Raw genomic sequence first — 106009 nt, 5'->3', positions numbered from 1 at the left:
GGGCCTACTTCGATCTTTTCTTCGGGGTACGGACAATTTATCAGCGGTCAATTTGCCACCAAAATTCGACAAAGCGGACAATTTGCCACCAGTTTTCGCAAATTCTTGACAATTTGACACTATTGGATTGTGGGTTTAAGTATAGGGTTACTACCTATTGTGACTTGTCAAAATTATTAATTTAGCCATGTTTTTCTGCGAATGCTTTTGATTAGGCCTATATACGGACCAATTTATAATATACCTTTGTGTACTAAAGAAAAGATATTTGGGAACTAGACGTTAATGCTTCTGCGTCACTTGATTGACGTAATACAATTAACCTTGTTCTTTGCATTGAGTTATTTCTCAGATATTGAACGACCCTTTACACGGCTCTTGCAAAAAAAAAAAAAAAAAAAATCTGAACAGTGCTGAATATGATTACTAATTCGTTATACTAAGAAATCGAACGTTTGTTGTTTAGACATGCGAAAGTGATTAAAAAATTTCGAATCATATGTCCGCAGCTTTTCATATAATGTATAAAACGAACCTTCCATATGACGCACTGTCAACAATGGATGGATCCAAATCTTTCTATGCTGCTTTGTTTCCCTCTTTCTTCGCCGTAAGTACAGCAAAGCAAGGAGATATCGTTTATTCATTGCTGGACTCATGTTCTCTCCTTCAAGTTCAAACTCAAACTACCTTTCGGCACCGGCATTACCGGGATGTGTGTGCAAAGCAGCGCCGGCACCGACATTGCCGGATCCGGCACCGGTTTTGCCGGCTGCGTGTGCAAAGCAGCCCCGGTTCCGGTTCCGTCATTGCGGGGGACGTGTGCAAATGCTCTTAAGCTCTCTTTTGTAAAACGAATATGGAATTTAGCAGTGCAGTATATTCCCAGAATATAATACCATATTTCAATTTAGAATGAAAAAGTCCAAAATAAGTTGTGAGCAGAACATGTTGACTGACACTATTTCGTAAAAGCTTTAACATGTAACAGGTTTGAGCCAATTTACTAGATAATTTTTGAATGTGAATTTTCCAATCTAATGTATTTGACACCCAAAGACCAAGAAATTTGATATCCGAGATGTAATTCAACGTTTTGCCGTTAATTGTTGCACAAGGGCGTTTTCTTATCTCGTTCTTTGCTACGTGAAAGCACATGCACGAAGACTTTGTTGTGTTTAGTATTAGTTTATTTCTATCCATCCAGTCACTGACGGCAGACATGGTGGAATCTACTGCATTACATAACTCAACGTAAGTTTCTCCAGTTACTTATATATTTGTATCGTTAGCATACAGAACAACTTTTTCAGAGTCTAAACATTGTGGCAAACCATTTATATATATTAAAAATAGAATAGGGCCTAAGATGGAACCTTGAGGAACTCCTAGGGTATCTTTTAAAGCAAGAAAAATGGTGTAAAATAGTTTTTTTTTTTCACTTGACATCTTATAAAACTTCACATTCCTCATAATTGACTGGTTTAAATCAAGGTGTTGGAACCTACAGTGGAAAAGAAGGATATGTTTGCAAGTATGAGTAGTGGTAGTACCTAGGTAGTAGTAGTAGTATTAAGAATATTAGGGTATTATTCGTTCATTAAATAATCGCGGTGGCTTTTACCCCTCAAAAGTAGTGCCATTCCCGAAGGCTGGATCGGGCAACCTGGGGCTGCGTTCACTCAGTGGCAGAGCGTTCATCTCCGATGCTTGGGTCCTTGGCTCGATCCCAGCTCGCGTCGTGTGGACTTTGTAATGGACAAACACCGTACTCGTGGGTTTTCTCAGGGTTGTCCCGTTTCCTCCCACTTTCTTCACATCACCGTTTCATTCTTCTTATCATCATCGCCTCCTTTAGTCTAATCGTGGGACGTAAAACTGAAATATTTCATTGGAGAAGCAATCTGTAGTTGTCCCAAGGTGGTTTAAATCAGTTGCTATTTCTAAGACTGCAGTGGTTGCGCTTTTCAGATTACGTGTTTGGTCGCACGGACCACTATTGCCATCCACAGTTTTATTTCTTTTTCCACAGGGTTATATTTATAGTACTCTTAGTAGATGGTGGGTTGAGAGTATAAAGCAAAGTATAACGCACATTTTAATAGTTTTTTATTATTTAAAGAAAAACACTTATTTATAAGACTTTTTATAATTTTAACAATACTCATAACAAACGTATAACTAGACTTATTCATTTTATTGTCAACCAGGCAAGCAAACGCCCCAACAGGTGTACGAGCATTTTTAGCATCGCCCTGAGGGCCAGTTGCATGAAAAGCGGATATTATATTGATATATGGAACTCTAGAAATACGTGGTCATTGATGCTTCAATTACCAACGGGTTGGCTCTCTTTTGTTACATTTCTCTCTATCTATTTAAAACTCATGTAAATCAAGATTAGGTACTTGAAGTTCTCCTGTACTTCTTGCTAATACTAGAATATCTTCCTCTGCTAAATCTACAAGTAGTGAAGGTTCTGCTGCAGCCTCTGCTTCTTCGTTTTGTTGATCTCCATTACTGTCGAATTCAGAAGAAACTTCATTAGCAATCAAGAGGTCTTCCTCTACTTCGTCTGGGTCTTCTATACTAACAATGCTGTCACAGTCACTCTCTGTTTTATTTAACAACTTACGTATTTGTCCACGGTCTCGTTCCGACATTTTAAACACTAACTATGTCCAACATATAGAAAACAAACACATTTATACCAAAAACCAAAATGGTCAAGTTTAAAAAATGTAGTCCGTATTTGGTTGCGTGGATCAAAATGGTGATCCAACTATAAAAATGAGCACCTGATGAACGCACTTTTGACAGCAGAAAAGCTGTGACAGCACTGATTTGTTTCAAATGATGTGGGTGGAAGGTAGATGGCTGCTCAAGGTCAAGCCTTCTACCAACTCCTAGTGGCAACAAAAATATACCCCTGGATGACAATAGTGATCTGCGCGAACACTACAGTGTTAAGTGGTTAAAAAATATAATGATTCGGATCCAGAATGGAAAGTAATTCATATCTGACCTACTCACACCTTGTATTGGTATGCAAATTAGATCACAAAACTTGTTTTGTTTTAGTGAAAAACTTGGCAAGGTCCTAGATTACTGCCTACCCCCTCCCATTCAGGATTATCCTGGAATTCTACGTCTTGTCCCAGAGGAATCCTTTGTTCACCGAAACGGTTACAATCTCGGAAATTGTTCTTCCATATCTGGAATAATGAATATATCCGGTACGGTACATTAGTTACAGAAAAGAATATGGAACATTTTTTATGCAAGCTTAGGACTATCGCAATCACAATGTTTAACAGAGTTTTCTCAATCTAAACAATGTTTAAATCTTTGCGGTCCTTTGTCTTTGTCCAGTGGGACTCTCCATTTAATTTTGTTCATAGCAGTTGTTGAGTCACAATCGTCATGATTTTTGCGATTGATTTCATCCAATGCTTAACGGCAATATGCTTGATTTGTTTGGGTTGTGGAATATCAGTAGTTTACAGCAAGAAAGCTGTCGTGGACATCCCTGGAACTTAACGTGTGGATATTGCAATTTTCCAGAGATATCCAAAAAGATTCAATTGGTATTGAAAAGTCCAAATAATTAGTGCTTGTGTAAATCGAGACAGGTTATTGAAATATATACTTTTGCACAATGCTCATCAAATGAGTTCAATTCCAGATTGCGACGTGTGGACTTTGTTGTAGACAAACACCGTGCTCGTAGGTTTCATCGGGGTTCACCCACTTTCTTCATTCCACCGTTTCATTCATTTGTAATCCTTACCGCCTCCTTTAACCTAAAGCAGCATAATCGTCGGACATAAAACTGAAAGATTTATATTTCATTTTTTTGCTCATCAAATGATTCAGTTCGAATTATTGGAAGGGAATATTTAAATCAAAATAATTTATATGATAGCTCCTCTGCATTTAAAATAAAGATGATCAGAGGAATTGAATTGAAATGAAATTAAATTTTTTTGAGTTTTCGTCCCTCGGTTTCAGAATTGAAATCTTGGCCTCTATCTCAGATTGATAGTAAATATTACAAACTGCCACATAATGATGGTTCATTTGCTGTGTTCCCTTTACTACACTGTAGTATTTAAACCAGTTTTCGATTTGTAGGGAAACTGCCTGGGATTTTCTCCCTCTGGAAGAATCATCTCGGCTTCTCTTCACAACCAGAGATAGAGGATTTCCCCTCTATTAAAATATTTAAAATTACATTCTTAAAGTATTCTGTTTTCTAAGTTTGGGTGACGCTTCTTCTGTCTCATTTCACTTCTCTTCTTTCCCCTACATGAGGCTGTATTTGTTTCTGCGAGCTACTCACATAAAAGTTCCCTTTTGGGGAGTTTTAAGCGAATCTTGCAAGAAAAACAAAACAAAATGTGCATGTTGTTTCAAGGTCTGTAGTATATTTGCAAGGTCCCCTTTCTCTTTGTCAGCAAAGATGAAGAGGAAGATTTTATATTTAAGCCTACCATTGAAACTCGGAGCTCCCGACATCAATATACCAATAATGCGTCTATTCTTCCGCCGACAAGAAAAGAAACAATTTAGGTACTAGCAAAAGCACAAGTGAACCAGAGTGTTCCATCTTTCCCCGTGCATCACATTACAGAAGAAATAAACGTTTATTGCTCTTGCGGTCAACATATGTTTGAAATTTTGGATCCTACAGCCTCTAAAACCAAAGGCAAGAATGAATACAAGTCTGTGTTGTCATCTACAATAGCTAATAAAGGAATAGAACTGGAAAATTTGATCTCAGGAGAACCCTGGAAACCTACACTATGACTAGAATAGAATGGTTGTTGAGAAGGAATAAAGGCAATGGGGAAAATTACAAGTATGGAGGAAATTCAAGTTTTATACATTTACGCTTTGCGGGTTAAATTTGTTTTTCATCTGCGGCTGTCGCCATGACAGATCCGTTTGGAACATTACGTTTTATTGCTCGTTGGACATAGGAAAACATAGATGCTTTCCTTTATATCGGTCGTAGCCACAAAGGGCCGGTGTTAAACTGACAATACACCACTTCGGTTAGTTTGGATTTTTGAAACGATCAAAGAGTTGAATAAGTTCCATTTGGCTTTAAAGAAAAAGAAAAGAAATAAGCAAGGCCAGGACTTTAGAGTTGTTCGCAGCAAGTCAGATGTGGATGAGGCCTCTAGTGTTCTCTCGTGTTGAGTTATGGTAGCTGTGCGTTCGTTCTTGCGCGGAGTGCATTTTACACCAGTGTAAACCAAATACTTACTTATATCGATCAATATCCTGGTAGTTCCTTATATTTGATTTTTATGAAATCATAAACCTTTGGGCGTGTGTTAATTTTTAACATTAAGAAAGCTGTGGAAGTAATACCGATATCAAGTGCAGAATGTTAACGTGGGTTTAGTGCTATGAATCAAACGTTGAATGATCTGAGGAATCATATGCAGATTGTAATACTTAGTAAGCTCCTTTTTGTATCTATAAATGGTCCAACTTTGCGTTTCTCTAATGCTGAGAAATATGCAACAATGTGTGTAAAATTGAAGCGTCAAAGTGCTACAGACAATCCTACCGGGAAATCCAGAAATTTCAAAGAATGTTTACATGCATCTCGCCTTTTCAATTAAAACATAAGTATTGTTTTTTTTTTCTTTTAAAAAAGACAACTTTAGTTTGTTGTATGTACGTACTTTCTTTATTACTCTATCTTTACTATATTTTCTGTTATTGTTTTCTTACATTTGATAATTGAATGTTTTGTTTAGCTAGATTTTGAATTTTGAACGTAAAATATTACTCTGATTGGAGGAGGCTCCAGTAAATATTTTTGGCCATCTTACAACTTTGAAGTTTAACTGCCTTTAATGTATATGCAAATGCACTATACATTGTCATCCACATATCCCCCCCCCCAATGCTAAATTAACAAATCGAACTTTGATGTAAACGATTTTTTAAATAAAAAAATGCTTGCTAGAAAATGGCTTTTTCGACTTGTCAATATTATGGTAAGAAATGTGTTGATTTTAAAAGTGAAAAATATAACTACGTGCATGTATATTCCAGGTGAAAATGATTGAAAGTACAATTAGTGGACGTGAACCACATTATCAGTAGCGTACGTGGGAATTTATTTCGGGGGGTGTCCAAACTCAATATGAGGGTATTTTATATCAAAATTCCTAAAATTGCCCCTAAAATTAGGCTAAATTTACATAAAAGTCGAAATTTCGGGGGGGGGGGTCCGGACCCCCAGGACCCACCCCCTGCGTACGTCCCTGCACATTATTATATAATAGTGTTCTCCGATGGCATAAAATTAGTCCCAAGCAAATGGTTAGCAGAAGGGAACAAAAAATGTCGCTGGCCAAAGTACACAACGTACACGAATTTCAATAAAGCAGTTAGAGACGAAAAGGATCCAAAGGCAGATAGGAGTAGTTATGATGTGCTTGCTGTCATCGGTCAGTAACATTTTCATTTCATTTATGTAAACTACAAGGATAAGGTGACGTACATTCACTATTCAGGAAATTTAAAATCTTTTTCGAGGATGAGGCTGGTTGACCACTTTCAATTAATACAACATGGTAGTAAATATGGTGATAAGCGCGAATACGTGAACCAAATGGTTGTAGCTCAATAAATTCAGTTATTTAACAATAGTGCACACGTTTCAAATAGCACACTAAGTACCATATATTGAATGTAGTAGATGAGTGGTTCTCAAAGTAGAGTCCGCAGTATCTGGGGGTAGGCGGGACGTAGCCAGGAGTCCGCGACGCCTAAAATTTGGAATATGATGTAATAAAATGCAACTGACAGCTGTTACGCAAGAAGTATTTTTAAGATTAAGAAACTGCAGCTCTGGGAGAAACTGCAGAACGAGTACAAAACAATAACTACTCATCACTTCCAGTGTGTAAAAATTTCATTGATTCTTCAGGTGAAAAACTCTCTGCAGAGATACACAAAACACTTGTATGACACTTGAAAGCATTAGCTGCAAGTTTTTGAGAATATTTTCCTGTCCCACAACCTGGTAATGATTGCATTGAAATCCTTTCACTAATGTAGAAATCCATGACATACAAGGTATGAATTTCACTAACACAGAAAAAGAACACCTTTTGGAACTATCCTGCGATACTTCATGGAAAAACGTTTTCAAAGAAAATGAACTTTGTAGCTTTTGGTCGCATGTGCGCTGTGAGTATGAAGAGTTGTCTAAAAAGCCATTTTAACATTTAACGCCTTTCCTTATAACTTACTTGTGTGAACAGACCTTTTCTGCTCTTTGCAGCATTAAAATCCTAAAGCAAAATCTTCTTGATATGGAATCGGACCTAACATGAATGGTGACAAAAATTATTCCAAATTTTAATACAATTATGAAAAAGTACAAAGAATTTCATTCCTCACATTAATGACCTCACATTTGAGAATATTGTTTTTCAAACGAAGTTTCTTTGAAAAATTCATTAATTCACAGTCTTGAAAGTATTTACAATAAAAATTTTATTCACTACGAAACAATTATGTATATTTAGAATAAATTACTTATTGTATTATTTTTCCCGATTTCTTTCTTGTTAGTGGTAATTTTAATTAGTATAGGTACATCTTTTTAAAATACCACGTAAAATTTCAGATAGCATTGCAAAGAGGTCCGCAGATCGCTTTCTGAATAAAAGAGGGGTCCGCGTTATCGGAAAGTTTGAGCACCACTGTAGTAGATGATCATGCAGTTTTTACTACTTAACCTGATATAGTTCCACAAATTAATCGCAGAACACAAAATAAGTATATTTCCCGAATATCTAGAGTTTTAGGTACATTTCTTTAGAAATCTGCTGTAATTATTCTCATGTTAGAAAATTTTATAATAAAAAAAGACACTTTATGCAATCATCTTACAAAACGAAAACTACTTTCAGTTCAAATGTTTATATACCTATATTTCCAATATAATTAATTATGTAAAGGAGATAATTGTAATTATTAATGGATTGGAATAAAATTTGGTACAAGAAGTGGTTATTTAGATATCTTGAATGAATTCGATAACCCCTATAATCTGATGGAAAATTTTCAAAAATGACGACCATTTGCAAACATTATAATTACATATTTTTCATAATATTAACGGATTGGAACCAAATCCTATATATGAAGTGGTAGTTACAATACCTTAGATGTGGCTCTAGCGCGGAATGATCCACATAAAAATTTCAACGTATTGGGTGTTTGATTATTTCTAAAACGTTATAGAAATCTGCCTCTCTCTGAAGGCATGCCAAAAGGCGTATTTTTTAAAGTGCAGACCTTGTTCTGAAAAATTGACATAAATAAAGGTCGTACTGCTAGTCATGGTCAACTTAAAATAATAATAATAATAATAATAATAATAATAATAATAATAATAATAATAATAATAATAATAATAAAGAATTGAAGACTATATCCCAGCATAAGTACTCGCTATATTTCAGTGCAATTTTTTTGGTTACCAATATGTTCCATTGAGTTTTTCACATTTTTGCCAAAGTTAGAGTAGTTTGAAAATTCCTTTCTTTGATAAGTCCGGTTTGGTCTCTTCGCACGGAGTTTAGAACCTAAAGTTGGACTTTGTTGTTGCTGATGTACCCCTTTCTGGCATATGTTCTTTCACGAACAGAAACAAATTGTAGACTAATCCAACTGGTATAGAGGTACGTCCGACCCAACTCTAGCTACCGCATTCCTCGTAAAGTGTGCTGTGCGCGCTAGCATTGTCGTGCAGGAGGATGCTCCTATCCCTCTCAGGACGTTTGTAACGCATGGCTCACCGAAGATTCTACAACGTGCAAGGAGTGTACGGCTTTCAATGCTCCCCAGAGCAAAATAATTCTGCTATGGAAACACCCTTTGCGTCCCAGAAGACAGTTCCAAAAGCCAAGTTCGATCATGGCTTCGATTATAGACGTTGTAGTAATTTGTATTTCCTTTGCAAATACAAATTACTACAAATATGAAATATGTAATTCATATGAACAATATATGGTCAATGCGAACCACTCAATACTTCTTTTATTTTCCAGATTCTTATGAGAAGGGTTTGGAGAAGCTGAAGTTGGCAGAGAATAATACCGAAATAGATACATGTGCCGGTGATAGTGAAGAAGAAAGGAAAAGACTCCGTGTAGAAGCTAAGAGAATTCGGGCATCCTCCGATGAAGATGATTCCACATATGATGTACGAAGAACCCTCAACAAAATGTTTTAAAAAAAAACGTCTACCGCCTGCGCCATCTTCTTCCTTCGCGGCGGAAAGTTCACATATTCTAGAAGTGGCGCTTTCTCATGAAACTCTTGGGATACAAGTCGTGAAGGAGAAAATTGATTGTCCTACTTTTAGCAGAATATCGAGCGCATCATCAGTGTGCCATCAGCGTCAAGAAGGTTAATACTCTTTTTCATAATTAACTCGTTTATTTCTGTTTATAGCAGTGTCGTACTCATATAGAGAAAAATTCAGAGGATTCAGTGAAGATTTGTTGAGGGAGTTACGTTATTTGAGTGAGAATGCGAAATCGTCTAAGATAAATCCTCTGCTTCGTAGTCACTAGAGAAAGATCTAATTGTAAACAAATCATCGTTGAACTGCGTCTAAGTTCGTTTAAGATGAATGTACGTACGGTGTCCGCCCAACTATGAATAAGTCGTGGATTTTCTTTTTCGTGAAAGAACCTGCAAAAAGTCATGAATTTCGTTATGGAACCTTGAAAATCTAAAAAAATCTAGCTTTTTAGTGTTATTTCGTTTCTAGTACGGACAGTTGGTATCGTAAGGTTGAATGACTGCAAGTTTAATTACTTCAGTTCAGCGTACCGACAATCGAGCCACGCCTTCTTCGCTCCCACCCACCATATTCTCTTCGGTGCCATTTTATGAAGAAATGTGTATTTGGACACATAATGAAACATTTTATTTCGGTCTTTCTGGACATTTTTTTTAAAATTCTATGCAGTAAAAAGCATAATCGTCTATTTAAAGTTGAATCACCTTTTATTTTTTCTAAGTTCATTTACTTTTCGTACAATGAAGTTTTTTTGCTGTTAGTTAATTCCTTAAACACATGTAATTTCTCAATTAATAAAAACGACAGATTGGTTCCCTGTCAGCATTCATATCATCACCTCACCTTCGGCTAATCTATGAGCACGCACTTTTCACTGAGACTGAAGAAATAGTGAACGACTCAGGATATTAACCTGAAAGGGACATCGAACAAAACCATTCAGAGAATTTTGGAAGAGGTTGTCTGGATTATGTTGGAGACGAGACAACATGTAGGAACACTACCTACAATTTTGAGTTAACAAGAGGTTTACCTTGCTGTAGAAGAGATCACCTTGTCTTAGCTAACGTCATAGATATCAACAACGATGTATAATTCGTTAAAGAGCAATTCCAATGTTGATTAAATTTGCTGTCTTCGCAACGTTAGTTTTCCTGCACGGATTTCGTAGGCTCTTAATTCCGTCCATCTGGACGCCCAGCTGACCAGAGAGAAGTATGGACGGATATCAATCCACTGGAAGAATCGTCGAGAAGGAAACGCCGAAACCTGCAAGCAAGTGCAAGTGGATTAACCAATCCTAAGAGCTATTCTCTTCTCACCCTTTTCAACCCCTTCGACATCTGCTTCTTTTGTATATGCTTGATCTTATTTGTATGCAACCCAGGCCAGATCCTGTTCTTTATGCTCTACCAAAATTCAATGTTTACAAAATCCTGGGCGCAATTTATCAGTTTTGACATCGCCAATTGCACGATTGGTTTACACGTTAAATGAGCTTTCAGACTGGCAAGGGGCGACTGCTCATTGCGGAGATGTAGTTTTAACTGTTCATATTGTATGGATATACACATATTTCTAACCCTCGGTTTTTCTCATTTAGCTGAACATAATTAGATTTGATTTTTGTATTAGTTTGTTTTCCGCGAACCGTTAGAATTTTCTGAAAATCTATTTGTTTTATCATCCCCCCTCTGCTATCTCAATAGTTGTGTTATTTTGTTCTTTGTGTGTGCATTTTTAGACACACTATTTAGAGATGTTCAGATAAAATGGTGAATTCTGGCATTATGGCACAAGATCAACTTACCTGTCTAGATTCGATTGTGCGCCCCACATTTTTCAGGGCAAGTATGGGGAAGACGATATTCATTTTTTCAGTAATTTGAATATTACTGCGTCATTTTCGAGTTTAACGCAGTCAAGAAGCGTCATATGCTGCCATATCTATTACGGTACCGGGCCCTGGTCTGGTTCTTAGCATTAACTACGACAGACGAATTTGTGAACTTGCCGTATGTAGACATAAAGAAACCTATGATTACATTATTTGGAAGTTTTGTGGTTGAGAAGGATACGCAACACACCATTCGATCTAGAGATCAAAAAGAAGGGGAACTCATTATGACATATATTTATAACAAGTTACATCTCTCGCTTAGTTTCGATAAAGCTATGCCCATACACCAAGAAATCAATGTCCTAGTCGAAGGATTACTGCTTCAGTACTTTAAACTCACATGCAATATATCGTTTTCGTCGGACGATGCGTTGTGTGAATTTTTATAACAAGAACAGTCAAGGGAATTAGTTATGAATTCAAAGACGCTTGTTAAACCTAAGTCTATAGAAGAAATATTGCAATATAACACACCGGAATTTATCGCAAAGGTAGCTGATATTTTGTTGCGCGAAAATTCTCATGTTTCATTTCAGCTTGAAGAACGACAGCAGAGGAACGAAAACCTCGCAGTTTTAGAACACCATGATATCTTACTCGCTGGGAAGGAATGATGTAATCAACAGTCTGTAGATTCTACCCCGCTTCACCAACAGAAAAGTAATTTTTTTCTTCTTTTTGCACTTTTGAATATAAGTGTGACATGAATAATAATACGCATAACAGAATCAGTTCTCCGATGAATATTTATGTTATTCCTAAGAACCAACAGAACAGGCATAAAGGGGAATTCCACGCGAATAACAATACACACTGTCCAGCTAAAACATTAGAATATGGCTCAATTCAAGGGAAGTGATAATTATAATCTTTTAAATAGTGAAAATAATAATTGAGGGAATAGTAGGAGACCTGCTTTCAAGACGCACAGGATCACTACGCTTATTGTTAGCGATAGAATTCTGCCTTGTATCAAAATTACTATTAGAAATAGAGTATAAGGCATTGTTGGATTCTGGTAGTCAGATTTCTATTTGTACTAGGGAAGTCCTTCATTCTAACACTAGACTTGTTAAAAGTTGTACTATCATCCGCGGCATCTCGGGTAAAGGACTTAAAACTAACACGTTAGTTCTGTTGAAGTTCAAAATTGACGTCTATTCTTTTACGTATACTTTTAGAGTTGTAGACAAAATTGCGTCTTCTCTTTTGTTGGGGAATGATTGATTACTTCCTCAACATGTTACTATTAACCAGGATTTTCACGTAGTTTACAAAGTTAGGTTTGGGAAACCCACTGATTCATGATTGGTGATCGTCATGCTATAGGCACAGTTTCCGAACAAACTGCGAACTTAATGCAAACGTCATTTATAACTGCGAAATTTCTTACTTTACCACTAAAATATACTGTTTCAGTGCCTGTTCGTAAAATTAATGATTTAGTGGGGGTTAACAATATTTTGCAACAGAATTAAAAATATGTTCTTAATCTGAAATTTTTGTGAATAAGTCTCTAGTGGATTCTGTCAATCTTGTCATTAGAGTAGTGAACCCAAAAAAACAAAATGTTGTGTTTTGAGAAAAATCTTCACTTAGGTGCTGCTATTGACATTAGGCCAGGTGCACATAACCCAAATGATACAGATAGTGCTCAAAATCATGGTTTAGACAGTAAACAAGAAAACAGCCACTTTCCTGCTGATTTTGCGCAAAGCGTGTGGACATTAACCCTAAATTTTTTGACGATCAGAAGCAAATGATTTATTCTGTTATAGGGGAGAATAGGGATTGTTATTCTAGATCAGAGGATGATGTTGGGGTGGCTAAAGGTTACGTACATGAAACTAAAATGCTAGATGACGTCCCAGTGCATACGAATCAGTCTTCAATTCCCTCCCACTTATAAGAAGTTAAAAAGGAGGTTGCTACTTTACTCAAACAAGTAGTAATTAGGAGGTGTGTATCTAATTACAATTCACCCATACTTTTCGTAAAAAGAAATCTGGATCGCTCAGGTTTGTTTTGGACGACAGGGGCATTAACCTCCATATAGCACCTGACTGTTATCCAGTACCTTCGATAGAGGACATTATTTCGCGTCTTAATAAGTGTCGTTAGCTGTGCTGCACTGATTTATTGTGCGGTTTCTTCCAGGTGAGAGTTGCTGAGGAATATCAACATGTCACTGCTCTTTCAATCCCAGAGATTGGTTATTTTTGTTTTACAACCCTCCCACATTGTCTTGTTCCTCTGGTTCGACGGATTAGTGAATTTTGACATTGGAAGCATTAAAATCTGAACAAGCTTTTGGGTACCTTGATGATTTTTTCTAGGGAGTTAACACTTTTAAAGACATTTCCCATCTCACCAAGAATTTATCTCAACTAATTAGAGAACGTGGTTTTAAACTTGCACAAAAAATTGACTTATTTTTCATTATGGCTTATTTTTTTTATTTTAGGACATCATATTTCCTATGATGGCTTGCGAATTTCCAAAAGAATAACTGACTTCATTAGTAATTATGAACGTCCGAAGACGAATAAACATGTAGAAAGTTTTCTAGGATTAGCTAACTTTGCAAGATGATTTTTATCTAATTTTTCTGAAATCTTGGAGCCTTTGGACTCGCTTATCAGGAAAGATGTACCTTTTAAGTGGACACAAAAACAACAAGATGCTTTAAAAAAAAATCAAATACCTTATCATAAAGTCGCCATAATTAATGCATTATACCCGAAACACATTGTATATTTGTTCTGTTATGCACCAACTCGGGGTTTAGCTGTCGTGCTCACGCAACCTATAAGTTCTTGAGATGACCCAGAGTTAGCACCCATTGCTTATTGTAGCCGTAGCTTAAGTAAAAATGGAAAATCTAGACATCCTTATAAACTTGAACTTTGGAGCATTATATATGCCTTTCGATCCTTTCATTATTTCTGCTAGGACGTCACTTTTATTTGAAAACCGATTGTAAGAGATTATGTTTTCTGAAACACAAAAAATGTCGGTAAACTTGCGAGGTAGCTTAGTTTTATTGAACAATATAACTTTACCGTGACAGATGTATTTGGATTCTCGAATGTAGAGGTCGATGCTCTTTCACGTTTTTGTCGTGTCCCCAGGGACATTTTTGACAAGCAACAGAATGAGGAAAGTCCTCGATATTTTCTTCCACTGCTACTGAGTGTAACAATATGCTAAGTCACGACACTTCTCTCAGACATGAACAAATGAAAGATCTGTTTTATAAGAACATTTTTGAATGGTTAGAAAACAAGGAAAAGCAAAAATCCGAAATGTGAAAGAGAAGCATTTTATCTCACGGTTAAAGAAGAAATTCTGTGTAGAAAACAAAAAGCATCTACTGGGATGAAATTATTAGTTGCTGTACCTGTTTCATTGCGCTATAAAGTTTTTGATGCGGCTCATACTTCTGCTGTTGTCTTAAGTCACGGACGTTTTTCTAGGACGTATGACCTTTTGTTGAAATCTGTGTATTTCCCTAATATGAAACAATACATCTATCAGAAATGCAAGGAATGTTTAATATTTCACACAAGCAAAAAAACTGGTTCTGCTTTTGGTACATTTCAAACGTATCCCCAAGTGCCTCCCTTCTATAGCCTTTTCATTCATATCGGGGAGGGGGGTTACTTCCCGAGTAATACTTTGAGAAATAAATATTTGGTTGTGGTTGTCGATGCTGCTACTCGCTACACTATTTGTTGTTCACTAGCAGATATAACAGTCTCTTCTGTAAGTAATTTTGTTTGTGAAAACGTAATCTTGAAATACGGTATTTTTAAAGAAATAGTCACAGACAAAAGTTCACGCTTTACTAGTAACTTATAAAGGGAGTTGTGTGCGATGATTGGAGCTAAGATTCGATTTGTAAATGTTCAAGCTCATTATACTAATGTTACTGCTGAGATGGATATCCGAAACATTGGAAAGATACTGAAATCTGCGTTGTGAAATGAAGTTCAAGGAAAATAGGTCGAACTGCTGCCATCTGTTGTGTTGGCCCACAATTTAACTGTTAATTTATCATCTTTATAGAGACCTTTTGAACTTATGTATGGAAGATGTAGAATGCTACACGAAGCAATTTTGAACACACCCTGTCATTTTAGGACAATGCTGAACGTTTGAGGCAACTTGGAGAAATGCGAGACAAAGCCCATGACAAATGGTTTCGGAGACAGAAGACGCCTACGAAATTTTATGAAAAACGTCATTCGAAAATCAATTTTAAAGTCGGAGACAAAGTATAGATTTTTGACAGTACCATAAAGAAAGGATCCACCAGAGCTTTTTAGTTGACGTTATTTTGGTCCAGGGATCATTCAGGATATTTTCCACCGAAATTCCTTTTTTGTTAAGTGTAAGACTGCGCTAGGAAGATTCAAGGTTGATTCGATTGCAGTACAAAGATTGAAGGAGTACTACGAGAAACAGGAGAAGGAAAACGAGGAAGAGGGAGAAGAAGATGACGTTGACTTGGATATACAAGACGTTTTGGAGAATGCTACTACGAATGTTTGCCGTGCCGAAGTACAGGAAGAAAAACAGAAGAGAGAGGATGAAGAACATTGTGAAATTGTTTTTAATCCTACGGTAAACATGATAGAAAAAGAATATATTCCATTTGTGAAATTTCGTGAGGTTGTGATTGCCAACCAAATACCCACTTGGGCTGAAACAAGGAAGAATTGTTCCGGTTGGAAACTGAAGTTTGGTGCCAATTCTGCAATCAACCAAAAATTAGTGCTTTTTGAGGAGACATCGCTATGATTAAAGCTGACGCTGTTGTCAACTCTACGAACGAATTACTTATTCCATTAGGAGGAGCAGGCAGAAGTATCCAAGAAGCTGCAGGAGAATTTCGTAACAATTGTGTGAAAATACGTTCTTTGAAACCAGGACAAATGAAAATTGCTCCAGGTTATGATCTTTCCGCTGATCATGTATTGTTGACATGTGGCTTAGAGATGCGAACAACAAAACTTTGTCGAATTGTTATACGAATTGTTTTGATTTTCTGTTTAAAAATCAGTTTTCAACTGTGGCTTTTCCTTGCATCGCTGCTGGTGCATTTCATTCACGTAAGTTAACCTGCTGCGAGAATTGCATTGTTAAACTTAGGAAGAATTTTAGAGGATGATTTGGACAACGTAGACCGTATTGTGTTGTGTATTTCCGACGGGAAGAATTGGGATCTCTATCTGCGTTTTTACCTGTATACTTTCCCTCGGAAGAAGGAAGCTGTTTCTCTGCAATGAAGTTATTTTTTATTAAAAAAAGAAGACGGTTCTCAAAGGAGGATATGATGGATTAGGAACATCTGTGAAGTTGATAACGAATTTTGTTTTGATACTGGCCATGTCATTCAGGAATTTGTATGTTTTGTTTGTGCTTCTAAATCTTGCCGGCTATAACAACAAAGAGAGAAAAGAAGAAAAAGGAGTACTCATATAAACATCATTATTTTCTCACTTAATTATAACTGTTGGTTATCTTTGTAAATCGCGTTCTTTTAATTGGTTATTTTATCAACAGCTTATAACCCGAATAGTTAGCATTTTAGCGCCAAATCATCATTTTATTCGTACACTATGCTTTGCAAAAGAAAGAAAAGGGAGATAGACGCAATTGTGAATTGATATTTGTATGCTATCTATGTTATGATAGTAATGAAATAGGAATTCCGTTTTTTTTTCGTATTTTTCAAGATGCATCTTATGATCCGAACTTGGATGTAAAGAAGAATGAAGTTTTCTTTCCTGGACTATTTTGATCTGATCGTACGATTTGTTATTAATTATTGGAAACATACTCAGTCAATGTATTATTTTGAAAGGAATATACACTGTCATATCCTCTTGTGTAATTTTAGTGACCTTTTGAATGGTCATTTTCCATTGCCTGCAGTGTTTTTACTGAACTTGCGTATTTCATCAAGAAGATGACTTGGCATTTATGTATGACGAAGATTTGGGCTTTATATGATATGTATTTCAGTATATTTGAGGAATGGAATTGATTTCACGTTTTCCTGTGGGTACACGTACTTTTACTTTTATGCAAGGAGAAGATTTTTTTTCTTTATCGCATTTTCTAGTTAGGGATTTAGGAATGTATTTGGTGATAGTCTATCATGTTGATTTCTTTAAGGTTGTAATAGCCAGTGCAGAGGGCTGTAACTCTGCCAATACGTCGATCATTGTAGACTTAAATTCTCCACAATATATTTTTCTAAACTCTGAAATCAACATTCTTTTCTGTTGTTTTATCTGTTCTTTCTTTGGGTAGTCAGATTAATTTTTCTTCTACCGCGTAATAATTATTTTGATTATAGTGTTAAATTGGATCGGTATTGGAGTTCTTTATTTACTATATACGTATGGATTACGGTTTAGTTATTACTTTTGCAATTTTTTCGCCTAATTTTCCGACGATTTTATTCATTCCATAATTTTATCCAATTAATTTCCCTACTCTCATATCTTACGTGTTTTAGGCAGCCATTGACTATATCCCCTAATTTTTGTGATATTATAATAAATATCTGTCTACCTTACGCCTATGATCAACTTGTACTGAATGAACTTACAAGTTATGTTATGTGTAAGGACATTGTACCTATGATTTCTAGATTACATCTTGTGCTTGGTAATGCTGTCTTTAAAACATCAACGTTCCTGTGTTTACGTCATTTGGCCCTGACTGTTCTGCTATGAACTGTTAGGGTTGTGAACATTTATGCTGTACTCATCATTTCTCTACATACGATTTCATTCCAGACTATATTCGCTGCTGTGACTTTTATTATGAAAACTGAATGGAACTGCAAAGATGCTCAAGTTCTGTCTGTTATTTCCTTGAACATATGTAATTTCTTAATTAATAAAAACGACAAATTGTTTCCTTGTCAGCATTCCTATCATCACATCACCTTTGGTTAATCTATGAGCACGCATTTTTAATTGAGACTGAAGAAATAGTCAACGAACCAGGATATCAACCCGGAAGGGACATCGAACAAAACCATTCAGAGAGTTTTGGGAAGAGATAGTCCGGATCGTATGAGAGACGAGTCAATATGTAGGCGCACGAGCTACAATTCCGAGATTACGAGAAGTTTACATTACTGTAGCCTAGAGAGCACTTTGTCTTAGCTAACGTTATAGCTATCAGCTGCGATGGATAATTCGTTAAAGAGCAATTTCGATTTTGAGTAAATATGCTGTCTTCGCAACGTTAGTTTTCCTGCCCGGGTTTTGCAGAACCCTAACTCATGACTACTTGGACGCTCAGTAGACCACAAAGAAGGGTGGACGGATATTAATCAACTGGAAGAATCACCGAGTAGGAAACACCGAGATTTGCAAGTAAGAGCAAGTAGATTAACATATTCTAATAATTATTCCTTCTCACCCTTTTCAATCCCTTCGACATCACAATCTGTTTCTTTTGTATGTGTTTTATTTTGTTTGTATGCAACCCAGGACAGATCCTGTACTTTATACTCTACCAAATTCAATGTTTACAAAATCCTAGGTGTAACTTGTCAGTTCTGACATGGACGATTAATTTACAAGTTACCTGAGCTTTCAGGCATAAGTCAGGGGCGACGCAAAGTAATACTAATATACTGTGAGTAATAATAATGTAGTCATTATATCTGCTCTGGTTGAGTAAAACACCGTTTGTATATTGTTCAGACTCTTATATTTTTTCTTTGTTTGTTTGCTAATTGACTTTAGTGTCTTCTTTGCTAAATTACATTCGCAATACGAATGTTGGAATACGAAAATACGACACCTTTAAATGAGATCCAAATTATTACACGGAATCTTGTTCAGTTGTTTGAGGACTTGTTCTGCCATTGGCAATGGAACTTCGTACTACACATACCCACCAACTTGAAGCTATAAAAAAGAAGATATATTATTCACAATTATGCTGATGTCAAGAGTCATTTTAGCAACAGTGCTAAAAACACATTAGGTTTACATAATAGTTTTGTTGAAACCATCTGAAATTGTTCAAAATTATATTTGGTAAACAGTGCCGCAAGAAAAGAATTTCCTAGGGGCATCTCCATGGTTACTATATTACGCCTGGTATTTAATATAAGTGGTTTGTTATATTAAGTATACATTTTCGTGAGACAGGGGGGCCGTAAATGAAGTGTGCATTTTCTTGCGCCTACTTACCTTGGGAGCAAATGATGAAGAAGCTAAAAGATTCCGGAAGTTTTAAATTAGCCAACGGTCCTTTCAAAATTCCAGAGGTTTGGAGGGGGGCAACGGTTCCTCTGAAAATTCAGGAGCTTTGAGGGAAGGAGATAGTTCATATAAAGTGCAAAATGAATATAGAAATCTAAAACTGATGGCTAATATTATTTAGGCCCACTTTCGTTGCAATCAAAGTTCTTGATGCATGCTGTCTTCTCTTAGGTACCCTAAACTTATGCGAAACACTTATTTTGTGACAGTAACAAAAACAAAATGTGAACAATGCTGTATGATGTAATCGTTGCACTAAATGTAGATGTTGGAATAGACCTATCAAGCAACTACAGTTGTAACTTTCTTAACGTATTAGTTGGCGACATTACTAGCACCCGACAAGGGAAAGGAAGCTGTTGTGTGGGTCGTTTCTCAACAATTCTTCTTTATAATACCTTCCCCGCCTTAAGGCATTTACTTTTCAAAGGAAAGCGTTGGAATTGTTGTTGCCTTACGTTTAGGTTTAGCTGTTTCTGAGCCTCATCGCTGTCCAGCTTGTGCAGATGAGGTTAACTAACATGACCTGCAAAGCCTTTAATGCATGAATAGCGCTTGTAGATATGCCCGACACTCCTCCGTTAATGATATAATATATAGAATCCTTAAAACGGCTGGGATTCCTTCAATATGGGAATTTTCTTATTTCTGTCGTTCGGATGGAAAGCGACTAGATGACGTCCATTGTTTCCGTGGATGAGAGATAATTGCTTATTATGGGACTTTACATGCGCCGCTGCATATGTTCGCATGGACTGCATGGACTTAAGAAATGTTAGAAATGCTTAATTAAAGGTTTTGTTTGCGAGTATTAAATGCTTTGTTCTGACTGTCAGTGACGCTGAGATCTCAGTCCTACGTTGAACTACAGAATTCCCTCTCGGCCTAGAGAAATACCGTTTTCAGCAGAATTTGTAATTTTCGTGTTTTCGGTTAAATTAAGGTTTTTTGTTTGTAATTTGTTTATTTTAAAATGATATTTAACACACATACTGAAAAGATCCATATCATTAACCTTTTCTGTTGCAGAAATCTTCCAAAATTTCAAACATATAAAGAAAATTCATATTTTTCAAAACACTTCACACTAAAGAGACACGTCACCTATTTTACCCACGCTTGTACATGTGAAGCAAGATGACGTGACGTTGATCACCCCTGACTTTTGAGTACAGGTATTGTCTTTGTGGATGGAAATAAAATGGAAAGTTTTCATAAACTTTTAAATCAGGGCAGGCCAAGCAAGAATAATTTAGTTCTACATCTAAAATATCGAAAGTACCGAAAAATGTAAAATCGTATACTACATTAATTCACGTGGGATACAGATTGAGAGTAATTACTACTCGATTCCTCCAAAAGGTAATAACTAGCTAATACATGAGCAGACGACAGAAAGTGATGACAATTTTCAGTGTTTTCCATTTCTTTTTGTTTCTTTTCTTTTTTGTGGGAGTCGATAAGTTTAAACATGACTCGTAGTTAAAATTTAGTACACTGCTATATCCAGTTCGATTACTAGCTTGGGTGTTACGTATGTTTTATCGTATGGGCCTTTGGTATGTAACATTATACTCACTTAATGTGAACCTTAATATTCATAATGTAGTCTTTTGCTTTCTATTCAGTTTATAATTCTTTCCGTCTCCATTTACGAATTTACTCATTAATTCGAAATTACTGTCTTCATGTTCTAAGTTAATATTGGAGTGTTTCGGTACAGTACAGTTTCGGAATTTGAGCATGTTAACATGTTAAGAAGATTAATATGTCAGATTAAATTTCTTTAGACGATCATCTGTGTCTATATATGAGTGGGAGTGAGTGTGTACATGCCTATGATTAGTGCATATAGGGAGTTTCTTAATTTTCCTAGTGATTTTGTATAGTCTCCTGTCCATCAATATGATTCACTGTCACCTACATCACCAGAGTGTTTGTATATATTGCACACATGTCTACATGTCTGACCAATTGTTTGTTTTCTTTAGAAACAAATGTTCACTGTTTAAGGCGGGAACATACACACTTTATAATTTAAGTAATGTGCTATATTGCTTAAGACATGAACGTCCGTGAAAATTAAGCATATTTGTTAGATGGTACATTCCATTGCTCTTAGAGGTACCTTAAGAAGTTCATGAGATACATAATATAAAGAATATTATTAAATAAGAAATAGTTGTTTTCTTCGTAAGTAGTTGTTGGTAGAACTCCCTGTAAGCAATAATTATGATACTCTTACGTTAAGTGTTTCTTACTTACAAATATATGTAGTTGTGTAATTTGAATCTGGAATCATGTGATTTTAAATGACCAATGGAGACGCTAGTGACTAATTTTGTACTGCAAAACTATGCTTGACATATAAACTAAACAGTATTTAACTAAAATATAGAAAATCTGTACAAATTTAAAGTACAAGGAAAATTTTGGGAAGAAATTAAATTATTTCACATATTTTCCTTCGTGAACAAATGATGTGTCATGAAGATCCGTAATAGTTGGTTCTCTAATAACGTTTGATCATTGAACTTAATGTTAATTTGAAGTCATTATTTCCTGTTATGAGTTAACTGCAATTCTAGTTAATTTAGATTCTGTTTAGGATACAGTAAACTCTATATTTATGCACTTCGGTGCTATAGTGAGTTATGGTTTTTATATAAATGGATTGGTCTCCATGACGTGGGGGAATGTTGTCCTTGACAAGGACCTGGCAGCACGTCCAAATTCAATTACACTATTTTTCTTCCTGTAATAATTCAAAATAAAAATTCCTTTGCCCTATGTTTATATGTTTATTCTTTTTACATATTGATTTGTTGAGTGGTTCTATGTTCTTCCTGATTTTCGTTAGTTATTCTCTTGCTGTCTCCTTCAGTCTTATGGACTCTACGTTTCTTCATTGTGTTACTGATATGTATATATGACTTACGCGTACAGAGACAGCGTAAGCGGAAGGCCATTACGTGATCGGCACCCATGTGTGTTACTCAGTCATGAGTAGAATTCGGCTATACACGTATTCATCCCAAATTCTAAATTACTTTGAATTTTTTTTAGATATAAATCAATTTAGCAATAATTATTTATTGACATGATTGACGAAATAAATCTCGGACACACTTTGAAAAACAGTAGTGGCCCAGGGGAGAATGTCTTTTCCTATTAGTAATATATTATTTTGACCTTTGTTGAGGATACTTTTGTTGAAGACGTGCGAACCACTGTAACAACAGATAAATTTATTTATTTTCTGAAATTAAGAATTCTAGATGTCTATGACAACAGTCAACAATATTAACATAATTGTAAAATGCCCTTAGTTTACAATGACAACCCAATACCGGATTTTAGCCGCGGTGGCTCAGTGGTAGAGCGTTCAGCTCTGGTGCTTGGGGTCCCGGGTTCGATCCCACTTCCCGCCAAGTGAACTTTGTGGTGGACAAACACCGTGTGCGTGAGTTTCCTCGGGATTCTCCCGTTTCCTTCCACTTTCTTCATTCCACCATTTGGTTCATTACTCATCATCACCGTCTCCTTTAGCCTCACCGGCATAATCGTGGGACGTAAAACTAAAAGATTTCATTTAATTTTCCAATTCCGAATTTGTTACAATGGTGGTGGATATTTATATATACGAGTGTTATTCATTTATTTTTATATTTGTCTTATTTATGGTTACACTTGGCTTTGGCATAGGAGGCCCAGGTTGAATTTCAGGCAGGGATATATGTGATTTGGATTCCACGTGAAGCAATAGGTCCACGTCCCATTTAGCTTTGCTGTACTAAACTGAAAATGAAATCTAGTTATCAAATTCTCTACCATTTTAAGCGCACATTTTGTTTCCATGTAATGATACTCCTTTTAGATAAGCAATATAACTACCGACATAAAATAATATACCTAGAGAATTTGAAAGTATTATTCTTTATATAACGTAAGTTTATTTTGAATAAACAACTTCCTATATTAATCCACTAGCCTATTATTTATTATATTTTTTTAAAAAATGTAAACTTTTCATTTTTATAATTCCTGTACTTTTGTATCCAAAGTGTAAATTTTTAGTTCTATCTAGGTTTCTCTAATGACACCATTTAGCAGAAACTATTTATAAGTTAATCACATTACCATTAATAAGGATCAAAAGTGGAGCATCGATTTAAAAATGAAAGAAGAAATTGTCACTACTGTAAGCATTAAATTATGTTTGGTTAAAGAGTGGTCATGAAACGGAATATATTGTTTATTAGTATGATTTACATGTGGAGTGTAATATAGAAAGATTCGAGAGAAAATATTTAGACAGTTTCGAAATGTAGGGTTGGAGAAGATAAAATAGAATGATATAGTAACTAACAACGATATTTTAAAAAGAGTAGCAGAAAAGAGGACGCTGTTAACCAATATCCTTCGTAGCAAGACCAATTGGATTGGACAAATCTTTCGTAAAAGTAATCTCGTTCATAAAGCCACAGAGGAAGTATGGACGAAAAACGAGGTCGTATTAAGAACACAACTCTGATAAGTTAAAGAAAATATTGGGGTTTGAAAGAGGAATCTGAAGATCGGGAGACGTGTAAGAAACATTACCGGATCCGAAAGCTAAGAAAGAAGGAAAATTCATTAGTCATTGGACATAGCTAAAGACACAATCCTTAATAAAAAATATTAATAACTTGTAGGGAAAATGTAATGGAGCTTACCTCCAAATTACATCCAATGCTTATGAACATTTCTTATAGTTACCGAATAATCAATAACATAATTCGAAATAGTTAAGAACTTAATTGCAAATAGATCAGAAGGTACATAATGAAAAGATTTTGTATACGGAATAGCAAAAACGCAATAACAAAAACTACCATTCTTTGAAAAATGTTGTATCCTTGTATGGATAATATTTAATATGTGAAAACGGAGTTCTCAAGAAATATATTGAAAGGAACAATGCATTGTTAAAAATAAGGTAAAATACTAAATTTGTTAAATATATGTAAATTAATCTACATTGAATAAAGAATTAATGGTGGAGATTCTTTAGTTCTATTAGAAAACTGTTGTAGCATTTTACTCACACAAAAAGTAGCAGCTGATATCAAGTTTAACCCAATGTGTCTCCAAAAATATGTTTTATCTTCATTCTTACCTTAAATCATTCTCATATAACGATGCATTTAAATTAACATGGTTACAAAATACAATAGACCATAAATACGGATATTAACACTATAGCTATAATATTGAACTCTTTCATAAGATAAAATTTGTTTAATTATGTGTTCGCTGGAATCGACAATAACATTCTAATTCAAATTTTATAAAGAGAGAACCCAGCTAAAAGAGACTTAAACATAATGTGTCAGTATTTACATTGATTTTCAGTATTAAAATACGGAGCAAAGGTTGTTTTCATAAATACAATTTACAGAAACTGACATTAATTGCATACTGGAATATAAATTTAAACAGTAAACTAAGAATTTCATTATTTACGAGGTAACACGTGTTTATTACACAATTGGTAAAAGGAAATTGTATTTAGTGCATTGAATACAATGCCTAAACTAAGATTTCTTTAACAAAACAAATCATGCAATAAATATCGAATAAAACCATGGATATTTTTTGAATGTACTCATTAAGGATACATGCACCTGCGAATGTTAGCACTTGGAGTATAGCTGAGTAGTACTTGTACTTTCTTTACAAACGAGTTATCACACAAGTAAGAACTTCTTTATAGCTTTCTTAACAGGTTAAAAATTAAGAGCAGTCTTATTTATTCTAATTTCAAATAACTAAAAAGCATTTTCTACTTAAACTGTTAATTTAAGTTAATAACTTATCATCAACTTTACGAAATTATCATACATACATAACACGTATTAGTTTCATATATATGTCATGTGCTAGTCAGTTACAAAATAGCTAATTAGTAATGTTTTGTTAATTCTTTATTTGTTCAAACATAACAGGTTCACTGGAATCCAAATGAACTGCATGGAACTACTCACATGTTTTTGATTGAGAGAAAATGTTTGACCTTTTGCCATTCTTAATATCATCGATATTGCTCCAGGTAATATTGAAAATTAAAATTAGGCTAATATTCTTGTAAACTGTTACACAAATAAATTTTATCTAATGATATTCTAAGGAAAAATTATAATTCATGCAGAGATAATAATATGGTCTCAAACACTGGAAACCGACAATTTGAAGCATATTCATAATTTACATTAAACCAGTAAACAAATTCAACACCAAGAAATTAGGCTAATTCAAAATTTAACACAATAATTGTGTTGAAAGATTCAATAAGATATCGAAATAGTTGTTTTTTCTTATTCTTTACTTTTCTGAAACGTTGTCATAATTAAAAACGAATATATTTGCTTGTTTATAAAGTTAATTATATCACAGATAAGCTTTTAAGGAAAGTCGTCCCGTTTGTTTCGAAGTAGCGTTTCGTCCCAATTCCACGAAGCTTAGGTTTCGGCCCGCCATGTGGTCGAGTAGCATTTCGTCCGTAGTTACACAAACTCACTCTCTCTCTCTCTCTCTCTCACACACACACACATATTTTGTAAAGGTCTAGTTCCAAAAATAAAATTGCAGCCAGTACTTTCAAACTTATTGAATGATATTCAAATATTCTTCACTATCAATAACTTCGTTCAATATTTTCATATGTCAGTCCTAAAGGCTTTCCGTTTCTTTAATCGATATAGATTACTTAAAAGACAGTTCTTAAAAACTTCCCAATGTCCAGTGACAGTGACTCAGTTGCTCTCATAATTTTACCGTCAATCAACACACTTTTCTTCCTTTTCACCAAACTCAACTCTATTCTCGTAATCATTACATCTGAACCTTCTGCTTCTTTTTTCAAGAATACAACCAAATCTTTCACTCGGTGTTGTGGTTTACCCACAACTGAGTTTATGCAATGGTTCCAAAATTCTACAGCGTTATTTGTTCGGTGTCGTCTTTGGTAGCAGTTTCAGATATGAACTGTGAATTTTGGCTTTACCAACCACTGGTGAAGATAGTAGTCGAACGATTCAGTCAGTTTTCCTGGTATTCTATAATACTGTGGATATGCAGACATCCTTGCTCCAATTCTGCTGGATTTACAAAGGTAGCATATCCTGAAAGAGTCCCCTAGCTCCTTTTCGCTATATACATATTTACCAGGCCGATATTTTACACCTCCACCGATAAAAAAAAACAGGATGAAAGTAACATTTTGACATTATCTTGGTGTTGAACTCTCCTTGAATTATACGTTACTTTTATGAATCTTTCGAAGTTACTTCTTTCTTTCTCTTTTTAGTTTTCAGTGTAATAGGTACCTTTCGTTTCCTGAAACAAGCAGAGTATACTGTAACTAACTAACTAACTAACTCTATGGCCGATGGAACCCGGAGGTTCAATGCCGCGTTCACAATAGCTCTCCACTGACTTCTATCCTTAGCTAACTGCATCCAGTTTCCACTTTGTATTCCAATCTCAACGAGATCCATCTTAATATTGTCCTCCCATCTGCGCCTAGGTCTTCCTAATGGTCATTTTCCGATTGGTCTTCCAGTCAAGACTTTGAAAGCGTTTCTACTTTCTTCCATTCTAGGTACATGACCCGCCCACCTAAGTCTCCTAGACTTCACGACCCTAACAATGTTGGGTAAACCGTATAGACTATGTAGTTCCTCGTTATGAAGCTTCCGCCATTCCCCATTCCCGTTCCTCTTGGGTCCGATTATTCGCCTTAAGCACTTGTTCTCAAATACTTTCAGTCTATGTTCTTCTATCCGAGTTTCGCAACCATACAGAACATCAGGCATGATTATCGTTTTGTCTATTTTAAGCTTTAAATTCCTGGAGAGAATTCGCGACGACAAGAGATTTCGAACCGAATAATAACACAAATTCCCTGCTTTTAGTCGACATTTAATTGCTCCGTGAATATGATTTTCGTTTGTTAATATTGATCCTAGATATTTGGAACTATCCACTTTATCAAAAGTATTATTTAATATTTTAACGCATCCATAATTTGCTGTACTACGGTCCCGACGCACTTCCATCTATTTGATTTTCTCTCCATTTACTTCTAAACCCCTGTCCCTGGGTTTAATAAGACCTCTGCATTTCTTTCTTTGTTCTCCTATCATCCCCTATGAAATATACATCAGCATATGCCATAACCTGGTGAATACCGTTCAACTCTAGACCCTGGTTGCTCTCTTTGATTTTCCTTATAGCATATTCAAGAACAAAGTTAAATAATAATGGCGACAACACTTCTCCTTGTTTCAGGCCATTTTCGATGTGAAAACTCGTGGACAAACATTTTCCCACCCGGACTTTACTTTGGGATCCATTTAAACATATCTTAATTAATCTAATTAGCTTTCTCAGTATTCCAATTTCTGTAAGAATGTTTTATAATGTTTCTCTCCTACCCGAGTCGCACGCCTTTCTAAAATCAATAAGTAGTTGATGTACCGGGGTATTGTATTCCCACTTTTTTTTCGAGTATTTGGCGAATGGTAAATATTTGCTCGATAGTTGATCGATTTCGTCTAAATCCGCACTCATAATCTCCAATAATTTCATCTACCTATGGGGTCAAACTTCCTAATAGACTATTTGTAAGCATTTTATAGGATGTTCAAAGAAGAGAAATACATCGATACTTATTACAGTCAGTTTGTAGCCTTTCTTGTGAATTGGAACAATGACTGATTCTTTCCAATCTTGTGGCAATTTTTCCTTGTTTCAAATAAGGAGAATGAGCTTGTGTTTCTTGTTCCACAATTTTTCGCCTCCTCAGCGGAATTAACTCAGCCGGAATTTCATCTACACCAGGAGATTTGTGTTTCTTTAATTTCTTTATAGCGGTCTGTACTTCTATTCGACTGGGTTCTGGAATATACGGTTGTGCGGTAGGCATCTCCTTTTCTCCATGCACACTAGTTTTTGGTTGCGTGTTAAGCAAATCGTCAAAGAAATCTTTCCATCTATTTAAGATGCTATCCGTATCAGTGAGAACTGTACCGTCAGATTTCTTTAATATATAACCACGAGGTTGATAGCCTTTCATAAATTCGCTGATCCCCTTATACATGTCCCGGAGTTTTTATTTTTACTTTTATATTGAAGTTCCTTAATTTAGCTTTCAGAAAATCGCGTTTTTTGTTCTAAAAGTTTCGTAAGTTTCCCGTCTGATATCTGCGAAATTTTGGTAGTTATTTCATTCGGATTTTGTAGCCAGCGTAATTTTACCTGTTTTCTCTTCTCTGCTAGTTTTATGCATTCATGGTCGAAACATGGTTTCTTCCTACGCATTTTCGCGTGTCCCAATTTTTCTTTTGCTGAACTTTCAATGCTATTTCTAATTTCAATTCAGGTATCCTCAACAGTAGTGCACTCCGAATCTTCTAAAGCCGAGAATCTATTCGAAACTTCAATCTGGTATTCCTCTCTTACCTGGCTCTCTTCTAATTTCTTTAAATTGAATCTCTCCGTTTTCGGACAATGAATATTACATTTATTGAACGATAATCTCTCTTGTATTATCGCTGCTACCAGGTAGTGATCAGTGTCACAGTCAACCCCTCTAAATGAGCGGACATCAGTTATGCTAGATTGCTTTCTTCCATCTACTAAAACGTGATCAATTTTGTTACGTGTTTTTCCGTCTGGTGATATCGAAGTGTATTTATGAACGTCACGATGTGGGAATTTTGTACTCTTGACGATTAGATTTTTGGATGTTGAACAGTTTACGAGTCTAACAGCGTTGTCATTACTTTCCTCATGCAGGCGTTCGTTCCCGATAATCGGTTTGAAAATATCCTTTCGTCGTATCTTCGCATTGAAGTCCCCTAATTGAATTTTCATATGGTATCGCGGGATATGGTCAAATATCCTTTCCACTTCTTCGTAAAAACTGTCTCTTATATCGTCATCCATATCTTTAGTTAGGGCATTTACATTTAAAACAATGATATCACACCACCGTCCCTTAAGAGTAATAAAAGAAGGACTGCTAGTAAGAAATTCAACCCGTTTAATTGCTGGTAATATTCGTTTGTGAACGAAAAACCCTGTTCCTAACAGGTGATTTTTATTTCCTTCCCCGTAAAAGAACATAAAATTACCGGAATTCAGAGAGCCATTTCCTTCCCACCTAATGTTCTGAACTCCTACTAGGTAAATCCTGTATTTCTCTAACTCACTCGTTACGAATTTTAGCGTGCCTGCCCTATAAAGACTTCTAATATTCCATGTTCCAAATCTCATGTCAATTTTCTTTTGCTGAGGTCGTGCCAAGTTATCAGTCCTTGTCCGAGACTTTTGTGAATATTTCTGAACAAATGCTTTTTTTTACAGGATGAGGTTGTTAGCCTTACCCAAACCTCCAAGCTGGAGGACCACTCCTAGTCGTTTGTCCGTGACTGCTTATTCAGTATATTCGCAGCTAACCTCTATATCTAGAGGCCTTCTCCTCGATCCGCAACCTCAGGACGCGCCATGCCGTGGTGACAGGAACCCACGTTACACGGCAGAGTATGTTATATGAAACCTAAATTACTAAAATATAACGAGTCTCCTTAAAACTCGTTGTTACAACGACCTTTCTCATCTGAAGCAACCCAATCGTAATGTTTATGGCCCAACGCGCCAGGAATGTTTTTTTTTTGTCTTTTATATACCGTAAAATATTTCTATCGTTTATAAAAATTTTTGCTGTTTTTTCTACGGACAATTTACTACATAAGTTTAAAAAACTTCCTTATAATGCGGCATTATTTTCAGATGTGACATTATTTTGTGTATATCAATTGTAATTATGGCATTTTGATATATTTTCTTTAATATTCTACTTATATAAGTAATAGTATACATTGGTGTGATACTGAGATAATGCTAAGATCGGCTCCTAGGTTTCAATCCAAAAGTGATAGATCAACTTGCAATAGTGAAAAAAATATAGGAGCGTACCGACGAGTTTTAAGAAGTAAAATTTTGTGAAATCGGTTTTCAAATGAGTTGAGTATTTGTAGTGGAGGATTTAGGTTTAATGGGCCCCTAAGCTATAGAGAGGGGTCTTTTGTACGTGAATACTTCCAGTTTTCTTTTTCAGTGAAAAACTGTCGCTCTTTTGAAGGTTTGAATATATGCTATATGTTAATTTATTGACCTAATGGATATATAAATGGAAACAAGGGTCCCGTTCAAGCAGGGCTGAGAAACGGGAGATCCATTATAAGCAGGACTGGATAACAGGGCGTCATAACAAGTGGGACTCAGAAATAGAACCTTATTACTTGCTTCATAAAAGCCTCGTATATAACAATACAAAACACCATTGTTGTACCTGCGTTTTATCTTAATTGCTTTTTCTTGCTATTTGGAAATTACATTACAAACAGTTTTCTTCCTTAAATTTCTTGGGCCCCCAATGAGTGGGACACTAAGCTATAGCTTGTTCAGCTTATACGTAAATCCTGCACTAGGTATTACTGGAATAATTGCAATAAACTGTCTTGGAATAAAGGAACGTTATGATTCGTAATTTCTGTTTCCAACTTTAAACAGGATTTTAAATTATAATTCTTAAAAGGGAAGTTACATAACTACACCGAGTTTGCATTTATATAAATTATAATTTAAATATATAATTATGACGTCAAAAGAGAAAACTATTGTCCAGGGACTAATATATATAAAGCTTTTCTTATTAGAGTACAAACACCTCAACCAGTTCCTTTCAAGGTAGTAAATTGCCAAGGACTGACGAGACGTTACCAGGTTGGATAGAAACAGATATGCACTGTATTATATAAGATATGGAGCAAACGTCGCTGGAAACACAAAAAATGCGTTTTCTTACCTCAATAATGAATTCAAGGCTTCGATAAGGTCGTTGTAGTTTCTTTGCTTTTCAGCTTCTGTGCGATTAGCCACAGCTCCAGCGTTCACTATTGATAGAGGTAGACTTGAATCAGCGTATGTATCAACGCACGTGGAGTCCCACAACAAACATTTACCTGTCATCCATGGAACCAGTGTAATCCCATCCAGTCTCTTTTCATCTGAACGACAGCAACCATTAGGTATTGAAGGAAATCCAGCTGTGTTAAAGGCACATAGTATTACATCATTAACGAAGGAGTATCAGTGGAAATTACCAGCGCTCTTCATACATCAATGGCCATGCAGGTCACGTTCATTAAACTCATCTTCACAAACTGGACAGCGATGAGGGTAAGAAGAAGATAAACCTGAACGTAAGGAAACAATAATTCGAAAGCTGTCATTTAATAAATGAAGGCCTAAAGACGGAGAAGGTATCGCCATAAACTATGCACTTGCTCAGGAAATGAGCCAGCAAGGAACCAGGAATTAACAACACTGATTGCAACAGACAATTATGTAATTCACATGCAACTGGTGTATACCAAGATGAATGATAACACTTTTTGTTAATTTCTGAAAAGTAAATATCTCATAAGCTTCCCCACTTATTAGAACCTTCCTGAACTGAAGCATCTGGGCTCAAACAATAACTCTGTAGAAACAGAGCTTCGATTAAACGCATAGATCCGTGGTATGACGCTAGAAATGTTCGGATCACCACAGCTCGCCGAATACCTAAACCGCCCAAGCCAACAGGTAAATATGCGTGTTTCCCAGAGTCGTCGTTTCAGGAGCAGTTCAGAATTGATTCAAGGCCAGTATCACATTTTTTCAGCAAAGAACGTTTATGCCAAGATGGAAAGCATTGTAAAAATAGGATAAGCTAGGGATTAATAAAGATGCCCGTAAAAGGAAAAGGCTGAATAGACTCAAATTGAGGAAAGTCGAGGCAAGAACAATTCTAAATGATATTTTATTCAACAGCGCGTTAGAAAGTGCTTCCCACGTGAGAGCAGCACCTAGAAGACAAGCATTTTGAATTGTTAGAGAAAGTATGCCTGGTGTAGCCTCATTAAATATTCTACATATTTCGTCGAATGTACTTTCATCTGTTCCAAGACAACCCACCGCGCATTAAGAAAAAATAAGATGTTGGACCCAGAGAAGGATCATCTTGTTGTACACCTCTCTAAGAAGAAATGGTGTTTCCGTCGAAAAAGAGGTCACTTAGTTGAGCATAATGTTGATAAACATACGGATAGATTGAAGGAAACTCTTTCAGAGCTACGGCAAGCATAGTATCCCGGCGAAGCTCATTAAAAGCCTTTCCGAAAATCCAACTTTACAACCGGCTTAGTAGCACTGTGAGTAGAAGAGAAATAAACTCGGGGTGCGTGAACAGCTGCCTCGGCAACATTACGAACAAAAACGCCAAGATGATGGAGGGATAAAAAGTCGTTATCTGGGTCACGTATTCTAAAGCATACGCTTTTCGAATATTGTATTTTAAATATATTTTAAAATAGTATAAAATTCAAGGATTTTAAACAAATGGTTTGTGAATATCGATAAGCCTAACGAAATATTGCCACGTGAAGCCATAACTCATTCGACAGCGAGAAATGGGAATGGGAATGTAATGTTACCGCCAGCAAAGTAAATGTCACAAAACTAGGGTTCAATATTTTAAAATTAGATAAGCGGGGGATTCTAAAGTGTAAGTACTGGCGTGAACTTGTGTATTACAAATACTGAACTGGGATTCTGCGAACCACTTTTTTAGTGACTTCTCTGTTAAGTGATACTTCCAATGTACTTTTCTGACGAAATTAAAGTAAAGCAGATATAGTTTTTTTTTTTTTTTTTGCTTGAATGTTTCCTAAGTTCAATGAATGTGACTCTCGATTTGTATGTATTATTGTAAGATATCTGTAGTTGTAAGGATATCTGTAAGGCAAGTTTTTCAAAAGAAACCAGCAATAAATGGCAGATATTGTTCACAGTTCATTCTGCTTCAAACTGAGTTCCGTCCTGGCGAACAATCGTAAATTCACTTCTATAAGAGTCTTTAAACTTACATTCGAAATTGCCTTTGGCATTCTCGTAGTTTATGAGGTCATGAATAATTCAACACACACCATCCACAAACGAATATTCTTTCGTGTAGAAACTCCAATACATTACGTTAAAAATACATGAAGCACACAAAGAACACCACTGTGCATTACAACAAATCTCTTATTAGCAAACGGCTTTGCGCATACGCACTGGGCAAATAGCACACAGCCTGAGCCTGAACGAGAATCCAATTTTAACTCAATCGCGATTGAGATTGATGTATCAGTTTGCGTTGAATATAAGAACAGTTTATGAAGAAAGTCGTCTTAGATTTTCCTCCAATCCAAAAACTGGGTGGTTTTTCGTCATAAGGAGATGATTAAGAGTGGGACGAATATAGGATATGAAAATAGGGTGGTATCCACAAAAATAGGGTAATATGGCAAGATTCCACATAACACAATAAGAGTCAAGAACCGTAGATTTGGTGTTACTAATAATTACAAGAAAATAAAATGCATTTACTGTAATAAATATTTCTTCAGCCAAAGAGGTTTAGCCATTCATAGTACAAAGAGTCACCATGACACGGACGTTTCAAAGAGCACACAATCAGTCATTACGTTCAAACAAAATGGTGTCAACGACTTATTAACACATAGATTTAATATCAATTGCAAAGAATCACAGACAAAGGAATGTGACCTGTTGGTACATTTAAGAGCTGAAATTCCAATCCTTCGTCGAGTTTCGAGAGAAGCAAAATTATCGGTGTCAGACTTATATATAAACTGGATCAAAAGATAACAATTACTAAAGACTTGGATTCCTGCATAGATCTTTTCTTCTTTCCCTACGGAGTTATGTGTGTCCTTCCACATTCCGAAAAAGTTACTAATTTTACAACATGGCTTAAGTAAAGAGTTCGAAATTGGCGGGAATAGGAATCACCGAGAAGCCCTAATAAACCTTCAAACAAAAACAAGTAAACCTCGTGATACTACCGCTGCACTGTTGACGTATTCACGAATGCCAGACATTTCTTCCTCCCCGCTGCAGAGGCGAATGAACCCAGTTTCAACTCATTACCTTAAGACGCCTGTGGAGGTGTCCTATTCACGAAGTTAACGGTGTAACTGAATTGACACAACCAGGTAGTATGTTGGATATATCCAGACCAACGACTGATCTTCCCAGTATCTCAATTCGCATTTAGCTCACGGTGTAATGGACAATTGATCACAGACCTCGACGAAAAGTGACAAAACTTTCTTGGTTACCTTTATAATCTAATTGGAGAAAGTAAACTATCCTGTAAATTTCATTAAGCTACTAATTTTTTATGAGAACGCCAAAAATTTCCCATACATACTGGACGATTTAATAAGGTGCGCAAAAGAATAGTTTCAAGAGGAAATGTAAGTACTAATGGTGTGAAGGACTACGTACATATGCGAGCTAAAACAAGTTTTAAAAATATCAACTTTCACATATAAGCAAATGGACTCTGTGACATTACTTGGATTGATGTTCGCATAGCTGTGAGGTATTATGCGAATCTTGAATAGGCGATACTTAAAGCCGCAATCCAATTATTTCATTAGCTTCTGTTCATTAGCTTCATAACTCTATTCATTAGCTTCTTCAGTAATAAATAAAAATAGGTCGAGACGAATTATCACCGATTTGCATTGGGACGTAACATTACTACAGAGGGATGAAATGCTACGGATTCGCCGTGGGGCGAAACGCCAATAGGACAAAAAACTACGAGGCCTTTTAAGGTCGCACAAAGGACAACAAAACTAAAATATTCAAGAATTACAAAACAAATGGAGTTGTTTTAAAAGTATTTTCAGATAATTTGTTTCTCAGTAATACATAGAAACCACGTTAGCTATAGCATTGCTGTTGACTGTCACTTACAGATGCTTTCGATGTATAACCAGTTAAGGCACGTAAAAGAAATAGTTCACTATATTAAGATTTCCTTATTATGTGCTTTACGTCGGGTGAAGTTTCTACACATTAGAGGACAATGTGTGATAATTAGGAAATTGAAACAAAATACCCCTTATATTGGACAACATTATTGTAGTCTTAATGCTTCCTATCATTTCGTATTGTTTCCTATTATCGAATATAGAATTAATATGTCAATAAACTTTTGCAGATTGTTACGTAGATTTCTTGTTAATTCTTCGGATTTCCTTGACAGTTGCTGCAGGATACTGTCTTACTACAGTAAACCCTCGTTAACACGAATTCCAAGGGACTGAAAAATCAGGAGTTCGTGTTAAAAAAAATTCGTGCTAACCGGGGATCCAAATTTTATTATTCGAATACATTTTCTTCATACATACACACTACAGTATACAGACTATATATACCACTACAGTATATTATGTATGTCATAGAAAACACTAGAGATGGTATCGAGACGAGACTAAGTAGTCTTGATACCATCTACAGAATTGTATCGAGACAAGACTGAGAGTTTCGGTCTCATCTCGATTTCGAAAAGCACGGCTCGGTCTCAAATTCGAGTTAAGATCGAGATCGAGACTAGTTTCGGTCTCGGTACCGTCCTCTGAAAAGTGAAAACACTACAGTAAGCTTATTATCCTATCTTCGAAGATTAAAAAAAAGTTTCCACGCAGAAAATCCAGGTCAAGTTATAAAATTGATAATCCGCTAGCAGGTTGGGTACCGCTAGTAACTGAAAAGGTTGGAGAGATGTTTTGTCTCGAGCTTTCGCCAGCAGCTCGTCTGCCAAGCACCTGCATGTTCAACGCTTGACGGAGAACAGAATCAACACCTCATAAGAGAGGAAAGATACCGGTTTCTGTTTTTTCTCTTATTTACAAGGCAATTTTCGTCTGTATAAATACTGTATGACAAAAACTCATCTGGAGTGAAATCTGAAATAAGAAAAATGATCTGAAAAAAAAAACAAAGGATTGAAAGTTCGTGTTAAATCAAAACCTTTACTGACTCAAGGGACTAAAACTTAGTTCGTGATTCGTGCTAACAGAAATTCGTGTTAAACGATAAAACTTCCTATAAGATAACGTACAGCGATGCTCGGACCGAAATTTTGTTCGTCCTAACCGAGTGTTCGGCTTAAGCGAGTTCATGTTAACGAGGTTATACTGTATTTTATCTAACAACATTGCAGAGAGAAATAAATACTCACGCACACCCATAAACCCCACATACGTATATATATATATATGGGGTGATTTATATATACATATATATAAAAGTGAGATACTTATGGAAAGTACCCGCCCTTACAGTACTCATATAATTTATTCGTTCATTTCCAAAAACGGCTATTTACAGAAAATCTCAGAAAGCTTTTAAAAATACAGGATCTGCATGTTTTGTAGAGCTGTGAATATTTCAGTTCCTTCATGTAGGAAACCTGAACATCCTTCCAGGTATCCAAATATTTCCAGTTATACAAAACGCATCGTTCCTACAGCTTTTCTCGGTTTTCTGGGATTTTATGTAAAGGGACAAGAGCCGTTTTGAACTGGACGACTGAATTATAAGAATCTAGTTTTGAGATAAATCTTGAACTCCCCTACTTGCTTATCATATACCTGTTAACCAATGTGACACGATAAAAGTCTTAACGAAGTAACTGAATGTGTAAGTCGTTTCCCTTGAGTGATCACAAATAACAGACATCTGCTCAAATGTGATGAAAGAATATAGAAGTTTCAACGTCGCTCCCTTAAGCCGGTGTCCGCGTATATGCTGAATCAGATGTCCACTTACTTGTAATGAGCAATTCGTATACGGAATTTCATCTTCATTATATGGTTGGATCAAGAGATACTGTATATTTCGCATTCATTTTAAACCCACAATCCTGTAGGATACTCCTTTAATCACAGCGGTGATTGAAACCTAGCTCAAGGTAAATATTAAGTATGTTTCTAAATTATTTTGAAGCTTACCACCATATTCAGTGATTCAATCACAAAGAACAAACTTTGTTCTCAATGTGGAGGGGTAAAACATATTACAAAAATACATATTTTTTATTAAAATGTGAATTATTAAAAAAAGTTGGGACACGTGTCTGCTCATATTAATGAGGAGTTTATGAGTTGAGTTTCTTCTCCCTAACTTCAGATGCTCATAAACTCAGAAACTCTCTTCTATGCACAACCTTTTAATCACCTTCACCTCCGTTACCTACGATAGCAATGAATAAGAGTTATATATATATATATATTTAAAAATCTTATTCATTCCTATCGTAACAAGGGAATTTCCTCTTCATATTTCACGTTTGTATATAATCATAGGACCTGAATCACTATCATTTTTCCATGTAATCTTACATATTGTTCTCCTTCCATTTCCAGGATCAGAAATTGCGTAACTGCTGATATACGTGTTTTCTTGCTTTAACAAGAGTTTATTTACATTTAGAATTTAACTGAAATCTTGCATTAAGCATTTTCTGTATAAATAGGATAAACCTTAATATCATAGGAGTTCCCCACCTTACCCTAATTAGAAGCGGGATTTTCTCACAGTCTGAAATAGGCCCTACATATTTAATTATTTTTACTTAAGAGTGTATATTGCGAATTTCATATGTCCAGCTTAACCAATGACCGATTTGAATTAGCAATCCTTACAATTAAACGCATTCATGATAAAGAAGGAGAAATTTCTGTAGAAATTTACAAAATCAATGCCTGTTTTCTTTCTCAGGAATGAAAATTTCGTAATCGTTGAAATGAATGTGGCATTAATTTTATTTACGAATTTATATACCAAATTATTCATTTCCAACTTACGTGAATCCTCACATACGGCACTGTATGAATACATAGAGGGATATTTCAGAATTTGGAATATAGAAATTTGTCTTTCCCCTCCCTTAGGGGTATAACTTTTAAAAACTGGAATACGTACACCCTTGTTTTTATTTAGGAGTTCATAAAAAGGATTTCACATATCCAACTTAAGGAATCCTGGCAATCGACACCTTGTGAGTAAATACAAGTAAATTTCAATATCCTGAAATTGTCACCGCTTAGAAACGATAAACAGAAAATCTTCAAAGATACCCTTATTTGTATTTAAGAATTTGTATACCGAGCTGCAAATCGTGGACTTAAGCGAATCTTTACACTAGGCACTTTCTCAATGACGAAGAGGAAGTTAGTATATTGTAGAAATGATCCCAATTGTCTTACTTAGAAGCTAGTTTTGTAATATTCTGAGACATGTATTCCGTAATTTGTATTCAAAGGTTTATACACCAAATCTTTCATTTGTAACGCAAGCGAATGCTCACATTCGGCACTTTGCGAATAAATAAGGAGAAATTTATTTATCATTGAAATTGCTCACTTTTTCCCCCATTACTGAAATACACATTTCCTTAATTTTAACTAAAAATCTGTGTACTGAATTTTAGATCTCCATCTTAAGCTGATGCTCAAACTTAACACTTTATTATCGAAGAACGGGAAGTTTTAGCATTTTATAAATGGCTCTTTTGGTTCCCTATGGAACTTAATTCTTGGGAAAACTAAAACACATGTTCAATTATTTTGATTTAAGTTTGTCTTTCTAATGCCAGGAATTCATGAGATGATATTATTCGGAAAAGTTTGAACTGCCCTTAACATGGTTATTTCCAACAAATCTACTAACCCCTAACTTTTGGGACGACGTTGCATCTCACATTTCATAAAAGACCCGATGTATGTCACAATTTTAAAAACGTACAATTAAAGTATGAATTAGGATCCACTCCACTACTTGCTAAAAGCAAGAATGAAAATTATTAATTCTAAACGAAATCGTAACAACACATGCTATTCTAAAATGGGTAATTTTCTTTATGGAGTCACACTAAACATTTCCAAATCCAGTTACAATCGGTGCAGCTAGAATGGAAATATTTACGAAAGATGGGAAATTGCAACTGCTCATTTACTTGTGAGTTCTCTCCACATTATTTAAGTTTATAATGGTGTTCCAAAGTAAAATTCTGGATTGCATTTACACGCTGTACAGCGATGTGCATGTAACAACAACCCAGCAATTAAAATATCCTAAAAGACGAACTCCACTATTTTGTTTCCTACTGAAGTATGACATCAAACATTAAAAGTGGAAAAGGCTAACGTTCCCTTGCTGGAAAAAATTTAAAACTTTAGACTTCTCTAAAGCTTATCCTCAGCACTCTAAATCTTATCTTCTAGAATTCGAAGTGTAAGCTATGATAAAACATAAATCAGGGCAAAACATATCGATGTAGAATTTGTGCAACACACAAGAAAGAACTCAATATTTGGAAGCACAAGATTTTGTCAATTAATGCAAAAATAAAGAGAAAAAACGGAATAAATGTACGAGGTTCTGAGATAATTCAGGATCTTTCCTCGCTTAGATGGTATATGTTGGTTTTCGAAGATGTGTTGTTATTCATGCCAAATTTTACAAAGAAAGACATTTACATCAACTTGTACATTTATTTAATAAATGATTGTCTATGACATCATTTCCAACTTCCTGTGTTCCTGGAAAAGTAAACTTATTTGTATTTATTCAGAGATACCGTATCATGCTGCAGATACATGTTACAAGGAAGCAAATCTTGACACAAAATGCATTAAGAGTCTTCATCCCGGCGAAATTAAAATACCGCTAATTTTACAGTAATTATGTGATATCTTCTTATAGATAAACGATAATCGTAATGTGGAACAAGAGCGCCCTAGACAATAATATTGTACATGAGAAATCGTTATCACGACTCACTTATCTGCTTTCGATTTCGAGCCATTTTAAAAATCGGCATTTATTTTCGCGTTTCTAACCAGCTGAAAACGGAAAGCCACTAGGTGACTTGTGAAAACGGTACCTCACGCAAAATAATATTGTCTAGGGCGCTTTTGTTAAATATTTCAATTATCTTTTATCTATTTGAAGATATCACATAATTACTGTAAAATTAGCGGTATTTTAATTTCGCCGGGATGAAGATTCTTAAAACCTCCACTAAGATGCGGAAATAGTGTGAAAAAATCCCGTTTGCAATCTGCAAATTATTAAAAGCTCTGTGCTTTAATATAGTGACTATGATAGCGATGTTCTTAACGTGCATTTCAAATAAATTGACTTGTAATTTTTAAATCAAATGTTTCCCAGACCATAGCGAAAAAAATGATCCGTATTAGGAATCACTGGTAGATTGTCTGAACTAAAATGTAAGTAATTATTTCTTTCCATTTGCGTCTTGGCGTTTTTTCTTCGGTGGCTGCAGGTCCCCCGAATATAAAGTATCCTCTGTGCCGTTGGAAATTTGTGTTGTACTGTATCGATTATTTTGCTGTAGCATGTATTCTGAGTATGCGGGTCGTTGATATTCTGTTACTGTAGTTCTTGCAGTATGGCCCGCGATGAATGTTTTGGATTGGCCTTCAGTGAAAGTGTATTCCCTGCAAGAACGTGTATAAGTTTCCCGAGTTGAAAGTTTCTGGGTTACTACATCAGGAATCTTGCATTTCTTATAAAATTATTTTGCTTATTTTTGTTTTTGCTCTCTGTGGTATTTTTCGCCATGACATTGTTCTTCATATATTCAGTTTTACTTTTTTCATGGAGAGAATTTAAGGAAGAATTCCTAATTTAAAACCAATTATTGATATAAATTTCTATTTTCTTTATATAATGGGTATTAATAAAGTACAGGGACAACTCTGATTTTGCTATGTGTCATTTGTCGTCAAATAAGAGAAAACGGTCCATATGCACCTGTAAGGAAAAGTGAAGATTCAGCAGTAGAACTGTGTAAAATCGTTGAAAAGCTAAATTTCAACATTCACTATTTTGAATCCGACAAAAAGTGGATTGGCGTTCTATATCAACGTAAACGAAGTCATGAATACGTACGAGGGTTATTTAGCTCGAACTGGCAACAATTCTGCGAATGACGTGTCGTGTGGACAGGAGACAAGTGACAAAAATAGTATGTTCCGTGGATGTGTACGAGTCAGTTCAACGTTGTTGCGGTCCCATATTACGGTTTGTGTGCCGAGTAGACATTGTTAAAGTGAATGTTGTGCAAAATACCGCTCTTATGCAACGTTGACGCGTGCAAAGCAGAGTGTGTTTATGAAAGTCAAGGTGGCACGAGGGTGTAACGCTAGGATGATTCACAGAGGATTAGTAGAGACCTGTAGTGATCCTGCTCTACCGTATCGAATAGTAGCGAGATAGGTTGTAGCATTTTAAGCGGGACGACAGTGAAGAGACAAAATGCACGGTGGAGTTCATATGAGAACCGATACGGGCGAAATTCATTTCTCAAGACTACGAACACTGCTTAAGAGTGATAGGCGATGGACTTGTAGTGGATTGGTGCAGGAGCTGAACACTTCCTCCAGATCAGTGTTCCGCATGCTAACACAAGATCTTGACATGCGGAAAATTGCAGATGGGTACCCCATGCTCTGACCGAGGTTCTAAAATGACATAGGTGGGAATGTGCGTGCACACACCTTCAACGTTACAATGAGGAAAGGGATGACTTCTTTCACCGCATTATTGCAAGTGGCGAAACATGGGAAAGATTCTACGAGCCTGAGTTAAAACGTCAGTCGAGGTGAACTTCGCCACCCAGAATCTTCACGGGCGAAAAAGCTTAGGCAAAAGCCAGCAAAGGTGAAGATGATGATAATGTCGTACGACCATGAAGGCATTATCCTATCACATCAAGTTCTTTCAATCGTTACCGTCATTGGTGCATACTATGCTTCATACCTCAGTCACCGTTTGCGACCATCATTGCGGCCCAAACGTCTCACCTCCTGGATTCTGGACTAATTCTCCTACACGAAAATGCCAGATGCCATACAGCCAATCAAGTACAGACTATGTTACGACCATGGGCTTGGCAGTTACTGGTGCACCCGCAATAATCCCCGATATGAGCCCCTGCGATTTTGATGTTTTCCCAAAAATGAAAGAACCTCTCAGTGGCAAACAGTGAGTGCAGAGAATTTCACAGCATTGTTCATGCGTTAGAGCGCACTGTCAACACTCTCTCACAAAGTTGGGCTTTAATAGGTATTCAACGGTTACCAAATATCTGGCAAAGAGTTCAGCAGGCTGACGGAGACTACAGCGGAGGACTGATTCTTCTTCTTCTTGATTCAGCGGTTCTTGAGGTGAGTGATTCATAACGCTCCGTTTCACAACTATGTTGCCACTTCGAGTTAAGTGACCCCCGTAATTCAAAATGCATCTTTTATCAACGTGCAACGGATATCTAAGGAATTTCTTACAGAGAAAAATTTACAGACACGCTCCCAACTTAATTCTTGCTCATGTCCTCATTTAAAGGTGAGCCCAAAGTAGGCAGAATGGTGAACATGACTTGTTTCAACTAAAGGTCAGAAGTGTTAGGAACCACCATAATCACAGTTTCTCCTGTTTTTGTTTCACACTTATTACTAAAAAGAAGGAACCGTAGAGCTGGCGGCCTGTTACTCTTTCTACTTTCCACTAAAGCATACCGTGTTCACTCTGGAGCGCGGGCTAGGTTTCAAAGGTTAAATATTGGTTCGAATTAGGAGTGTTATATAAACATAGTTAGTGATATTGAAGTATTTAAAGTTGAGCTCAATGCAATCACAGTAATGAACGGACAACTGACGAACGAACGTACAGGTGACTGCCTAAGCTTTTAATTGACTCGATAAAAACCGTAGACCATTCTTCAGCAATTCAACACTAAGTCGCATCAGTGACGATGAAGGAAATGTGGTCTCATTGATACAAGTCTATCATAGATATTCAGTGCTTCTCATACCATAGGATTGAGCGTCCTATAAAAGTAATGAAATTCATCCTAATGTTTCTCAAAGCACGATTAACCCTCGCAGGACCGAAGGGGGGTTACAAAGTGCCACTGTTTCGAAATTAGACATTTTAATCATGTGTGACCTCATACTCAATAATTTTCTTTTGTGTCAACAAGTTTATAAAATATTTATTTCCACGGGACAAAACTTTCTCTTCTGTTTCCTTTGTGAACAATAACAGTTCAGAAATGGTATCTCAGAATGTGCTGAGGGCTTGGTCCTGCGAGGGTTAAACGTATATTAGGGTGTGTATTAGCCCATAGTAATCTTGAAGGCTGTATCGTTTCGAAGGAACAATATTTGTACTGTAGGACACATCTGACACTTAGAAAGCTTACATAATTGATGAACATTATTCGCACTTTTAAAGTAATATTTGAACGAACCGAATTCTATTAAATTATTGCACAATAACAATGAACCTTTTCCACATTTAAATGCAGTTAGCAAATAATTCGAAACATACGCCTCTTCCGTTTCGGAAAATATCAGTACGTTCTGTTGTATGAAACAGAGAAAGGTGACTCATCGGGCAATATTGATCTCTTTCAATCATAGGCATACATGTTCTATATTTCGACACAACATATTCGTGCGTTAGCAGCGGTGATCAAAAGTTTCTAACCAACAACCTCACAGTGAGTATTGAGGATTTCCTCCTTTCCTCGGACTGCGAGTAGTGAGAGTTCACTCTAGTTTTGTTGAGTTCTGCTGTTAGTTGAGCTCACTTAACGTCGCAGATTGTTGCGAATTCCTTTAATATCAGGATGTTCCCTTCTTATATAATTCGTTCCATGCACTGTGATCAGATCTTGAAATTAATTTTGTAAGTCACCATCACCTTGGTATTGTTACTGTTGATACATATTATGACCACTAAACATAGAGAATTACATTGCACTCACAATGTTCCATGTTACAAATCGATGGTTTAATATTTTATACTTCCAACATCTTGCCTATAGTATACATGAATCCGTAGTGCACAGTCTCTTGTATTAACAATACAGACGAACTAAATGAATGACTAGCTTCAGAGTTTCCGTTATTTTCATAAGTCAGCTATGCACCCAACATTTTCATATAACAAAATATTAGCACGTTTGTGGTGGATACCATGTTCTTGAGTTTGCTCGGAGTTACCCCGTTTATTTCTACTTTTTTATTCTACTAATTTTTCCATCGTCATCCATTTGCCTTAATAATTGTCTCCCTTAACATCAGCGTATAATCGTAGACGATAAACTTAAAGATTATATTTCATTTATTTTGACATTTCTCTCGATAAAATTAAGGAGGAGCTTAAATTATTTTCAGATGATATATTGGATCACATATCGGAAACAGGTATACAGAAAACATTGTAATGATAATTTTCCTGGTACATGTGAGAGTGAAGAAATGTTATGATAGTAGTAGAAAATGGATCGATCTGGATCAGCGTTAGCCAACTCACAAGCCCCTGGGAAATTGACCACCGTGCACCGTGAGCCCACGGTCTTTTACGACCTCCATTTTAGGGGTGAATTCGTTCCCTTTTATGAGCACTTTTAAGGGGGTGTATTCGTTCTCTTTTACGAGTCCATTATAGGGGGTGAACTCATTCCCTTTTATGAGCATATTTTCCAACCCCTATGAACAAACAGCAGAACATCAGACTACGTAACAGAACGAACATACAGAAGAGCCAATTGAACTCGTTCTCTTTTATGAGCACATTTTAAGAGGTGTACTCGTTCCCTTTTATGAGCATATTTTCCAACCCCTATGAACAAACAGCAGAACATCAAACTACGTAACATAACGAACATACAGAAGAGCAAATTGAACTCGTTCTATTTTTCAACCCCTATTTTAACATAGCAGATAACACAGCTAATAAAAGAACATGGTTTATTTCAGAAATTACACTGAGACTACGTAACACACAACATCCTCCATTTTAAGAGGGTGTACTCGTTTTCAACAGATAACAGATAAGAATATGAAACATAGAAGGGGTGTGTACCCTTATTTTAACATAGCAGAAAGTACATAGCACAGCTAATAAAAGAGCATGGCATATTTTTCAACCCTTATTTTAACATAGCAGACCTCCATTTTTAGGGGTGAACTCGTTCCCTTTTATGAGCACTGTTTAAGGTTGAACTCGTTTTCCAACCCCTATTTTAACATAGTAGAGAATAGGGGTGTATTCGTTTTGGATTCCACCCTTATTTGAACATAGCAGAGATTATTTTCTTTTACAGGGGTAGCAACACCCCCAATCCTCCTCCTTTCTCATCCAGGGCTTGAGACCGGCAATGGCGGAGTTTAAAAAAAATAACATCATCATACTCTCATAAATGAATAAAGCATAATATCATTAGCATCAATAGTAGTGAGTGAGAATTTGTTTAAAAAATCCTGCATCGAATAACCAGATGCACGACATGCTAAATATAGGAAACAGTAATGTCCACAAAATTGAGATAAATCACCTTGAATACGTCTATTATTCCATGTATAATACAGACAGTTTCGTTTTAAAAACCTTATATGATGTTGTATATAGGGAGGTATACCATAGCTATCGAAATACTCTCCCACACACATATTAGATATATAAACAGCAACCCAATGTTCACCAGGCTTATCACTAGAATCAGTGTTTATAATTATGGCGGCTGGAAATGTATGAATAAACAAAGGTAACTCATCAGCAGCATACACACCAATAAAATGATCTTTAGGCAAATTTTGTTGTAATGCTTCATAAAGCTCAATTGTATTTAACATTTTTTTCTTTAATTAATATATATTTTTCTCTGGAAATCAATTTCTAATTCTGAAGAGAATTCACCATAAATAATTGTTGTTACAGGAGATGACAGTGCTTCTTTAAAATGAACCTCTAAACGTACAGTTCCTTGCCATTGTGGACTAGTATGAAATGCAGCACTTGCGCTTGAATCAGGAGTTAAATCAAACACCAGTAGAGTATAACCATTAGGATATTCAGCGAGTGAAATATTATTACCTTGATTAGAATAATAAATACCTGAACCTGTAAATAACGTAGAATATGCTTGTACATATACCTTATTATCAAAATCTGGTTGTAAAGGTTTGAAGGGCATTGGATTTCCATCAACATACAATGTAAAAAATGACATACTAAAATGTTGAAAATTGAATGGATTTGTTTGATAATTACCATTAAAAGCAGTATTAGTAACAAAACCAATAATAATACGTTTAGGCACTAGGCCTGAAAATAGATCTGGAAGTGTACTATCCATAATTCCTTGTGGCAGATTTTCAGTCTTCACTTGCACTTTTGTTATAGGATATTTTACTCTAAATTTAGGATTTTGTAATACTTTATTTTGTGCTATTTTAACTGCTGGTGATACATCAACCTTTTTCACAAGCAATCTTGCATCTGTAATTACAACTTTTCCATCAGCATCTGCGTCACCCATTAGACAAAATGTAGGTTTAGCTGGAATTAGTTTAATACGCAATTGTACACCATTCAGTAAAAATTTCTCCTGATTAAATATATCAGCATGAATATATCCCAATAGTTCAAATGACTGACTTAAAGCAGTGAGAAGAAAACGTTGTTTAATCCTACATTAGCATCGGCCACACTGTCCATATACCCTGCAGTATCTTTAAACCACATTGATGTTTGAAGATGCGTTGTTCTAGCTTCAGTATTATAATTTAGTAGTTTTTCAATATACGATCGATATGGATATGTATGTGAAGAGTAGGAAACAATTTGATTATTTAAATATAATTGCACTTCACTGAACATTGCATTGAGAAAATCATTTACAGGGCCGATTTTCTTATCGGCAGAAGTTAAATTAGAACCATCTGATTTAGTAATTTTACCTTTAACATATAACATTGTGTGCGGTAAGTCAATATAGTCATCCCCATGACCGGGGACTACAAATTCTATTGGTGCATTATCAGCTATTGAAGCCACAGGTTTATATGGAACTATTTTATTACCTATAATACTGGTTTGAGTGGGTAAACCAGCAAATAAATCTAATTCTGATTTCATACACTCACACTGCATTTTTCTTACTATTAATATTCACACATGATAAAATTTACAATACCATATTACGTCTACGAAAATGTAATTTTACACATACACTGCCATATTGGAAAGGAAGTGGATTACCTGTACTATCTCTTAAATCAATAATAATTTGATCAAATTGTTTACGTTGCACAGTGACATAATGAGGATTATCAAATATATGTACATTATTAATACCATGCTCTGTAATATTTGTATTTATAATACGTAACAATGGAGCTACGGTGTCACCCACCATTTGTGGTTCTACAATATCACTGCAAATATACATAAGTGTAGGTAGCGCTTTTTGTAAATCAGGTGGATAACGAGCATGATGAACAACTGCAATATCTTCTTGCTGTATATGATCAAAACCTAGTATTCTGGCTAGTTCAGGAGATAGGCGTACTTGTATATGCTTCTCTTGATCTTTTATTACTCTATTAACCTCAATTCGTTTCACTGATGCTTTGACTTTTAATTGTAAATTTAATATATCACTTTTATGATTAATTTGAGATAGAATATCATCAACATGATAATAGTGGCCTGGTAAGATTTGAGTTATTTTCCAGTTTTTTGTATTCGTGAGACGATAATAAATATTATTTGTATATTTGGAAACATTCTGAAATGAACTTGTATAATGCACTTCAACAACAGCTGTTTCCCACACTCCTTTCTCCAGTACAATAGGTTGATATAATTTAGTAGTATGACAAGCAAGAGTATTTTGAGGAAAATATTCCATAGAACTATTGCTCCTCACTTTGCTCCATCACTTTGCTCCATAGTCAATCAAAAATATCTTTGGTTCTTTTTATCCGTTTCACACCAGCACCACTAAAATGAACTTTCTTTCTTTTTCTTCTTCCAGATCCTTCCAACACCTGATTTAATATATTTTGAGCTTTATTTTTTAAATTTGTTTTAGCTTCTTGCCATCGATCATGCAAAGACTCTTCAATAGGTTTATTATTATCTAGTACATCTCCTGCTACATTAATTCCTGTACGTATCAATTCTTTACCAACAGTTTTTGCACCTTGTTTTAATAAAGGAAATACAGTGCGAAATAAACCTCCTAGAAAACTACCAATGCCATAACCTTCTTGATATGGTGTACCTCTATACACGTTATAATTACCTCCTGCTCGATGTATGTAGTAATTGAGGTAGGGCTCATTCATCTTTCTTGCTTTCTATATACTTAAAATATCAATAGATTACAATAGAATATTATTATTATTATTGCTTATAAGTACACCATTTGCGTTTACGGGGTGGAGGACCATCTTCTTCTTCGTCTTCTTCGTCTTCTGTTAGTTTTCTAATATAATCTATTCGTTGAGGATTACCAATGTACTCTAAAGGTATATTGGCTTTTGCTAATAATGTAGCAAAAGGTTTCCAGCCAGCAACTGAAATATTTTTCTTACGACATCTAACAAAATCGGATATCAAATCCACTATATTTGCACCTGGAATTAATTTATTATTAATATTCACATTTCCATTATCGTCCCATTGAATATTTGGATTTTGTTTCAATTTACGTAATAAAGGTCTTGCTTTACGTTTACAAATTTCAGGGAGAGTAGATATTATTTCATCCTCCTCCTCCTCCTCGTCCTCCTGTTCTTCTTCCTCCGTAGTAGTTGTTGCTGTTGTTGTAACTGCTGCCGGTTTTTGAATTATATTTAAATATTTTTGTAAGACTTCTCTATATCTTGTCCATTTTTCTTCTACATTTAAACTTTTATTATTTAAAATTTCTTTCATTTCATCATCAAGATTAAATACCGTTTGATAATGATGTAATTTTTCTGGTGTGATTAAAATAAGTTTTTGTGCGTTTTGCATAATTATTTAATTAAACTAGATAGTATACCTCCAATAATAGGTGCAAGCAATGCAGTAAGAAAACCACCTTTTTGTATAATTATTCGTTTTTTCTTTTGTTTTAATGACGGACCTTTTTTCACCAAATATCTCAGTTCCTTTTTATATTTTTTTAGCTTATTTATCTCTGTTTTATTTAATGGAACATTTCCCTGTAATACGTTATAGGAACATTCACAAATAGAGCGAATTAAATCAGGATCTGCATTTTGTAAAACTGCCTTACGTGCTTTCGGTTTTGACTTTGCTAAAAGTTTTAACATATGTGCATTTTCCTTACTAATCATTTTTACGGCTATTAAAGCACAAATAGTTGTTAGAATATAAACCATATTACAATTATTATTTTTTTACAGGTACATAAACATCATTAAAAGAATCTGTTTGAAAGATATTTGTTCGAACTCGCTGCTCATCAGGAGTATTTTGTTTTAAATCAAAGAGTAAATAACCATGTGCAATTCGAGTTGCATCTTGATATGCTTCTTGAATAAATTTTGTATTACCTGGATACAATTGTCGTGCGAGATAATTAATTTGAGCTTGGTCTCTAGGATTTTTAAAACAAACAATATAATGACAATTTAACGAAATATCCCGCATTCCTTTTTGTTGATGGAAAATATTCTGTGTGATAAATATTACACTTATATTTCTATGATGGCTACCCTTAGTAAATATATCTACAATCCGATGGTCACACTCACGCATTAAATCATCTATAATGACAAGATGTGGACCCTCATGTGCTTGAAATTCATTATTTTGAGGTAAACCTTCTTTAAACGTACAGTTTGAAAGAGTATCATACAACGGTTGCCATTCACCATAACACCATACAATATTTTTAAATAACTTGCTATAATGATCAAGAAATGTTTTAACAAAATATGATTTTCCACAATCTGTAGGACCTGCTACCATACATGTAAAAGGAATTTTCCATTCCATCTCTATTACAGATATATTGCATTTATTTTAAATAGCGTTTTTAAATATTTTGCTTTCTTTTCTCCTTTACATAAAAAAACAGCGTTTGTGGAAGAACAAATTTGATTTAATATACTTTTTACTTGTGATACTGATAGACCTCGTGATGATGATGATGATGACAATTTAACTAAGCAACGAAAATTTACAGTGTTGCTAGAATTTAAAATATAAAATTCACCTTTTGAAATTATAAAATCTACAAGAAATATTTGTCACGACATGCTTCACCTATAAATTCTTGACTTCTCTTTTTTTACAATATAGTATGTTTTAAATCGATCCAAGAATTTTCACTTTTTGGCAGACCTAACCATTTCACATAGGCCTTATTATTTTTCTTTCGCAACACTTTTTCAATTAAATATGTTTTTGGAAATTTCGTTAATTGTAATTCATGTCCGTAAAATCTTGCTTCAATAGGTTTATTATTTGAGTCTACTAAGTGATATGTCGGAGGATTAGTGAAGAAAACTTTAGCAATTCGAAAATTTCTGTACTCCAATTGCGTGTAAAACCTCTATCAAAACCAGGACGCTTAAGTTTACTAATTCTTACATATTCACCTATCTTAAATTTACTTTTTCTTTTTATCACAGAAAACTTTTTGCAATAGATGTTTGTCAATAGATGTTTTTCATTTTCTTTTTTAATAGCGTCGATAGGTTTCATTTTAATAGTGGAATGAATAGTATTATTATAATTATGTAGTAATTCCGGCAGAATGCCAATCCATTTATAATTTCCCTGCAGTGTAAATTTTCTCCACATTAAGTTACGTAATGATCTATTAAATCTTTCAATAATACTTGCTTTCACATCACTGTACGTGGAATAATGTTTAATGTTATTTTGGTTCATCGCCTTCTGAAACTCTGAGTTATAAAATTCTCGACCCCTCTCAGTTTGTAAAAATTTAGGGCTTTTGTTTGCTTTTCTCAGTACTGTTATAAATGCTTGTGTAATTTCTTTCCCAGTTTTATTTTTCACAGGAATATCCCAAGCATATTTCGAGAATGTATCTATCACAGTTAATAAATATTTGAAATTTCGATTAATTTTTGCTAGACCTTTCAATTTTCCACTATTCATTTCAACTAAATCAGCTTACCATAAATCATCAATCCCTTTCGTTATAACGGGTATTCGAGGGTAGTTTCGTCTTGCACTTTTATGTAATTCTGCAACTATTTGTTCTCGAACTGATTGTGACATTTTTTTTAATACTAATATATCCAAAAAAATTATATCGTATTTACAATATACAAATCGTACATTTTACATCTTTATTATTATAATACCCCCAAGGAACAGTGTGTATATTACAATTTAAAATTTTTCTTTTGTCATCATACGGATCTAACGCTAATTTTCTCACCTGATTTATTGTTAAATTATGGTATTTACTTTTAATTTCACATTGTGTTTTATAGATCGTTTAATTTTTAAATATACATGATTTATAATCGTCAAACGTAATTTGTTCTTTAACTATATTTTTCTTGATCCCTTTACATTTTTCAATTCTTTATTTTCACCAGTTTTTATAGCATAATTTTTTGCTCGTAACCCAACATATTCAATCATAGGAACTCCACCTAATTCGTCTTTCATTTTACCCAAAACGTGTTTATTTTGTGTGCTATATAAAGAATTATTTTCAGGATAATTTGAGGTGTAAAAATACTCATTCATATCTTTTATATCGTTATAAATATTGTTAGTTTTAATTTGGTAAATGAAAGAGTCAGTATCCATATATGCAATTCTAATTTTATCTCAATATCGCGGTTTCATTATATTATAATGGAAGTTATATATAGCTAATTTTGATAATTCTAAAACTGTCGCTCCTACGTAAATTGGTTTATTCAGAGTTACCGATTTTTTTACCATATGAAACAATGCCAAATTATCAGCCAATTTTACCCAATTTTCAAACTGATTTTGCGCTACTAATTTTTTACACTTTTTTCATTGTTAATTAATTTTATATCAATTCGTTTTCGTACATTCTCCATTGTCTTTCCGTATACAGAATTATTTAATAACTTATAGAAATCTTTTTCAAATTCAATTGTAGCATTTGCACGGCGTTGAGTATTTTCTTGAATATAAGATGCAAGCCATTTAGATTGACGAAACCATAATATTTTATGTACTTTTACCAATATTAAACCTTGTTTTAGATAAAATTGTAATACTCTATAATGCAAGATATAATTCGATTTCGATTTAAGTGTCAATAGTAATTTTGAATATTTACCATTCGGTGGAACTTCATTAGTTGGAGCACACGGAAAATCAGAATGGTAGTCGTGTAAATAATTTGGATACTCTAAATCCACTTCTAGAAAAAATCCCCATTCACTATCCGTGGGCCACTTGATAATTTTATGTTTGTCTTGCCAATTGTCAATTTTATCCTCCCACCGAAAACCACCATATGGTAAATAGTCAATCATTGATAGTCCGTACAGATTGTTCATGTCAATATACAGTAAATAAGATTTTTCTTTTTCCGCATCAAAATCATGTACGTAAGGATTATTAGCTTTGGCATATCTTAACACAGCTTGAGTAATACCTCCGCGAATCGATTTTTCTACAAACATATACATATTGATATCTGATAAAAGTTCAAGTTCAATTTTTGTTCTATATAACATGGCTTGACATGCCAACCCAGGTGCAGTAAAACAATTAATCGGATCAATACAAAAAGCATTTAAACATGTCTTTCTAAAATTCTCCAACACATCTGCTGTGAGAAGTACATCACATTTTAAATATAGATCGTGGTAGTCCCCTAAATTTTCACATTTAAACACACGCCAAATCAGTTTTGAATATTGATAATCAGTCTCGGAAATTTGTGTTCCACTCAATTTGCTACTAAACGCTTCTCTTCCAGGAAATTCAGTTTCTTTAAATGTATCTAAATTTGTTATGTATTCATAAAAATAAATTCCCTTACGGAGAATTAAAGGAAACTTTTCATCAGAAAAATATTGCTTTGTATAGACAAATTGCTCAGGTTTTAATTTTGACACCAAATTTTCGAGACTATACGGTAGGAATTTAAACAAGTCTACAAAACGTAACTCGATAGGTCTACCATTAAAATTAAAGTGCTTAGAGAATGTTATGTATTTCTCAGTGCTTTCAGCAATTACAAAAATATTTCCAGGGGTGCAACCTAATTCTTTCACAAATAAATGTGCATCATACCCAGACAAATTATGGAAGAAGACAGGGATAAAATTACTTTGACGCTTAATTTGTAAATTACACTTGTTGCATACCGTGGCAATAAATTGACCAGTTAAATGTTTATGATGTTTAACTTTTCTATTGTCACTCCTATATTTACTATCACAAACTGAGCATTCAGTGGATAGGTTAAACTCCTGTAACTGAGAACTATTTAATGATATTAATTGTTTTTCTTGATATAATATGTTTATGATTTTTCTTAATTCATTCTCCATAGCAGACATAAACTTCATCGATACATTTTCTCCCCGATAAATAACTAAATCTGATTTCATATAGTTGTTACTCCAACATACAATATAACCAAAACTGCATGGTATATGTTGGTGAATTTGTATTGTATGAGATCCACTTTCTTTATTTATAGGTTTTAATAAACTTTCCATATCTGCAATTATTATCACATCATTCTGTAATAACAATTTAAATTTTCGAAATTTTAAAACTTCTCCTTGTTTCGGCATGTTAATTTTGGTTGGAATGTGTTCTTTACATAATTTGTCATGTTCATCTAATTTTGATTTGTTATAAAAAGATATTAAACATCGTCTACAAATAAATGTTTGATGACTACCTAACTGATGTCTGACTAAACCATTTAAATTTGTAATTAAACAATAATGAGAGTTTAAATATAATAAATCAATATGTTTACCTACAGCTGTATTTTCGCTTATACGTAACGGGAAAATAGTTTCATGATCATAGTTAATGCCATATATATTAATGGAAATTTGTTCCTTAGGAAATACGGAATTATACATATGTTCAAATTTGCTTATGTGTGCTATTTCGACTGGAAATTTTTCAAATAACGGTAATAAAGTATTACTATATTGTATGTAATTATTCACACGATATGGACTATCTTTTGCGGGATGCAACGCAACTAGAATACTAGACATAAAACTTCTATTATCGTTATTTTGAATATTTGAAACACATTTTTTGGATACAATCCATTGAGGCAATTTTATATGACTCTTCAATAACGCATTGATATTTTTATTAGACAATAATGAGAGTTTAAATATAATAAATCAATATGTTTACCTACAGCTGTGTTTTCGCTTATACGTAACGGGAAAATAGTTTCATGATCATAGTTAATGCCATATATATTAATGGAAATTTGTTCCTTAGGAAATACGGAATTATACATATGTTCAAATTTGCTTATGTGTTCTACTTCGACGGGAAACTTTATATTGGTTTTTTCAAATAATGGTAATAAAGTATTACTATATTGTATGTAATTATTCACACGATTTGTATTTTCTTTTACTGGATATAAAGCAGCTAGAATACTAGACATAAAACTTCTATTATCGTTATTTTGAATATTTGAAACACATTTTGTGGATACAATCCATTGAGGCAATTTTATATGACTCTTCAATAACGCATTGATATTTTTATTAGACAATAATGAGAGTTTAAATATAATAAATCAATATGTTTACCTACAGCTGTGTTTTCGCTTATACGTAACGGGAAAATAGTTTCATGATCATAGTTAATGCCATATATATTAATGGAAATTTGTTAATTAGGAAATACGGAATTATACATATGTTCAAATTTGCTTATGTGTTCTACTTCGACGGGAAACTTTATATTGTTTTTTTCAAATAATGGTAATAAAGTATTACTATATTGTATGTAATTATTCACACGATTTGTATTTTCTTTTACTGGATATAAAGCAGCTAGACTACTATACATAAAACTTCTATTATCGTTATTTTGAATATTTAAAACACATTTTGTGGATAAAATCCATTGAGGCAATTTTACATAAGTTTTCTCTTTATGACTCTTCAATAACGCATTGATAGTTTTTATAAGACAATAATGACTGTTGCAATTTTCTTCACAATACAGTAAATCTATACGTTTATCTACACATGTGTTTTCGCTTATACGTAACGGGAAAATAGTTTCATGATCATAGTTAATGCCATATATATTAATGGAAATTTGTTCCTTAGGAAATACGGAATTATACATATGTTCAAATTTGCTTATGTGTTCTACTTCGAAGGGGAAACTTTATATTGTTTTTTTCAAATAATGGTAATAAAGTATTACTATATTGTATGTAATTATTCACACGATTTGTATTTTCTTTTACTGGATATAAAGCAGCTAGAATACTATACATAAAACTTCTATTATCGTTATTTTGAATATTTAAAACACATTTTGTGGATAAAATCCATTGAGGCAATTTTACATAAGTTTTCTCTTTATGACTCTTCAATAACGCATTGATATTTTTTATAAGACAATAATGACTGTTGCAATTTTCTTCACAATACAGTAAATCTATACGTTTATCTACACATGTGTTTTCGCTTATACGTAACGGGAAAATAGTTTCATGATCATAGTTAATGCCATATATATTAATGGAAATTTGTTCCTTAGGAAATACGGAATTATACATATGTTCAAATTTGCTTATGTGTTCTACTTCGACGGGAAATTTTATTTTGTTTTTTTCAAATAATGGTAATAAAGTATTACTATATTGTATGTAATTATTTACACGATGTGGATTATCTTTTGCGGGATGCAACGCAGCTAGAATGCAGTACATAAAACATCTATTATCGCTATTTTGAATATTTAAAACACAATTCTTTTTGGATAAAATCCATTGAGGTAATTTTATAAAAGAAGAAGCGGAAAGAGGATCATATTTACTGATTTTAATTTCTAAGTGATGGTTTGGTTCAGAACATAACGACCACCCTGATTTCTTAATTGCTCTATTTTCTTGTTCAACTAAAATTTTATTAAATAGTTTTTCTATTATAGAATTCACATCTGTACTCGGTAAAATAATTTCGTTACCACTATTTACAAAGAATCGACATGTTTCTAAATCTACTGGTTTTACAAAAGTTGTAGCCAACGAAAAATTTACTTTAAATGCTGAATTATCTTGTTCCTGTTTTAATATATCTAAACAGTCTTTTCTTTTATTCTTTAAAAAACATCCACTATCTTCATTTAAATCAGTATCACATTTTAAAATAAAATTTTTTAAATTATTATTAAATAGAGTATCAGAATTGATAATATTTGATTTGACCTTTTTTGTTGCCATTTTTTTTTAAACTAACTCTTCAAAGTTACTATAATAATTTTGAACTGAGTTTTTATAATATAATATTAATAGTATTATTATAAAATGTCTTACTTACAAAAGAAAACAAAACCACACTATTAATAAACCACACTAATAATATAAACGCACACACACAAAAAATATCTGAACTTTACGCTTCACACGGTAAACATGAAGTGATTACAAAAAAAACATGTCGGTCAGTCTTTTATACCTGTCTGACAGCATTACGTCATATTGCGCAATAGTATGAGTCATCCTCGGGAATTCCCACTTTTTTTTATACCTTTGTGATTGATTACATTACGTTCAGGGATTCCTATCGTTGAATGACAAGTTATTGTCTGTTAAAGAGAAAACTAGGTCAATGTTTTTTCAAATCCGGATAAATGACGTAATGACAATTATCTACATATGGCGGAAGTTATTATGTAACTGATAACAAAACACGGAAGTTTCGCATTATTTAAATAATCATCTCTGTTATGTTCAAATATAGGTTAAAACAAGTTCACTCCTTAAAAGAGTCTTTGCTATAGGGTTCGAATGTATTATCTGTTATGTTCAAATAATGGTTGAAAAATGAGAACGAGTACACCCTCCCTCCGTAGCTATGTATTATCTGTTGTGCTGTGTGTTCATAGTCTCAGTGTATTCTCTGTTATGTTAAAATAAGGGTTGGAAAAGGGAACGAGTTCACCCCCCTAAAAGACCATGGGTTCAAATAGGGTTGGAAAATATACCATACTCTAAATAAGGGTGGAACAAGTCTTATGTATCTGCTGTGTGTTCACCTCTGCTGTTTCGTAGTCTCTGTCATGTTGAAATAGGGGTTGAAAACGAGTTCACCCTAAAAATGGACTATGCTCAAATAAGGGTGGAAAAATAGGCCCACTGCTATGTTACATTAAAACGAGTACACCCCTAAAATATGCTCGTAAGAGGTAACGAAGTTCAAATAAGGGTGGAATCCAAAACGAATACACCCCCATTCTCTGCTATGTTCATTATGGTCAAATACGGGTGGAATACACCCCCGTAGTCTTATGTAACTTCTTCTATGTTTTATGTATTCACTGCTATGTTCCATTAGAGGTTGAATATTATCTATTCTCTGCTGTCTTCAATTAAGGTTGAAAAATAAGTCATACTCTTTTACTAGTTCTGCTATGTTCAATTAGGGGTGTAGAAAATGAATACACCCCCTGTGCTATGTCCGCCATGTTTCGTAGTCTCTGTCATGTTGAAATAGGGGTTGGAAAATATGTTCATAAAAGAGAATGAATACACCCCTAAAATGGAGGTGGTTGTGTTTGTTATCTGCTCATAGTCTCCATGTATTCTATGCTATGTTAAAATAGGGGTTGGAAAACGAGTTCATCCCTTAAAAAGTGGTCATAAAAGAGAATGAATACACCCTTGTGTGTTACGTATTCTTATGTATTATCTTTTCTGCTGTGTGTTACGTAGTGTCAGTGTAATTTCAGCTATGTTAAAATAGGGGTTAAAAAATATGCTCATAAAAGAGAATGAATACACCCCTTCTATGTTTCATATTCTTATCTGTTATCTGTTCTGCTGTGTGTTACGTAGTGTTATGTGTTATCTTCTCTTCGCTGTGTTCGTAATTAAAATAGGGGTTGAAAAATATGCTCATAAAAGGGAACGAGTACACCCCTTAAAATGTGCTCATAAAAGAGAATGAGTTCAATTTGCTCTTCTGTATGTTCGTTATGTTACGTAGTCTGATGTACTGCTGTTTGTTCATAGGGGTTGGAAAATATGCTCATAAAAGGGAATGAGTTCACCCCCTAAAATGTGCTCATAAAAGGGAACGAATTCACCCCTAAAATGGAGGTCGTAAAAGACCGTGGGCTCACGGTGCATGGTGGTCATTTTCCCAGGGGCTTGTGAGTTGTTCAACGCTGATCCAGGTCTGAGCCAGATCGATCCATTTTCTATTACTTATGATCATTAAATCAATCTCCTAATCGTATATCAATGTCATTCTAAGCCCAGATTCTCCCAAAAGTATTTTGTATTGTTCTACTACACTCAAAAAATTAGTGGATGGAAGTTGGATATCACACGTCAACTGTCCATTATGCCAAAATATTATACTTACGAAAAGCGAGAAGAAAGATTTTTTTCTGTGGTCCGTTACATTTACTAACTAACTAACTAACTCTATGGCCTATGGAACCCGGAGGTTCAATGCCGCGTTCACAAAAGCTCTCCACTGACTTCTATCCTTAGCTAACTGCATCCAGTTTCTAATTTGTATTCCTATCTCTGCGAGATCCATCTTAATATTGTCCTCCCATCTGCGCCTAGGTCTTCCTAATGGTCGTTTTCCGACTCGTCTTCCAGTCACGACTTTGAAAGCGTTTCTACTTTCTTCCATTGTAGCTACATGACCCGCCCACCTAAGCCTCCTAGACTTGACGATCCTAACAATGTTATTATGACATTTACTAAACATATTCTAAATATGCTTCGAGAACTTGTGCCACATGCCACAAGAAATTTGTCTTTGTGAGTCCTTGCCAGAATTTTACCGTTTAAAAAGACTCGCAAGAAGTTCGATTTGAGTTTTAACACTACATATTAAAGAAAATGTCAGTTATTTTAGACAAATTCATATCCAAATTAGTTTGACTGCAGACGTTGATTTCTTCAGTATATCATCAACTAATGTGTAATTTATATTTTCTCAGGTGTTTCAAATCAATGAACCAGAAATTGCAGCAGCAAAGTATCTAGAATATCCATTTTATCGAGATCCTCAACTTCAACTCAACAGGTTTCCTTCATATTATGAAAATTACTTTTACGACTGTAAGTTAATGGATATTTTAAATTTATTCCACGCAAATATTAATAAGAAAGAAAATATTTGAAAATATTCATATTAAAATGTAACGATAAAGATGTTTTCATTTAATTCAGTCTCATTTTTATTTATTTATTTATTTTTTGTAAATACATTCTGACAAATTTTGACGAAGTATTTCTATAAAGTAACTCAATTGAGAGTTATTTTGAAATTCTGTGATTTTATTTATCAATTCAACTTAGTGTTAGTGACTTTTAAATCTGATAACTTACTTCTAGTGTCAAATTATTTTGACATTTAAAGTGAAATTCTTTTGATTGTAATATAAAAGTGTACTTTAAAAGCATTTCGAATAATATTTTATTTTAAATTTTAAACAAAACTGACAAACTGTTTAAAACCATAAGTAGATCTCACCTTAAAGTATATCACTAGTAGGAGTAATAGCTTGGATACATCATATGATATAGTACACACAAAAGCTGTAACGATATTTTGTATTGTAATAATTTTACAGTTCCAAGTGAAAACAATGAGGATACCAATGATGACGTAAATAACAAGTATGGAGGTAATTATATACACACTATTTTCCATAGGAAAATAATATTCTTTAATATGCAACACGCTTTATATAAAGAATAATATTCTATTGGAAGGTAACTTCACCTTTGTGCTAAATACTTCCATTCCTTTCGTTAATGTTAGACACTAGAGCACATGAAGTCATATATAGTACGAACGAATCTTTGAGCACATCAGCTCTATAGTAAAATATACCCCATAGATATGAGTACTCGAAGATTAGTTGTGTTCCGAGATACAATCTTTTAAGATTCTATTGATGACTTAATTCTGTGTATAGCTCTTGTCAGTCATGGCAACTCCAGCCTACGATTATTGAAAATGACGAACTGTTTCTGATAACTGTTCGCAGATTAGTAGGTCAAAATCACTAAAATTTATTTCTATTCTTTTTCAATATGAAGCACATTCCTATTATTTGCTTCTGACGTTACTACAGTGGCACTAATACTAATATTATGAGTGTGATTTCGTGAATTTGACATGAAAACAAACGGTTTGGAATATAGTTTTGATTTTCATTCTCATATAATACATTTTCTGCTGAAGTCCTATGGTCATTGCATATATGAGTTTTCTTGTTGGTGTCGATATTGTGATAATTTGACATTGCAACGTTCCGATGAAGTTAACCGTTATATTGTTTTGCAAAACTTGGTAGAGTCTATGTATATTGAAATAAATCATGAACACTTGAACACATCTGAACTGATGGCAGAAAATCTATCCAGTTTGATAATATATAGGAAATAGATTTCTTATTTTATCTTCAATCTACTTTTAATACATCGTCTGTCATTAGTTAAGAAAGTGAATTTTGTAAATATATACATGGATGTTACTGAACGAGATATTTTTACCAATAATCATGATAATGAAATAATGATTCTAGATGTTCCACCATCTACTACAAAACCAGAAGCTGGCTGTACCGACGATAACGAAGAGAAGCACCAAAGTGGGAAAGATAAAGGTATATACGTTTATAGTATTCCTTGCTGAAATGGTAATCGTAAGTCGATTTAGGTATTCATGTAGTTTTCATTAAAATAGATTAATTTGCGAAGTTTTATTTGGAACTTTAATTAGAAGAAACGCCGAGTATATAGTACTAGTCTATAGATACATACGTATATATAGGTTAACAGTTCTTACAAGCCACAGTGAAGGATTGAAGTTAGTATGCAGCAAAACATACTTTTTTTAACAAAATCAAATATAAGTAATATGAGTGATACAATTTATTAATGCTAAGTATTTTAACGCTAATAACATCATATACCTCACAGAACATCTTATTTATTCTTCGTATATATGGTTAAAATTCTTGGAACTGAACTTCTGCGAGACGCAATTCTTGGAAGTGCAACTAGGAACTTCAAGCAAGTACACATAAATCTAAGGGAAAAGCTAGGAGTCTCAACTGCACATACGTATAACCGCCGGGAGAATTCAATATATGAAGAAAAACAACAAGGTTTAATTCATTTAAATTCGTTGGCTATATCATCGTTTATTACAACTATTGCGTCAGTGGTTATTCACCGAAGCTTGTAGAAGACAAAAATGGAATTTTAAAATGTTAATTTCATTAATTACTAAATATAGTTGATTTGATTTGACTTTAACGTCCCGTTCAGCAGCGAGGCTATATGAGACGTGGACCTACTGATTAACGTGGAATCCGAACCACAGGAGCTCCCGCCGGGAATCGAACCCGGGCCTCCCACGCCAAAGGCGCGTACGCTAACTGCTTAGCCACGGAGGAACTCTATAGTTGAATAGCAATTATATTGTGATATACTTTGATAAATGTTGTATTTTCCATAATATTGTTTCTTTTCCTCTGTTTTGGGAGAGGTGAAGATATATTCCTTGTCTTCACTCTTTCCCCTCCCTCTCCGTGATGGCTGAAGGAAGCGAGAGTCGGTTGTAACTGACAGCGAGACAAGACGTCATGAGTTAAAAAATAGTAAAAGCGCCGTAGCTAGGAGTCGAAATATTATAAATATATTCATTGGTTAATTTTACTTGATACAGTGTAGCGAGAAATGTGTGACAAGCAGAATTTTTCAGAATTAGAGAAAACACTGAGGATTTGTGAAGTAACTTTCATCGGTCATCCGCAATACAGGTTTTGTGATAGAGCATATTAAAAGTAGTAATAACGACAATGATAATCCAATCATACTGTACTTTTAGTGATAGTGACTTAAATGTTTGTACACGTAAAGTATTTATATATGTTACTTAACATAATTTTTTGAAATAAAATTTATTTCCTTCTCTCCAATGTTCTCATTTAAAATAATGAATATTTTAATTGAAAATATCTGTTCGCATGCTAATGTTTTGGCAACATAATTTTTATGATCGTGAAATTATTTCTCGTTGTTGTTAAATATATATGAAAATTCCTTGTAATTTTCAAACTAACAAATGAAAACACTGAAAAATCGTACGGTACAAATATGGACAGAGGACACCGATTCATCCACTCTACTTACCATAAAATAAGAGAGTTGTTTGTTTTTTGTTGGGAACGCTGTAATCTCTGCTAAGTAAAGTGAGTTAATCTGTATCCCCCGTTGGTAATTCTATCGTACATTACTTCAGTGTTTTCATTTGTTACTTCGAAAATTACAAGGGTTTTTCAATATATTTTCCATCCCGTATACTGAGTTAAGAGATAAACAACTTTTACCCTTTTACCTGATTGTAACTAAAACTTTTGCAACATATTTTTTTTTCAATTGTATATCTTACAACGTCTGATTGTAATGGCAACTACAAAATATGTTCTGGAGAATTACAGTTCATATCGTTTGACAGAAGCCAAGTGGGTTCTGACATAATCGACAAAGCAGTTTATTTCGGGATTATATTTTGTAGTTGCCATTAACTTTTACTTATAACTTTATAATAACTTTAATTATGTTATTCATTTTCCTACTCAAGTATCTATGGAACCTGACGAGAAAATGTATTCATTTTACAGAAAAGATATACTGAAGTGAACTAATTCTACTGTAAAATTAGCCTTTGAATTCAATAATTAAGTTTATCTTACAATTTTTGATTATTGTTTCAGACCGGTTTAATTTACTAACTAAAAATTGGAACTATTATCTGAATCATAATTTAAAAAGAAATATTCCAGTTTTTACTTAGTACATTAAATTAATCCTTTTTTAACTTAATATTTTTTAAAAATGTTAAAATTCGAAATGAATATTCTACAATGCCTATAATGCTATATTATGGAGCTAAAATTACTAGCTAATACACACAATATAGAAATAATTATATTTAAATAATTGCATGATATTATTTTCCCTAAGTCCATCAGATGATGATGTCTACTTCGTTATGTCTATTCCAATTTTTGGATATTTTATTGAGCATTTCTTCTGGATTGTCTATCACATTTTTTAATTCTGTGGAATATGTATACTTGACATGAAGGATCTCCGTTTTCAGATTTGTTCTACATGCTAGCTCTTAGAGACTGTGAAGGAGTTAATAAATCGATTTTCGCGAATTTTCTGCTATAGTATATCCCATAAGGCAACAATCTACGCAATTGAAATTCTTTCAAATTTCTTTGACGATTTACTTAACACGCAGCGAAAACTTAATGTTCAGGTAGAATGGGAAGAGCACGCAGCATACCTGTATGTTCCAGTGCTTAACAGAACATAAATATAAATAGTTATAAAGAAATTAAGGAAACACAACCTTCAGGTGTAGACAAAATTCCAGCTGGGATAATTTTAGATGGAGACAAAAAAAAGTGTAGAACAATATATACAAACCCATTATCCTTGCTTGGAACAAGGAGGCATTCCCACAAGAGGGAAAAGAGTTTACCATTGTTCAAATTCACAAGAAAAGCAACACAACTAATAATTGTACGAGTAACTGTCATCGAGATATTTCTCTTCTGTCAATATCTGATAATATTCTCTCAATCGCTCCGTTACAATATTGACCTAATACCCACATGAAAGCATTGGAGACTATCAATCCGGGTATAGGCAAAATTGTTAAACTAGCTTCCAGATAATTACGCTAGTTCAAAGGCCTACAACTTTGTTAGGAGCGAAACATTGTGGAACATCCCTACAGACTTTGGAATACCGAACAAGCTAGTTACATTAATGTGGATGTTTTTAAATAATCCTGAAGTAAAGTCAGAGCAAGAAAACACTGTAGTTGCCTACGACTTTTCATGTAGAAAATGGACTGAAAAGGGAGATGCGTTGTCTCCATTATTATTCAAGTCTGGTCTCCAGTACGCTATGAGGAAAATCAGAAGTAACAGCCAGGGCCTATAGCTAAACGGTAGTCTTCAGGTGTACGCTGATGATATAAATATGTTAGGGGATAGTAGGAAAACAACATAATAAAATGCAGAAGTCATGTTAAATGCTTGTAGGGGCATGGGTTTAGAAATGAGTCCAAAAAGAAGTAAATATTGGGAAAGTCGCCTGGATTGTAATACTGTTAATTATAAATAAGCTAAAATACCAAATAAAACTTTCGACAAAGTTGATAATTTCAAATATATATTATCAATATTAACACACTGAAACCATATGGAAGAATAAATTAAACATCCGCTAAATCAGGGAATTCGCGTTATTATTCAGTTCGAAATCTTTTGTATAAACGAGTTCCAGGCTTAAAATATGTGAAATATCAGTCTTGTGTTTGTGCTGTATGGTTACAAATTAAGGTCACTTACTCTGAGGAAATTAAGTTGACTGAAAGTATTTACAAGCAATAAACTGAGACATGTAATCGGACACAAGAAGAACACGATTGGTGGATGAGGAAAACTTCATAATTGCTAACTGCATAATCTATACTGTTGTACAAATATTGCTATAGTCATCATGTTAGGGAGACTCATGTGGGCAGGTCATGTAGCCGGAATCAAAGAATGTAGGATCACTAAATATTTTAACTGGTAATCTATGCGGAAAACGACCATTCGGAAGATCTTGACGCAGATGAGAGGACAATATTAAGTTGAGTCTCGCAGAAATATGAACACAAATTAGAAACTGGATCCAGTTGGCTTAGAACAGAAGTCAATAGAGACCTTTCATGAAACGGCATTGAACATCCGTATTCTATTGGCCATAGAATTAGTTAAGCCATATTGTGTGTGTGTGTGTGTGTGTGTGTGTGTGTGTGTGTATCTTTGTAATACTACACAGTTAGTAAAGAAATATCTAAGTGCCAGTGGGCTCGAGAACGAGCAACAAAGTGGCCAACCAAATAATGTCATGCAACAATAATGTTGTCTGGTGCACAATAATGTTAGGCGATTAAAGGGGAATGAGATTGCTAGAGCCTCTAGTCATTTTTGATGTACGACAATTCTCATTTCGAGTTGTGCTCTGTCGTCGAGAGAAAGCAGTCCCCATCCAGGGCTTATATTTGCAATTTGCTTTATCGCAAGTTCGAAACAACGTGTGATCGGCTCTGCACATCCCCAAATTTGGAGGACAAGTGGCTGACTGCAGTTCAGAAGAATTCGAGATACGGGCGCCACATCTCGCAGCTGAGATTTACGTTCAAGGATGTGATAAAACATATATGATTCTTCCCGGTAAGATTGTCATTCACGAATATGTTTCCATGTCTGTCTTACTGAAGGAAATATTGAAGATCCCCAACCAAAGCGTTTCTAAAAATGCAATGTTATGAACTGTTGGGGATAAATCTCGCTGATGCATTCTGATACTCAAGCGCTTCGCGGTAAAGCTGTTCATATAAAATTAAGACTTCTTCCGTTTATTGTTTAGATTGTTCAACACCGGTAGCACTGAGTCACTTCATTCAGTTCTGAGAAGCATATGCGCGCCTGCAGAAACGGTTTAATTGATAAACTTACGAGTGTTCCTTTGAATTTAGCAGACCAATGAAAACATATGTATTCGTCTTGTCAGGAGTTTTGCGCTTGTCGCAATACATTGTAATTCACTGTAGATCACGATGGATGTCTTTTACTTTAGCATGTCAATCTTTTGCCACTCCGCGGCTCCACCTGTTTCGGCTCATCATCTTGAGCTGAAATGGAATTTAGAACAGTTGTGTTCACCGTATCCTGAGTGTGCGTACTTACCTGTCAACGATGTAAAAATGAAGCAATATATATATATGTATGCATGTACGTATGTCAAAATCTATATTTAAGTTTCTTAATGAATGTATTTAACTTTCGAAGTGAAAAACAATCCGCTACTTCCTGAGTTTCCCTCGAATGACTTTTTTTTTTTTTAGTTGTGGCTGTGCAAATATGCAAACCATACATCTGGTACTAGTTCTTGTATTTAACGCATGAGAAAGCATTAACAATATAACACATGCCTTGAAACAAAAGAATCCTGTAATAATAATATAGTGGGAAAATTATAATCGTAATGTAATAACGTATATTACATTTTTATGTAACTTTACGGCATATCTCTTTCAATTCTAAAATATTGTAAGATTTAATTTGAATAAATATTGTGTTTAGCTAATGTAATAACGTTCATTTCAGACAACATTGACGAGATGTTAGCTGCAGCACGAAAATTTCTTCAAACTAAAGGTATTCTGTGATGCAATAAATAGTTATTAAAGAATAAATAGATTATTTCTCTTTATGGTTTTTAAAACACTTCAATTAAATACGTTAAAATATTAAGTATAGTTGTCTGATGTATAGTTAAAACATTAATGACTAGTTATTACTAAGCAAAAGATTATATATATAATTTGTTGTAATTTTATTACTCAGTTATAATTATATTGAGTTGCTCAGTTTACTGAGAAATGGTTGAACATGCACTAAATATATTGATCCAGTTCATAATACTAATATATCTATATATTTATATATATAAAGTTAAAGTAATTACGTTCCAATTTCACATTAAATATTGCACAAAGTACACTACATTTTTTGAAGAAGAGAGTTAATGAAAGGAAAGTCAACATCCTTATGTCAAACGAAAATTGACAGTAGCAAATTAGATATTCTGTTTTACAAATTAAAAGCGCTACAGTATCACTTACTTCCTACTTTTTGAGTCCTCTGCAGTAACAATGCCACAGACACCGGAGAGCACATAGAAAAATAATTCAGTCTTCAGCAATTCTTTTTATATAAGAAATTTCAAATAAATATGAATAATGCTAAAAATTTTTTTTGTTTTCATAAATATCCTGCAATTAAGCGTTATGTGCTAAAAGGGACAAATGATTACTTAGAGTGAACGATAATGAAACATCCGGTAGAATAAGAATGTGGCAAGAAAGGGAGAACATTGGGAAAATCCACGGACACAATTATTTTCGCCATAAACTCAGTGGCCGGGAATATAATCAGAGATATCTTACACTAGAGGTGGACGTTGTAGCAGTGACTAGGTGTTACATGGTACACCCTATCACAAAGTTACAAGAGTAAGTGTTATCTCTTTTATTCTACGATCGACTTATGTATTTCTAAAACATGCTAACAAGGAACGTACAGAACGAGACAGAATCAGATCCGACTCAAACTTCTCCCAGAAGATACATAATAGAAAAGAAGAAAATTTGCCAAATTGAAGCAGCCCCCATCCAGAAACACCGGACATGTGCTCCCCAACATAACGCACCACGCGACAATTTGATATAAGGTAAACGTCGCAAGATACCCGTTTATGTCGAAAACGGAAAGGATGTACAGCACCAGGATGACATCAAAATATTTGATATGTTATAACAATGACTTGGCGGCCATCTTTAGAGCCGCAATCTTGGATACAGCGTAAGGTATTGAAATGAGAAGCGGGGAGTATGATATATCAATGTAAGGTAAAATGCAAAAGGAAAACCAATGATGTAACACAAAGGATGATAGGATATGGCTTTAAAAGTGTTCAATCTAAACTAATGCTAATCAATGGTTTGTAACCACAGAACAAATAGTTACGTATGATCGGAAAAAGATAATAGATTGTATACAAAACACATATGTGTAATGGTATGGGCGGGACGAAGTGTGGAAGACTCAGGAAAAACAAACGTGTATTCGATGGACAGAATAATAGGGCAACACCCCACGGTTTTGGTACGCGACAAATAACTGCGACAGTGTCTGTGCATGGAAGTGCATCCTCCTTGACAGATTATGCCTGTCGAGGATATTGGGATTCCGTTTGGGACAGTGAAAACCACAGTTGCAACCCGCGATACGAGCGCTCGTTTGGAGACTATATAAACTACAAAGGACTATCTTTTATGAACAGCAATTTGTCAGCTCACCCCGGAGTGTAGGAGGTATAATCTTGGATTGGTAGTCAAAAACAGGACCTACCTGGGATTGAAACCCACTCCTGGACAACGTTTTGTACGTTTCTTGTTCAATTTTCTGTTTTGAATGAACAAAGGACATTTCGGCCCACGCTTGTTTAAACAACGCTATCTGAAACAAAGTGTGTACAAATGAGAAAGTCCAGCCATGTTCTAGATTACATTTCTTTACGAATGTTTCTTTTCCTTTGCGCGGATTGCTACACTGTCCCGCGACGGTCACAAATAGCCACAATATCAGGGAAAGGCAGCGTTTTGCATTGATTCGATTAATTCCATGAGTTGTTGCAGTCTCCCATTAGAAGGCTAGTTTACCACACAATGAGACGACTTGAATTGTATCTATTGGTTTCACTGGCACCTATGGAACGAATTGAATTTGACAGCAGGGTCCGGCCAGTGAGAAGTGATAGTGTGTTTGTGGCATACGCAAGCCAAAACGCGCAATATTTTGTGTAGTGAATGTGTCAGCACTATCGTTCATCTACATACACCAATGTAGAGCTGCAATGGCGAACCCTCACAACGTGGTGTTGCTGATGCAAAGTGTACTTCCAAAACAAGTGTACGTCCACTCGACAGAACTGACAGTCGACAAACGACAAGCAACTGAACACATGCTGGAGATTTTGAACAACCACGATGTAACAGAAGTGAATGTGGATGAGACTCTCGAAACCAGTAGACACAATTCGAGTCGTTTCATTGTGTGGTAAACTAGCCTTGTAGTCGCAAACTGCAACAACTCATGGAACTCATAGAGTCATTGCAGAACCTGCCTTTTCCTGATATTGTAGCTGTTTGAGACCGTCGCGAAATAGTGTAGCAAACCGCGCAAAGGAAAAGAAACATTCGTAAAGAAATGTAAGCTAAAACATGGCTATGCTTGCTCATTCGTATACACTTTGTTTCAGATAGTGTTTTTAAACAAACGTAGGCTGAAATGTCCCTTGTTCACTCAAAACAGCAAGAAAATTGAACAAGAAACGTACAAAACGTTGTCCAGGAGTGGCCTACAATCCCAGGTAGGTCGTGCTTTTGATCACCAATCCAAGATGGTATCTCCTACACTCCGGAGTGAACTGCCGAATTGCTCTTGCATACGAGATAGTCCTTTGTAGTTTCTGTAGCTTCCAAACGAGGGGTCGTGTCGCGGGTTGCAACTGTGGTTTTCACTGCCCCAAACGGAATCCAAATATACTCGAAAGGCATAATCTGTCAAGGCGTATGCACTTCCATGCACAGACAGTGTTGCAGTTACTTGTCGCGTACCAAAATCGTGGGGTATGTCCTTCGAATACACGTTTGTTTTGCCCGATTCTTCTACACTTCGACCCGTCCATATCATTACACATATGTTTTTCGCGCTTACATCATTGGTTTTCCTTTTGCATTTTACCTTACATTGATATATCACACTCCCCGCTTCTCATTTCAATACCTTACGCTATATCCAAGATCGCGGCTCTCAAGATGGCCATCAAATCAGTGTTATAGCATATCAAATATCTTGATATCATCCTGGTGCTGCCCATCCTTTCCATTTTCGACATAAATCGGTATCTTCCGGCGTTTATCTTATATCAATTTGTCGCATAGTGCGTTATGTTGCGGAGCATATCTCCGGCGTTTCTGAATAGGGGCAGCTCCAATTTGGCATATTTTCTTCTTTTCTATTATGTATCCTCTGGGAGAAGTTTGAGTCGAATATGATCCTGCCTCGTTCTGTACATTGCTCGTTAAATTAGTATCACATCTAAGAACTTTAGTTATATATGGTTTACGATACCCAAGAAATCCGTAATATGTGTAGTACTTTAAAATCTTAAATCCAGCAGAAGATATAGTAAACATTATTAAATTTTGCGACACTGAAAATGTGACTTGCATTTCAAACTACCATCACCTATCGTCGTATTACCGTAGAAGAAAGGGAAGGGTAATAATTATTTCAACTGTTCAAACAAATGCCTAATATTGAACAGTATACTAATATCTGTAAATTGTTTTCATCTCTCTGCAAAAGTTTGATATATCAAATTACCGTAATGGATTTACGAAAATTTAATTTATGGGAAACTATGTAAGTCGTCAGGTGTTATAATTATTTTTTTTAATCAAAAATACTTTCCGTTACCATGTAACTTTCTTTCTCTGCATATTTAATGTGCATATATATATGTGTGTGTACTTTAGAAGTAAGTTTCTCAGTCATTCTCACTTGCATTAATATTGTTGAAGGAGCCTCCAAGATTTAGATGTTATACTGTAATGTCCTCAATTTGCAACACTACATAACAAATATTATGTTGTTCATTCTCCTTTAACATATAAATTTGGGATAATCGAAGTACTGTCATTTAAAAATACTTATTTTGTGGTGGCAACACTGTTAGCCTGCTAGTTTTGAGTAGCACGTCAAACAAGTCTTCCTTCAGAAATTTGACTAGTGTATAGTTTCATGCATCATATACACCATATACAAATTTGCAGAGATTTAAAATGTACTATTATCACTAAACGTAACAGTGAAGTGTAGTATACAGTGTTGCCCACTGCTGAAAATGTTCAATGGAGAAGTCTGATACGTGGCGACAGATGGTAATAAAGGAATGCATCAGAAAAAGTGAGGGTTTTTCATTATAATTCTTTATCCTCTGTGAATAAGCAGACAACTCGCGAAAACAAAATGGTACACGTAAGGAAAGAAATACATATTTTCTATTTCTGTAAACTGGTTCTCCACATTATCTTATCCATATTTTGAAGAATAATTTTTGGTTTATGTTTTTCTTGTTAAGAAACATTCTTTTACTTCCTCTCCCACATATCATATGATTATGTTTGTACACTGTAACATTACTATATTCACATTGGGAATATAATTATTTTATTACTACCTCATTTCGTTTATAGTCGGCCGCGATAGCCGTGTGGTCCAGAAGGTAGAAGGTAGGACATATTAGGGGTCGCGGGTTCCAATCTCGTCTCGAGCATGTGTCTGTTGTATTTTTCACTTTTCATTTGAGTGTCATCTTTCTCTTTCATAGTGGTTCGAATCTCACTTTATACTATATGTCCTGTTCTATATGGCTTCGGAGCTAACAGAACGTAAAAATGCATCAATTTATATTTTGTGACATTGCTGACATTTTGCTATGTTATACCATTGGTGTTATGCATTTGAACTAAATTCATAGCATGAGACCCAAGTTCCTCTATTAGCGTGTGTTGCCACACATCAGACTTTTCCATTGAACATCTTCAGCATACGTAGCTCCAAGAGTCTACAACACTGTACCACTACATTTCAGTGGTACGCAAAGTGATAATAATTCATTCTAAATCCGTGTAATCTGGTCGCTGTCCGTGGCTCGTAGTACTACCAATAAGTATCTTCCTGATACTTTAATTAACCTGGACAGGACGATGAAGGACCTCTCCAAGAAAAGGTTACAAACTGTTTCCAAATCGCTCGTCGGTCTCAATAATGAGATGAGCATTATGCGCCGAGAGGTTCGGGTGTCTCGTCTCGAAAACCTCACGGACGATCAGACGGTCATCCAGACCATAACGCACACAAACATCAGTCATGCAAACAACGAAAACACACTGGATTAAATAACACCATACTTATTTATTAGAACACTATTTTATAAAGAAAAAAAATAGCGAAGAGGAATGGACACAATACTGAACACTAGATAAATGTAATAATTTTCGTCGCTGAAATCACACTTTGCCCTTTTCAGGCAATATAGCTCTTTATATATATATGATTATGATTCAGATATCACTACAAATGCTTCTCTCACACCATTGACACACTTGGGGGATTAGCACTGGGGAAAAGTTGTCTGGATTGTCCCACGATGAATCCAGTTGTTACGCTGAACAGTCCTGCAGCGAAAAGGTGAATCTTCAGCAAATAAACGAAAAAAAGGTCTCCACAGTGGAATACTGATATTGGAGGGCGCGTATATAACTTTTTAGCGCACTAGGTTTGTGAACCTGGGACTTCACTAGTTGGGGCTAGCCGTAAGAAAACGTCATTCACCGGCTAATAGCTTGTGCCCCTTAACAAAAAGTTACATTTGAAGCTCGACGCGATATGCATGGTTACGGCTTCCAGACCTGGAGTCAAACTCCCTGAGCATCCAAGCTCAAGCTACGGGTTGCAATGATCAACTAAAACTGTTGGCGGTTCATTTCAAAAATCACTCAGTTAACTCACCTGTACGCACATACAAACAGAATACGGAAAATAATGTATGTTAATTTTAGTAAACTGCCTATAATGCACTACACACGGCGATAACTTTGGCGTGAGAAAGTACAGGTAAGGGACTACGAAACAACGCAGTTGGTGCCACTTTGGTTGCTGAAACATCTGGTCAACCCGTATTTCTCTAATCTATTATAATGTTTCCATAAGCGATTAAAGAAAGCACTCAATTCAGTTTCCAATAACTATAGAATATGTACTGTGCATATAATGAGTCAGGGAGAAACACTGAAATGGTTAGTCACTAACTGAAATGTTCTCACTAAAAGCAACGTTTTAAATATATATATGAAAAAACGATGAAAGACTTCTTTGTCCAATTGTGTGGGAAAGAAGCAATTTCCACCAAATAAAGAACTTATGTGCGTTGCAGAATAAAGTATAAATCGAAAATAATAATCACTGTCTTCACGAAATATACAGTGTGTCCACAAAAATACTTCTATAACCTGGTAGCGGTTATAGTGTATGGTGCTATTTCAAACAAAATATTTTATACCAAGTTCGTAACAACATTATTTTCGATAGGACATTTTGTTCTCATTATATTGTAGTACTTTTGTTTTGATTGCTTTAGCGGTTTTCAAGATATTTACTTCAAACGAACATAATTCCATGAATAAAATTTTTGAATATTCAAATTTTGAAGCCTCGTAGCTCTAACCTGGTCCATTGCACCTTATATTTTGCTCATTTTCATTTCTAATAATGCTCTATCAGATGTGCTATGTGGCAATCAGACTTGCGCTACAACTTGTGAGACATTCCCGTATCAGACCCTACCTCCTGTGTTATAGTAGTGAAGAGAAAGATATCTTTGCTGCTTACGTTTTATATGTATGTGTGTGTGTGTGAGAGAGAGAGAGAGTGTGCAAAGAGAATTTGTATAATGGTGTACGCATAATTATGTGAACGGATGTTCAAACACTAAACTTTGCATCTTTTCAGTATTAACCTGTCGTGTACACAACTCTGTATATCCAAAAGTCTAGAAGTGATTTTACTATCTAGATTCAGATACACTCATGACCAGGGGTAAAAGTGGATCTGAAAATGTAGGGGCCGTCTCCTCTAGCCTAACCGGCATAACCGTAGGACGTAAATCTTTACTAAAAGATTTCATTTTCATGAAAAGGTAGGGGGACGTATGACGTCACGCCGTCCCTCTTACCTATTTTTGCCTATTGTATTTTTTGGGAAGTGGGGGCAGAACAGATATTTTCTGAAAGTGTGTGAAGGCGTTCCCCGCGTTCATCCGCACTCTACCTCTGCTCATGACGGGAGTAGGAACTATAAAGGACGAGTAGAAGTAAACGGAATATTGAAAATATTTACCTGCATCACAAATTGTACTCAGTATCCATATTCCGTAATTAAGACAGCTGCTGAATGCTCGTGAATGTAACGGCAGAACAGGTGAAGGGGAGAAAAAAAAACGTAGCTGCAGGACAACAAACAGATATTTTCTGATTGTCAAACAAGACCAAAGTTGAAGAATTGTAATAGAAAGTGATGGAAGAATCAGGGTAGCAGGCAATAAACTGCTTTCAATTGGGAAATGGACAAAGCACTTGTGCGTCCATCATTCAGTTGGTTGAGATTAAATGCCTCTAAAATTCATTTCTAAAAGTAACGCAAGGTCTTGAGGAAAGGTCCAATCATGCAATGAAAATCATAAGCAAAGTGAGGCGTCCTGTTTAAATTGAAATAATATGTTTCCCCTGTGATAAAAGGTAAGGGCAAGTCAGTTACACAACCCGTACATTAAAAATGCCCTGACACAATATATCGAACGTAACTTGTGCCATCAACACTAAATTGTCCCAAGATTTGACGATGTTTCCAGTGTGGTGTGTCTTTAGTGAGGGTAATCTTAAAGCATTACTCATGTTTGAACTGGGGCTTAAGCACAATGCCAATGGGTACATATAGACCTTTCCACAATGTTGTCTTTCTCGTGTGTGGATGATAATCGCTGCAGGACCATACATGGGATAATAAGGTTACGTTTCCTTCTATACCGCTCGAAAGATTTTCAACTGGTTTTTACACAATTATTACTATTTAATTGGTCTCAAGCTTTGCTTTCTGATTTTCCTGACTGCAATCCTATGAGTTAGTATATGCAGGCCGTGGTTGAGCAAATATCGTACCGCACTGCCTGTAGTACGAAAACCATCTATCTCATCGACAGGATTGAGATGATTTGCGACTTTCCGTCGGGACAGAGTACGCTTCGTATATGTCGTTATCTTTATTTCACTTTCGCATGTTTCCAATATATTTCGTATCCCCTTATATATTCCAAATTGTTCTCTTTCAGCTGGAAATTATAAATTTAGCACAAACACCATATATGTAGTTTGTACGTGTAAATTTCGTATAGGCCAATGCCATTCTTAATTTGATACAAAATAAGATATATATATATACGAGGGCAAGTCAAGAAAGACTTGGACTGATTTTTTTCCCGGCAGTTCTGATAACGCTGGAGCTTCATAGTTTGGCATACAAGTAGGGTGGGTCTTGCTGTGCATATATATAAAATGTTGTTAAGGAATCATTGCATGTTTGGTAACCACGGCTTTTTATTGCAGGTGATGTTCTGCGCCGCCTCTAGAAGTCGCCTGTAGAAGAAATGGAGTCATTACGAGATGAACAATTTGCAGCTATATGGTTCTGCTATCGCCTGGGGAAAAGTGCAACAGAAACTCTAGGAATGTTGAGAGCAGCCTACAAAGATGATGCTCTGCCACGAAGTACCGTGTTCTGGTGGTTCAAAGAGTTTAAAGAGGGCCGAATGACAATCACGAAAGCTGGTGGACCAGGTGTATCAGCGTCAGCTGTTACTGAGGTGAACATTAACACGGCAGCAGTCATTGTTAGAGAAGATCGCCGCATCAGTATCGACGATCTGGCAGCCGCACTACGCATATCTCATGGCAGTGCCTTCAAAATTTTGCATGACCACCTCCGCATGAGCCGAGTGTGTGCGCGATGGATTCCGCGACTCCTGACACCAGAGCACAAGGCCGTTCGAGTGGAGACTTGCAGGGAGCTGTTGCAAAGGTTTGAGGATGGTGGAGACACCTACCGCACCGTGCGACTTTTTTCTATTCCCTGCCCTAAAATCCAGACTGCGTGGACGCCGCTTCTTCGATAATTCCAAGGTTCTGAAGGCATCGGAGGCGGTTTTGAAGGACCTCTCAAAGAATGGCCTGCGACACGTGTTTGAGGAATGGAAGACTCGAATGAAAAAGTGCATTCAAATAGGCAGGACTACTTTGAAAAGGATCATGTGCCTGTTGCTGAGTAATAATAAATTGCCTGGGAAAAAAATCAGTCCAAGTGTTTCTTGACTAGCCCTCGTATATATATATATATATATATGGATGTTTTTACATATTACAAATTTATTTTTTTATTACAATAGAATACTTTATATGTGATTTAATCTGTAATTAAATCGTCACAATATGTTACTATAGAAATACATAAGTATATGGATATTGTTATCTAAAAAACGCAATTTGTGGTATAATAGAAACAAAAAGTGACTATTCAAAGATGCGCCCATTAACATTTTAATATGAAAATAATGCTAAAAGTTCAAAGATTTCTTTGTGGTAAAAAATATCGGAGTGAATGTACAAAATATACATCTCGTTCTCCACTACTTTGAGTTGGTCGCTTTTGTGTTAAAGTAACGTTGACTTATGTACTTTTTCCTAAGCTAACATAACATAATTTCAAGAATGCTAACCAACATGTAGTATTTTTTCTCGTCGTTCCTAGTGGCAGCTGTGGCATAGAGCATAGCGTATCGTTTTTTGTGTAAGGTTCTTCTTAGATTCCAGCACGTTACCAAATAAGATTTGTGTTGAACGAATACCGTGTGTTTAGTATTCTTCCGTTTGATTCTGTTATCTTTAATCCACGTATTAGTTTTTCTTCTTCATCACAGTCCCCTTTAAGCTCTGTGCATAATTTAGTACGTGACACTATATTTTTTTATTTTATTGTTATTTTCTAATTTCTTCTTTCATTGGTTTCTAAACTAAAAAAAAATCTTCTAGTTATTTTCAATTATTTCATAAGTAAAAATTAATGTTCTTTGAACTCGTGCTCCTCAATTTAGTTTTTCATCAATATATGTTCATTTGGATTATCTTACTCAATCATATAATTTTGTAGTCTGCGAGTTCCGAAGTACAGGTCTACAGAACAGAACAGAACAAGCAACGTACAGAACCATGAAAGCAAATATCAGATCTAAATACCTTACTTGTATTTTGTTACATGTTTCATTCTCACAATTTTAACTTTACTACGTATACACAGGTCTACGCTTCCTCATATAAAGATCCTTTGGAAACCGCTAGTAGAGGTGAATGCTCTGCTATAAATGCACCTACTCTCACGTTCAAATAGAATTTTAGATATCAAACTATAATGGAATACTAGGAAATATTACACATAAATTCCTCATCTTTGAGCAAATAGTGTGAGCATTTGTTTTATTTTAAAACTAGTGGCAAAACTTCCCTTTTAGATTTTGTGAAAATTATAAACACAGCGGCAAGTTTAAAATCAGTTAAGTTAAACGAATTATCTCTGCTGAATAATTGAGTAACACATTATTGAACATAAAACCTAGGCTACCTTTCAAGGAATTTAATAAAGAATGTAAATTTAGATCCTCACGTTCCGTAGGATTGTATACAAGGCAATTCATTTTCCTTTTTCCACTCAAAGAATAATATGTTTATTCTGTCAAGAGAAGTATGCAATTTGTACTGTACTACCAAGTAAAAACATATAATTAGCACGTAGAAACAATTTTAAAATTTACAGAAATATAAAAATTATAAATTTAGTATACTGACAGATAGATATAGAAATTTGTAGACGGCAAAGGACCATCAAGAAAGCGACATAGATAGACAGAGAGGATGCAAGGTAAAATATTTGTAAAATCTTTGTGCATGAGTACTGAGATGTCTTCTTCTTGCAAATCTAGTAGACCATTATTCTTCAGACATAGTGGAACTTGTACTAGTGCACCATGACAATTTGTCTTTATGCTAGTGTGTATTATTTATTAGTTGATGCTTCAGAATTGTCTAATCTTATGACATCTGTATTCCCAAATCAGTTCCATTTGTAGTGGTATTGAAATAAAATGGCAGCTTCTGAATATCGACAGGTTTCTCTTTAACATAGAAAACGCGCACCTCATGTTCATTTTTGAGTCCATTTTATCAATGATTTCTAAATACATTTTTCAAAAATTTCATCAAATTTACTTGTACAGTGGAATCCGGTTAATATTATTTGTAAGTGAAATTTAAGGTTATGAGGAAATTTTAACAATCGTAAATATTTCTCTTTCAGAGGTAGTCTTCAAGCATGTGGACTCAGTAGTAACCTGAGTGTTGATAATATACGAGGGAAACTAAAATGCATTCGTATTTATGATGACTCTTTTTCTTTTAACATGTCACAAGAAGCCAAATACACAAGGCCAACTTAACAGAGTGAATTTCCAATTTCGGATTTAGCCTTTTTCTCTGGGTTTTGGCAATAGCTTGCACGTAGTAAATCTGAAATTGATTATGAATATAGTTTTTAAACTCACTCGGTTGTAACTAAAAAGAGCCCGATATAACTATTGGGTAACAATGATAATGTATTACTGGTGTTATGCTTACAGTCGAATCTCAGGAAAGTACACAGGATTAATAGACTCTTTAAGCAGATTAAAAGCAGATAAAAACCAGAAAAGTGCTGTTAAGTACAGATTTGGACTAATCGTCAGCTGTTGCAAGTTTACCCACAGAAAACTGATTCGTTATGTCCAAATTGAGCACTGTTGGGGTCGTCTTCACCAAAGAGTTCGTATTTAAAAAAAAAATAAAAAAAATAAATGTCGAATATAATTTAATATGAATGATGTGGTACCCAATCTTTGGATTATGTATCAAACATGGATTATTCGTTATATTTTGTCCTGTAAGTAAAGATAAATACAAAACATTCAGAATTATTGACTGTACAAAACTGAAGAGGAAAATCCAAACATTGTAAACATGGCAGTACGTTCGATATAAAGGAACATTAGCAGCTAGAATGTAATTAGTGAACATACATTACAACTACAAGTTCGCCTCACCGACGTTCAAAGATCAAATTCAAGTCGCCATATCAGATCACCACACTATTAGCAAGATCATAATGTGTAATTGTTCGCCGATCAAAGTCCTACGAAATCCCATCTAATATGATAAAGACTAGGAATGTAATGGCTTTTCAATAACTTCACTCTTGTCGTTTCCATTTGTCATTACCTTTCATGAGATTGTCGTTTTCCATCGTTGATGTTGTCGTTTGTCTTCCTCTCCAGCGCTGTTCACTCATGTAGATGCTGCCTTATCTCTCTCCTTAATTCGAAGTACCGCATCTGTTAGTGACCTTTCCGTGCGCTGCTGAAACAAACTGGACACCAAGGCTGCAACTCATTCTCACGATAATTTGGGCGGATGTACTGGTTCTTTCAGTCACTCTTCTCCGTTGATTTCATGTTGTCGACGAAGTAATGTCTACGTGCCAAACCTTTCAATGTGTAGGGCTTTGTACTGGATAGAACCAAAGTTAATCCAACTAACTCAGAATAGAATAACCGTTGGAAAACAGACACGGAAGTTACAAAAGAGTGTGAAAGACAGGTGTTAAGGTAGCAGAGTTGCAGCTAACGATTTATTTATTAAGTTGAGAACTTGTGTGATTGTTAAATAACTTAGTAAGCATTGCTTACTGAGTACAAAAACATCATAATGACGTAGTAATGCCCTGGCTCTGTGGTCGAAGACTGAATAATAACTGTGAAGAGGCAATGTTCTTGATAAGTTGAAACACCATTGACTTCTAACAGTACGGCCTGTAAATCAAAAAGGGCATCGTATAGATGAAGATATTTAGGAAATGAAGTGAAATCTTTGTGTTCTACGTCCCACGATTATGCCGGTGAGGCTAAAGGAGACGGTGATGATGAGAGATGGGTGAAATGGTGGAATGAAGAAAGTGGGAGGAAACGGGAGAACCCCGAGAAAACCCACGAGCACGGTGTTTGTCCACCACAAAGTTCACTTGGCGAGGGCTGGGATCGAACCCGGGACCCCAAACACCAGAGGTGAACGCTCTAGCACTGAGCCACCGCGCCTCCATGAAGATCTTTAGGTACTGAGCATCTGGTTCTTCAACACGGATAAGCAGCTTAGTGCAAAAATGAAGAAAACTGACGACAAATAATGTTCAATAACATAATATCTTCACGTATTCCTTTAGGATAGGCACATTAAACGAATAAGTAGTGACCGACGCTGCCGTAATTCTTACTTTTGATGTTAGCTACTTAACCACATATTGCTAAGATAACTCTAATATAATATTATCTTGGCTGGAATTAAGGTGGTTTCAACATCAAATTACTCCCTTAACTATGAATGAGAATGAGGTTCAGGTGGTCACAATGAAAGACAGGTGGTCAAATAATATCTAATTAGTGTACCTTTCTCTCTCACACATACACACTCACTCACTCACTTTTTCTATCTCATTCATAGTTGTCATTCGAACTTTCCGTATGTTCTTAACGTCTTCCACCGTGTAACTAAAACTTCATTAATGACGAAGGATGACAAATCTTTAATATCAATACTCAGACGGTTAATGTTCGTTAGAAATGCTGTAATCCCTTTTTAAATACAATATGTTAGGGGCTATCTGAATTGCGATTCTAGTCTTTTTCTCATTCTCTGCCGTAGGATAATTTTAGAGCTCATTATTATGGGTTTTTCACGAGTATACTGAGACACAAAACTGATTATTTCTTCTTTAACCATATTATGGTGTTTGTATGATTATCAGCTGAAAATTCTGTGAGGCTGCTTGAATTTTCTAGAGGAGAACTCCCAGTAATCGCTTAGACACGTTATTACCTTAAGAACATGCAAGGCTTACGTCGTCCAGATGGATAAGAGACTGCAGGACCACGTTCCTCTTTAAGAAAAACATGACAGGAACTTGACCAGAAATAAACAATCTTCGTTTTTGAAAACAAAATTCGCAGTAAAAGCACATCTGTCATCCTCTCCCTAGATTTTCACTGACTACCCTCGAATCCTACAGGGATGTTTTCAGCTATGGAGGCAAATGAAATAACAGCTGAAAAGGTGATCTATTGAGTGATAAATAATGCTACCATTGAAGTTAAATTCCCTTCCCCACGTTAAGAGTGTGGCGCATGATGACACATATTTAGAATTGTAAGTATTTATAGATGTATCAAGTAAGAGAAAAACGCGCAGTAGTGATAATGTAATTGAAATAAACTAGTTTTTAATGAATGATCATATTTCGTGAGTGACTAATTTTCCATTTCACTACGAAGCTTTCCTGATATAATTTGAAACTGCAGAACTTCACTTACGAAGTTAGCTTGAGAATCTAAGGTAAACGGTGTGCATTTCTGTAACTTCAAAATTGAGTGTCTCATCAAGTTCAGATTCCATCAACATATTGAATATTTGTAAGGTAAGATGTGATATTAAACTAACAGATTGTATCGTTATTTCCAAAGGACCACGGTAGTTGAGCGGTAGAGCGTTAACCTGTGGTGCATGGGGTCCCTGGTTCGATCCCAGCTCATGCCAAGTAAACTATGTGGTGGACAAACATCGCGTGCGTGGGTTTCTTCGAGTTTCTCCCATTTTCTCCCACTTCCTTCATTCACCATTTCATTCATTAATCCTCATTGCCGTCACCTCAAGCCTAACCGGCATATCCGTGTGACGTAAAGATTTTATTTAATTTTCATTTTTCTAATTTTGCATGTCAAAGAAAATGTGTTATTAGTAATACAAATAATGGCCTGACGGTGGGTTGAGTGATAAAACTCAATGAACTGTATGTGTAAAGTAAAAAAAAAAAAATGAAAATGTGTAAACATAAATCTACAAATTAGTTAATTGTTATGACTTTGTTCGTATAAGGTACAAGACCGTAACAAATTACTTAATATATGATAAGCAATATTGTTTTCTTCGCACGTATTGAACTTCCTTATTTTTTTAAAGTGTATCTTTTCCTGTTTATATTGTTGCTTTCCTCTACTTTAAAGTCAAGAAATGAAATAATAATACAAAATTTGTATATTCATATTGTGTTCCTTTATCCGTTTTTCAGGTGCGAGAGAGCTTTTGGAACAGTTGAAGAATAACAATAGTGACTCATAAAGTATAAGAATAATACCTATAATATATATATCAACGTTTGCTGCAATCGTTCCAATTATTTTATAACAATTGTGTTAATTTAAGTAATTCACAATATATTGTATTTTATAATAGGAAATATACACAAAATAAATAACACAAACATAATTTTCGAATAATTATTTTAATTTCATGCACTGTTTATAGTGGATCGGTAAGATGAAATTAGATTTACTTAAACTACATGTTACATTCAAATTGAAGAGTTGGTATGCATATGTCCCCAGTTCAATACAAAGGACCAAATTGACAGATGTAGCTTGGATCAACCCTAAAATTGTTTGCTTCTTTGACCATCTAGTGACAATATTGTCGATACATAATTCCAGTCAAAACTGTTGCCTTACTTAAATTGAAATAGCCTCCCATTACCTTGTAGAGTATGTGATCACTTTTACGTATAGGGAAATAGGTTAGATAAGAATTGTAATAGAGTTGTTAATTTGACTGGAGACGCAAGGAGTATGTATACCTACTTAAGGCCAAGGTTCGTAACATTAATACAGAATCTAATCTGAAAAGTTTTGGATTCTCAGTTTCTTCATTTCTTGTTTGATACATTGTAGATATTATTATTTTTGACAATCGACTCTGTAGCCTATCGCAACATTCCAGAGAAGAAGTAGAGAGAATAGAAAGAAAGAGATATAACGTCTGTTACATTTTCTTGATTTGCTAAACATCTACATTCGATTCACAGAGCACTTAAGAGAGGAGCAAACACATCTAATAATATAAACTTTAAAAAAAATGTCATAGAGACAAGAAAATATCGTTAAAATTACGAATATAATAGTGTAACCTCCATCTCTTTATTTTACAATTCTCAAGTATCCTAACGTATTATTTCAGGATTACGATAAATGGAGCATGTCTCCAATATTTGTCAGAAAAGAATGTTGTGTCCCCCGATTAGGTTTCGTAACGACAACCTTTTCATTATCAAACCATTATTCTACCTCTTGGCTGACCACAAATCACCTCCAATCCAATTGAAAAATTACTATTCCTGAACATGTATTGCTCCTTTGTCAGATTTAATGTATTTAGTTATTAGCAAGAGGACTCTCCTCTGAAAATTGAGTCTTTCTATAATTCAACATCAATTATTAGTATGAGTTGTAACTATAAATGTCCAAAGGTAATTAATGTCTTTTATATTTTATATTCGAAATTAAATGTTTGATTTTGTCCTTCATATACGTGCGTTTTCTCGAAGTTCTTTCGTTTCCTCTCATATTCTCAATCCGCCATTTCTTTTACTGCTTCTCACAATCATTCGTCCCCTTTATCCTAAAGGGCATAATTATGGGATGTAAAACTAAAAGTCCCGTTTCATTTCATATTCTGTTTATACTAATGCACACTGTTAACTTGATATAAGATAGGTAAGACTCAATTCCAAGTAACTTTAGAGAGGAGACCATAACACGCTGATAAGTAGAATTCGAAGACATTATTGTATCTGGACTTCCCTTCTATGTACAGGAAAAATATTAAGGGAAATACTGTAAAGGTATGTTTGGAAACCCTTCCCCCTTACGATATTTATTTGAATAAAATTGAAATAATAATCCTCAATTCAACCCAAGTAATAATTTTGTCCAGAAATTCCTGTCATAGAGTCCAGCCATTATTCTGTGCAAGAAATTAAAATTTCTTTCTCCGCTTAAGGCATTTTTTCAGTCATGATGATTCGGTGTTTTTTTTTTATTCTTTTAAGAACAGCATCACTTAAATTATATAATCAAAACTAATTTGAAACACTTCAAATATTCACATACTTTAATCATATTATAAACATAAAATGTGAAATTAAAATATTTAGAAATTAATTCCTCACTCTATATAGAAATACAATTTTTTTAAACCCGCAGCACGTTTCCACTTCTTTAAATAAGGAGTTGATATAATGAGTTTTATCTCGTTCTATGAAGAGTAAGAAATGTTTAATTTTAGATGTAAATGTTAAAATTACTACTTTAGAATTACCATTTTATAAAAAGTGATACGAGTAAAACGCTTGTCGAGAAAAGTGTTATGTTGCAAAATGTATTTTAAACAGTTCAGCAGTTTCTCCATGATGATGACAGAGACAAAGTCGCTGAAATTTTCTAGACAACAAACTATAGATATTTTCCCTTCAGAATTGCAACTTTCAAAAACGCTGAGACACGTGTCAATCTCCTCATCATAAATTAAGGACCTCGTCAGTCATTGGATAAAGAGTCAAGGGTTTATTCGTTTCCGACAGCTTACAAACATCAGTACAGAAAAAGTCCGCTAAGGAAAACATAACTAGATAATCTTTCACTGCTGTCTGCAAAACGTAAGTCCGGCATCCGCCCTCACAATGTAGATCAGAAGACGCTACAGTTAGCATAAATTAACAAAAGTAAGAAGAAAGCAAAAAGATAAAGAATATTCGCACGGTCGATCCCAGGACAATTATTACGAAGCACACGTCGCTATCAACCTCCCAATATGTGTAGCGCTTTCAACAATAATCCTCGATACTTCCAAACTACAGTATAAATGTGATGTATTTTTAAAAGATAATGTACTGTGCTTTTTTCTACAGTTAAATTATACGTGTTTTATTGTTTTATTTCTCAGCTTCTGTTTAATAATTATATTGTACCTCACCTTTTCACTACCTTAAAAATATATGTAACCGCGTATTCTTAATTTATTGGACAATTTTGAAGATTTCAACAGGAAAAACTGTACTGGCAATTTAATTGTTCAATACTAGTGTAACACAATTAAACTAGAAGCAAAAGAATAAAGTATGGGCTATCTCTCTTTCAATATTAGGAACCGCGGTGGCTCAGTGGTAGAGCGTTCACCTCTGGTGCTTGGGGTCCCGGGTTCGATCCCAGCCCTCGCCAAGTGATCTTTGTGGTGGACAAACACCGTGTGTGTTGGTTTGCTCGGGGTTCTCCCGTTTCCTCCCACTTTCTTCATTCCACCATTTCGTTCATTACTCATCTTCACCGTCTCCTTTAGCCTCACCGGCATAACCGTGGGACGTAAAACTCAAAGATTTCATTTCATTTTTTTCTCTTTCAATATTAACAGTGTAAGAGTTTTGTAAGAGACAATAATACTACTCAACAGTGGACTCGGAACGTCTTTCTTAATAGTAAAGCTATCATGGGTCTAGACCAACGTACGAAACTTACGATCAAATTTTATGACTTTTTTTTTTGTCAAAAAGTATCATGAATATTAGCTCCAGTATTACAGTATCTCTGTCTAAGCATTGCTTTATAGATTTACGCAAGGTTTAGATTCAAGCAATTCATTATAGTTTTGTATCTAGAAACGTGAACAGGAAACTTCCTGTAGCTTTATTCTAATGTAAAGAAGCAAACAAGTTATTATATTAAATCCAGAAAACATTTCAACAGTAACGTGGCAAGAAAGCAATGTTTATCAACCTTGAAAGAGTAGCAACAGAACCAAACTTGAAACCGTGCTTTTTCATAAGTGCAGAAATAAAAAATATATATATAAAAAAGAAATAATAATTTATAGATAATCCTTGGACGGTTATGAGAAGAACTACGTTGAAATAGGCTTACAGAGTCAGTATAGACACACCAAGAAACACCTTGTTTCATGGGAAAATATGGTCGGTAGCAACTGCAGTTGGTATTTCCTAGCAGATGAAATATAGACTAAAAGACACAAAGAGATCTGAGCCTTGAATTCACTTCTCGTTCCATAAGAAGTCTGTTTCTTTATTCATGTGCAATTGATGAAATTGTATTAGCAAAGATCAGAGGTTACATTCCACCTTAGGAAAATATTCCAAGTAAGTGTAAAATGTATATTCAAATTATGAAGCAATGTCTTTGCACACAAATAATAGCATCTTACATGTAATACTGGTTGTTTCAAATCCATTGTAATAACTTGACTTAATCATATATTTTAAGAATATGCAATAACCATCGCCAGTGGCGTAACTAAGAATACATTGGCCTCCCCGCAAAAATTTCGAAAGAGCTCCCACTTTTCATGTTCATAAAGGCATGTAAAATTTATAGAGAACATATTATTGACCATGGATGTTCTGTCTAGTCAGTCACTATTTCCTCATATCATGCAAAAGATAGCACATATTATTATTATTATTATTATTATTATTATTATTATTATTATTATTATTATTATTATTATTATTATTATTACTATTTGAAGCAATACCATGGATGTTAAGTAGATTTGGATGTCCCTCACAATTTTCTAAAAGCGGTAAATCGTTCGGAACACAAATTCGTTGTCTACTTTTTCAATATCAACATGGTGGTTTTCATGGTTTTCAAAGCTCAAGATTGAGAAAGAGATCGATCATCCGTGACTTTATCCTACGACTATACAGTGATCAGCCAGAGCATCACGACTACTTACCAAATATCTTATGTATATCTACATTAGCCTCACAGGACAGCGGCATGTTTTTAGGCATGAAAATAGTGAACCTTTTGTAGGTGACACGAGATGTGGCGTGCCACATATGTACACACGTCACTTAGTTACCGGTATCGTAAATTCTACAGAGGAAGGTCGTCAAGACCAAGCGATTCAAGAAAAGACGATATAGGGATATATTTTCGAGCAGAGATGCAATTTTCACTGGAGGAGACAAAAAATCATTAAGTCAAATCTCGTGTTGTCCCATTTCTTAGTTTTGCCACAGTTGCTAATTGTTAAGTTATTTATGTTTAATAAAGCTCATGGGACATGATTATTGACTACTCCAAATTATTTCACTGGTCATTTCATTAATATAATTTCCGGACTGAAATGATTAATATAGTCGCATCATTAGCATGGAAAGGATATTTGACATACATTTCAGAAATAATTGAGAAAAATTTTTTGGTTCCCCGAGAAATAGCCATATAACTACGTATAGATACTTGCCACGATAGTACACATTACAAACATTATGATTTCATGAAATTTCGGAGGTTTATGACCCCATTTATCCCTTTTGATGACGACTTACTACCTTATATGTAATTTCCGGATTTGCATGTAATTACATATTTTTTTCCTTCATATGTAGGTTCGTCAAAATTATTAAATGTTTGTGATTCACACTTGTAGGGTGCTTCAAACCAAGTTTCATATTACATATTTTTACTTATTTTGACCAACATTACATATTTCTATGTTTTCTACATTTTTCTTTTACATAAAACTGTCTTAAAATTTCGCGTTTACTGAAATTTTAATTTAAAATAAAACAAATAAACTCTCCAACTGTCCAAGGCTTTCATCTAGATTCAATTTTGTCATGTCTGTCTTTTCGTTCTATCCAAGGAAATTTCTAAAATGAAGTCTATTTGATTGTTATCGGAGGTTGGACGGGAAAAAAGATGAAAGCAAGTCCTGCAATTCAAGTTAAAACTATGTGCTAGTGTGCTTCTAGGAATTTACAACAAAGTTCGTTCCAAGAAGCTGGCAACAATGACAATATTATAGCAAATGACCTAAGCTTTCAAAGAACTTCGCTTGTTCAACAGAATGACAGGAGGACAGTGCTCTAGTATTGCAGTTGCAAAACGCACGTGTTTTGTATTGACCATCGAAGTTTAAAATAGCTCCAGTTGAATCAAATTTAGCCGCGAAATTGAGGTCGTTGGTAACTATCGATTATGCTTTTACTACGGAAGGTAAAATGGTGTTGTGCCAAGAGTGTGATAAAAAAATGGATATTCGATGAAATCTCTTTTAGAACAACATGTACGAAGTGCACTACATGCAAGAAATAAAAACTTGCGAACTGAAAAAAAAACAAGTACTCTTGACCCAAATGCATCAAGATACTTCAGTGAGCGAGTATTTGAAAGACTTGTGCCAAGCAATGATAGCAGCATATATTCCTTGGAACAAAGTTCAAGTGCCAAAATACCGTTCTTTTCTAGAAGAGTACTGCGGGCGTCGAATTCCTGACAAACCCACTATTCGAAAATGTTATCTCGAAGTTTGCTATAGGGGAGCTATAGATATCATTGGGGCAGAAATAGATCATATATTTTGGATTTCTGTGGACGAAACTACAGACGTTTTGGGACATTATGTAGCAAATTTAGTGATTGGAAAGTTAAGTGAAGATGCTTCATCTAAATCCTTTCTTGTTGCGAGTAAGTTGCTGGAACGCACGAATCAGTCCATGATTACTCGCTTTGTAAACGATTGTCTTAAAGTATTGTGGCCGGAAGGAGTTCAGGAAGAAAAGTCCTTGTTCTCTATACAGACAATGCAGCGTACATGTTAAAAGCGGTTAGAGCAATTACAGTTTTTTACCCTCACTTAATGCATTTCACCTGTATGGCCCATGCTCTTTAGCGTGTTGCTGAAGAGGTGAGAGACAACTTTTGCGAGGTAAGTCAACTAGTTTCCTCCACGAGAAAATGTTTGTTCAGGCGCCACAACGTGCTCAAGTTTACAGATATCAACTGCCAGACATGCCACTTCCTCCGGAGCCTTTGCTAACGCGATGGGGCACTTGGATACAGGCATTACATTCGTACAATCAACATTTTCAAAAAATAAACCTGTTGTTGATTCGTTTCCATTGGAGTCTGCTGTGTCAGTTGGCATTGCTCAGAAACTGTTTAATGACTCAAAAGTAGCGCGTGATATCGCATACCTAGACAGCATTTTTTGTTGGCTACCTACAAGCATTAAAAGGCTAGAGATTGTTGGGTGGCTTCTTCCGGTATCCATGGAAATCATAGAGGATGCAAAGAGACTGTTGCAAGGTGTGCGTGGAAATGTAGGAGAACAAGTTCGAAAGAAACTAAATGCAGTGCTGGAAAGAAACCCGGGTTACGACAGCCTATTGGCAGTGTTTGAGATTCTCAGTGGTGAAACAAGGACTTCTCTGAAGATGTTTCCCCCAACTACATCACCCAGTTGAAATACGCTCCTATTACCTCATGTGATGCGAAGAGATCATTCTCTGCATACAAGAATATTTTATCCGATCGCCGACAAAGATTTATTCTGATCATTTGGAAATGTACCTTGTAACTCATTGTGCAACAACACACAGTTGAATTGAGACACATCTTTTGTAAGCACTTTATTTCAAATTAAAAATTTTCATTACTGAAAATATTCTTCAATCTTAGTTCAGTTGGTATTGTTTAAAATATATAGGACTGCTATTCCCTGCATGAAACAAACATAATTAAAATAATAAATTTCATCTTAAGTCGCTTTTAGTATTTATATGTGTATATTGCATATTCTTCATTTCAAGATTGGACCGTGGTGATGGATGCGCATTTAGTGTAGAAGGTTCTAGATTTGAAACGGAACCACACTACATCACATGAGATTTACGAAGTACAAATGCCGTATGCATTGCTTTTCTCGGGGCTTTCCTGTTTCTGTCTAGCCGATTCACATCTTCCTTCATTCGCGTCTGATTTTTGTTATCCTGCAGTCAGTCACGTCAGTGATGTATGGCTGTCTCAGCTGTACACTTCATTGGGGGACTTGCATTAAGCAGGATAAAGTGCAGTAGATTTTCCGTTTTATTTTCATAATTCGTTTAAATATTGCAAACTCATACGCGTGTTAATATTACGTTTTCGTAAATATGTAGCATATGTAATATTACATATTCTTATATGATATTACATATTTCTTACATTTTAAGCGATTTTTGTTACATATTTATGTATATATTTAGGGGGTTGATATTACATAAAAATCCGGACTCTAGTTATAAAGTTATATGGGCGTATACAAGGGTCCATTACCTTTCCAAAGACATAGGTATATTGGGGAACCTCTTTCAAAATTTAGCAGGCTCGGCTTTTCAAGTAAGTGCAGAAACATCTTTTAGCTGTACTGATACCTACGGAACGCGTTAAGAACTCCATTTTTTTTAATTTTGTCTTTGCTTTTGGAGGAAAAATGTGTATTTTTCTCGACTAAAAATCATTCTCTGCATTTACTAAAGTACTACTTTGTTCTGAAAGTAACATTGCATTAGGTATCAAAGTAAGAGCTTAATATTGCAAGCAGCAAATACCGAGGTGTATGGGGAACGTCTCACTACTCGCATACTCATTCTTTAGAACCCATTGTTGCCAAACATCCTATTTTAAGAGAAAATCAGGCTAATAGATATATTTTGGAAATGTGTACAACATAAGAAAAATATAAACCTCAAAGTGACATATTTTATATATTCTTATTCAATTTCTCCTAACTGTGGAGTCCATACTACTCGTAATATTATCGACAAAGTGAACATTACCCAGGTGTATCGAGAATGGGGAATGGTGGAAAGTTCCTGACGAGAAACTGTATAATTTACATTATTTACCAAAGTTTGTTACCATAATTAAGTGTTGGAGGCCTAAGGTGTTCTGAAGGCCTGGTTTTCGTTGCTACAATGATAAAAAAAAGTAAGAACGCTTCAAAAATCCTAATTGGAAACTCAATCGAAATACGACCAAAAAATTAAGCGCTGACAAAAGAACAATAACGATTTATCTCGAAGATTAAATAGGAATGCGCAGAAGAAATTAGATTTAATTGCCTAAGGGCAGAAGTAAATGGACAACTTTCGTGAATCCTGTATTGAACCTCTTCGTTGTATAGGTAATTGAGCTACTAAATTACGTAGATTTCCCTTCCCATTAAGATATGCACTTAATTAAAATAATGATTAAAACCCAACTCGAGCCAAATGGCATTTGATCGCTCATTTCAAATGATTCAGTTGTTTTCCCATGATGATAAGACAGTCAACGTAGATATTAGTTTAATATGTTGAGAAATATATAGGAATACTCTGTTTAGAAGTGGAATATATATTCCAAAGGATCAGTTAAAAAATTTCTAATTTGTTATATTTGTGATTTTATTATAAATATTCCTCTCTCTAGTCATAATTTAAATACTTAATCTTGAATTTGTGCTTTTATTGGCAATATCTTATGTCTTTCTTGCTTCAATTTCCAAACATATTTTCTTCAAAAGGATACATTGTTTTAGGTTTTTAGTTTTATTCTTCATGTTTACATCCTTAATGTGTTCTTCAAGTTTTGTAATCAAGATTTGTAATCTTGAAGTTACACGTGGTTTTTAAATTAAATTAAGATAAATGCATTTAAATTTCCCACTATTTTACTTCTTTCTTCTTTAAACATTTGATTTGATTTCATTCTCATATCTTTCCCAACACTATAACTCACATTAGGCCTACTGTTTTCTACTTTGAAAGTTTGATCTTTTTATATGTTCCTATTTATTATATAGGAAATCCTCTTTCATACTTTCAATTTTCGAATAAATCTTTCTCACAATTTCAATTTTGTAACAAATCTTTTTTTCGATTTCAATTTTATATAAAAAACTTTCTCTCTGAACTTAAGTTTTATAATAAACCTTAAACTCTTTCAATTTTATAACGATGTGTTTCTCAAAACATCAATTTTATAACAATGCTTTTTCACTGTATTTCAATTTAATAAAAAACTTTCTCAACCTTAAATCACAACGACTATCTCACTACTTTAAGTTTATAGAACTATCTAGAAATTAAACTAGGAGTCATTCTTAAATTTTGCAATTTTATTTTTCAATTAAGTTTTCCAATTTTTAATTATTATTTCCATTACACTCATGGTCACTATCCAATTCCATTGTGGTTTGTAATTTTCGTTTTATTTTCTCTCCCTTTTTGACGCCCTATCCTGCAATACTGTAGATTTTTCTAATCAGTATTTTCTTCTGTATTAACGTTGATGGTAGTTTATAATCTTCACAAATTACATTATGTTAACCATGTATTATATCACAATGCCTGTCTCTATTCATTATATAAAAAGTTTTAAAAACTGGCGTTCTTATATGACAAAATTCTCGACGACCATTATGTTGTGTTTCTTTGATAGTTGCTCATCGTTAGCACCAAATTCGGTCGTGTCAATAGAATTAACACTAGACAGAAGATATATGTGCTCTCTTTGACGAAGAGAACAGATTTAGTCTTCAGAAGTACACTTCTATGGTGAACGGTAAAAATACGTAATGCTGCCCAATATTGTCGAACTTTATGATTTTCATGTTTGGTCTTATTCTATTGAGGTGCATAATTTTGCATAAAAATGCAGGTTGTATAGCTCTTTGAACAAGAGAATAATTGGTGAATGGTGTATATCTTTCTTCGACCTTAAACAAATTGATTATGTTTGGATGCTATGGAAAAATGTCTTGCACCAATGATCACCCAGAAATATTCAACAGCGCTGGTGGGAGAGTGAAACTTCTTTAAACAACTAATAAGTGGCGAATTTAGAACACCCTTGGGTGGGCACTCAGAACATGGACTATGATAGGTATATTATGAATTTAGTATAAATATATGAATAATAGATTAAATAATGTTCGTCCCTGAAAAACACATTTTGCCTATGCCGTCCGGGCTAGATCCGCCTCTCCAACTCATTACCAACACTAAGCCTAATGCAATTTATTACAAGAAAATTTTGTAGAGCATAGTTTCTGTCCGTGATCATCATGCAGCCTTTTAAGGACTATTTCACTCCTTCTGTATTATTGCTTCATATAAAATGTCATTTTTGTTCTTATATTGTGTTCGATCCTGTCACTTCCTGTATCATATTTCAGTACTGTTTCCTATATATGGTTCCAGTATCAGAGATTTATGGCACTTGGGAGAGATACATAATGTGAAACTTACATTCATCCGTTAGGTTTACACACCAGTATAATATGACTAAAGAAACCAGATAGAATATTATTTCAAATGAAATGTAGGGGAAGGTGGGGACAATTGTAACATTTTTTACAAAAGTGATTGTAGGAGATGAACGTTACATCCTTGGATTCTACCACAGCACGACAATAAACTTTGAACCTTCCTCTAACGTTTGGCAAAAGTACGAGATCACTGCTTTTCTATAAATGTTTAAAATAGGTGTTTGGAAAGAACAATACAAACGTTACTTTTTGCCCCATGGGTGGGGTATGTTGTAACAGACAATGGGGTAAAATGTAACAAAGGCATAAAATTTTATCTGTTGTTTATTATAATAAGATATGCAAAAATTAAACATATACAAACTTAAATACGCTACAGAGTTTGATATAATGTAAGTATTATCTATATATCTTTATGTTTTTATTAATTGTATATAACCTTCGGTTTAGCAAACATGAATTAACAATAGCAAACAATAAGTCTAGATAAATAAGAACTGTAGCTGAAACATAATAAAAATTTAGAACTGAACTGTTTTAGTGATCAGGAAAAATGATAACAAAAATTATTACAGATCAACAACCAAATTAGCTTCACTTTTAACTACTTATAACTCCTTAGTTCTAAATATCATAATGAATACCATCTGTGGAAATTCAAAAATGAAATACAGAATAAGAAAAAGAAAATATATCAACTTCTAAATAGAGTAGCAAATTCACATGTAGACTAGCATAATTACGTTACTAACTGTTAAAAGATAAACCTTATTAACAAAGCAGTCACAGAAAGAAAAGAAAGAAAGGTGTTTCAATGCCAAAATTAAAATGTTTTTCATGGAGATTCATAATCATCTTCTGAATTACAATTGTCACAAATGTAATCACCTTGTCCTTTGCTATTGATTGTACAAAGAAGATGAGCCCACATTTTGCAAACACGGCATCGTATCCACGTTTCCTTTGGCTTGCTATTCGAAAATACATCACAGCAAACGAGACAAAACGATTCTTATTCAGACGAATCATTTTTAGGAAATAAATTTCTAGCACTTTTCTTGACCTTCTTAGAAGTCTTCTTTCTCTCTTGTATCTTTTTCCTGGATGGAGTGACTGTCAGTACTTCCGATTCGTTTCTTTGCCTTGATCTAGTATTCTGTAAGGTTAGTTCAGCAGTTGGTCGTACAATGTATGGAGAAAAGATCACCTTATCTCTCGCTTCTTCCCTGGAGGGTCCTGCGATGGGTTCTCTTTCTGTTCTAAATTTTCTTCTAAATTTCTTTTGTTTCCTGTTCTGTTTCCTTCTAAATTCTCTTTTTACAAAAAAAAATATACCAAAAAATTCCAAAAATACACAAAATACAAAAAGTGTCGACTAGTGAAAAATATGAGTAGGAGACACTTTTGATATGCATAATAATTGAACATAAAACACAAAAAGAAACATTAAGAATTTTATCTAATCACGTTTACTGTCCACTGCGACTCATATGATGGTGATCTCCCTTCACAGTCACTTTTGGTTTCGTTTGTCATTGGTTCTTTGTATAGACTATAGTGTGCCTGGACAGAAACACACACACACACAAACACATTCACACACAGAACACATTCCTTCTCTCATCATCATCATTCGAGACTTCAGAATGTAAGCTGAGTTGCTCACAACACAATCAGAAGCAATATCTACGTCACAGCACAAATACTTTATGAGCAATCGGTCACAAAAGCCAACTTCAAGAAAGGGAGAAATAGTGGGAAGGGGTAAATAATCATGCTCATAAAGTATTTGTTTGGGTTACAACTAATGAACCAAATTGCTCTAATGTGTTCCTTGAGTCCTTGCTTTTGGTTTTTAATTTGTCTCCCTATTTTGACAGGAAAATTAATTTTCTATCGTACAACGTTTATCAGTGAATGGGGTAAGTTATAACACTGTTACATTTAACCCCAACCGCTATGTTACTAGTAGCCCCACACCCTCCATACTGAATAATATCATGGTTTCAGGATCAACGCTGCACTTTCCGATTGCAACATTTATACTATTTATAGCTGATACATCCATGCATTTTCACATGTATTTTGTTTCTATTTCCCCTTACTCATTAAGATCTAAGAATAAATAAATGATGATTTCCAAATGAATCGGTGAGATTAAGAAGGGAAAGATTCCACTTTTTTGTCAAAATGAGTTGAAATAGCCATTTTGTTCCTTTAATTAAGACGCATATTTTGGCATGAAAAACGGAAGGATTCCTTTCATCATTATGACGTAAGAGCACGTGAAAAATTTGACTGAGGTTAAGAAAGGAAACATTCCAGGAATCTTTCCCCTCTTATTCTCAGCCATGGAGCTAAATAAGAACATACTGGAGTGCCTAGGTATGTGAAGTTCTTATTGTTTTGCTATGGAACGGAATTTGTTCAAATTGAGGCCAGTTTTCGGTTATTTCCTAGGAAAGGTCCGTGTTGTCACTGTTATAGGCTTCACATATGCAGTTCCTCTAGTTCATATTATATCTAACTCCATTAGTACGAGTGTTGTAATTGCTTTTTATAGAAAATATGATCGGTTAATATTGCCTAGTTAAGGTCCGTTGCGCGGACATATGGTGGTCTCAATTTACCCTACTCGGTAGGCACTCCAGTCTGTTCATGAGAGGAAAACACGATAACCGTAATACATTTCCCAATGATGTTTTAATAGTGCTAAAGGAACACATCGAGTCTTACCCCAAAAAACGTCCCACTATTCTGCAAATCCTGTTACATATTTAGAGGCTGGGCTGACATGCAAAAAGAAGCATAAAATGCTTCTGGAAAAGCATCCAGAACTAAATACATAATAAAATATGAGTACTTTTTAACTTATTACAAGGAAAATTATGGGTACCGATTCGGTAGGCCGCAAGTTTACGTGTGTTCAACGTGTGAGGACCTAAATACAAAAATTTCATCATCGACATTGAATGACAACGCTAAACGGGTCGCTTTAGCTGAATTGATGGTTCATAAAAAAAGAGCAAGTTTTACAAGAAAATGGAAGAAGTAACTGAACTATGCTCTAATAGAAATGACGTACATGGAATCTGCTTTGATTTTATGCAAAATCTTCCTTTGCCGTGCATACCTGTTCAAGAAATGTTCTATTTAAGGAAGTTATGGCATTACGTGTTTCGTGTTCATAGTTTAGGAAATTAAGAAGCTACTATGTACACCTATTATGAAGGAGTTTCAAAGAAAGGAGCAAACGAGGTGTGTTCTTTATTGTATGACTATATAAACAACAGTGTTGACCCTCAAGTAAAAACTCTATACGTATTCAGTGACTCATGTCCCGGGCAAAACCGCAATCACACTTTGGTGAGATTGTTGCTGTTTCTTACTATTATTAGGCGATTTAATGAAGTACATGTATTTTTTCCAATTAGAGGACACAGTTTTCTCCCCTGCGACCGGAACTTTGGTGTTATTAAGAGCCATGAAACGTCACGATAGGATTTATTCCCCTGATCAATATAACGATATGATTAGTACTGCAAAAAGCAAGCAGCCTTTGTTTCAGGTGAAATCCGTTTCAAACGAACAAATTCTGAACTTCTAAGGATGGTGGCCGACATTTTTCAAAAAGACTTGTGCTAGTGTTCGAACCAAACACCCTTTTAAAATCAGTACCTACAAACACTTAACATTCACAGCAGCAAAAAGGGGATATGTTACAGCTTACACTTTTATAGACGGGCTACAAACTGAAGTTTTTAAACTGTACAAAGGTGGTGAAGCAGACCCTCCTGTTGAAAAGGCATATAATGGAATCGTACCCATAAAAAGGAAGAAACTCGAGGATGTTGCCAAAGTGGTTCACTATGTGCCGGAACAAGCTAGAGTAATTTACATTAAACTTTTAGAGTGGCCTACTCATGAGCACGAGAGTGAGGACAGTGAGTAGTAATAGAAACAGTGTACAAAGGCACAAACCAATATCTCATGTATTTTATTTTTATAACATGTGTGAATAATGTTTAATTTTCATTATTTTTGTTGGTTTCACAATAAGTAAGGAACAGTTTTAAGCTCATAAATACGTTTTTCTTTACTTTTTTCGACATCTAAGTCTGTTGAGATTAAAAAGGGAAAGATTCCACCGTTTTTAAACTCATATAATAACCATAATAAGAATGTAATGGTAAAACACTTTTGTGTATATGTTACTTAAGGTTATAAGGAGCAACTTTCCAATAGTTCGTTTCTTCCTGTGACTATTTGTTTGGTTACTATGAAGTTTTTTTCAGTTTCCCAAAAGTTTGGTTATGTGGAATCTTTCCCTTCTTAATCTCACCCGTTCAAATATTACTCACCATGCAAAAAATCCTTTTTTAATTTCTAGTCCTTTCTGGTTGCATCCACTGGCTGCTGTCGCTGTCGCACAGGCACAAACCTGCAACGGCGCACGCGCTGTGAGAAACTTGTTCCTGCAGCGGGAAGGAGTAAGGTGGGGGAGGCATTGTTACAACTAACCCGCTGTTACAATTGTCCCCACCCTCCCCTACCTAATGGAAGATATAGTGGATTATAAAAGAGAGAGAGAAGAGAAGATTAAAATATGTAAACATAATAAACACTCCATTTCTTGGGTAATATACAATGGGTTTTTGACAAAGCATCGTACGTGGAAACATCTAATATTGCTGGAGTAAAACTAAAAGTTAAAGCAAATTTTTTTATGAATGTGGGAGTTGGTTACAAGGAGACGGTATCAAATATATTAGCAAGTAAGCAGTGGTAGATCCTCTTTGGAGATGAGCTATCAAAGTATAGGGGCTATGTGTGAATTTGAAGGCTACGAACATTCTTGATTTCTACACGTACGTAAGTGATGTAAAGAGTGCCACGAATTGGTATTCTTTATTTCCACTGGTAAAAGCCACACCGTTTACATCTGTTTTACCAAATACCTTACGCTACCTATGCTGACGAATTATGGCAAATGTGGGCAGTCTGCTGTGTCTTATTCTTATTTCGCTCCTGGTTCTTTTCTTATACTTGTATTCGTGATGTATACTTCATTATGAAGACATTTAATGTGTCTGAAGACGTTAACAAACAGCATTTGAAATCAAATTAAACACTCATTAATCTCAACGACATTTGTGTGTGTACAACCAAACCGTAAGTAGCGTAGACGACGGTGGTTGTATATATAGAACCTCGTGATTTATAATTTTTAAATGTCACGTCGTTTCAAGTAGGTACTATCTTTGGATTTTTTCGTGTTCACTAGAAACACCGACTACACTATGTCTAGTCTATGTGTAATAATAGCCACAAAATTGCTGAGTTTCCTAGAGGAAGAAAACAAAAGGCCCTTGGTCAATCAGCACGTGTTTGTTGTCATGGAGCTTCTGCTGTTCTTTTTCTTTCTTTCTCGTTCTCTTTCTCTTTTCTTTTTTTCTACGTTACTAAAATTATACTATAGTAGCCTAGTTTCTCTTTGTGTTTTTATAAGTGCACCTGTGTTCGTTTTGAGTCCTTCCTTTCCTTTACTGTACCATGGATGAACCAAGTACTAGTTCAGGCATTCCCGATCGGTCGTTTTCTGTTCGGTAATCGAATATAAGTGAAAAAGGATTACGGAACTTATTTTTTTATTCAGACTGGGATACTTATGAGCTTGAGAGTGAGTTATAGCACCCCATCCACCAATTGTTCCCCACAAATGTCTCATCTCGATGCTTTGTCTCTATTTATTGGCGGAGATATATTCAAGCTAATTGTTATTGAATGTTAATGATTATTGGAGTACAACCCCCGTATTGCAAACAACTTCCATGAAATCAATAGGCATGTTGAGAGATAATTTTCTACAGATTTTTACAGTGTTACATCCAAACAACAACGAAACACAAGTACAAAAAAACTCAGGGTACTTTATATATAATCAGACCACTATCTGACATTTTGCAAAAAAATCTTTCAAACCCACGTATGCTCCCGAGGAGTTCCTCACGGTCGACGAGGCCCTTTGTGGGTTCCGTGGACGTGTAAGTTTTCAGGTATATATGAAAGGAAAACCTCGAAAGTATGAAATTAAAATATTTGAACTTACAGAAGCCAAAAGCATTTCCACGTTTGTTAGAAGTATACAGGGGTGCTCAAACTACTCATGCGGAATACAACAAAGCAATAAATGTCGTTGATGGAATTTGCGAAAATCTAAAAGAAAATAAATGGAATATTATGTACATGGACAGATAGTTCTCTAGTCCAGTTTTGTTTGACAAGATGTCGGGGGGAGGAAAGGTATCAAGTTAGTAGTGACTGTCGTGGTAAACAGAACGGAGCTGCGAAAGGATGCATTATCACAGAAACTTAAAAAAGGGGAACTTGTTGCGAGCCAAAGAAATCATTTTCTTTCCCTAAAATGGAAAGATGTGCGAGATGTATACATGCTTACGAGTGCTCACAATCTTGATTTTTTGTGTAAAGAACTGCAAAAGGAAATACAAGAAATTGACATCTTCGGTTGTTTCTGACTACAAGAATTATAAATTTAGTTGTAGACAAATCGGACAAACGTCTCTCGTGCTACTCTTTACGGGGGAAGTCTGTCAAATGGTGGAAGAAAGTATTCTTTCATTTGTTTGATTTGTATCTAGCAAATTATTTTATCCTCTACAAGAAGGCCACGGATAAACTAATGAGCCTGCGACAGATTCTTGTCTAAGTTACAGGCGGACTGATTGCCTCAGTGGAAATGGAAATTATTGAGCCTCGTCTACTAACCACTGCAGGAAGACTTTTTGCAAGAGATCACTTTCCTTTTCCCAACTGCTCAAATATGACCGCAAAAAAGCCCAGAAAAACGCCGAAGAAAATGGAAGATTTGTTATGGCCATGGTAAACATCGCGTTGGCTAGCCAATAAACAAATACACAACTTACTACTGCCCCCAGTGTAATGTTGCCCTGTGTGTTGGAAAGTGCTTTAAATTACGTCATACACGCGAAAAATACTGGAATTTCTAGGGCTATTTTTTTTTAGTTTCCTTTGGTTTTTCATTACAGTTTTTCCTTTTGTATACTTTTCAAAACGCATAAATACAAAAAAATGTACTTTATCCTGAAAAGTAGACTAACCGAACACTACAAGATAAATTAATTATTTTTCAAATATTAATACTTATGCCTATTATTATCAAGTGTTGCAAGTTTCAAAGAATACAAGTCATAATGTGTTGGAAAGTGCTTTCAACTATATAATGTACACGCGAAAAGTATTGAGTTCTAATGTGCTATTACTGATTATAGTGTATGTGGCAGTCTAAATATTATTATGGGGATAAAGAGGTGCGTGAATAGTCCTATGGGTGAGTTTAGATACTTTTTGTACAATTTCCTGCAGTTTTCACTAATATTTTCTGTTTCTTGTGTACTTTTTACTACTCTTCAAAAACAAAAATAGTATATATTCTTAAAGGTAGGCAACTCAAAAACTATACAAGACACATTCATCATTTTGAAAATATAATTAGATCAATCCATTGTTACCAAGTGTTTCAAGTTTCAAAGAAAATAAGTGATAAATATATTACTTTTTATTATTTTATATTATTGTTTTATTATTTACGCAGATATTATTTTTTGTTACCTTTAATTCATGATGTAATCTACGCTTTGACGTTTAAATTTCTCGCCGTTGCGATAAGGAAGCAAGAAAGAAAGAAAAAGAAAATGTTCTCGGAAGAGGAAATCTCTACTTTACATGTGCTTTTAACTTTTTCAATTGTTCTGTTATTAAACTACTAATGTTGTTATTGAGCAATAATTGTTTGAAAACAATACCAAAGCCATAATACAAAGTATTTACTAAACATTAAATCATAAGCGTGTAGTAGTCAAAATCTAATTAGTGTAGGAGCTTGAGTTATATTTTTCTTATCTTTTGTATATATTGGAATTGAAAATAATAAAAGTTGTTATAATTTGTCATTTAAAAATACAAAATAAGAATTTCGGAAATTAATTGCTCGTTAAAGCCATTACAATTAAACTGGTTTTTATAAGATCTATTAATTAAGTTTACGTTCTGGGAGAGCTACAATGTGATTGGCATACGCGTTAATCCATATATGAGAAAGTAAACAATTTTTGCACAATTTCTTGTAAATCCTACAAATAATATTTAATAGTATTAATACTAACAATTAACCAAACTCATAATTATCGCCCATTCAAGTAAGTGTAAGCAATGTCTTACTAGTCAACACAACCGGCATTTCTGTATCAGCCAATCTATACCGAGATAACTCTTGTTCAAGACTTTTATCTAAACCTGGAATCAGGGGCGGACCAGGACGGACTTCCGTGGGGGCTGTGGGTTGTAATACAGCTACTTAGAACTACTTTTAAGAGCTCCAAACTCTGAGATGGGTTTTATTTATATATAAAATAAGAAAATTTCCTCCATTTTCTGAGAGGTTCGAGCGCCCCGCCCTGTATCCGCCCCTGCCTGGCATGTAAATTACAACTGTAAGAAATCAACTATTATTCTTAAAAGAAGAAAGTATTATCCTCTATACTTAATGTACTAATAAAGCAGTTTTCCAGTATAACATACATATGATATCTTGATCAAATAGTTGCCGGAATTCTCACACAAAATTAAAAATACAAAGTCAATTCCTCAAAATTGATGTTGTTCCCTTTAAAATAATCATTACCGACTGCAATGCATAAATGAAAGCGGAAGATCCAGTTATGAAAACATTTGTTGTACTCGATTTTCCGTATGTCTTTGATTTTCATATTTTTTCCTCTCGTCTGCTAAAATGCGTTCCCCGTAGTGACTTCTTGAGTCGATCATACATAAACAAGTCGCACGATCTAAATCCGATAAATTGGGTGGATGCTGAATGGTATATCTTATGTTTTTGATGAGAAACTCGCGGATAATGATAGCATTGTGCGACTCTGCGTTGTCATTGTGCATATTTCACGAGTTGTTTAAGAAAAAAGCTTTTATTTTTATGCAAATTTCTTCACGTAAACGCATAATAACGCCCAAATGATACTCTTTGTTGACCGTCTGACTTTCTGGCAAAAATTCATGACGTACATGACCGTTGTAATCTATAGAAACCGTGAGCATCGCCTTGTTTTTCAACTGCAAATAACGTGGGTTTTTTGGTCTTGTCTCATTGGGTGATCGAGAGTCGTATACCTCTGTTTTCCCAGAACATCATTACTGAAACACTTTTCCAATATTTCCAAGGTTTTTGCACCATTGAATCCGTTTTTAACGCTAAACTCAATACATATTCGTTGTTGCAAAATTAACTTCATTCCAAAAATCGAAACACGCACCCAAACAGATGTACTCAACACTGCCTTACTATCATAAATGAAAAAGTAGGATGTTCAAGTTGGGAGGGAACATCGCTGGGAATTGTGGCAACCCACAGAAAGAGAAAAAGTTAAATCAGGCGATTGAGAGCGCTACAGGGTTGTGATTCCGGAAAAGAGGTAGTACATTACTCGATTTTCACACAACATAGTTTTCCATTTGTATATATATATATATATATATATATATATATATATATATATATATATATATATATATACAGTATATACTACAGAGAGAGACAGAGAGAGAGAAAGAGAGAGAGAGAGATGATTAGACAAATAGATATGGAATAATTTTGTTTGACACTTTGATAGAATATGTTCGGTTTGGAGTTAAAATAACTCATGCATTGATTTGAATTAATGCCCTCTCCCTCGCCAGCAAGAACAATAGATTCACTGCCTCCTTCATAAGAGAGAGAAAGAAAAATATAAAATGTAATGAAGAGCTCATTTACAGAAATCATTGAAGGAAGAGGAACTTAACTCCCCAATTTTTTTAAAAAAATAAAATAAAAATACACGATAGGTTTGTAAAAAATACTTTTAATATCCTTTCGAAGAATTTGTATTCCTTGAAGCGTTTCAAAGCTGAAGCTGTACGTGTTTGAAAATAAATAAAAAATGAGAAGTGAATTTATCGCTCTTTCTCGATATGTAAATGGAATCACCATGAGTTATTTAAAAGAATCGTTCTTGTTGAAATAAGACGTGCATGGTGGAGGAAAATTGACCAATAACGAAAGAGTGTATTAAGCCTTTATCAAGCGATTTTTAAAATAGGCTACCGTTATATTTAAGAAATTATTCCAAGTATTATGAGATATTTAGTGTAATGTTTGAGATTAGGTGGACTTATTAATAATGTCTGGAGTTGAAATTCATGTATGCATCTTTAATTATCTATTTTGTGCAAATGAGATAAATTACACAATAACGTTATCTAGTCAAGACAATTACAAGTTCTTGAAACCACCAATATAGTATAGATCAAGATTGTTAAATACAAAGAGGGTCATATGACATATCTCTTTAAAGTAGCATTTCACTAGATTCACAAATCTGGTATTATTTTCAAGTTACCTATATTCATGTAAGAGTTATTACGTGGGAAAAACAAAATGTTTTAAGTAATGTTATTTTATTGCATTTACGGAGTACATATTTGTAAGAATTTTGGAAGCCTTTCACATAAACTGAAACAAAATGCTTGTTTCGCTTTGACTACAAATAATTATTTTTATCAAGATGATTCGTAGACCATTATGAGGAAAAGGAAAAATTGTAACGTGGAAGAAATTGAAATATCCTTTATTTATGTAGTATCTTTTTGGTAAGTTATGAATCTTATAGTACATAGTTCACTTTGTCCCATATAAGAAAAGATTGTCTGTAGGCCTTCACTATCTGCAAAAGAAACTGTTTCTACTCCTCATTTCTCGTAAGAACGTTATTGTAATCTTCTATTTGTTACACTCCCCTTTCTGCTGCACCGTTTGTTACGTGGATGAATTTAACTATTGTCTTTCATATTGTCTTTAACTATTGTTCAGATTGTTATTTGGCCACGAGGTCGGATCACACTCAAGAAACCCTTTGGGTATTTTAAATCTCTCGAGGAAAATGTGTGTGTTTGTTGCAATAGAATCACTGATTTCTCTTTTCACGAGAACTTTTATGGTATCATCTTTTGCGTGAAGACTCTTTGCTGCTCTTTCACGGTGTGCCCTTATAGTTTTAATTAATTCGACCATTTCTTGTTTTTTCATTATGATAACACCATAATAAAAAAACAATGCTACGTATTCCTCCGTCAAGTACCAGAATTGGCGTGAAATTTTAGAAAGAGTCACTTCAGATAATTCAGCATCTACTTGTATTTAACTGTAGAAACCTTTCAAAAAGTGTAGGTCTTGTAATGGTGAATGGGATACTTGATCACATTTAAGCCAACTGTGAACATATAGTCGTATCAGAAATTTCATACTCTTCGAAGACCCGTTTTTATTTGCTTTGTTAAACGAAATTGTTGGCGAAAAAGAAATACGGTATTTTAAATAGTAGCTTGCTTTTCCCATCCACCGTACATGGTTAATTGCTCCAGGCAAACGAAAGGAAACTGCTCAAGGAGGTATGCCATCCAAGAATATGATGGTCAGTTCTAAAAATTACCTGTAATCTTCTCTGCAGTGTCCTTCTTCTACAAGTTTGGTAGCAAAGTTCAACACTTCATTTCTTACATCGGAAATATTGTTCCTTACATCATCATAAATTCCTGGAATAAAGTTAGTGCAATCTATTCTTGACCACTCGTTCTGGAAACACTTCAAATAAGAGAACGTTCGGTCCAGTTGCAAACAAAACACAACACTTATCAAATACACATTTTAAAACTAATTCATATAATTAAGGTACGTACAATGAAGGTATAGAAGGTTATTTTGGAGCTACTGCTTTAGCAGAATGCAAGCACCGTTAACATGACACATATGGAAGGCAGTAGTGTCACAATAAACTGCCTGCACGAACTTTACCAAGTTCCATTCTTCAAGCGAATGTACTATAGTAAAAGTAGTATGTTCTTCTCTTGATGACGAAAAAATGGGAACACCAATCAGCCTCTTATTACCATCTCCTGTAATAATTATTGGAAACCTGTTGGCAGTCTCTCTGCCAGTCAAATTCGGCAGTAGTTCCAATGAACAACTAACGCAGTTGATGCATTTTGAAATTGTTTCTCATGGTTCTGTGCAAATTCGCTACGGGTTTTCTCTCAGCATCGGTGAATGGAAAACCCACTTATTGCTAGTTCCTCTACATTATGGCTTAATGCTTCTGCTGTCGTTGTCAGAATATGTATTGCTGTTCTATCAGTGACCTTTTATCGATCAAGAGCAACACCAGTATTTGAGTAATGAAATTAGTTTTTCCTTCTTTATTTACATTCTCCGCGCATCCGTATTTAAATTTTCTCTAACATTCTCAACTGGGTTTTCCCTCTTCATTACTTGAACTGCTCCATGTCTTTTGGTGTATAAAGTTCAAACAAATCATTTTCAAAAGTGCATTTTCTTTCGTGTTCCTTTCTTTTTTGAAACCGAGCATATCCCTTTCGTTCTTTTCACGCCAAACTCATGTCTTTACTTTTAGTCGTGTAAGAATTACTACTTCTGAAAAGGATAAATCTTTTCTAATAAATCGGTAATAATCTTACACGACTAAAGCTATCTTTAAAATAGTGCCAGATTTGTGCTTCTCGTCAAACGATACCTCAAAAGGATATGTCAAATGACCCTCTTTCTATTTGAAAATTCTGACCTGAATCCAAGATAACGGATTTCAAGATGGCCAGAATGACAGTACTATACAAAATTAGGTATGTTTCTTCCTCTGTTTTTATTATCCAGGGTATCTTCGCATTACCCTTTGCCGTTTGTAAATTTCATGAGTTTATTCCAGATTTTTCCCATATACTATGTACTGTAATCGGATTCAAAATTTTAGGTCGTTTGGGGCATCATTTAATATTATTCAATGAAGGTAATTTTTCTCCTGCCTTAATTTAGTCCCATATGCAACAATTTTAGAGGGTC

The 106009-nt window shown here is 34.8% G+C and overlaps 1 protein-coding gene across 2 annotated transcripts; it reads left to right on the top strand.

Annotated features, from left to right (window-relative positions):
• Nucleotides 1-25195: 25195 nt before the first annotated feature.
• LOC145675616 (uncharacterized) lies at nucleotides 25196-82335 on the top strand. Of its 2 annotated transcripts, XM_081746154.1 has the most exons (7): nucleotides 25196-25286; nucleotides 25537-25640; nucleotides 59564-59684; nucleotides 60200-60253; nucleotides 61160-61240; nucleotides 66824-66874; nucleotides 82154-82335. In XM_081746154.1, exons 2-7 carry the CDS (start codon nucleotides 25596-25598, stop codon nucleotides 82201-82203), a joined length of 402 nt encoding a protein of 133 aa, XP_081602280.1. In that variant the 5' UTR covers nucleotides 25196-25286; nucleotides 25537-25595; the 3' UTR covers nucleotides 82204-82335. The 2 variants fall into 2 exon arrangements, with proteins under 2 accessions (XP_081602280.1, XP_081602281.1); XM_081746155.1 differs by lacking the exon at nucleotides 60200-60253.
• The last annotated feature ends 23674 nt before the right edge of the window (nucleotides 82336-106009 follow it).

This window comes from Thermobia domestica, chromosome 18 (genome assembly GCF_964235325.1).
Source record: "Thermobia domestica chromosome 18, izTheDome1.hap1.1, whole genome shotgun sequence".
NCBI classification, from domain to species: Eukaryota; Metazoa; Arthropoda; class Insecta; order Zygentoma; family Lepismatidae; genus Thermobia; species Thermobia domestica.
This window is presented reverse-complemented; position numbering and strand designations above follow the sequence as displayed.

Coding starts and splice junctions, on each gene's coding strand:
- LOC145675616 (XM_081746154.1), top strand. CDS start 25,596: ATGTTTGACCTTTTGCCATTCTTAATATCATCGATATTGCTCCAG. Junction 25,641..59,563: donor TATCATCGATATTGCTCCAG/GTAATATTGAAA, acceptor ATATTTTCTCAG/GTGTTTCAAATCAATGAACC. Junction 66,875..82,153: donor AAAATTTCTTCAAACTAAAG/GTATTCTGTGAT, acceptor TCCGTTTTTCAG/GTGCGAGAGAGCTTTTGGAA.